Genomic DNA, 144,179 nt, shown 5'->3' on the forward strand with positions numbered 1-144,179 from the left:
GAAACAATCCAGTGTGATGGGATCTTTCTTCTACATATTTCACTGTTTAGAAGATACTGTCATGATAAAGTGCAGTAACGACAGAATAGAAAGCACATGATGTTCAGTCTGAGGTCCTTGATGTGGAAAGCTTCGGGTGTAAAAAGGGCAAAATGTTCTTCACTTAGTAGCAGCGTATTGACAGCAGAGGGCATCATGCTACAGTGGTAGAGGACCTCTCTCTGTTCAGTTCATCTCAGTTCATTTCAACAGTCAAAGAGTCTGAATCCACAGGAACAAGAACAGAGAAAATGCACTTCACAACTCAGAACAAAATCACATCTCTCACACATTCACATTTTTCCTCCTTGATGCTGAGGTGACGCTGAGGCTGAGAGGTACGGGTACAAATCCAGAGAGGAGGGAAAACAAAGTATTTTTAACATTACAGCTGTTACTGTGCGGTTGCACCAGGTCTACTGCTGATTGTTTCCTGTTAATCTCAACTGTCACATTACTTCAGGTTATTTCAGGATTTACTCTGTATTATGTGTTTTTTTTGGTGTCGTTAAGGAGCAGCACCAACTCTGACCTCAACCTTATTCTATTTTTCAACTCTAAAGCCACGGCTTACTTTCAGCACATCCTGTGTCCCTACCACTTAACCCTTACCCCTCCCCCATTTTACATGTTCATCTCTGGAGGTTAGGTGCCTGATCCTTGTAAGGACAGAGCGGTAGGGTGAAGTGTTGGGGGCTATACAGCCTTCTATACTGAGGTACAGTATTTCTGCCGTTGATAACAGAAAAGTTGATAACAGAAAAGTTTCAGTGAAAATGTGTGTGTTTAGGAAGTGCTGAGCAAACGACCGGCTACATGAGACGTGGATTATACTGCACGAGTTGTGTGAGAGTTTGTGAACGGATGTTTTGATATGGTTTCCTGTTGTTAAACGTGGTCTCCAGTGAATCAATACAACAATATGCTCACTGTTTCTGTAAAGGCATGCAAGAAAAATAAAGTTTTCTTCCTGAAATGAAGGTCACATGGCATGACTAAATGATTTACAAATGGTCATTCTGTGGCTGAAGTGCTCCTGTTATGTTCATTTTCTTTACAACAAGCAGCTAGTACTATGCTGGCCAGTCAACAGACTGCAGCGTTCACAGCTCCACCTTTTAGCATCAGATCTGTGTGCTAGGTACCCCAACAGAGGGGGGACCAAACATGGGGACGGTATGGAACGGTTCCATTGGTACCATCTACAAGTACACCCTCAAACATCTCTTTAAACAAGTGAAGACACGTAAACTCAAATTGGTCCTCACAAACATAGAAGTAACAGTCCACATACACACATACACACACACACACACACACACACACACACACACACACACATATAGACAAATGCACAGTCAGCTGTTACAGTGAATGTGTGATGAGGGAGTGGAGGAGCAGAGGCCTCCAGATACACAGGATGCACTCGTCTCTTCCTCCTTATCTCTGCCTGCCATGTGTCTGAGTTTGTGTGTGTGTGTGTGTGTGTGTGTGTGTGTGTATGTGTGTGCAGGCTTATGAAGTGAATGTGCCAGCTGAAGTAAATATCGGTGTGTATTTCTGTGTTAGCAGCCAACTGATTGTGTGTGGGTGTGTGCGGTATGTGCATTTGTAAATATGTGTGTGTGTGCACGTTTGTGTCAGTGTGTATGTTAAGAGTTGTCTAAACTATGACAGAAATATTTGTGTAGCCTATTTTAAACCGTGTACGGGTGTGTTTGTAGGTGTGTGTTTCTGTCTCAGCAGATCCTTCAAATTAATTGAACACAGGCAGCTGAGAAACAATATCTGTTCGTTAACACTTCATAAAGCAGCCGATTCACCACAGATCATGCATATTTACATTATCCATTCAATCATGTGATGTCATGCTGATAATAATCACTCCACGTACACAACTGAATATTGTTTTAAACTTAATTTTCATGTATTGTTTTAGGCCTAAAGTGATGCTTACCTTCTTCAACTGTTAAAAAAAAAAAAAAGAAAAAGCGTAGCTTATACACCAATCTAAATTTTTTTGTTAGCATCTCGTCAACCAAAATGTGCGTCATACGTCTGGCCTGGTGCCTTTTCCTCTAAACACAACACTTGCAATTGCTAAAGTAGTCTTGAATCTTTCCAGCTTGGATAGCTGTGGATTCCAAAACCAAGAAGGGAAAAGTCTCAGGAGGCAAAAAGAGAATTTAATAGTGTGTGGACAAGTTTGTTTGTTTTTATCTGCAATGATCTAGTAATTTTGATACGCTAAATTCGACTTAAATTTGGCTGTGTTACCTTTGTTATGAAGCTAAAATGTGTTTTTTCGGCTCCAGACAGATTCTTTTTTTTCTTTTTCGGCCAAAAATGGCTCTTTAAGGTTGCTGAACCCTGCCCTGTCAAAACTCCAGGGTCCATGCAGGTCAGCTAAACTGGTGACTTTAATTTGCCCATAGGTGTTAATGTAAGCGTGAATGGCTGTGTGTCTCTCTAGACCTTTTTAGACAGGAATTGTGCAAATTTGCAGGAAAGCCCAATCAGTCTTTTTTCAGCATTGGCAGTATAAAAACAAAATCGGGGAGTGCAGCAAAATGTCGCCTACCTACTTTTGTTTATACAGAATGCGTCTTTTTCGGGGCAATGGGGGGCGTGAGCAAGTAACAAATCGTGTAGCTCAGCGTGTGATGTAACCAGTGACGTGGGAGGGAAGGCGCGGCTGGTCAGGCGGCGATTCTCTCATAAATCGGCCCGTCCTTCACCGTCCCCGTCATCTGACGGTTAATGGCCTCTTCGTTTGCGAGGACAAGGAGGGCGCACAATTCCTTGTCTCCCCAGTTGCTCATCTTTACAGTGTCTGTCAGGTTTGCGTTTCCCTCTTGCTACTAGCTGCTCGCTAATTCCTGCTATCAGCTGTTTCCTGTTTATCCACCGCCAGTGGCTCGCACGTGCTGCGTCATCAACAGCCCCTCCCATTGCGGAAGGCCGCCTCGGTCTGTTTAAACTAAAAGGGCTCTGCCAATATGACTACCCTATGAGGCGGAAAATTGGGCACCTCGGATCAACTCACCATTCCGCCTCTGTGTATAAACGCTCGCAGCTGGCCAGCAAAACAGCCCAACATTCGCGGAAAATCTGGCAGTGTGAAAGGGGCTAATGTGTCAGCCCTGTGATAGTCTGGTGACCTGTCCAGGCCTTGTTTTGCCTAATATAAGCTGTAAGGTAAGGTAAGGTAAGGTAAACTTTATTGTCCCCTAAGGGAAATTCATCTTGGGCACAGTGCTACATTTCATTGCTTCACAGGACAAGATAAAAACATCATCACAGGGACAGTGCTGTCACATTGAACAGACATGGACTACATTTAACAGTCACAACACAGGGACATACAGAGACGTCTAAAGTGCAAGAAAAAGTGCTGAGTGCTAAAGTGCCGTGTGTTTAATGCACGTTGCTCGTTGCTCTATTGCACTAGTTTTTAACATTGTTCAACAGCTTAATGGAGGCTGGAACAAAAGATAATTTGAGGTGGTTTGTTTTGCACTTTGGTATACGAAATCTTCTTCCTGATGGGAGGAGTTCGTATTCAGAGGACAGTGGCTGAGTAGAGTCTGAAGAGATTTTTGTTGCTTGTTTCATGACCGACTGATTATACAGATTCTCTATGGACTCATATTGTCTCATACCAGTTATCTTCATTGCTGTTTTGTGCATATTGGCCAACCTGTTTTTCAGTTGTACTGACAGGTTGCCATACCAGGCTGTGATTCCATATCTGATGAGGCTCTCTAAAACAGCTCTGTAAAAAATCAGCATGATCTGCTTGCTAACCCCATAGAGCCTCAGTCGTCTCAAATAATACAGTCTCTGCTGCAGTTTGTTGCGCAAGTTGTCAATGTGTGCTTTCCAGCCAAGAAGGTTATCGATATGGACCCTTAAGTATCTGTATGTGGCCACTTGATTGATAGTCTGGTCTTTAATGACCACTGGCTCGTGTGTAGTCACTTGCCTTGGGTCAAGAACCATCTCGTGTCTTTGACACGTTTAAAACCAGATGGTTTTTATCACACCACTTAATGAAGGTGTTGATCTCATCGTGATATGCAAAAGAGTCCATGTCCTTACGCAGAAGACTCACAATTGCTGTGTCATCTGCAATTTAAAAATTATTAGGATAGGCTCCAGCCCCCCGAGACCCTGAATAGGATAAGCAGTTATAGATAATGAATGATGGACTTCTATTCAGCAAGCTAAACACACTTTCACTGAAGGTTGAGTAGCAGTTGGACTTCAAGGTTTTTAACTTGAGTCAGTTGTGTAATTAAAAACACTCCAACGACATTTGGAGAGTAAAGGCCTCTTAACACAACAAAACTTGCTAATATCTGCAGCCAGGTTCCAAATTCTTGTAGAAACCTTGAAATCTGAAGAGTGGAGGCTGATATAGGAGCATATTAATATCTGTGGTTTGGGAGTATGATGTTCGACAATCACACATGGATGCAATATTCAACCGCCAACATATTTTGTTTGGGTGTCCACATTCTTTTACTGATGTAGCTTATGTGTATTTATACTTAGAGACTGACATTCAAATGAAAAAATTAATTCCTGACAAATTGGACAAGAATTCTCCCTCTGGCGAGAAATCCTGCCAAGACATTCCTGCCTCCACACCACATGCTAATCACATGATCCTTGATCTTGTAACTTGGTACCAAATTTCATGAAAGATTTGAGATATCCTGCTGATTACCAAACAAACCAAACAAGAGGGACCCATTACGACCCATTACAAGACGACTAAATTAAAATTTTCCCACACAGACCTTAAAGCTGACCATGTCGACGTCCCCACATCACAGCCTCTCCCAGCAGGCTAATCAGGAGAATTTCACAAACATTTAAGATTAACTGCGAGTTCAATAACTTCAGACAGCGTACACAGTCTGATGAGGTTTTTTTCCCCACGACAGCCTGAGAAACATTCTGGACGGCTTTTAACGATGCTGCGTAGTTTTATTTCATGTTCACAGGCTGTGCATTTCTGTCTGATGGCTCTGTGGATCTCTGATGTGGCCGTGATAATCACAGAAAAACACTCACATGCCAGAAACAAAACAACAAACGCAGAATGTGACAGTAAAGAGGGCTCCACCATCAAAACACACACACATTGACTTCAAGCAGCATGTAACATGAAGGCAAGGAGAGCATGTTTACTGCTTCAAGCATAATCTTCCAGCTATTCTCAAGAGATGTACAGTAAATTTCTACATATTCTTCGTGGTAACTGACAGTTTACGTTGCATTATATTTGTAAAAAACACTTCTGATCAACCAAATCCAAGTCATTACTGTTTTGTGGGACTGTTAAAGGGTTAGTTCACACAACTCAAGACAAATCTTAGAACCCGGGCAAATAAAAACAATCTATAAGGCCAGAAATAAAATTCGCAAACTGTAATTTAGTCAAGACCACTTCAGTCAAAGAAAACTTTATTTCCATTTGCAGTATTATATTTGGCGGTATGGCTCTGTTCTGGGGCCCCTCCGCCTTTCCTAGGTCTGGGCAGAAAGCCAAAGGCGGAGAGAGCACACCTCCCTGCCCTTCCATGTGCAAACAAGGAAAGTCTAAAGGCCCGAACATACTCGGGTGTACTATAAGCGGAGCGGACTCCATGAGGAATGTCCGCAGTTATTCGGGCTTTCATAGTCAAGCGCACTTCCGCGTTGTAGTTTCCTGTAAAAATGTCCGTGAAAAATCCCTGCGATGTGAAAAATACATGCTGAGCAGTCACTGGTGCGTGGAGCGCAGTCCGTGCGGTCGTAAAATCTGAGCTTTGCGCGCACAGGGCTTGCGGACGTCCACTTTGAGTCCGCACGGACGTCCGCGGAGTACGTTCCGCCCGATATGGCCTTAAGGCGGAGAGAGTACACCTCCCTGCCCTTCCATGCGCCTACATGGAAAGGCAGGGAGAGCAGCAGCAAAGACCCCCTGGGAACAGAACAGAGCAGCATCAATGACAAACAGAAATGACATTGCTAAGTCAGACACAGCAAAAGGAGGAGCTGGGGTGGAGGCAGGTTGCAAAGCAGCTTGCAGAGGAAGCAACAACAGTAGGCAGGCCAGAGCAGTTTAAACAGGGCGTCCTGAATGAAATTCGCCAATTGGTTGCATAGAAAGGAATCATGTGATCTATCAGCTGACTCCCTTCCATCAATCAGCTGCTCCATCAGTTGATTGGACCGTTTGAGATCAGCTGATGTTGCTGGGATGTGAGCTGAGCTTGACATCATGTCCTGTCTGAATTAATGCTATGCTCACTTCACGCTGAGTTGATGCTTTAAAGGGACAGCTCACCTCAAAATTAAAAATACTTCTCTCCAATATAATGAAACTAGATGACACTCGGCTTGAGGTGCTCAAAGCACCGAAAAATACATTAAAAGAAACACAAGAGTAATATCTCTTCACAGAAATCATGACCTGGTTACTCAAAATAGTTTCAAGTAGGAACTATTTTCTTACTACTGAACTACACCCACCAACTGTGTGCATCTACTCACAGACGAGAGGCTTGTGCTCGTGAAAGCACAAGATTTAAACATCAGTAGAAAAGATTCCCATTCTAATATTACGCAGCAGAACCAAGCAACACATTGTCACCCCCGACTTTTCTAATACTAATGTTTGGTCCGAGGCCCATCACGTCAAAATATGACGCATTAGGTGGTAGTGAAGGGGGTGGCGGGAGCTTATTGTGAAGACAGATGTTTTGTTATCACTTTTACACCCCCAAGTTTTAATGATGGCATTGTCTCCTTTTTTGTCCCCTCTTGCTGGTTTCACTTGGGCTATTTTTGTTTTCTTGAAATGTGTATGTATGTGGGAATGGTGTTGCAATTCAATTAAAAAAAAAACAACAACTAATGGGCAACAAAATGTGATGCACTAGGTACCCCTCTAACGTCAGTTTTGGACATTCAGGGACAGCGTGTCAAGTTAGGTTTCTTAAATGCATCATCTCTTTTCAAAATAAACCTTTTTCAAGAATTTTCATAAGAAATACACAGTTTCTGATTGTCACATGGTTTGACTTAAAATATTTTGTTACCGACAAAATGTAACGTCACATAAGTCACTAGTATAGTATGTTACACACACTAGCACCATATGTCACTATAAAAACAATATAACTGACTTTTGGTTTCACAAGAGACATGAACAGCGGACACCTGGGTGAAAGTCTGGAGTTTGTTTGAACCATCCACCTCCACTCCCGCCCACCCAGTGTGGAGATTTTTGCTCTTAATACTATGGTAGTTGCCTGAAGCGCCAACAAATGCTGTCACCCAGGTTGACTCATACTGCCGCTCAAGTGTGCCTCTTTACATTGGTGCAAGATTTTGGACAAAGCATCAGTATTTGAGAAGGTGGGAGTGAGACCAGGTTGAGCAACAGATCTGTATGTTGTCTCTTTGTTTACTGTATTATTGACAAGATTATTCCATCAATGTAAACCTTTCTGATTCACAGCAAACCTCTCCACCCAAACAACAACTTTAATGCCCTTTATTTCCTTCTGTTCATGTGATTCAAAGGTTTACACCGTCTTTTGTGCACTGCTGAGAAACGTCTCCAAACATAAGAGTATTCTTTCAGTGTGCAATGTTTATTTCCACAAACGCACAACCACCAATCAGGACATAAAGCAGCAGTGTTACTGATGTATGTGGTCTGTGCTGGAGCCAAGTTCTTTAGTTTAAAGCCAAACATGATACTCGCCCAGCGGAGCGGGGGGAAGGGGAAGAAAAAGGAGAGAGGGAGGAGGAGGAGGAGAAGGCTTCTGAAACATTTACAATTACTCTGAAGTGCAGGAAAAGAAAGTAACAACATAAAGCAAAGAAGCGACCGGGTGGGAAAGAGCGGAAAGAGAAGATGAAAGAGGAGTTTAAGAGAACTGGAGGACAGTTGTTGGGAAACAGAGTGTATCCCCAAGGGAAAGCAGAAAGAAAGCGAGGGATTTGAGTTGAGGAAGGGGAATAGCTTCGCAGAGAATGAGAGTGCACGCTATGAAGAGTCACATGGAAGAATGAAAATGACAGATCGGAGATGACAGAGAGAAGCAATGAACAGGACGAGGCAAAAAGATTAAGAGTTCGAGTTACAGATAAGAAATTGAGGATGACAAGTGCTAAAACAGAGAGGCAGAACGTGAGAGAGAAAAGAAAGAGCTCGCAAATCAAGACAGAAAACAAGAAAAGCAGCAAGAATAGTAAGAAGGGGGAGGTGAAAAGAAGGAGTAGAGGCCTAGGTACATTAATTGAAGCTGACTAAAAGAAAAAAAAGCAAATTGTCTGAGTGGGAAGTGCTGAGAGAGGAGGAGAGAAACAGAAAAAGGGAGTGGAGAAGAAGCTGAGAGGGGGAGAGAGGAGAGGAGAGGCAGAGCTGGAAAATAAAGAGAGTGACAGAGAAACAGAGAGGAGGAGAGCCGAGAGAGAAGACAGGAGGGGAACTTAATTCACCGCTGTGTTTCCAGGCTCTCTGACGTCGCTGTGAAACCCTCTCGTGCTGCTGCTGCTGCAACACTGAATGCTATCAGGAGCGAGCAGGCAGCTGCCAAACCCACTGACACACACACACACACACGCACACACAAACATATAGCAGTGTTGGATATGACTCGTCCGCTGAGGCAGCTTTTTGGTGTGGAGGACTTGGAGTGACAGTTGGGAATAACCGATTCTTCATCCAGTCAGGTGAGTTTATATGCTTTTAACCCTTGTGATGGATCATATGGAGTTTTATTATGAGTGTTAAGTGTTTCTAAGGCTTTAATTTATGTGTAAGTGAGGTTTTGGTGCCTGGTTCAAGGTTCCTTTGGTAGGAAAGGTCTCTGTTGTGAGGATTTGAACCTGCGTCCTTTTGGTTAATTTGCACATCAGCTCAAATTAAAAGCACAACATTTACAGCCGTCCTCCTGTTTGGTGTTCCAGTTGAAAAGATAAGGGAGGTTTTCTATGAAGTCTGTTAAAGAACTGGGAATATTTTGATGTGAATAATTTTAAAAAGTTATTTTTGTATGTAGATACAGTAACTTTAAAGGCTGTTTGCCAGATTAAAGCATTGAAATGAAACTGAAAAGTCTGTAGAGCAGTGGCCATGACATTCAGGAGCAGACACAGCTGGCTGTTGATGCTGTTTGTTTGAAGTCAGCTCAAAAATGTATTGTGAGCTGAGTTTTTGGACACAGGTGATTTTGCTCTGTGGATGAAAAGTCACAGGAGGCAGGGATGCTGGTTTTCCAAGGTTTACCGGCTGCATGTTGTTGGTCTGAATTCCAGTGTCCCTGACATCAGAGTCTGCTGTATCTCTGTCACCATCACATCTGTTCTGATCCGCTGTCCTTCTTGAGTAACATGAGTTTTTGTTAGTGTTGTGTTGTTAGTTTACTTTCAGACCTTAAGTTTTATCTTTAAAAAAAAGACAGCAGAAATATGCTTATGCTTGCAGAAACGCTGGCTTTTCATTCGTTTAATCTACTCTCCTATCCTCTGCTGCTAAGATACTGCTGAATTAAAGCTCACAACTCACACCAACGGCTGACGCTACTCCAGTCCAGAGTGTTTGCAGGCTAGCGAAACATCCAGGTGCTGACTATTCACTGGAGTTTACAGCCAGTCGGCACTCCAATCTCATACCGCTTGTGCGGCATTAGAAAATAACTGCCAGCACGGCCCCCGTTAGCCGCTCAGTTCGCCTTTCCTCAGATTTTGAATGTCCGATAGCTGACATTTTTAACCAAGGTTTTATTATCAAGATTAATTTTAGCTTGTCAACGTTTCTTCTTCATCACTGACAAATAATTTTTGTCCTAGTTTTCGTTAGCAAAATTAATTCTGATAGAAACATAAAAGTTTCAACGTATCCGCTACATAATAGCATACAAGTGTAAGTTTCATGTAAGAACTATTTTCGTCCTTCAGAACTACACCCGCCACCTGTATCACTACACAGAAGGAAGCGTGCATCTGCTGCTAGCTCACCTAGCACCAGAGGGCTAGCTACACAGCTCAGCCACATCGCACATTGTCATACATGAGTAGTTTCACGTTTCCTTCTATGCGGTGATGTGGTTGGTGGGTGTACTTTGGTAGAAGAAAATAGTTCCTTTATGAAACTGCCCAAAACAAGGTCTGTGGATTATCTTGAGTAACTGGGTCATGATTTCTGTAAAGAGACTTTGCTGTTGAGTTTTCAAATGTATTTTTTTGGCACTTTGAGCACCGCGAGCTGAGTGTCATCCAGCTCCTCTATATTGGACAGAAGACAGACACCTCTACGGCCGATATCTCCGACACTCGGCAACTCACACCAAAACAATCTAGATTTATAAACAGCACTACAGGTAAGAGGAAAAATATGTATTATCCTTTAAGGCAGGATATTGGATAACAAGTTCGCACTCACCGCAACAACCTGATTACCCAAAAACCCACGTTTACAAGCAGCTGGTCGGTCATCAGACTTCTCCCCCACTCCCTGACCATTTTGTCAACCCGAGTTTGGCAGCTTTTCAGCTAAAGCAACGGACTTATAGAAGATTTGGGTTTCGGTTTCAGTTTCAAATTCTGAATGTAATTACGGCAGATAAAAGCGCAACTAACTTTATGTTTATCCCGCTACACCCTTTCTGACGTCTTTTATCCTGCAACATCTGAAATACATGTTTAAAACATTTCCAGAAAGAAATCGTGATTCTCCGACCAAAAAACTAGCTATTTCTTTAATTCAGTCTCTCCTCTCCTCTCCTCTCCTCTCCTCTCCTCTCCCTTACTGCCAGATGAGCGTCAGTTTCTCATGAACCCCCTCAGTGAGTGCAGCTCAACCTGACGGGCTGCCAGAGAAAACATCAACACAACAAGCCGGGTCAGGATCTGCTGCTCGCTAACCCTTCACTCTCCCCCTTCCTCCCTCTTTCTCCCCCCTTCTTCTCCTCTCCACCCCTTCTGTTTCATGCTCTCTCTCCTCTCTTCCAACATCTATTTTTTAGATCGTTTCTTTAGTTAGTCTAGAGTGCTGCTGCAGTGTAAGGTTCCCCGAGTTCATAGATCTGTCAAGTTCAATTTGTATTCTTACAGTGTGTGTGTGTGTGTGTGTGTGTGTCCTGGCAATAGTGGGGGTTTTTGGCTACATGGGTCATCAGATGGTCTCAATGGGAGGTCACTGGTTCAATTGTGGTTGAATTAAATGCTAACACTTGTGACTGAGGAAAGTGTGTGTGTGTGTGTGTGTGTGTGTGTGTGTGTGAGGGGACGGACTATAAGAAAGCAGCGTTGTTCAGTGTGAAGTGTTAATCTCTTCCACATTCACTGGTTTCACTGTAAGTGCCTCAGACGTCTCAACAATGGTTTCATTAGCACCGAGGACGGCGACACGTTACAAACGAAAGCGACCATTACGAGATTAATAGAGTTTGTCTTTGTGGTCTAATGAAGCGTGCCGGGCAGATGTTTGGAATTGTGTCCATGCTTTTATTATCACTGTGATACACACTGACTGCTGGTGTGTGTGGGTGTGTGTGTGTGTGTGAGGAGGAGTGCTTTTAAAAGAAGGATGACACGGTGGGTTAAAGCAACAATATGCAACTTTTTTTACCTTAACACAGCTTCAACATTAATGTGATGGTTTCTTGACTTGTAATAGAAAGAATGGCACCTCTTATATTCCGACTCCCAACGCCTGCTCCTGTACTATGAAACTTTAGTGAGCTGGTCGGGTCACCAGCACTTTACAGCACTCGTTAACTCGGCTGTTCACTGCTTTTTGTTGTTTTCTCAATGCGTCACCTGTATGAGCCTGATTCTGATGTTTTCTTTTGATACTGTGTGTGCTGGCAGTTTGAAATAAAGAATTTAAAACAAGAAGCTAATCACTAAGCACCCCAACCCTGACCTGCCTACCAAGACGGCTAACTAACCCAGCAAGGTGGCTTTAAACGCTGAATTAAAGTCCCATTTCCACCAAACACTTCCAGTATGGTACCTTTGTAACCAAAAGTGACATGGTACCTGGACCCTTTCCACCGCAAACAGTACCCTTAAATGACCCTTTATCCCCTGGAACCTCAACAGGGGGTCCGTTACGTCGACGGGTCCTCAGAGTTACTATTGTTAGCAAAGATGAATCAGTCTATTTGAGGTGACCAGTTAGCAAACATTTACATGCTACTGATACATATTAGCTGTATTATTTTTCCAAGTGTACGGACATTCTTGTGAACCACAATAGACTCTGACGTACAGCCCACATCACAAACCACTGGTGAAAGTGCAGAGGTTGAGGCTAACACACCTACGAGCAAGCACAAATGAGAGGAGACCCGAAAATATTCAGAGAATTATCTGACTTGATTTGATACAATATACTCACCGGTCACTTACAGTAGTTAGGTACGCCTGTTTTCTCCTTAACACAAATAGCTAATCAGCCAATCACGTGGCAACAACTTAATCCATTTAGTCATGTAGACATGATCAAGACGACCTACTGAAGTTCAAACTGAGCATCAGAATGATGAAGAAAGGTGATTTAAGTGACTTTGAACGTGGCATGCTTGTTGGTGCCACAACCATCTCTAGGGTTTACAGAGGATGGTCCCAGACAGAGAAAATATCCAGTGAGCCAAAATGCCTTGTTGATGCCAGAGGTCAGAGGAGAATGGCCAGACTGGTTCAAGATGATAGAAAGGCAACAGGAAGTCAAATAACCACTGGTTCCAACCAAGGTGTGCAGAAGAGCATCTCTGAAGCAACAACACCTTGTCCAACCTTGAAGCAGATGGGCTACAGCAGCAGAAGACCACACCAGGTGCCACTCCTGTCAGCTAACAACAGGAAACTGAGGCTACAATTCACACGGGTTTTCTCACCAAAACTGGACAATAGAAGATTGGAAAAACCACATTCAGATGGAAGCATGGATCCATCCTGCCTTGTATCAACGCTTCAGGCTGCTGCTGGTGGTGTAATGGTGTGGGGGAGATTTTCTTAGTACCAACTGAGCATGGTTTAAACACCACAGCCTACCTGAGTATTGTTGCTGAGCGTGTCCATCCCTTTATGACCACAGTGTACCCATCTTCTGATGGCTACTTCCAGCAGGATAACGCACCATGTCACAAAGCTCACATCATCTCAAACATGACAATGAGTTCACTGTACTCCAATGGCCTCCACAGTCACCAGATCTCAGTCCAATAGAGCACCTTTGGGACATGGTGGAACGGGAGATTCTCATCATGGATCAACTGTGTGATGTCATCATGTCAATATGGACCAAAATCTCTGAGGAATGTTTCCAGCACCTTGTTGACTCTGTGACACCAAGAATTAAGGCGGTTCTGAAGGCAAAAGGGGTCCAACCCGGTACTAGCAAGATGTTCAGAGGTTCCTGAGTGAAATGGATGTAAACGTCCAAGAGTTATGTCAGGATAAATTATATTTCTACATGTTTAAAATCCCACAATTCACTGGTGTATGTTTGGAAAAAGTCCAGCTCTACAGTCTGAATGAGAAATGTCTTTGTGTGAGTTTTTATCAAATATATATCTGAATTTCTGTGTTTTTAGATGTGTTGACTGTGTGTGTGTGAGACGCTGTAGAAACCTGCTGTTTGTATCTGTGTTCAGTGAATGTACCTGCATTTATATTAGTGTGTGTGTCTGTGTGCAGTCGGTGAAACAGCTGTTAGATGAATCATCATCTCCTGAAGAGGTGTGATACACGCACTAATCTGAGATGGCTGCTGTGTGTGTGTGTGTGTGTGTGTGTGTGTGTGATTTACAGCTCCAGTGAGTTATAGCAACAAGCTCATCCTGTCAACAAAGCAGCTCTATTCCCCGATGCCTTCAACTCCATTTATTATCCTTAAACATACATACACACACTCTTTCTCTCACACATACACACCTATGCTGCTTCCAATTAGTCACATGACATCATCCAACAACCACTTTACCCGGACACACACACACAGAGCTTATCTTGCCCCACGCTTCGTGACCTCCAGGTCCGTGAACTCTCCTGAGAAATGATGAACTGAGAGAAAAATCCGCAGCAGGATGAAATCCACTCCTGCTGCTCCACATGAGAACTTTCTTAAACTTTTACAAGACAGCATCACTTTAAGTGTTTTATTTCTGGCAGGAGAAAGCACCATAAAGCCGCTCATTTGCTAACAAATACCATCTAGTGTCAATTGAGGGAAGCGATCCAGCAGAACAGATGTGATGGAAGTACTGTACTGAGACTGATTAACCGCAGTCACGTGTTAAATTCTTTCCAGATACATTTATGGAGGTGATGAAGCAGGTTTGGCTCCTGTTTTATCTCCTGATAAACTGCTGTGGCTGGTTAGAAGTTTGTCACCTGTGAATATAAAGTGTGAATATGTTGCTGGTGTACCCGCTTTCCTTCAATTTGCTTCACCTAGTTTTTCATCCTTTGCCAGGATATAAAACCTCTCAGAGGACATGTTTGAATTTGTTAGCCTCCACTGTGAGCATGTACATGTGGCTTCATATCAAAACACTGCTGGGAATTCATTGGGAAAACACAGTGACTGCTTTCCTGAGACGAGGTTTTGGTAGTAAATTTTAGACCTACTGTGAGTCTGCATCATCACGTACTGTATGCAAGTGTCACACATCAAAAGTATTTACAATATGGTGGGCTGTTAAAGAGACAGTTCACCCCCAAATCAAAATTACATATTTTTCCTCTTACCTGTATCGGTATTCATTAGCCTAGATTGTTTGGGTGTGAGTTGCCGAATGTTAGAGTGGCCGTAGAGATGTCTGACTTCTCTGTAATATAATGGAACTAAATGGCGCTCGGCTTGTGGCGCTCAAAAAATACATTTAGAAAACTCAACGTCAACGTCTCTTTACATAAATCATGACCCAGTTGCTTATGATAATCCGCAGACCTTGTTGTGAGCAGTTTCATGTAGGAACTATTTTCTTTCTACCAAATCACACCAACCAACCGCATCACCAGAAGGAAGTCTGAATCTACTCTTCCCATCTATGCGATGGGAGTGGCTTTAAACTGGCTGTAAACTCCAGTATATAGTCAGCACCAGGATGTTTCACTAGCATGCATTGTTTGGACTTTGCTCTACATGAAGTAATGCACCAAAACTCATACATATCCCACACAGTCATGATTTGGGAAGGCTGTGATCACATGACCAATGCGCTGGCAGGAGTACAGAAGGAAGCGGTCCGTAAAAACAAAGGATTTTCCCAGGAGAGCATTTTAGGGGATGCTGTCACCATGTTTCATTTCCTAAACCTACCCACAGTAACTTCACTTGTTTAAACTAAACCTTTGTAGCTTTAAGTTCGAGGATATACAAACTGTTGTGTTTGCATTTTTGTAGGATATCACACGAACCATTGTATGACAACACATTGAACTACAACTGCCAACTATATCTCTCTTCCACATAACTCTGGGCTCAGCCTCCAATGCCCTCAAATCCTAGAAATGCCTTTAGCTAAAGGAGTGTGAAACTAAAGAGGGAAAAAAGACTCTTCTTCTACAGTGTCACTGTCCTCTCAGAAACTCCAGCTGTTCACCCAAAGAGGTCAATAAACAGTCAGTGTGCAAAGATTCTGGCACTTTAGTTTTACTCTAAGAGCAGTTACAGTTGTTCAAGTCCCAGAACAAATATTCTCAATAGTCAAACAAAGCTCAATTCCTGTTCCTCCTTTCTGAGGAAATCATCAGGGCTGATGTCCAGAGTTTGTGTCATCATTCCCGCAAGTTTCTCTTTCATAATGAATGTCCTTATTTCATGTTGTGATGAAAACAAACCAATGGGAGGTTCAGGAATATAAAATTCTGGTTCATTGTAAGTGGCAACTGAAAGGGAAACTTCAGTATTTTTCAACCTGGATCCCATTTTCTCATGTTTTTAGGGCGAAGTGACGAATGGAGCAACACTGTTTGTTCCTGTTTTCCTGCAACAGATCAACATGCAAGACTTGGTTTGACACAATAACAAAGAAACATGTTTAATTTCAGATACACATAATAATAATCTGAGCCTGTCAGTGGCAAAAGCAAACACTTTTACTGGATGTAAACAGCTGCTGGCTGCAACGCTCTTTTTCAATATTGGACCGATTTCAAAAATTGTTGTCTCCATTCATCACACAAAAACATGACAAAAAAAAAAAGGATCAAGACTGAAATGTTTCCCTTTTAAGTGTGAATGGTAACTAAGGTTTTCAAGGAACAGTTCAAGTTAATTTGTTTATTAGCTGTCTTGTGTTTCCTAAATAATTAGATTTGTGTAGCAGTAGCTGTGATCAACAAACTTTCTGTTGCTGTCATTACACAGTTTAGACCCGGCGCTGGACTGTGGCATGCATGGTTTCCATGGGAACGCAGCCGGTTTCATCTAAAGAGGGTTGAAAAAACGTGGTCGTCAATGAGTGCGGTCAACACATTCTCATCCCATGTTGTCACATATCGTCACTGTATCTGCAGCCAGTTAGCTTAGCTTAGCATAAAGACTAGAAACAGACGGAAACGGCTAGTCTGGCTCTGTCCAAAAATAACAAACTCCACCATCAACACTTCTCATGCCCAGTTCAGACCAAAGATTCGCGACAACATGAGTTGAAACAGGAAAGTACTTGCAATGCGCCATTCTGCAACGTTCTAAAATCCTGCCGGATCACACCAATGCAACAACTCTCTGTACTTCCGTTCTGATTTCCAGCTTTTCAGGCTTATTTTGTTAGAGTGAGATACTGGCTACAGTTGGATTTGAAAGTGGTGTTGAAACAGCAAAAAACAATGACAGTACAGTTACAGTATTTTGTACTCATTTATATGTAACTTCCTATGAAACCATTTTTATGCTTCAGTTTTTTATATGACATTTTTATTATTCAGCTTAAATGGTGGATTTTGTTGCTAGCTGTAGCTTCATATTTAGCTTACACACACATAACTGGAAATGAGCCTCTCATCCAACTGTCAGCTAGAAAGAAAATCAGCTTACTTCCCAAACTATTCCTTTCAGATGTGTTAGCATTTAATCAAAAGATGAAGTGAGGGTTATATTCACATAAAATACATTCTGGTAGATGCTGACAGTGGCAGTAGTTAAAAAAAGAAACATCTGTATTTGCAGGTTGAGATCTCAAAATGTGTTTCACATCAATAAGAACAATAATACATTCAGGAGTGGGAGTAATTTCTTTTTCAAATGGTAGATATCAGATTTTTTTGGAAGGAAGCATTTCCATTGTTCCACGACTGCTGCAGTGAAAATATGGTTTTAGTCTTTTAAGTGGGAGTAAGGATGGACAGTTTTTTTTTTTTTATTTTATTTTTTTTATTAGAATACATAAAGGGACTTTTGTATCAAGCCTCTCAGGAAATACCCACTCCCCCACTGGTTTAATCAGCTCAACTGGTCCGTCAGCTGGTCTTGGTCAGGCGTAGGATCAGCTCTTTCTGTCATGTGACACATTCAGGTTGAGATTTTTTTAGGACATAAAACGAGAAACTGTTTTTAATTGAGGCGGGGAACCAAACTGTAAATTCTCTACTTCATTATAAGAAGTTTACAACTGTGATGTTTTTGTTTTTAGGCAAAATCGTAATTTCATCCCACAGTGTTCCAGTTGCCTAAAACTGTTGTGTTTTCAAATTAAGAGCCTGTGGAAACGGAGTGAAAGTCATTTTAATGTGTCGTTTATTAGATTTAGGGTTTCCTGAGCAGTCAGACACAGTTGGCACATTGTAGTATTTTAAGTGTTCACAGCCACTGAGAGGTGGTTCTGTCTGCTCTCTAACATATTTCCTGTCACTATTCACCGCTCTGTGCTGCCCAGTAAAGCAAGAACGCAGTAAAAGTCTGTAAAATACACTCTCTATTCATAATCCTCAGCCTTATATTCAGGGGGCGGGGGGTCCTGTCCCGTTCAGACAGACCTCTGCTGACCTCAATTAGCATTTGTTGTTATTTATCTGAAGTTTGAACAGTTGAAAATGATTTCTGGGTCAACAGTGATGAAAGAGTTAAATCTGAGGAGTGTCAGTTCCATAAAAAGGTAATGATCTCATTAGTAAGTGTTGAGACACAAAACAGGACGCCGTCATTCCACAATTAAATGTCTTCATATGACACCCCTTCTTAACGACTGTGACAAAATCTTATCTTTGGGGTTTTTAATTTCATTTTTACTCCTACATTAGACTGGGAAAATATATTTTCAAAGATCAAAGTCTTAACTGTTAACCCTTGCAATGGTCAAACCTCCCAGTGATTTTACTTTTTATTTTTTCGCATACATAATGAAGGTCAGACGAAAGATCTGACGGAGTTGATACCTTAGAGTTGACAAATACTTATATATTTATTAATTTCACAGCAGTCCTAGTGAGTAGCCATTTTATTTTAGAAGGTTGCTAATCAAATACTTATTTCTAAACCACAATTCTGATTTAGTTTTGATTTAGGAAGGTGACGGAGTTGTCCTATTATGGTTGAGACACACTCTATGGCAATATTATATGATTAATTTATCCAAAAATTAGCATACTAAGCAGCATTCCCACCTTTTGGGAAACCAGGAAGTGAGACAGGACTCATTGTGATACAGCTAACCCTTATTATATCTGATTAAATGACTTGTAGAAATCTGAAATTTGAACTGCCAACATTTCCATAAAAAATACATTTGGAAACATAACTTATACACAACTTATAGCAGTACATTTTTACACCAATGTTGTCAGTATGTTCTGCGAGTTTTAGATTTTGAAGGCACATTTTTTAATTGTTTGAAGTTGTGAATTCTTGTCTGGGACAAGGGTGTTTTCTGTCACAGGGCAAGTTTAGAAGTTAAAAAAAAGTACATGCAGATCAAATATTTTACAAATCATATTTATTTTATACAAATAAATCGTTTAAAAATAATGTTTCACCCGAAAAACAGAATTAGTAGGTTGATAAGTTATTATGATTCTCAAGCACGGGAAATGGACCTTTCACAAATATTTCATGTTTTGCAGTGGTGGACTGTCACTTATATCTAATTCACACTACGTGACTTTAGCCCTGATCTTCCCCTTGCTAAGAGTTTTCGGAGCTCACCAACAAAGCTCTAGATCAGAGGCAAAGCAGCACTGGCTTGGCACTCACAAAGTCGTGCTTGGGCTCTATGTGTGATGCAAGCCAAAAATGCTCACCAGCTATCTAGCAGACTAAATATCTGGACCTGTATGGCACTTTCTCGGAAAACTACAGCCAATGAGAGCCCAAGACACAAGCTGAGCTGCAGTGCTTTCCACGCAGTGTGTGTGTGTGTTTAAGAAGGACAGAGAGAAAGCGACAGAAAGAGAATAACACAAGGTGGAAGGTGGACTATTGCACGCAATGCTTCTGTAAGTTATTGGCATAATATCTTACTAAAAATGTTGCTTTGTCACTTTTTGACATTTTTCTATCAAGCATCTCCCTGATCCCCGACTTGTGGTTCCACCCACACATCAAATTACACATTTATTTATTTAGATGTAATGTAATAATAACTAGATACTGGAAACCATGACAGCATCTATTCAGTCCAATGGAGTTGCTCACCTGGAGAATATGCCAATAATGTTTCTAGTCCCTGGGTTTACTCCTGCGGCATGACGCTCACTGAGATTCACGGTAGTGTTTCTCCCACTGGCCCTGCCTAAGAGTTCCCACTCAGCTCATGAACAATAATAATAATAAACTTTATTTATATAGCACCTTTCATACAGGGAGGTGTAGCCCAAAGTGCTTTACAACAAAATAAAAACAAATACAATTAAATTTTTTTTAAAAAAGTGTAAATCCTGCACAGTGAAACCAAGAACAATATAATATGTAAAAGATAAAAGTATGAATGTTACATAGTGATGATGCCACAGATTATTTAATACGCTTTTCTCAGCTTGAGGAAAGTTTTATAAATATAAAACCTCAATGGATTAAAAAGTCATAACATAAAGAGTCATAACTGATTGCAGTCTGAGGTGTCCTGTCAACAGTTTTACAGACGTCACTTTTATAATGGCAGCCTAATGTCCGTGCACTGCATTATCCCAAGTGGCCACTGGGAAAAACTGGAAGCAAGACTGAGCCGTGTTCCCGGGGGCCTGCTGTCACCGCTCAGTCATGTAGTGTGAAAACCACAACAACCTCAAGACTCCAAATGTCAAGACAGCAAGTTATGTAGTAGGGAAAATATAGCAAACTAACGACTCTGACAGTCGCTCAGTGTGAACTTAGCTTAAATGCATTTACTCAAGTACTTATTCAGTACAATTCTGAAGCACCTGTACTTACGTATTTTCATTTTTTGCTACTTTATACTCCATTATGTTCCCAAATATTGTACTTTTAATCCAGTACATTCATCTGACAACACTACACAGATTAAGATTATAAAAAAAAAAGAACACACGATAATAAAAGCTCATGAAATGCAGTTAAGTTTTCAAAACTAATCCAGTTGTTGTTTGCTTGTGTACCTTGAAAGCAGAGTCCTGCTGGGGCTCTTTGTCCTGCCTCAGATGTCTCAGTGTTGAAATATTTCCCCTCTAAAACTTCTCACATGCTTTCATTTAAATCACTGTTTGAGACTTGAGGAGGTAAAATCATCCAATATTTCACAAAAAGTCAAAATAATGACGACAAATTTACGTATCAGAATTTTGTTTCTTCTTCTCTCCTCTCCCATTAATCATCTCACGACCCCTCAGATTTAACTGGTGACCCTTTGGAGGGGCCCGACCCCTCGGCTGGGAATCACTAGAATAAACTAACTGTATATGAAGTTCAGTAAAGTTAGCTCCACCTCGAGCAGCTACAGCTGTGACATGCTGCTCTAACATTGATGCATCAGTATTAATAACCTAATAATGTCAGACAGAGTAGTATATGAGTAACAGGGGACATTTTACTGCAGGACGAATACTTTGGATACTTTAAGTGCTGCTGATAATACTCATGTGCCTTTAATTTAAAAGGATTTTGAATGAAGGACTTTAACTTTAAGGTATTTATTTAATTAAAATAGAAGACAGAAGAAAGATGTGAGCACTGTCTATGAGTTTTCTGTCCCACTCCAGAATTAAGCCCCTAAATTTTTCTTATAATGTGGGTCTTATGAAAGCGACTGTCTCTTTGTAAAGACAGAGAAAATATTGGTTTAACAGAACCGTCACATGGACCTGACAGCTCATTCAGTAAATCACACTCCCCAGGGGTCCAATTTAACAAACATGGAGCTCAGCCACATAACTCTGCCTCTTTAACCTCTTAAAAAATTAACTATCCAATAAACTTCAGCGCAGGAGAACACATATTATCTTTTGATTACCACATTTATTATTTTACCAGCCAAAGATGTTTTGAGAATATAAATAAGCCTTAAAAATACAGGTTTTCTAATCAAACTGTCTTGTATAGTTTTAGACACTTTAACTACTTTATGTTGGTCTACATATTGCACATTTTTCTGAAGCTCCTCTTAGTTTTAGAGTCTTAAATAGTTAAACTTTCCAGGGTAGTTTCCAAAAAGCCCAGTGAGACATTTTGAGATTTTTTTTTTGAGTGAGAATAGTTTCTCCTTTGCAAATCAAGAAGCAGCTGTAGTCAGTGATTTCTCTTGTTTTCCCTCGTTTATTCGTGCACTAATTTACAGAAAACTCTTACGACAGCGAATTTATTTTGGTAACACCTGTGTAACTGCATAACCCATGAGGGCTTTCTGTGATTATATGTACGATGCTGAACAAAGCACACTTTGAGTCGCAGTGCAGCACAGCACTTCAGGTGTTATTGCTGTCATAAATCCGTTTTAGATATTTGTGTATAATGTAGAAGAAGTGACGCGAGCTCCAAGTGAAATGCCTTCATTATTCTCTAAGCATGATATAACAAATGAAATAAAAATTTTGTGAACTTTGAAATGCTGCTTTTCAAAGCGAACCTCGTTTTCAAACTGTATGGTTTGACTAAAATGAACAATGACAGCAATATAGTCCACGATGAGCAGCGCTAAAATCAACCTGCGTAGTTGTCCCTCCATTGTGACATTAGAAAGTGTCACATTTATCTTGCAAGTGTACTCTTCTTCAACATTTGCTTTACTTCCTGGATTTTTCCCACATGGAAATTCTGACCAATCAAGAGCAGCTTTCTCACACAAGGCATTTGATCTGGTCCACTTGTAAATGCTGCCGTGAGAACACAAACCAACTCTAGGCAATTATACAACTTTGGAACAACATGAGTCCCTGATTCAGACCAAAGGAGACAACTCTAGGTCTGAGAGCACTTAAAGAAACTTGCCTGAGATACACAGGATAATCCATCACTTAGAGCAGTTAGTTACACTTTACCTTTAAGTTAGTGCTGCACAACATGTCTTTTTTCCATCATCAATTTTTTATGTCAACTTGCACGACAGACACATTGTGAAAGATGTTAAAGGCAGCATTGCACTCAGGTATTTGATTTATGCAGGCCTTACGCTAAACGATAATAAGCAAAGTTTGATTCTTACTTACTGTTAAAGTGAACTCTGAGATGTGGCCACTTGGATTTTTCCAAATAAGAGGGAGGATCGTTTACAAGAAGGAAAAATCACATCACTCAGTTTAATCAAAAAACAGCAAAAACGTGCATTTGCGGTGCGGAAACTTCCTATTCTTACACACACAAGCGCACACACACACGTGGCATGGATGACAGGACCTCACACATAGGCCACAGAGTCAACCCTCAGTCCACACTTTGAGGTCAAACTCTGGAGAGTTCATCCAGGCTCCACACAGATCTACAGGCCCCTAGAGTCTAATCTGACACGACACACTGACGCTGCAACACTCCACCGCCTTTAACAGACAACCAGCCAGGGTCAGAGGTCAAACCCACGTTCTGACCCCTGACAGGTCAGAAGTGTGTGTTCAGGGGTGCCAGTTATTTTGCGTTTCAATTGTGAAAAGTTGTGGATGGGACCAATATAGCCATCCCAACATTTTTTATTTACCCTGTAACGGCTATATGTCCATGTATGTGTATGAGTTTTCATCTTCACCAGTAAACAGTCAGCAGCTAGAGACTGAGAAGAATATCATTTAACTCACTGTACCGCTCAAAGGCTACCACCGGCAGCGACCAGCAACTCTTAAGGTGGAATGTTTTCTTGCATGATACTCAATGTATGAGTTGATGACGTGAATCTATCAACACACCTTAAATGTCAATATGTCTACTCTGACCATTCCATTTGATTTTATTGACTCTCTTGCAAGACATACTCTTCAGTGATGATTGAATCTTCAAACATTTGAAAAATGTAAATGAATTTCAACCGGCTGTTGTGAACTGGATATATTAGATTTCCTCACTTGGAGAAAAGAAACCTTGGATCTTGGTTGAAAAGGTACTATACCTAAAGATTTTTGGTGGAAACGTGGCTTCAGAGTACTTTCTGCAATGCAAGGTACATGTCTGTATGGATTATGTACAGTTGACAAGGGACTATACCTACATATTTTGGTGAAAATGTGGTTTCAGAGTACTGTCTGCGGTGAAAATGCAAAACAGATCTCGGATTTAGGTACAAGTCCATATGGTTCTAAGGGGATTATACCCCAAATCTTTGGAAGAAATGCAGCTTTTGTGTTTGTGTCCCCCTAACAAAGTCCAATATTCACTCTCTTTTAGCTCTGTTTTTGGTCTCTACCATCTCCCAAGGAAAATATCTGCCTCTTTAATTTCTCCATTACGTTCCCTGTCTGCTGTTTTCTGCTGAGCAGGTAGCGCACAGTGGCTTTTTACAGTTTTTTTTTTTCTGTAAGCGATGCAATGAGAGCGGTGAGAGCGAACCAGGACAGTAAAGTTGTGGGCTGGACAGATAAATGACGACTATAACGCTCTGTAAAGCTGATGAGAACTGTAGATTCAGCTGATCATTCTCTGGAGGTTCACCACTATCAGAGACACATTTCACATATGTCACATTGTTTGAACACTGTCACTTGATTTATTATTAATAACATAAAAACTACAGCCGCTTGATCCAAAATTTAAGAATAATATTTGTTTTTAGATGCATTTCGAGTCACTCTAATTTACTCTGAAAGCTTTTTATGGACCCAAATGTTACAGTGGAATTCACCACACTGTCTAACATCAACAATGTGCTTAAAATATCTGCCTTCCCCCTTTGTGGTATGTATATGCATGTGTGTGGGTATGTCTAGATGCATGTTTGTGTTTTATCATTTCTCAGCATGTGGCCTGGACCCCTGTCTGAGCTTCTACCCTGTTTACTGCTGATAGAAGATAAAGTTCTCCTCTGTGGCAGTCTAACACAACACCCCTACACTGAACTGGGGCCTGTTGCAAGAGCGAGTTCTCTCATTTTTACAGCCCAGTATCCAGTGGCATTAACATCCACAGTTTGTTGACTGCAGGCCGCACAGTTTACAACAAATCTCAACAAAACAACCTTTTTTTTGCCAAAACATTCAACGTTGGATGTGGAAGACAATGTCACTGGATGCAATCCAGAGTTGCACAATTGTTCAACATCAACATCCTTGTCTTGCCGAAGGGTTGACATTATAATGCATACCCTTGCAGAGTAAAAACATCTGTCAAATTCTCAGATTTTAAGGGATTCTTGTGTTTATTTAATGCAAATCTATTCTTATAACTTGATAAACCTGGTTTAATTAATTAACCTAGCCACAAAGACGTCACCCACTGGTTTGTAGACTCCAAATCTAAAACCTCAAGTTTGGTATTTTGGACGGTGGGCATCTTAAATTATTGGAGAAAGGAGTGACCAAATTTGGATAAGAGGGTGGAGCTGTGAAGAAGCGAGGGGTGGATCTGACTGAGAGCCCAAAGATACGATCTGGGTGGTGGCCCCACCCTTAGCTGTGCATAACACCTTCCGTACAGTTGCCATGAACAGGGAAATTAGTTATTGAGACCACAACTATTTTTTTGTACCAGGCTGTAAACATGTTTTTTCTGCTGTAAAGATGGATATTTTAACATGGGGGTCTTTGACAACTGACTTGCTTTTGGAGCCAGCCTCAAGTGGCTATTCAAGGAATTGCAGTTTTTGGCACAACACAGGGCTTCACTTTTCAGCCCTGGAGGTTACCTCTCAATCTCAACTTAAGGCCGAGATACACCAAACCAATCAAAGAACTGGTGAAAGAATGCTGACTATTGCGTCGCCTTACGTCACCTGTGTCTTGACCAAAAAGTTGAGCTAAAACACACCACAAAGACGACAGCCAACGGCATACTAGCACATATGTTCTGCACCTGCGGGAGAGGAAATAATTCTCCATAGCAGCAGGTGGTGGTCTGTATTTGTCATTCAAAGGGGGAAACCAGAAGACCAACAGGACAGACTCGTTAGCCAGAAAGCAAATTAACAATACAACCAGATATTGAAAGAGAAAATAATATTTACCGTGCACTAGTGAACAATAACACAAACAATTATTATGTTCATTGTTTGTTTTTTGTTTTGTTTTTTTGGAGCAATGACAATAAATTTTCTATTCTATTAACCGTTTCTGCTAAATACAGTTCAATAGCTAAAAGATGATCTTACTGAATATAACAAGTTTGTTTCATTCTCACTCTCTCTTGACTTTAGTCATTTGTTTGCTTTCCTCACGTCTGTTTTCCTTCTCATGCACTGAGCTGAAATGCCACTGTCTCTGACGCTGATTCAACACGCTGAATGGGCCAGTAAAAGGCAGACAAGGACTAACTATTGCCAACAGTGCAGGACACACCCAAAAAACTAGAGACAGACGCTCACCAACAGCTTGATATTGACCAACAGATGCAGAGGAAGAAGATAAATGAAATTAATCCCTGAGGGGAAATTCAATTTTTTTCCATATACACACACAGGCCCAAAATACACATTTTTGCACAACAGGACCTATATATGCACAAAATGGAGGGATGCCAGAGTGAGGGGGCTGCCCTTGGACAGGCGCCCCGAGCAGTTGTGGGTTCAGTGCTTGGTCAAGGGCAGCTCGGCAGTGCCCAGGAGGCAAACTGGCACCTCTCCAGCTACCAGTCTATGCTCCACACTTGGTCCATACGGGGACTTAAACAGACTCGGTTTCCAAGCCAAGTCCCTATGGACTGAGCTGCTGCCGTCCCAGCACACAGTCGCACAGTCAGCATGGTGGGTCAGGACTCTAAAGCCGGCGCTGGCTGTGCCTTCCAGTGGTTAAAAAGAGGCAGACAGCAGATCATGTTAGCTGGTGCCAATTAGCATTAATTCTTTGAGTTACTTGATAAAAAAAAAAAACAACTTGTCTGTCTGCTCTGTCTGTACTCAGCCAGAGATCACCTGTGAGGGGAGAAGCATCAGTCTGTGACGCTGCTGTTCAACTGCAGGTGTTTTTTTTTGTTCCAGCAACTCCAACAGAGTGATATGTTAATTTCAAGAGAACCACTTCACCGTTACACATCCACTCTCTCCTCATTATGCTGCTGGATCACTGTTGGATTTGTTGGAGTGCCAGAAGAAACAGGTTTTCAGTGCTCTCAGCAGCAGAGTCCTGGTCGTAACCACGGTTTTCCCAAAGCATCTGGTTTTTGCTCTACCTGCTGAGGAGAAAGGAACCTGCTGAAGTGAGAGATTCTTTTTTCCAGCTCTGTGCAGGACAACAAATCACAACTGACCTGTCTCAGGTTAAACGAACAAGTGACGTGTTTTCGGGCAGATTTTCTCTCTAACCGGCTGAGCCATCACTGAGTCGGGATGCCCCCTGCAAGTGTCGTTTGTCTGAGTAAAATGCTCGTGGCCTCGGGAGGCAGAACAAGAATTTCCATTTCACACTTGGATGAAATTCCAGATTGGCTGAGCTAACCCCACAGGGCCCTTTCAATGGCCCACATTATGCCAAGTGAAGTCAATCATGTGAAAGGAAAAACAGTACGTAGCTTCGCATTTATATTTTAGGAATTCAGCCGACTATTCCTATCAGAGTGAGTCATGCAAGGTAAAAAAACAAACATCAATCATATTCCTCTTCCAAGTGGCCTGATAACAAGAAGAACAAGTTGCAAAATGCTACAGTAAAATATGAAAGACGATCTGGATTCAATCTTGTGACATTTTGCAGATGTTTCTATCTTCAGTGCTTTAACACGAGTACAAACGTTTTTAACTCTGGGCAGTAGTGCAAGTTTTGAGCCAGATTTTCCAAACCTTAGCCTGCTGAGCTACAGGGAGACCTTGTCTTTGTGAAGCCCTGCATGCTGCGCCACATATATGCATTCTCCTCATTTTCAGATATCAGGTGTCTGCTCCATAAGGGTGCCGGCTACACTGATGCAAAGCAAAGTATGCTGGCCATGGGACAGAAATGCAGAAATTAAAGCAGCATTATTCAGACACAGGGGTTAAAGGAAGTTGAGAGAGCAGGTCACTTTTATACTTTAGGTCTGAATATAAAGTAAGGAACTCCCGAATCCACAATTTCTTTCAAAAATCACCTCCATGTGCATGTGTGCAAGCTTCGACAGACATCAGTGACATTTTTTACGGGTTTATCCCACCTGTGAAACTGACCTCCAGACTGATAGGGAAAGCTGCTGAAGCTTTAAAGGACAGAAGATGGTTTAGTCCACCCTTGCATTGGGATTTGTCTCTAAACGTACAGCAGCAAAAAAAATGTTAGCAGTTCGTTGGCAGTCTCCTCATTCTCACTCCCGAAATCATGAAGTAGTTGGTGCTACAACCCTGACTGTTATTTGGCAGACAGTCAATAATGTCTACATTTTATACCAAAGTTTGTCATCAATTAGCCGAGATAATGGACCACACAAAGCAGTGGCCGGATTCAGTGTAAATGTCATCACTACTTTAAGAGACTGGCTAAACTGCAGGTTGAATCACTGCAATGTTTACAAAACATTTGTTTATATGAACTTTGTGTAAGTTGCTGTTTTAATGAATGCAGTTCAGCAAACTCCAGCTGACACTGTAATCAAATTACATAACAACCAATTAAGTAAAAGCTCGAGCTTCTCTCAGCTGAACGGAGAGATCAGCTCTGCCTGCTGTGCAGCGATGGAGCTCCACATCGCTGCACTAAACAGACTGAACACAGAGGTATCAACCAGAGAAGTGAAGGTACCACTTGGGTCAGCAGATACTGTATGTGTGTGTGTGTGTGTGTGTGTGTGTGTGTGTTCTGTGCTGGATTGAACCCACTGGCCTCACTCCCCACAGGGCCACTGGGTAACAAATACAACACACACTTACACACAAACAGTTTCACACTGTGATCTTTATTATTTTCTTTACGTGATGTGTGTGTGTGTGTGTGTGTGTGTGTGTGTGTGTGAGAGAGAGAGAAAGAGAGAGAGAGAGAGAGAGAGAGAGAGAGGAGACTTTTGAAACAGAAAAAAACAAGGTTAGAATAAATTCACAGTAAATTGGCAGGTGGATATTTACACTCTCTGATACTTTATTTGAATGCAGTTTAAAAACACATGTTATGATGTTCCTTCTTTTAAGCTCTCATTCCTGTGATGTTTTCAGTTTTTGCTGGTGGCACAAGTTCTATTTCTGTCCACACCAAATACCTACTGTAATTCTTCTGTTTATTCCAAACAAACCAGAGATGTAAACTGCACAACTTCCTGCGGTTTAGGAGACTTTTCCCAGGGACAAGCTCCCTTACATCATACAAGAAAACCGTCGGAAAAAAACAAAGGTACAAACAGTCTTGAACTGGTTTAACGAACAGTAAATCACCACATTCCTATATAACCATATTCTGATGATTTCTATTATAATTCTTAAGATATTTTAAGAGTTAAACCAGCTATAAATAATGTTTTTATAATAATAAAAACAATGTGAACATGAAAAGGCGTTCATAGTGATAAGCCTACAGAGAACTACCACCTAAATCTGCAGCTTCCCTCGGCTTTACAAAGCTTTATAGTCAGTTTCAGCTCATTGTTCATCAGTCTGGCCCACAACTTGACTGTTTTGCTTCACTCTCACCTCTCTTATTGTGTTGTTTTCAGAGAAAGAGATGTAAAAAGCCACAAAGCAGCAACCTCCAGGACTGAAAAATGAAGACAACTGCCAAAAACTGCAATTCCTCTCATGGCCACTTGAGGCTGGTTCCAAAAGCGAGTCAAACCCCACAGACTCCATGTTAAAATGCCCAACTACAGCAGAAATAAACATGTTTACAGCCCAGTACAAAAACCCCTGTTTTGGTCTGTATAGCTAATTCATGACAACTGTATGGGGGTTTTGGACATCTAAAGACGTCCTGCTGAGCGTGCGTCTGTATTAAAAAACCCTCTAAGTCGGATCATCAGTTTGGTAAGGTACATTTGTTTTAATAGTTTTAAGCCACTGTGCTGGCAGAAATAAAATTAGAATTAGCATTATCACAGTTAACCATAGCTGTAAATACACAAACCAAGCTAGCAACTAGCATGAGGGTTAGCTCCACCTCTCTTGTCCTGAAACCAATGGGTGACTTCATGGGGGCTATATCCATTATCTTATACAGTCTGTGAAAGTCAGACACAGTTGGAGACTACTTGGTGAACTTAGTGGAGCATTTAGCAGCTGAAGGGACAGATATTTCCCCAGGAGTTGGTGGAGACCAAAAACAGAGCTAAAAGAGAGGCAAGATGGACTCAGTGATCGTGTTGCTGCCAACACAGTCTCACTCCAAAGTCGTCGAAATTCTGTGGACAAATTGTGGACAAAAATCAGTTATTGCAGGTTGAAGAATAGCTGCCTTTCCTACCACACTTCTAAATGAAACATCTCTCCTTTCATTAGACCTTCACAAACCCAAAACACACTTTTGTATGCAGACTTAAACACATCTCCCCGCTCACGTTACAAAAAGACGCCACGTTTATACAGAACTTAATGTCCTAAACATGCGTTTTACATCCCCGTGTAGTTGAAATAGCTGAGCCTCAGGGGGCATTACAGCAAGAAAACATGTCCAACGATCTCTTACTATGGACCAAACAGAAGCACAAATCATAGACGCCAGATTCAGCTTGTTGTTTCAGGCAGGACAAGTCTCAGTGCAACCGTAAATAGAAGGAGGTGACCACACAAAGTGCAGCCGTGTCTTGTTGTACTGACAAATAAAAGTAAAAGAAGTTCTTATTTAAAGTGATTTATATAAGACTTAAATAAAATCAACATGTTTTTGCAGAAACAAGATTAGTCTCAGTGTAACTGAGAATCTAATTAGATCCTGTAAGTAACTTTCAAGCAGTAACTTTCCTGAACTGCATTAACAGCTGTAGGACCCTCTGGTACCATAAAGATTTGTAAAGTGCATCATTCCTTATCTTCTGCTGAATCCATCAAACTGTGGGAAGGGACATAGGAACATAGGGAAGCGTTCATATTTAACCTACAGGTTTGAAACCCAATCACGAGGGAAGCACCAGCTGTGTCCATTAACAGACTAATGAAACCATTTTCAATCCTTAAAAGTGAAATTTTAAGCAGCACTCTTAGTTAGCCAGCTCTGAGGCATTTTTGTTTGCCAGCAGCCATAAACACAAAGACGATAGTAACAGATCTCTTTCTCTCGAATATAATACACATAAAAACCAAGATTCTGTTACTGTATTGTGTATTTCTTGCCTCAAATGTCTTTAGGAACATGTTTCAATGCACTGTTAAACTGTAATGCTATAATTTGTGAACAGGAAGTGGGTGCCATACTGTTTCTGATGTGGCACAGTGCATTAAGCAAATGTCATGGCCCCTTTTACTCTGTTTTCTCTGGTTATGTAACACCAATATTAAAAGTATTTTCTGCGGTGTCTTTCTGCTGCGGAGACAGACGAGTTTTATAAAAAGACCGTCTTTCCAGCAATGAAATACTTCTTTAAAGGTCGACTCCATCTGCATTCGTTTCCACGTTATTCAAATGGAAACACTCACCCAGCCATTAAAATATAACAAAATGTATATATATGTTTGACCAATTGAAAAGTTTTCTAAAAATCCACCCTAAATCTATGCTTCTGCTGGGATCAGGATAAACAACACATATTCAGTTTGATCCAAATCAAAACCAAAACTGGATGATGCGATCTAATCCGACTTCAGAATCCTTTTCTTTTAGACAACCTACTTTCAAGATTTGACCCAATCTGATGTCCGAAATTACTTCTGAACATCTGGGCCCATGATTTAGCTGATCCTGTGACTTTTCATCAATGCCAACATGTTGCTGACATAAGTGGTTTTGATTGAAAATATTCATTTGGGAGTACCCAGTAGCTCAGTTGGTAAAGTGGGCGTCCCATGAACGACAGCAATGTCCTTGCCACAGCAGCCATGGGTTCCATTACAGCCAACAGCCCTTTGCTGCATGTCATCTCCTTCTCTTACCCTCTCACACTTAACCTGCCTTGTCCGATAAAGGCAAAAGCCCCAAAAATGTTCTTTAAAAAATTCATTTGTTGGAAAAATTGGAAAAAATGATCTTAACACCTGGCTCAAAGCACCGCTGTTGGCTCTTAGTTTTGGAATATCCACACTCTCTGCGCATGCTTGATCACTTAAATGTTTCTTTTCTAGGAAATTAAATAATAATACAAATCTGAATTTAATAACTGCATCATTTTATAATATAACTGTTAATATAGTTTATGTGATTCAGGCCTGTCTTTTTCAGAAGTGTGTGTGCATTTGTGTTGGATTCGGTTCTTTCTGATAACTCACAGCAGCATATCTAAACTTAACAACCGAACCAATCACTTCATTCCCCGTTGACTGATGTGATTCACAGAGAAGCGTTTTGAATCCACAGCCAGCGATTCATGTGAAGTATTAGATCATAAATCTGAATCCAGACTTCAGTTACTCCGACAATTACCACAAAAACAACAGCTTTTCTAAACTCTTTAAAGAACTTTTTTAAAGTAAAGTTAGTGTATCCTCTGCAGGGCGGAAAGCTCATTATGAGATCAATTGTGCAGTTGCACGTTGTGACAAATTCTCAGGAGGTTTTCTCAGTTCCTGGTGGAGTAGGTTTCCAACCAGCTTCTCTCTGAGCCTCCAAACTAACAGCTCATCTAGGTTTTATATGATACTGCTACAGCTTTTATTCCAATTTGCCTCCTGCTGGAAGCATCAGTAGACCGACAAATCAAATAAGATCAGAACTAAGATGAAGAGGTCAAACTACAGACAAACAGCTGATAATCCTAACATGTATTCTGATGCCATCACACACACCTGTACTGTACTAACACAACTGTATTAAACATCTTAAACTTGTTAACTACATAAAATACATTTCTTACAATATACTGAAGCAGAAAATGTAATCCACTGCATACACTCTGCTCAACGAAGACGTGTGTAAATAAAAAACGCTTCTTTTTAACCATATAGTGTGCATGCATCAACTTAATGGACAGAATAAATGTTGACATTGTACATTTTCTGCAAGGCAGGGATCTATTACATGTGTATATCATTATGTGGCAGATATGTCAAAACTTTCATTTCTTTATGTTTCAATGTGTGGTTAACGTGTAGTTAGGTTAAAGCACAAAAACCACTTGGTTATGGTTCATGTTTTGGCTTGAAATACCCAGTTGAAAAAGCAGTGATGTCTCGTTAAAGGGCAACTCCTTTTTGTGCCACTGTCCGAGGTGGAAACACAGCGGCAGGTCGCTAAAAACACGCACGTTTGGTGGCTAAAAAGCCGCTTAAAACATGGAGATGACTCGCTAAAAAACAACTGGTTTTGTTGTTTGTTGGTCTCAAGCAGTGGTCTGCAACTTGGCAACGTAGGTGTCACGCTATCCATCATCTCCCCCACTTTCCGATGACAAAGTGAGCTCAAATACGACGTCACTTTAGAAGCATTGATATGATATGTATGGAAAGTACAAATGTAAAGCATCCGTGGCACATTTTCTTCTGGCGACGTGGCTGCATACATACAGGGAAAGGAAGATGGACGATACAGTAACGATTGGAGAACAGTGTGTGCACGTGTGTGTGTTCGGTATGTTTAGGGCTCAGTTTAAGTGGTGTTGACAGCAGGGCTAATCGAGGGGAAGACCGTGGAGAGTTGGTATGATTACAAACCCAGAACTTCTCTCCTCCTCCTCTTCCTCTCTATTTCCTCCTCCTCATGTCGCTCACATGAGAGAGACATATTAGGGGAGAGGAAGACAGAGTAATGGAGAGACCTGCACAGACAGAGTGATGTCTCTTTATCTGTCTTTTTCTCCACAGAGACAGAGACAGAAACACACAGAGGCCAATGGGAGATGGATGAAGAGGGATGAAAAGCAGGGATTCCCTCTTTGTCTCCTCTCAGCTGTGAAAATAAAAAAGCTGTAGAAAGACTCAGATAGAGAGAGATAGATCATGAATGAACGTTTCTTCAGACTGAGACAGATAGAAAAGCGTGTTGAGAGACACACGGCATCCATATTGGATTTAGATCAGACTCTCTGTTGGGAAAAAGACAGCAGAGGATGTAAACAGACTCACATCTACTTTATAGTCGATTTATAACTTTGCTATCGTGATCGTCCTTACAGTCATTGTATTGATCCATTCTGTGTCAATCCAATTAGCAGAATAAATGTTGGTATTGTAAGCTCCTACAAATGGTGGCTACGGTTAAATTTGTACGTTATTATGCATCAAATACGTTGAAATTTTACGTTTCTACATTTGAATAACGCTGTGGTGAACGTGTGATTAGGTTTAGGCACAAAAATTACTTGATTATGGTTTGAAAATTGGCTTAAATGCCCAGTTTTGGTGGCATAATCCCACCTTGAAAACACATGTTGATATGTGTTCCCCCTACCTAAACCTCACCAAAACCCTCAGCCCTACCCCTAACCAACAATTGGGGCTCTACGCATGAATAAGGGGGAAACACGAACAGTGAGTACCAGCCCACTTCAAGCACTGGCCATGACCACTGGAAAGTCTTGGCCTGATACCACTTACAAATGCGCTTCAATTTCCACCAACTCTCTAAAGATGTACATAATTTTACTGTGACCGTGTGTCTATTAGCACCTATCTTTGTGAACTGTTTTTTGCAGTGTGGTTCATTTGCATTCAAAGTGGCCAATTTTGCAACAAATATCTGCCCAGGACTGTTTCCCTAATCACACTCCTGCCTGCTGCCACTAGATTTCTGACCATTACTGCCCACTCCTGCAGAGTGTGTTATTTATTCCCACCTATTACCCACCCGCAAACATTCTGACCACACATGCCCGCACAATAGATTATAATAGACTGAGTCTTCTCCGTCCTGCAGGGAAAACACATCATTTTACTGTGGTATTAATAAAGATATGTATACCTGTTGGTATTGAGTTGCAAAATAACATTAAAATTAAATTCATAATTACAGTTATTCTGGTGTCTCTGGGACTCAGTGTTATAATTAATATTAACTCTAATATTCCTGAGATATTCCTCCAAACCTCTGACTTTTGTATTTTGATATCCTGCTTTTATCTTCTTTTCCACTTCATTTGTTGACATCTCCATCTTTATTTTAATTTATCCTGGACCCCCACGATTTTTTTGACCGTTCTCTCCTACCTGCAACAAATATAAAACAGTCTGTTCCTGCGAGATCTGTGTACTGCTGGATCCAAAGGAGTCTTCTACACAGAAGCACTCAGAGGTTATCTCCTTGGCATCTGGTTAGGGGTGCATTTCACCCGTCACGAGTGCTTTGACCCAGCATACATTGGTCATACAGTGACATTGTGTCCCTGGCCAAAAACTGGATGCCAAAAACTGCAGCGCAGTTTTGAGGCAGTTGGCCAGATGGTGACGTTGAGATGATATTCCTTTCTCATCGTTTTAAGCCTGTGGTGTTTGTAAGAGCCAAAAGTTTTTATCCAAACTGTCTTTGGTCATCCTTGGCAGAAACAGCCTTCAGGACCTTTGCCAGAAAGTCAGGTGACGAAGTATAAAGAGCGACAAAGTCCATATGAATAGCAAGTTGAGGTAGATGAATGGTTAAAGCACAGGACTTTCATCCAGGAGATCTGCGTTTGAGGGGGTTAACCTCAGTTTATCATTTGGTATTATAAATGTTGTATTTGGTCGTAGCGAAGACACTCAGGAACGACGTCCTGCTGACAGCCAGATGACATGGAAATCGACGCAACTCTCATTTTGAAACCAGTTTTGAACCATAATGGGATGTCTTCACTAGATGTTCAAACAACGGGCATTCAACGTCTCAATGTTTGCTGGGGAAATTTACATGGTTTTCTTTTTGTTGTAATTGTACAAGTTTTTTCAACGACAAAAACCAACCAATTATCTTTACTATTTCAGTGTGTTTCGTGAAGATGAAGTGACGCCACCAGGATCTGAGCCCCGACAACGTCACAGCTTCCATCAGACCAAAAACAACACAAAAGTAAGAACCTTATTTCTGGCTGGTTTCCTGTGAACCTCTAAGAGCAGAGTCAGTGTTGGGGGACAGTGATTTTCTAACACTCCTGATAACACTACTCTTCAGTTCAAAATGAATCTCTGTGTGTCTGGAGGCTTCTGCTCTGATGAAAGTTGTTCCTGATAAACAGCCTGGATTTTAAGTGTAATCCACATCTGGACGATGATCCGAAGTTATCATGGACAAATCGCTCACATAACTCCACACTCTGCTGTTTATTGATGAATATAATCAGATAAGGATTATGTTCATCACCTTGCCAGTGCACACAGATGTGGACAGTCGCTGTGTTTGTGTGTGCCGGCAGATGTTTTTCATCTTTTGTAGAGGATGAATGTGTACGTGAACATCCAAGTGTTTGTGCAGGGTTGTGTGTGTGTGTGTGTGTGTGTGTGTGTGTGTGTGTGTTGGAAACTACAGATGTTTGTATCTTCTGAGGACTTCAGAGAAGCCAGGCATGTGTGTTGTGCGAGTGTGTGTGAGAGAAGAGCCCAGATGTTTGTATCTCCTCAGGAAAATAGAGATGTACACTGTGTGTGAAGAGTTTATGTCAATAGATTTATGAGATTAAGTTACTTTAGAGTCTTTTAATCTTTGCTCTGGCTCGGGCCTAAACACACAGGAACCCTGGATATCACGACGTAACACTACACACAGCAGGGGGACAAGGTGGATGAAGGTGGACGACAGGCGAGGAGAGAGGAGAGAAGGGGGTCTGCAGAGTGAGTTAAAACTGAGAGGTGGATGTAAACAGAGCCAGAAGAGGAAAAAAAGGATGGAGAAAGAGAGGCAGAGATAAAGAAATCTGAGACAATGGGGGGGAAAAAAGGAGAGATGTGAAAAATGGCCTGCTGAAAGGGGAAGCCAGAGAAATGACAACTGCAGAGGAGGACAGCTCGTCTCACACATTCCTTCTCTGCTCTCCTTTAACCTACTTTTTTTTTTTTTTTTTTTACATTATTTCCTGTGGAAGAACTGAGTGCTGTCTGTCCTCCTGTGTCCTCTCTTTAACTTTCACTGTATTTACATGTCGTTTACATGCAGCTACAGTTGTAAATATACATTTTGGATGCCTTTGCCTAATGTTATTAACCCCTTTAATTAATTCAAATAACTAAGAAGTTTTCAGTGTTATTTTATTTGTATAATTGGGTCAGTTGTAATTCATTACGTCTGCATGAACCTCTTCCATTCCCCCTCCCAAACATACACCCATTTTTGTCTTTTTTAGGAGGAACAGGGGAACTTAAGGGGAGCAAGTAGGTTAGGTCAAATGGTTTTTCTAGTCATGAATATGCAATGAACAATTTTTGGTTGGGCACCTGTGTAGGGGCTTAAAACTTTATGATGTAAGATATGGTGGCCATTCCCTCATGCTCAATTATGTCTCATAGGTTGTTGCAGCAATTTTTGGGTTGAAAGTATTTATCACACAGATGTGGTGCTAAATCTAAGCATTTCTCATCACTTGACAGTTAACAAAAATGGTCAAAAATCCCTCCAAACTACCACATTAACATAAAATACATGCTGTGATTTCGTATCAAAAATTTTTGATATTTGTGGATTTCTATACAAACTGCATTTTTCAACGAGTGGATGGCAAACGCTTCTGTTCTGGAAACTGCTGAGAAGCCCTCTTATTGTCAATATACCTATGAAAGCCATCCATCCTCGACATGCTCAAGGTCTCTAGTTTGTGGCTGTAAAATTTCATGAGGCTGTGATTATCCTAGAGGTCACTATAGGTCATTTTACACAGCGTCCATCTCAAACAAATGGTCTCACTGCAATGAAATGACAACTATGGGGGCTAACATCATCACACATGAATAAAATTTGGCTCATTGAAGCCATAGGAGTCTCAGCTTTCCAGTCAAACCCAATTTATGAAACACCAAGAATGTCTGCCCCAGTATGCAGAAATATTCAAATACACCACTTTCCAAGTAGATGAAAATAACAGTTTTATACCACATGCTAGAAACCGCATGGGACAAAGGGATAAAGTGGGCATGTTTCTTAAGAGGAGACTCATGGGTAGTAATTAAACTTATTTTCATTCAGATATCTTGAGATGAGAGGTCAAGATACCTCTGTAAAAATAACCATGCCATGTTTCCTTTGCCAAAATTTAGCCTAACTTTGGCGTGTTATTCAACCCGTTAACGACAAGCTAGCATGACACGGGTGGGACCAATGAATTCCTAACATCATGTTAACACTGGACGCGGCAGTGCAATGATATGTCAATTGTCACACAGTCAACTGTCAACAATCGCACCGCCAATCGCACCAGAATGCCCACTTTATGCTAGCCCCATGCAGTTTCTCGCTTGCGTCTTGCAATGAAAATCGACCAGACGCTGAAACTATTCTTGCAAAGGCCATGGCACATCCTGTGTGAACAACCGATATGGTTAACATGGGTGCCAAAAGGAAATGGGTAATGCCCCCTGGAAACCCCTACCTGGCTTAGAATATTAGCAAACCACACCATCTTATGAACAGTAATGTCAGCCTTGAATTATTTTTCAATATTTTGTGCCCCCCGGGCACCCACTGGGGGCGCCATGGCCCCCTTAATATTTTCTGTTTTACCTCCTTTCTCTCCTCCTCTTTCTTCACCAAACTAAATTGAAACATTTTGACAGACAGACTGTTGAAAGCTGTTAACAGAATTGAGTTCTGTACTAATTGACTCACCTAAAACAATAATCAATTGGATGACCTGAAAACAAAAACCCTCAGCTGTGGGCGATGACACACAAAGTCAAAGTGTATCACACCAGACAGATGTGTTTTCACTATGCCAGCTTGGAGTTTAAATTACTGCTAAATATCACTTTTACTCTGTCAGGTGTGATTATATTTATGCTGCTATATCATTATTTCCCCTTCGTCCTCGACCTTTGACCCGCTGATTGTGCGAGTATGTCAGAAGTTGTGACGTACTGGTTCAAAACTTCACTTAGCCCCCCCCCTCTCCCTCCCACGGACCTTCCAGCATCACACTTGGCATTGAAGCATTCACATAACACTTGAACAGCTCAAGAAGGCAGATAAACACTAAAAGGCAGTGATGAAACATTAAACTGGATAAAGAAGGAAGAAAAAGATGATTGTCCACACCCTTGACTTTAGTGTTTATAGCCAACGCTTTGTCTTACAAAATGTGTTTATATACGAGTCAGCTCTGCCAAAAATGTATCAGGCAGATTTTCTTTCTTCCAGTCCGGAGGCCTGAACCATGAAGCAAGCTTAACTGACAATTTTTGGGTTACCTGACTTCATGGGGCCTGACATTAGTGGTCCCCAGTAACTGGTATTACGAAGCTGGTAATCACCTCTCTCAGTTAACTTTTCCAATCTGGCTTCGAGATGTTAATTACAAGCAACACTTTGAAGGACTGTGAATGAAGAACTAGATTAAAAATTAGATGAAAGTGTGATACCAGCAGAAAAATGTGGTGAAAGCAGCAGCAAAAAGTGATTAAGCAGGGTGAAATATTGAAATAACTGAAATAGAATAAGAGGCTGTAGAAGCACAGAATTACAAGTAAAGCTATAATAAGTGTTTTCTGTTTTTTGGCGAAGCCTGATAGTTTATGGGTCTTGTCAATGACAGTGGATTGGCTCTGTAACCTTAGAAGTGACCCTTGCCCTTCCTGTCAACATAGGCCCTCATTGGCTATTGTAGGCTGTGGGAAGGACATGGAAGCTCTGATTGGCTCAAGAGAGGTGTCAATCAAAAGGTCAGAGTTCAGCCACTATTTCGATATCCAAACAGTGGTCATATTTACATGCAAACAGGAGTTATTGCTTACAATAAGAGGAGAAATGTGAACATGTGAAAATGGTATGGTAGTTTGTGGGTATCTACGGATTTAATAAGGTGTTTGGACAAAATACTTCACTGGATTTAGATCATGTGGACTTTTGGGGAATATAATCAATCTGTGGATTATCATATGGCATAATAGGTGAGTTACACGTTTGTTGTACGTCTGACAGAGGCGTTTATTGAACCAGCTGTGGTGGTTGTATCTTAAAATGATCCGCATCAATCAAAATGCAAGGAGTGTAGCTTTTTAACTATAGGTTTAAGAGGTTGGATTATTGATCTCATAAAAGACAGCAGAGTGTTTTTCAAATTATCATAATAAAGTTACTCCAAGCTGAGCAGTGATGGAAGATGTAAAGCACTGATAATGTCTGGAATCTCTTCAGGAAAGAAGGAAACGTATTAATCTTGATTACATATTTAGTGTTGTGCAATATCCCTCCGTTTTGTAGAAGCTCTCTTTTAAAACCAGACCGGAAATATAAAGTCTAGAACAGAAGAATGATTCTACTGAATGTATACAAGTACTGGCTTAGATTTGTTTATCTTAAAGTGTTCGGAGACCTTGATGGCGACTGAAAAGACTTTGTAAAGAATAAACAAAAGCTGCAGATCAGTGAGAATATATCTGCTGGTTTCATTTATACAATACATGTAGGAAACATTAAAACCATAGCTACTATTTTAGGATGGCCATGTCTCCGTGTGTGTGCATGTTTCAGGCAAGAACAGCATAGTTCTTCACCCTGGGGGGACATGAGTCATCTGTGACCTCTGACCCCTACAAAACTAGCCAATCATGTTTCAGCTGGCAGTGAGCCAGAGGTGACGACTGAGCGCCAGAGATGATCTGAAACTGAACAAAAAAAACTAAAGAATGACAAATATTTGAATTTAAGAGGCGGTAATTTAAAGTTTCTTCTTCTCTCTTTCACACACACTCACACACTCTCTCTCTTGTCTCATGGAGAATCTCTTTGATCCAAGGATTTATGGCACCATAGAGAAAGAGAGATTTGTTCGTTTGCTGCTCTTAATACGATAAAAGATGTTTTATGGATTCTGTTTACTTGGAAATTGGGCAAAGTCTCTGAGGAGCATTCAAAGTAATTTAAAAGCTGTCTTCTAATGATCACAGATGATCTGTGTGCCAGAGAAGGAGAGAAAGGAGGGGAAGAGACAGAGACATAAAAACAGGAATAAGTAGAGAAAGAAAAGGATAGAGACGCAAACCACAAACAAGAGGGACAGATGGGAACATACGATAACAAAAAACATATTTCCACTAAATGGAGAGATGCAAGAGGGATGAGTGGGGGGGCTACAAGAGGGGAACAAGACCTCCAGAAACACACACACAGTAGGACCCAAGAGACTGAAGATGTACATACAGAACGTTCCTCGTCTTGGTTTTGATGTGTTTCGTTGAACGCAAACAGAGAGTAAAGCTATTTTCCATATGGTCAGGTTAACCACAAACACAGAGGCTTCTGCAGTGCTCGCTGTGTGTAATACAATGATGCTTTGTCTTTATATCATCTTGGAATTAAAAGACGACAACAGCTGTGATTATCTGTTAGCATGCTGGATCAATTCAACTATTTCAAATCCTTCTTAATAAGAAACCATTGTAGTAGTTAAACTATCAGGTGTCTTGCATCAATCTGAGATTTCATGATGGCTTTACAGAGAACATGAGCGGAATGTGCTCTTTGTGCGTAATATGTTTTTTATCCCAAAGTGCTGTTCAAAGCTGCAATGTGTAAAATATGACCATAATTTTAGTCTAAAGCATTCAAAATATGAACTAACATTATCAACAGAATGTGAAAAGGTCGCAGTTTTGACTTCATGTCAAAGACATTTATCTATCGGGTACATAGACATCTACCGAGCTGAGCATGCAAACCAGCTAGCCCAGCCCGTCCTATCCTGTAATACCACTTAGACCTCAAGAGGTGATAGTGAGTCACTGTGGTGACCAGTCTGCCCTCAGTCCAACAAGAGAGGACGGAGAAGTACAGCTGCCCCAAGGGTACAGTGTTCCAGGGATGACGTTTTTTGTAGGCCAACAGAGAAGTCAGTGTCGCCCTGGTTCCCTCATCGAAAAGCCTACAGGATTTTTCAATTGAACTTTCGATTATTGAAAAAAAATAGGCTCTGTGGCAAACAAACGTTTATGGTACTAGCGTGTTTTGTTCAGTGAGATAGTGTTAACATTAGGCTATAAATGAACTACACCAAGGTCGTACGAAAATCCAGTAAATGGCATAGTAAACCCTTGTAACTTTTATTTTTTAACGCGTAACTTTCTGTAATACAAAAGATGGCTGAAGCTCTTGGCAAGCCACCTTTATCAGCATCCCAACCAGCTGTTGTACTTGGGTCCTGTTGTATTAACGGACCCAAAACCAGGATGGAGGGCAGTGAAAATGTGACTGTGGTTACCTCTTATTTATATCTGTTTTCTATTTAGTCTCTCTTTGAAACTGAGTGCTAACTAATTTTGAACAATGTTTGTGTGCTGCTTAGATGCAGACTGATGGCACTTTGTGGCAGCCATCATTGCATCACCGCCAGCAAAGGGGCAAAAATTAGCATGTCCACCTGGGTGTCATATTTCCATCACTGCCAATCGAACAGGAGCTACAGCCGACAAATACTCATGACTACAGCGGAGTGATTTGACCCGGGAGTGAAAGCCAGTTGCAACCTTTCCCAGTTAATACAAAAGCCAGATGTTAGCGGGTATTAGTTGTTTTTTTTCCTCCAGTGGGAAAGGGACTTCAGTACCAGTAGTTTTTGTATGAGGTTCATTGATTTCCCAGGATCTACCAGGCTTCTGGGGGTCTGAATCTGCCATCGCTTACAAACCTGATTGTTTGATGGATCCGGCCTCACTGCAACTGAGCGAAGGAACTGATCATTACAGTCAAAAACAGGCAAACGTTGAAGTGGAGGCTAATTACGCCGAGCTGAAGGAGAGTGATTACCAATGAAACCACATTTTAACCCACTGTCACTCCACCACACCCAGAGAGGAGAAATCACTTCCTCATGTTGAAGTTTTACATGGACTGTGTGTGTGTGTGTGTAAACATTTAAGTGTTTGACGTGTGTCTGCTTGTGTGCAAATGTATGTACTTGTGTGTGTGTGACTGCCACCACAGACAATGCACAGGCCCACTGTGGGGGTCTGCTGCATGTTTACAGCCCTTTAGCTAGACCAGACACTCATGCATTCTCTCTCTCTCTCTCACTCACACACACACACACACACACACACACACACACACACACACACACACACACACACAGAGGCCCCAACCTCCCCACCTCCTCACCACATGGGACCCTGTAAATCACTTGCAGGTCAAGGATAATTTTTTAAGACCAGATCTCCCCCCAGCTTTCCTCCAGACACCCCACACAGCAGTCCATACACAAACACAAACACAAACACAAACACAAACACAAACACACACACACACACACACACACACACACACACACAGTTCATCCATCCTCACCCCTAAATTCATCATCACTCAAGGAATGTTCCTCCTTCCTTTCTCATGCCAGATATCATTTATTTTTTGTTCTGTACATCAGTAAAACTTGTAATTACAACATTTTCTTACAGTTTTTATCTCCATCACGTGTTCTCAGTTGCTTTTACACGAGTGGTTCTCGGTGATTTTCAGTCACACCAGCTGCAGCCTGTGGCCTGCACACCTCTAGTCACACCTGGGGTCTGGGGTCTGTCTGAGTGAAAACAGCCTCATCTACAAGAAATCTCTTGAATTAATTCAGCAAAACTAAAAGTAAGTACAAAAAATTGAGAGAATTTGACTTAAAAAATACGATGACAGGAAGCAGAAAGCACGAGAGATGGCGTATGTACTCAGATCAATAGTCCTGGATTCAAGTTTTAAGAAAAATATGATCAGTAAGTATCAGTATAAAAATATACTTAAGGTGCCAAAAGTAAAAGTACTCATTAGGCAGATTGGTCCACTTCAGCATCATTTATGATTTATTATAACTATATTATTGGATTACACAGTCACTACTGATGCATTAATGTGTTCATCAGTAAAATGTTGCAGTGAATAAAGGTCTAGCTCATTTTAATTACTTAATATACTGATGGGTAGCTTCTGACTTTGCCCCGCGGATCAATAAAGACACATCTTAATCTAGAATAATACATCAGAATTTATTTGTTGATGTATAATATATGTTTAACCTGTAATTTATTCTCTTGCTGGCTCTTCGGCTGGTGCTTGAACTACAGATTGTATTTCCGGAAGAGAGAGTGAGTCTCGCACTTGTCTGTTTCACTCCCTCAAACGCAGACCAAAACTGAGATCAAATGGTGAAACTACGCAGTGCTGGTCAGATATGAACCAAGACTCTGTCACTGCGTTGCCTATTTCTTGTCACTGTTAATACAAATCATTAGTTACCAGCCGGCTGCCATACTGTTTTCGGGTGGGAAACCTGCATTATGTCACCCACCAGCAGGTGCGGTTATTGGTCCGGAGTGGCACAATACACTCTGGTAGTTGTGGGTTCTCTACTTGTTGAGCAAAAGTAAATGCCCCAGTCCTTTTTCTCTGTTTTTTCTGGTCGTATAGCACCAATGTCAAACATATTTGCTTCCTTTTACAGCATAGACAGCTCCATTTTATGAAAAGCACATCGTTCCAGCAGTGAAATACTTCTTCTTGTATAGTAATTGAGTAAATGTACATAGTTACCTCTGATTAAAACATGTATTGGTCACCGTAGCTTTTAAGTTAAGCAGGTTTAGTTCCTTTATTTGAATCATGTCGAGACAAATACTGAAGAGCTCCAGAAATGTTTTTTTAATGAACAATCTGAGACTTTCTGTGCAATATTTGCAGCTATGAAGAAGACTCTGTGTCCGTTATGCCATCTTCCTCACATATTCCTCTTTCTCCCTGCAGTCAGATATAACTTCTCACTCTGTTTCTGCTCTATTTCTCTTTTTCCTGTCGTCTGTCTCCCAGTGTAAACAGTGGAGACTCTTAAACACTGTTAACACATTGTTTTCCATACATGTTCAGGACTGATGTGGCACCTTTGCGGTGCAACTATACATACTATTTATCATCTGGTTTATAATATTACTCTTCTGTGTTGTCATTTTATCATTTTTATTATTACCATGACATCCAAACTATTATTCTTTTTACTGTCTTGTTTGTTCCATTTAGAGTCTTACGTTTAAGATTTCACTTAAGTAAAAGTACAAAAGTATTAACAGCAAAATATACTTAAAGTTTTAAAGTAAAAATACTTGGTGGACAGAATGGTCCTTCTCAGAGACATCATCATATACACCCATCAGCCAAAACATTAAAAACCACTGGCTGGTGAAGTGAGTAACATTTTCTACTGGGAATCCTTGGGTCCTGGTATTCATGTGGATGCCACTTGGTGCGCTCCGCCCACCCAAACACAGTCGCAGACCAAACACCCCCATCATGCCAACGTCACTCCCCGATGATAGCGCCTACCCCCAGCAGGACAGTGCATCATCCCACACAAAAACTTTTCAAGAATGGCCCAATGCTCATGACAAAGAGCTCACAGCATCAACCTGGCCTCCAAAGTCCCCAGATCCTAATCCAATGGAGAATCCATGGGGTGTTTTCGTACCCCAGACACAAGTCTAAACAGGACCTCTGGGAGTGTCCTGTGGTGTCTGGCACCGGGGTGTTGGCAGTGAATGCTTTGGGTCCCCTGGGTTGCAAGGCGGGATGCTGGCATGTCCCACTGATGCTCGATCAGATTGGGAACTGGGAAATTTGGAGGGCAGATCAACGCCTTAAGCTCTCTGTCTCGTCCCTTGGGGCATCTCTGAGCAGTTTTTCTGGTGTGGCATGGGTAACTCAGTAGTCAGATTAATGTAGTGAAGTAAAGAGTACAATATTTCCCCCTGAAATGTAGAAGAGCAGATTTATAAAGTAGCATAAAATGAAAAAGCTGCATTTAAAGCAGATTCTTTCTGCAGATTCAAACATTCAGATGTTTGTTAGAGCATGCAGCTACTATGACAACATTGATTTCGGCGCTGACAGTAAAAAATGACAACTGAATGATTTGACTGACTGAAACAGCTGCAGATTGAAGCTTCTTTGTTGAGTTGACATATTGAAAAATGTTGCTGTTACCAGAGAGTGTAACTGAGAGGGCAGGTGGAGATGGATGTATATCTGTGTCAGCAGAAATAGACTTAATGCTTATTTGATAGTGGGATGTGTTTCAGATTCTCCTCATGGTTTGTTCCAGCTGGTTTATGTGGTGTTCAGCCTGGAGTGAACTCTGTTATTCTGCTGCTCTGAGCTGAACATCACTGAGCTGATTCCTCCAACTCTGACATTTCCTAAAGTCTGTACTCAGCATTAGTAAAGCAGGAAGGTTTAAATTAAGAAATGCCAGATTTTAGATTTTAAAACCAGTTCACAGCAACAGATAATGTAACAGCAAACAAGTCTGTGTGTTAGAGGTGGATAGATGTCATTATCTCTCTCTGTTCAACCAACAAAATTATCTGTGCATCAGCATTTCCCACTGCAAGCGAACTGCACCAGGGTTTACTTGCAAGTGAAGAGACCCCCCAATTTTCAAGCAGACCAGGGTTTGCTCGTTTGGTCCGTACCAGACTTCGAAAGAGCGTCCACACCACTCCACACGAACATAACTATCCGTGGAAGCGGACCGGGGTTTGTTTAAAGCAGACCAAATGGCGATGTGTGAATGCGCACTAACTCTACTATGTCCCCTCTCGGCATCCCAAAAAACACATGAACTTTCAAGTAAACAAACACAGCATTTACTAATGTAATGAGTTGGATTTCACACTGTGACTCTGTGGACACAGGTTGCTGATGTAGACTACTTTTTAATTTGCCATAATGTTGTCATATGACAAATGCTGGCCGGCAAACCGGCAAAACCAGAAATCAACCCAACTCTATATGTCATTAGTGTTTTTATAAACCAAAGCCTTGGACAAATTAAAATTTTTACCTGATGACAGAGTTAAATAAAAAGTCAGTAGATCAACAAAGTTAGGGCCCGACCGATATGGATTTTTTTGGGGCCGATGCCGATTCCGATATTATGAAAAAAAAAAATAAAAATCCGATAACCGATATATTGGCCGATTAAATTTTTACATTTTTCAATTTAAAAAAACCCAAAATACCTGCTTTTGATGGCTTAAATATAGTTCAAACACTTGTTACAAAGATATAAATTGAAGGAAGAACATTTTACTATTTTCAAATACTTTTACTATCAGAAATTGTGTGGAACAAGCAGCATATGAACAATTTGAATACAAAATAAATCAAAAATATGATGTCAAAAAGGCAGTAAACCTCTGGCAAATAAAATAATCATGCAAAGTCTATATGAATTAAGACATTCACATGTATGTTCACAGTACCAGAGCTCTTATTATTGCCAATTTAACAGATTAGGTTATAGTGCAAAAAGTAACAGGGAAGGACACCATTTCTAAGTAAAACACCATATCCCCTGCATTTTATTAGTGATGAAAATATAAGTGTTAACATCGGCGCCAATCGGCCGGCCAATAAATCGGTCGGGCCCTAAACAAAGTCATTACACTTCATCCTGAGGTGGGACATGTGAAACAAATTTCACTGTCTGGCTGAGTGAAATCTAAATGGACGGGCATTTAACAGAATGATGACAGGACAAGGTTGAGGTTGACCATTAAAAGTACACTTAGCATTCAGAAGAATATTTCTGGCAGAGTGATTCAAAGAGGAGGAAAGCATCGCTCCACTGGACACAGCTTCCTCACCTAAAACAAGATTTAGAATTAATAGGCAGGAAATGGTAACATAGAAACACTGATTATCCTCTAAAAACAAAAGACACTTGACTTCCCCTACTGGGAGAGACGGTCGGTGTGTGTGTGTGTGTGTGTGTGTGTGTGTGTGTGTGTGTGTGTTGTACAGTATAAGCTAACTTTGGTTTGAAGCCATCAGACCTGGTTTCTCCATCCGTGTGTTATGTCTGGTTGCCTGGTGACTCTGTTGGTTCTGGCATCAGGACCAGAGTGTGTTTAATAATCTGGGTCAGGACTCAAACTGGGTTACCCTGAGCTACTTACACTGGCAGCACGTTTCTGCTCCTGCTGTTGGTTCAAATCCTGATCACTGGGGCAGATGACCTTCATCAAGGTTATTTCAGCTCCACACCAGGTTGGATTTTAACATGACGAAGACCTGCAGAATGCAGATGTTAAAATTAAACAAGCTAAGACAAAATAGAGGAGTAGGCCAGGAAAATAAAAAAAAAACCTCCATATTCATGATGTTTAACCGCACTTGGCTCAATAAGATGCTGAGTGATGACTTCTGGACAATGAATAATCTTTTTCCACATCAGATATATTTGTGAATTACTACAAAAGGCTTTAAAAGCTCATTTAGAAGAAAACAGCTGATGAGCATGCAAACAAAAAGAATAGTGATTTTTTGTTTTTAGCTGTAACCAAACTCAGCTTTCACAGGAACCACATGAAAGACTCTGAGCAGATGGTATCCAGACTGTGTGTGTGTGTGAGCACATTGTTTTTGTTTACTCACACACAGTATTTTTTTATTTTGTGCAGCATGTGTACCTGTGTATGAAAACTATACAGGATGGGGTTTATTTACAGTAAACCTCGCCTGCTCTTCGTCACTGACTGACCTTTTTAAACTTGTGCCACACTTTGATGTTTTTTTTTTCCTCACTGTCATAAATGAAAAGCTCCTGTGGTCACTTCCTTATAGAATAATCCTATTTAGTCTGAATCGTATTTCATGCAAATAAAGTTAAAGACGCAGCTGACCACAACGACAACCAACACTTTATTCAAAACTCCCTTGTTGTAATTATCCATCATGTGGAACAAAACATCTTTGGACATTGTTGTTTTGAACTTAAGCAGCTGTTTGAGTTCACATGCATTATCAGCTCAAGGCATGAGAAACTGAGGCGAGAGAACTTAAAAAGAAGTTGTAGATATTAAAAGGATACAAAGTCAGGCGATGACCAATGATTAATCCTAAGGGGAACATTGACGCCTGTGTTTAATTTCACAGAAATTCATTCAATGGTTGAGAAATTTCATGAGAAGCCAGGAAGGTGAACCTGCTAGTGGCGCTAGTAGAAAAGTCTGTGGATCTTTGGAGTCATCATCTGGTGGACACACTGTACAAAATAATGGACACAGCCACCGTGACATCACCCATTAGTTTGTGGGCTCCTATTTTGAAGCCTCTAGTTTGGCATTTTGGCCGTTGCCATCTTGGATTTTTGAAGCCAGAAGTGACCGTATTTGGATGAGAGGGTGGAGATTACCCAGGCCCCCAGGAAAGCCACTCAGCCTTGCAGCAAATTTATCCCAGTGGTCACTTGTTGTATTGCAGCGAAAAAATCCCCTGCAGCCCAAAAAGCATTTTCCCCGTAGGCCACCATTGTAAAAGAGAAGTCTGTAAAACTGTTGGCAGGAACACCTTGAACTGCGAAAAAAAAGTCTGAATTTTTGATCCATGGTGTTTTATATTTGTACAACTTTCCTCAAGCCGAGAAAAGCTATTTAAAAAATCCGTCACAATGTAACGTCTATTAGCCGAACGGGAACTTGCAGGTGGGACCTGCAGGAGACACACCTGTGCATCTTCAGTGGGCTGCATACTGCCTAAGTAAACCTTGAAGGTAGAAACTTTTTGTATGTGTATATGCTAGGCAACAACTCCATTGAAATAGATAGGCACCATCTTGGCGTCTGGTATCTAGTTATTATCAAAATCTATGACATAAGCTTTATGCTAGCTGTTAGCCTGATTAGCATAGAGCATTTACAGCTATGGTTAACTGTGATAATGTTAACTTTTGCCAGCAAAAACAGGCTTAAAACCAACAAAACAAAATGAAATCACTAAAAAAATATGTGACTACTTAGAGAGTCTTTTAGTACAACCAAACACTGGACAAGAGATTTTAAGATGATCAAAATGTTAGAATTAACTTTCATGAACTGAAAACACACTGAAACAGCGACCGCTAAGGCTACACATACACTCCGGGAATCTGGGGTTATGCTATGGTTACATTACCTTACCAACGCTGTTATTGTGATAGCAATTTGTCAATGGACAGCACCCACCTGTCACTAAAAGCAGCCATACCCTTAATAATGCGTAACTTTAAGTCATAACTGAATGTAAATGAGTAATATTAAAATTACCACCCCCCATACAGTCGTCATGAATGTTGTAATTAGCTATAGAGACCAAAATCAACTTTGTACCGGACTGTAAACAGATTTATTTCTGCTATAAAGTTGGGTATTTTAACTTGAGGGTCTATGGGGATTGATGTGCTTTTGAGCCAGCCTCAAGTGGCCATTCAAGGAACTGCAGTTTTTGGCACTTCCGTGTTGGCTCCATTTTTCATTTTTCCATTTTTCAGGTTTCTGCCTGAAGCCATGACTCTTTGGAATTATTTTTGTACCAATATTTGTTGTAGTTCTTGAGATATTTTACTAGATGCATGAAACTTTTTGGCCTGCTGTTTGCACTAAGAAAAAAATCAAGGGATCACCAAAGTCATTGGGTTTGATCCTCTGACGTTCACTGTCTTTATGAAATTTCACGTCAATTTGTCCCATAGTTGTTGAGCCAAAATGGTCAACACATTGACGAACAAACATTACCTTCCCCAGAGACATGCCACAGTATGACTAAATATCTGAACCTCTGCCATCTGAGCTACACAGCCTCCAGACTCATGACATCCATCTGTAGACCAGCATGTACACGTTTGTGTGTCTGCTTCAAGATGCCTGTTCTGTTTTTAAATGTGTCACAGAGATGTTGGTGCTCTGTTTCCTGTTATGGATTGTCTGAGAGTCTGTTAGGGTGGTCTTTTCCTTTTCAAGTGTCTGTGTGTGTTGTGAGTGGAAGAGGAAAAAGACAAAGCTGAAAACACAGGCTGCGACAAATGATAAAACAAAACACAACAATGCAGGTGATCTTGTATTCGTTCAACTTTTACACTCTAGGCTTCAGCTGTGAATCTTACCTTCCTAAATACCAAAATAAAGAGTAGGCAGTTTCCCGGAGAAGGGACTGGTGGCAGATGCTTTTAATATTGTGATGAGTTTTCTGGAAATCTTAAGACAGCCTTTCAGAATTGGTTTATGTTTGAAACTGCTGTTATGGGGACAAACAAGTTGTGAGTAATTTTATTGATTTTAAGTTTGGTTGAATTTCTCCTTCACGTCAAATTTATGTAAAGTTTGGTGGGTGTGTATAGGCGTGTGTGTTTGCGTGGTTGAGGTTCATTGGGATTGAATAGAGAAAGTAATTTGCAATATTTAAGAGGTGGGTGTGTTTTAATTAAAATCTTGTTCACTGTAATTATTTTCTCTCTCTCTCTCTCTCTCTCTCTCTCTCTCTCTCTCTCGCTCTCTCAGCAGGATGTCGGTGAAGCTGCGATTCGACTCTCCCTCAGACGGAGGTTTGGTCCACAGGAGTCGTTCCTTCACCGGGTTCAGCTCTCTGACTGGACGACGACGGTAAATGACATGATATTATAGCAAATGAGAATGCAGGTAATAATAACCAGTTTAGGCACCTTAAATTGTTTAAGTCTTGAAGAAATGACAAGCAGGAACAAATAGAGTCTCTGTCTTTGCGTCATCATATACAGACGGAGAACTGTATTCAGCCCAATTAATGCAAAAGACAGCCGGTGCCATCATAAAAACCAAATGATTAAGAGAGCAGATATGTATGATGCAGCAGACAATTCAGTTTAGTTGGACTTTAAAGGAATAGCTTGATATTCTGGGAAATGCGCTAATTAACTTTCTTGCAGAGAATTAATGGGTTCATTAGCGAGCTTTACAGGTACTGAGAGTCAGAATATGTGACTTCGACAGCTGGGAAACGGGGAAACAGCTAGCCTGGCTCTGTTATGCTAAGCTACGCTAACCAGTTGCTGTCTATAGCTTCAAATTTACCCCATAGACATGAGCGTGGTGTAAATCATCTCATCTGAGAAGCCTATGACTTGACTGGAAACAGCAGCTAGCAGCTAACTGTGCTGAATCCAAAACATAAGTGCTAACCATGGGCAGCGTTTCTGACAGAGCTAACGATGCTAACCGGGGGGAACTGGAGGACCACATCGTACTTACACAGCGTTAACTGCTGTATGAGTGCAGTGCAAAGTAGCAGCAATAAGCTAGCCAGTGTGATACACAAATCTATGCACACACAGCTGGACCAGTTTACCACAACAAACCACAGAGAAGCACAAAATACAAATATCTGGTGCGGCATCTGCAGTGATGTGGGCACTGCGCTGGACCATCGTGGTAAAGAAGGTGCTGAGCCAGAAGGCAAAGCTTTTGATTTACTGGTAAATCTACATCCCAATCCTCACCTATGAGCTCTGGGTAGTGACCGACAGAATGAGATCGCGGATACAAGCAGCTAAACTGAGTTTCCTCAGTGGGGTGTCTGGACTCAGCCTTAGAGATAGGGTAAGGAGCTTGCACATCCAGAGGGACCTCTGAGTAGAGCCACTGCTCCTTCGTGTCAAAAGGGGTCAGTTGAGGTGGTTCAGGGATCTGATTAGGATCCTCCTGGGCGCCTCCCGTGAGAGGTGTTCCGGGTACGTCCCACTGGTGGGAGGCACCAGGGTAGAACCAGAACATGCTGGAGGGATTATGTATCTCATCTGGCCTGGGAACGCCTTGGGGTGCCCACGAGGAGCTGGACAGCGTTGCCAGGGAGAGGGATGTTTGGGGTGCTTTGCTTGGCCTGCTGCCCCTGCGACCCCACCCCAGACAACCAGATGAAAATGAGTGGATGGGTAGATGGCTGGATAGTGGTTTGCTGCTCTATTAATGCTCTGAGTGTCGCACACAGAACCTTTAAATTAATTTCAAAACAAATCTTTTCGACGCTGTCTAAACCAACAAAACATTTTTTCCTGTTTGAGGTCAAAACCTCGATTTATTTTCATAACCGTCAGGATGAATGACAGGCAGCAGAACATAAACAGCTCAGTGAATTACAGTTAGACTGCAACCGATCACCACTCTGGAAGTTCTTTTTCATACTGTAGGACAATGAAAAGGAGAAAATAAAATCCCTTAAGATTTACAGCACTTGAAGTTAAACTGTCGTCTTGTCTGTGGGGGGAAATCCCATCACCCTCAGGCGAGCCTGCTCCTTGTTGATGGGCAGACTGTGAACGCACCACAGACGACAAGATGTTATTTCTGAATGAAGAAAGAACGAGTGAAAAACACACGGATGTCAACCGCCTGTCCCACGAGACAGAGACAGGGAACAAAATGTCATGTCAACAGCTGGAATGCACTTCCTGTGCGTTTTCCGTCTTACAATTACATGTACACATAAACACACTATATCTGTTAAACACAAACACACACTCTCTTCATTCCTGAGTGTCTCCACTGCGTTCCTGCCCTGACAGCATCACACAACGTGGTCTCCCATCATTCTTCATTATGGAGCCTTGATGGTGACACAACACGGGCCATAAACATGACACAGACGCACCACGCACACACACACGCTGGGACAACAACTATCACACAATATGATACACTTTTATAGCTGAGTCCATAATTACAGAGGACGCCCGCTAAATCTGAGTGAAGCTTTTATTTTGTGAGAAAATGGCCATTAAACACACTGTGCAGATGTGTGTATGGTCACAAACACTGTGTGTGTGTGTCTACCTCTATACAGAGTGCCCTCTCAGAAATGGGTGAATACGGTGTTATTTAATTGCACAGGAGAATCAGTAATTTTTGTATTATAACTGGTGCACCTGTTTTCATTTTACCAGTATTTACGTGACTTTGATCCAAACAGTTTGATTCTCACTGTGTGTTTGTGTATTTAAGTGCTTCCGTTGTTTCCCTAGTGGTCGCTTACAGTATTGCAATGAAATATCTCCTGCGGCCCAACAAGCAATTTCCCCATAGGCCACCATTTTTAAAATAAACATCTGTAAAACTCTGTTTACAGGACACCTCCAGCAATAAACATGGCCAGTTTTACTCCTTGTATCGCATATTTTTAAGTTATGAGTAATTTCACATTTGTGATAGTTTATGTGATCTGCATGTGCCAGCAGTTTATCATCCTTTGTCACCAATGACTGATGTTCACCAAACCTATCATCTGTTCGCGACAACCACATTAAAGGTCCAGTGTGTAGGATTTATGGGGATGTATTGGCAGAAATGGAATATAATATTCACAACTATATGTTTCCATCAGTGTATAATTACCTAAAAAAAATAAGAATCATGTTTTGTTACCTTAGAGAGAGCCTCTTTACCTACATGCCCTCTTCCACAGACTCCGCCATGTTTCTACAGTAGACTATAATGGACAAACTGAGCACTGGCTCTAGATAGGGCCATTCACTACAGTTCTCCTACATGCTTGACACCCGGGAGAAATTTCAGTTGATTGCAATCTGCAACCTCAACACGAGATGCCACTAAATCCTAAACAATAAACCTTTCATTAATTTTACGGCTTTAACTGTCTCACTCAGTGTGGTAAAATCATAGCCCATCACAAAAGCTCACTTTAGTCCTCTGCACATCAGCTCTATCAGAACAGTCACTAGCACAAAAAACAATCATTATTTTGTGAATGTCTTAACTTCACATGTATTTCATTTACCCCTTTTTCAAGGGTGAGCAGTGGCACCATATTCACTATCCTAAACATGGTTCGCTTGGTCACACCACTGAGCCATGACTGAATTAACACCACCATGAATATTCAGGGGGTCCGGTATCCAGTTCTTATAATACATCTATGGTTCTTACATTACCTCAGTTTAAATAAAATAGGTTATATGACAAAAAGTCCTAACTTCCTGGCAGCCACTGCTTTCCCTGTGTTTTAAAGTATGTCATTAAAAGAGGCTGCTCTCTCGACAAATGGCTGAAAAACATCATGTGTTTACATTCAGATAAGAAGTCGAGTAACGTTATTATAGAGCCACACAGTTCATGAAGGTCAGGGTTGACATATGGGTCAAAAAAATGTCAAACAAAGAAGACCACTGTTTGCTTCCTGTTTTCTACAGGCAGTTAATGGTTTCTTTTAACCATGACGGCGGTGGTCCCGTTGTTCCCACAGATGACATATTTTCACATTTAATTGGACGACTGTTCGATAAAATAAAAATCTCTATTAAAGTTGACTGCCATCAGTAATCCAACAGACCATCCTCCTTTAATGTCATCATGTTGGACACCTTTGAAATTTCTTCACTGCTGATGAAGAAAAGCATTTTATCTGAGAACACATGGATGCTTCAGAAAGCCTGGCCAGGTTGACAACCCCTCCTTCCATCAGTGATTACTGATGAGTCATATTTTATCTGGTTTTTATCTTAATGTAAATTCAGAATATGAACAAAATCTCAATTTAAATCAGAGACTACTGGATAATCTAAGCGTATAACCATCTCACTCTGTGTCTTCATGTAAATCTCTGTTTTTAGGCCATCCTCTGCTCGTAACTCTCTCCGCTCCAAGGCCACAACTGGAGGGAAATCTCCCAGAATGCACCTGTCCCCCAGCAGAGGGGGCGGGGCTATCTGGTCTATGCAGCCGGAGCAGGTCGACAGGGTCTTCCAGGCGCTACGCAAAGGACTTAAGTATGTATACTAGTATACTTAAATTTGCATCCTATACTGCTGAAGTGACAGCGTTATCACAAGCAAAAAGTAAATGTAGCAGAAGTTTTTAGTCTTGGCTCATGCAACTACTGAAGTTCAATGACGTGAACATTGTCAACAACCAGTAGCTGCACCGTCTCCAGCACCGAATCAGGGAGGTGCAAGAACGTGAACAAGTCTGAGTTCTCTTGTAGAAAACTGTGGAAAAGGAGGAGAAATTGAGGGAGTTGTGGCACGAGCAAGAGTCTATGTTTAATTTGGGGCCTATCTGATCTACCAACCAGCCCTTATTTTAGTGAGTCATCAGTCTTAATTTTTGAAGCAGTTTGTCTCATATTCCGTCTGTCTCCTCTCACCAAAATAGCGCAGCTAATCAACGAAGACTGGTAGCAAGTTGAGGCAGCAAAATCCAAACTGAATACTGTTGACATGTGACTCCTTTTATCTTGTGTATTTCTAGATTTCTGTGTTTTTGCAGACATGTAAGGAATTGGTAATTGGTCATATTTCTTAAAGGGAGTTTGGTATAACATTTTCCACCAGGAGCAGGATAGGAAACAATCTCAAAAGGAATCTAGTTGCAGTTTTGCAAATAGTGACCCTGTTAGACACCTAGTCTTTGCAAAAACTTGTAGCGTGTGACTAAAACCTCACACAATCATCAGATGTGAGAAAAATTTGCTCTTTTAAAAGACCTTTCAGAGTCTTCTAGTGTGTGGTAGGCATTATATGAAGTGAATGCAGCATCACTCCACTGATGTGTATTTACAGTAAAGCTGCTGCAGCTCTGCTTCAATTGTTGTGAACATGTTGGTGTCTGCAGGGAGTACCTGGAGGGTCACCAGACAGAGATGGACTTCCTGTCTTCACAGCAGAGAGAGACCAAGAGAAACTCCAGACTGGTGAGGAGAGAGAAAAGAAAGAAATTGAGATAGTAGTAGTTTTATGGATTGCTATGATGACATTATGCTGATGTGTTTTCTGTTTCCAGGCCTTTCTGTATGATCTGGAGAAGGTAAGTGCTGCACCAGAGCCCCAAACCTGCTTTCATATAGATTAATATATAAGCATTGAAAAATGATTACAATTACAATTATTAGAAACTTAGCTATCATATTTTTGCTTTCACAGGAGATCAGAGCATTGGAGAGATACATACGAAGATTAGAATTTCAAATCAGCAAGGTAAAAGAAAGTACATTGGATTTGCATTTGTTTAATCATTTTAGTTTATGGTCTGATCTTTGATTGAGGTGACAGTGATTTAAAAGATCCTCAGGGAAATGACAGCTCTCCAAATATTTTACAGAAAGCTATTTTGTGGTTTTCATGTTAAAAAGGCGCAGAGAACTTTTAACAGTTTTCTGTCATGCAGTGAGCATGAGGCAGCAGGACAAAAGATCAAACTGCAAACAATCCAGGCAGATAGGAACATTTCAGTGGTTGTGAAATATAAAACTTAGTGGCATGGGAAGCTTGTCACCCAGGACAGGAGTTAGTTAGAATCCACAGGTGAACAGGAATAAGGCAAGGAAAAGGTGCAGGCAGGTAGGTAGGTCAGGATTCAGGTGACTGGAAAGCAAAGGCACAAAGCTACTTAGACAATCTGGTATAAATACTGTAGGCGGTTATTGGGGAATGAGGAACAGGTGAGCAAGTGGATGTGGAAGTCAGGTGACGGGCTGGTGGGAAAGTCTGAGGGCATCTGGTGGACAGTTAGAGAAGGGCAGTGACTGCAAGGTATCATAGAAATGGAGGGGCCTCGGAAAATAACAACAAACTCAAACAAAGACAGTTGTTTTTATCAAACAGTCACAGTCTGTGTGGAGTTCAGCCACCGAGCAACATTTTGTGGAAAGAAAGGAACTAAATGTGTTTTTGTTGACTGTGTAGCCGAACACTGTTTCTGTGTCTCGTCTCTGCAGGTGGAGGAACTGTATGAGACGTATTGTATCCAGTGGAGGTTGTGTCAGGGAGCGGTCAATATGAAGAGAGCCTTCTCACTGTCGCCGTCCACCAGAGCCTCCAGAGAGAGTCTGCTGGAGCTCGGTCGCAACCACAGACACAGCCTGCAGGTACTGCGACCATCAGACTGTGTGTTTGTGTGTGTGGTTTTACTTCTTCAATCAAAGGTTTTCTTTCGGTCTTCACTGAGGAGCATGGTTGTGGTGAATTTAAATGTCACCACTACAGAAATGTAGCCATCAACATTTCTGTTGTCATGTTCCAAGTTCCTGACACCTCATCTGCTGTCTATCTTAATTTAGACTCTAAATCCAACTTCCTTTTGAAAACCCAGCTTAGTTGCATGTCTAGGAGACAGGGAAATATTTAATAAGGGTGTATTTGAAGTCAGGTTACAAAATCACAACAAGTGGTTATTATCCAAAGTTACATCTCAGTCCATTACTGACTCAATGTTTTCTCCTACTTGTATGACACTACTCTATATCAAAGCTCAACCTCCACCTGTAATATATTATTCGAAAAATACATTAACTGTTGTCTAAATTTCCATGACTATATTTACATTTCAATACAACCTCTAGCACACACCTTTTTCATTTCATCTTCAAGGCCTTTGTCCTGCAGCTCTGTGGCTGCAAAATGTATCTCAGGTGTAATCAGTGTTGTGCCTCGATCTGACCATGTGTGCAGCAGACAGAGGTCACAGAGGGCTAAAACACAACTAAACACAGTCACACATGACATCATCGACTGTATGATGAATGACCAAGAGTCAAAAGTGTTCAACATCCTGTTTCTGCTCCAGCACCTGTAAACACAAGTTCTCATGTTTTAATCCAAAGGCTGACTTTATGTTTAGTGAGGACTTTAAGCTGCTTTTTCCAATTTAAAGAAAGTTTTTATGTTTCATGTACTTATGATAAGTCAACCTCAGTGGTTTTTTCAAGTAGCATCTGTGTAACAGACGGCACGCAGGAGTAATTAACAGCTGAGCATTTTCTGCTGCAGGTCAGAGGTACAAAGTCTACATAAATCTTTTGTTCCTGCTGCAAACAACTTCCAGAGCCTCTAACCAGGGTTCACTTTCATTAAATCTCATTCAAACTGAACATGTTGTTACTGTTAGTGAACTGGCACCTAAGTGTTTTGGAATGCAACCTCAGCCTCGAGTTTGGCATTTTACCTGCCGCCATCTTGGATTTTTTGGAGCCAGAGGTGAAGACATGTGGACAAGAGGGTGGAGTTAATCTTAGGCAAGGCAAGGCAGGCAAGGCAGTTTTATTTATATAGCACCATTCATACACAGTGCAATTCAATGTGCTTTACAAGAGAAATACGTTAAGATAAAACATTAAAGGAACAATAGGTCATTAAAAACAAAAGCTAAAAGCAAGAAAAACAATGCAGAAAATGCAAACATAAAGCAAAAGCAACAGCAGACAAATATAAAAACAATACAGTACAACATCACGGTTATTTCACTGTGTATGTATCACTCCACCTCACAGCTGATTGCAATCAACAATCAAATCAAAACTGACAGTTAGTGTCAGTTAGGTCAGCAGTTGCGTTGTAGGCTAATTAATTCATCCACTGTCAAACAGCCAAAAAATATGGATTTATTTCCTGAAATAAGTTTTGAATTGAACTATGAATGGTCATCAGAGGAAGATGAGGGAGAGGAGAAGCTGAATCCATCTGAGCACACATCCAGGTTTGTCAGTGTTTCATCAGCGCAGCTCAATGACTTGGAGAAAAGCAACATACTGTCAGATCAGAAGGCAGAGTCGGCTGTGCCTGTGAAGCGATGGTCCACCATGCAGTCACCAGAGACTTATTTCACCAGCTGCACAATTAATGGAAACGTGCAGATAAATGAGTATAAAGAGTAAGTGCCTGGCGCACCATGTTTGCGTTACATAGCAACGGTGACAGCGGAGTCCTGAGGGAACTATTTTTGTTGGCGGAAGACAAATAAAATGCTTAAATTATCTATTTTGTCCTGATTTTTCAACATTTCTTAATCAGCCTTGCTTATTTAACTGTTGAACTGTTGTATAAAAGCAATATCACACTCGAGCTCATGATGTTGTACTGTGATATCGTCATGGCTGTGATTCGGTCGTAGGCACGAGGCCGCGATATCACAGTACAACATCACGAGCTCGAGTGTGATATTGCTTAACTCTTTTCAAAAAATGCATTATAGTAATACTGCGTAAATTGGGCTGCAGCCACTTTAAAATTGGATGCAAAACCAAACACATTTGGTAGACAAAAATCTAGACAACTACTTGACTGGATTAAAAAATGTTACTAATGATCACACAGAAAATACTGTATTTGTTGTGTACGAATGCAGCATGGTGGAAGCTGAATAAATCTTTTTATTCACAGAGAATAAATGCTTCTAAAAATTAGATTTTCGTGATACTACAAAATTTCATCACCGCAGAAGGAAAAGATTCTTGTGTATGAAATGATCACAGAGGGAGTCGATAAGAGGGGTGTAATTGAAACGTACTCGGGGCCAAAAGTGGCTGCCACTTATCCATCATCTCCACAAAGCAGAGGGCCAACACTCGCCACTAATGGTCGTGACGCTGCCAAACCAAATCATCTGGTGTGTGAGTGATGGTCCCACAGTGATTTTTCTGTTTGCAGCCGCATGTTAGGGGACATTAACAGACAACTGAAGACTCATTCATACCCTCTGTCTGTCTGTCTGTCTGTCCATCTGTCTGTCACATGGTGGTGCAGTACATTTATTATTCCTTCCTCAGACCCATCTAACAGTTTCATCCTCACAGTCACATCTATTTGTTGCCTGTTTCCTCCCCTCTACTCAAATAGGTTTTATTCTCGTTTCTTGTCTTTCTTTCAGTGTTCATATCTTTTACTTAACTAAAAGTATAAAACAAATTTCAGCCGTGTTGTCACCAACAGTAACAGGAATTTCATTTCAAGTGGTTCCTTCAGCCCATTGTTGTCTGTGTTTCCACCACAGTATTAAGACCCGCGAAGATCAGACAAATTAGCATGCTGGTGAATTAAAAAAAGGGATGGCTGTTGTACACATCGTTTTTGCATGCAACTTTACAAAAACAATGATGCCATGTAAAGTGGACAGGCACTATTATTTGTGGGACACTGCAACAACAGCAAGCATTGAGGTGACTGAAGTCGTTCTGCTGTTGAAGGTGATCTACTGCTTTGTAAACTGGATCGTTGGGTCAATGCAGGAAAAGAGATGAGTAGTGACAGCAAAGCAGACTGTGGAGCTATTGCAGTGACTGACATTGTTTTTTAAACTTATGGTTGATCCTAACCATGCTATCCCATGAATCTTTGCTGCTGAATCTTTAGACGCTGGTCCCTGTGGTTGAAATGTTCCTCAAAAGGTTCCTTGTCCCTGGGGAAAGTTCCTGCAAACAAAAAGGGCTTAAAAATACCAAAAGTAAAAGAACTCAGAACTTATGTAAAATCGACCATTTCAGAATAATGTTTATATTATTATTGGATTATAATGACTGATGCATTAATGCACTCTAAAAAATAATTCACAGGTTCAACTATTTGCATGCATCTTTTTAAGTAGTTCTAACTCTGGCATTATTCAGTCAGTCCTATGAGTCTTTCTTAAATCTGACAAACTCACTCAGTTTAGTACAACCAACAAGATTTGCTTTGACCTCAAGAGGCGTAATTAAACTGAAAAAGCATAATATTTATACAGAAGTTGTAGTGATATTTACTGGTCAAACTGTTTTATTTAAGATATTCTAACTAATTTATTTTAATTCCATCCTACTCAACAATGCCAAAAATATTTTCTGTTCTGATAAACTTCCTAAAATAAGCTGTCAGCTGTTAATGAAACAAACGTAATTTTCTATGCTGAAAAACATTTTTATTTTAAGAGTTACCCATTAATCCTATGAATCATCTTTTTAGAGTGAGTGCTCATCAGAATGTTGCAGCTACTGATTTACATAGTGCTGGGTGGATTTGAAATTTCTTCCCTGGGATCAATAAAGTCTTTATCTATAGTAATACATAAACATTTGTTACTCGACTTCTTTTTATATTATTAATCTGATTCTAATCTCTTGCCTGTGAATTGTGGTGGAATAGAAGTGTAAAGTAGCAAAAAAATGCAAATACAAGTACCTCAAAATTATACTTAAATACAGTACTCAAAAATGTACTTAGTTACATTCCCCCACTGACTCTCACACACAGACATACGTAATCTCAGCTACATGCGCACAGAACTCACTTTGTCACACTTTCATTCAGAGGGAATGAGCTTCATGACCAAACAGGATGATCGCTGGGCCTATCAGAGGGAGGTCAGCACCTCTGCCTGTAACACTGGAGTCTGTGTATTCCTCTACGACCACACACACACTGACACTGCATGTATACATACAGGGGCTCGTCCCTGGAAGCACCACTGGGGATGTGGTTCTTGGAAAAAGCCCCACAAACGTGTCTTTGGAATACGTCACATGAAGTTTTTTTAGGTTCAGGAAGAAACCTGTTGATGTTTAAGTGGGCTGTTGGAGTTAAAAATCAGCTGCAATGGAAAGTAACTAAGTACATTTCCTTAAGTACTGTACTTAAATATTATTTGAGGTATGTGTGCTTTGCTTGAGTATTTCCATTTTCTGCTACTTGACACTTTGAATCCACCACATCAGAGAGGGAAATACTGAACATTTTACTCCAATATACAGTACAGGCCAAAAGTTTGGACACACCTTCTCATTCAATGCGTTTTCTTTATTTTCATGACTATTTGCATTGTAGATTCTCACTGAAGGCATCAAAACTATGAATGAACACATGTGGAGTTATGTACTTAACAAAAAAAGGTGAAATAACTGAAAACATGTTTTATATTCTAGTTTCTTCAAAATAGCCACCCTTTGCTCTGATTACTGCTTTGCACACTCTTGGCATTCTCTCCATGAGCTTCAAGAGGTAGTCACCTGAAATGGTTTTCCAACAGTCTTGAAGGAGTTCCCAGAGGTGTTTAGCACTTGTTGGCCCCTTTGCCTTCACTCTGCGGTCCAGCTCACCCCAAACCATCTCCATTGGGTTCAGGTCCAGTGACTGTGGAGGCCAGGTCATCTGCCGCAGCACTCCATCACTCTCCTTCTTGGTCAAATAGCCCTTACACAGCCTGGAGGTGTGTTTGGGGTCATTGTCCTGTTGAAAAATAAATGATCTTCAAACTAAACGCAAACCGGATGGGATGGCATGTCGCTGCAGGATGCTGTGGTAGCCATGCTGGTTCAGTGTGCCTTCAATTTTGAATAAATCCCCAACAGGGTCACCAGCAAAACACCCCCACACCATCACACCTCCTCCTCCATGCTTCACAGTGGGAACCAGGCATGTGGAATCCATCCGTTCACCTTTTCTGCGTCTCACAAAGACACGGCGGTTGGAACCAAAGATCTCAAATTTGGACTCATCAGACCAAAGCACAGATTTCCACTGGTCTAATGTCCATTCCTTGTGTTTCTTGGCCCAAACAAATCTCTTCTGCTTGTTGCCTCCCCTTAGCAGTGGTTTCCTAGCAGCTATTTGACCATGAAGGCCTGATTTGCGCAGTCTCCTCTTAACAGTTGTTCTAGAGATGGGTCTGCTGCTAGAACTCTGTGTGGCATTCATCTGGTCTCTGATCTGAGCTGCTGTTAACTTGCGATTTCTGAGGCTGGTGACTCGGATGAACTTATCCTCAGAAGCAGAGGTGACTCTTGGTCTTCCTTTCCTGGGTCGGTCCTCATGTGTGCCAGTTTCGTTGTAGCGTTTGATGGTTTTTGCGACTCCACTTGGGGACACATTTAAAGTTTTTGCAATTTTCCGGACTGACTGACCTTCATTTCTTAAAGTAATGATGGCCACTGGTTTTTCTTTAGTTAGCTGATTGGTTCTTGCCATAATATGAATTTTAACAGTTGTCCAATAGGGCTGTCGGCTGTGTATTAACCTGACTTCTGCACAACACAACTGATGGTCCCAACCCCATTGATAAAGCAAGAAATTCCACTAATTAACCCTGATAAGGCACACCTGTGAAGTGGAAACCATTTCAGGTGACTACCTCTTGAAGCTCATGGAGAGAATGCCAAGAGTGTGCAAAGCAGTAATCAGAGCAAAGGGTGGCTATTTTGAAGAAACTAGAATATAAAACATGTTTTCAGTTATTTCACCTTTTTTTGTTAAGTACATAACTCCGCGTGTGTTCATTCATAGTTTTGATGCCTTCAGTGAGAATCTACAATGTAAATAGTCATGAAAATAAAGAAAACGCATTGAATGAGAAGGTGTGTCCAAACTTTTGGCCTGTACTGTATTTGATAACTTTACTTTTCAGATTCATATCATATTAACAATATAAAATATCATCAACAAACAGATTATGATGCGCTGTTATTGGTTAATCACTGACACTCAGCAGCACTATATAAAGTGATAAAAACCTTCCCCTGCTGCAACATTAAAGTGATGAACAGATTAATACATCAACAACTACAATCCATTAAACATACATTATCCATATGACATACATTATTCTGAAATGAGCCATTCTGCATAATGAGCATGTTTACTTCTGTACTCTGAGTATATTTTGATGCTCATACTTTTGTACTTTTACTTAAGTAACATGAACATGAAAAGACACTCTCCTCCTGCTCTTCCCTCTCCTTCTTAAGCCCCTCCCACCAGACGACGACGGGCAAATGCACATGCTTCATATAGTAACCCAATGTTTACCATACTGGTAAAAATTAGACAAGAATTAGCTAGCTTGCCACCTCATGGTCCCCTCGCCTCGCTCTCCACCACTGTGCACTGCGCCAGGAGTCATGGCAGTCTGTGTAATGGCAGCAAAAGAAAGTTTGCTGAACTGGCAGGGAGTTGAGGCTACTGGATTCCAGTTGCTGTGGCTGCCGACTGGTGGTCCTTTTCCAGAGCTGCTGCCCGCTCTCCTCCCAGCAGGGTGGTCTGTAGCAGTGTGGAGTGAGGTGGAGAACACTCTGTGCTTTGGAGTTCTTGCTAATGTTAGCTGCTAAACATTAACTTGAAACCGCAGCTGTGAGCCTTTAGCTCCGGTTAGCATAAGGCTTAACTATTAGCAACATCTTCTGTCCATCTCTGAATCACTCTGCTGATATTAACACGTCTTCGTTTACTGAAGGGACGTGCAAACACATCTGCATTTGTAGAACAGCCAAAAGGAAATGACCCGTGATTGGCCAAAGTCTCCCATCATAGGCTAGATTCTCTAAAGCCTGAAAACAGAGCTAAAACTGTCAGTGTAAAATATGAACACTTCCATGAATGGTAAGATCTCTTGCCAGGTCATAAGAGGCACTGTTTCTTGAACTTTTAAATCAGTGTTTACATGTAAATTCTGACACACATTCTTCTGAATGGACCTGTTTTCGATGTATTTACCACCTGTGTTTGAATGTGGCCTCACCCTGTATTTAGACAGGCTGTTAATAAGCATATTTAGGTGTTACAACCTCTTGAAGAGTCATAAATTGGCCGTTTAGTTCTCAGTTTTGGACTCAAGCATGAGTTTGGTCTGCAGTGTGTGACAAACAGCCGTGACATTGGCCCACACAGGAGACACCAGTTCTGCTCCGCACATGCTGCTTCATCTGCTGCTCTTTGGAGTAAACTCAAGTTCTCTGTCAGGAATCCATTACTAAAATACGATTTATCTGACTCATGAAAGTTAGTCGCAGTGATTTAAGAAGGACAACATTCATCTTAATGTCTTCAATAATGGGAATTTTGCATTATTTTTACCCTGGGAGATCAGCATGTTGGACTTCATTCTGCTTATTTCTCTTTATCGACCACATGTCCTGTCATCTGAGAACGTTTCCCATGTGTGGATCTAAAATAGTAGAGCGATGCTGTTTACTTTCGTTTTTATTTTATTCATCTGTTTAGTCTGTGTTGTTTTAATAATGTTATATAAAGCACTTTGTGTTGCATGTTTGTATGGACGTTGCCACAGTATATTATTAAAGTTAAAGTAAAACTGCTGAAAACAAAATTAACTTCTGATTTCTGTTCAGTATCTGCTGAAAAATTCTCAGGCTCAACAAGCTGAGAGCCCAAAAAACAAAAACAGCACTAAGTCAGCAATCTGTCCAGAAAATTACTGAAGCTCTTCATTGTCTCCCCTACATTTTATCTATTTATTTATTCAAAGGTAAGGATAGTTATATGAAGACCAAAATCTCCATTTCAAGTCAAACCTGTGCACAAACAAAAATCACAACATACACACAATTTGTGCATGCAGAACAGCGGTTACACATTACAAAACAACAACAAGCATTCAAAGTGCTTTGTTTATGCATGAATGCTACAAATCTAATACTACTTTAAACCACTTTTCCCCTTTATGAGATTAAACCTGCAGCCAGTGAGGTTGTTGAGTAAGAAGAGAGACTATCTCTCAGTCCAAAAGCCAAAGAAATTTGTTGGTAAAACTTTCCTAACAGCTCAGGTGTCTATGCTCAGTACATGACCCCGACCTGTGACCTCACTTTGGACAGAAAAAAAGGTGAAAAGTATCAAAGTGCTCAGCTAATAAAAACAAGAACTGTTAACAAAACCCTGCCAAAGATTTATTTACTTTTTCAAATGGTTTCACTCTTGCCTAATTTTCCCCTCTCTGCAGGACATGTCAGTTATGGAGGGAGAGTTAGAGATCCTCCTCGGAGAGCTACATATCAAAATGAAAGGTATACACACACACACACACACACACACACACACACACACACACACACACACACACTCTCAGAGTTATCAGTGACATTTTATCTTCCAAATATTTTTAACATGTGTTTTCACTTGCAGGTCTGATCGGCTTTGCTCGGCTCTGCCCTGGAGACCAATACGAGGTGAGCTTCTCTATTTAAAGTGACAGACAAACATTTACTACAACAACGTTTACTTACTAATGAAAAACGAGGCCAGATCCAGAGCTAGCTCTGCAGTGATGTCATGTCTCGATGATGTCACACGACCAGGTGGTGGTGCGGCTGGGCCGCCAGCGATGGAGGATCAGAGGGAGGATCGAATCAGATGATACGCAGGCCTGGGATGAAGAGGAGATGGTCTTCCTTCCGCACATACACCACAACTTTGAGATCAAGGTCACAATCACACACAGAGAACACGCATATACACAAACACGTGTAAAGGTGTGTACATGTACTTGCTAATGATCATAGAAGACATTGTTTTACTAATATAGTAAAAAAAAACAAAAAACAGAATACCCATAATTCCTTTTGTGCAGCGGTGGAATTTTACCAAGTAAGTTTACTCATGTGCTTTCAGCTTTCTCGAGAACCGCTCATACAAACAACTTCACACTTGACACTGCGCTTCTTCAGGTCCTGAGCAACACACCACAAACAGCTCTAAAATTATTATGATGTTTAGATATGACCAATATTGGAATATGTTGCTCATTGTACCTTTAAACAACTGACAAAAGCCCCCCAAAGCACTTGAAAATACGCAACTCAGTGGTATACTACTTACTTATTGTGTACTTTTGCTTCTCCTTAGGAGGAAACATTGTACTTCTACCACTATTACTACTATTTACCTGACAGAGACATGTTACCGGCATGTCGCAGATTCAGATTTGACTCACGAAATAACAATTAGAATATGAGACATTATTATTCACTAAGCTATACAGCATCATATTAGAACTGACAGCTCTACCATGAACATCATTAATTAAATCAAAGTACTTTGTCATGATAATGCCTCTTTTTCTCTTCACTTTGAATAAAAATTTGAAAGAGGGACTTTTGCTGTGCAGTATTGGTAGTTTTGAGATAAATAGTTAGTAAATAATTTTACTTCAGTGAAAAAAAAGGTGTTGAGTATTTCTATCACAGCCAATACCAGCTTCCCCAGAGAAAGCAAAAAATAAAGCAAGATAGTGTCTACCTGGGGCCCCCAGATAACTAAATCCAACCCTGAAAAACACCCAAGCCACAGCTACTCACAGTCCGAAACACCAGTGAAATACACTTTGCAGCAGAATTCATTTCCTAATAGATGTATTAGTCGCTTGCTTTGACATCATCAACGTAGTTATTAACTAAAGTATGGATTCAAGTAGCAGAGGTATTTTGCTAGTGGTATGTGATTAGTGTATGAGTCAGTATGGCATGGACAAACATACCAAAGTCACATCTCCTTGCAGTCAGAAACACCGACACACTGCTCTATTTTCCACAGAGCCCTGAAGCCCCATCACCACTGCTGTGCTGGTCCTTGTTTATTCAGAGTTTATTAATACTAAATGCGCCGCGTGTCCAAATTGCACCAAATTCAACAGTGTATGTCCTTGGGTCACCCACCCAGTGTAAAGTAGATCTGATGAACAGTTCACGAGATATGCGAAGGACACCCAGACAGACAGAGATTTTTAACTTTTGCCACCTGACGCTGTCAAGAGTGTCCAGAGTATTATGGGTATATCTACATTTAAGGTCACCACAGAGTGCATTTTGGAGTATTTTTCCTGTATGAGAAACAATTTTCCTTTTACATTATCTGTGCATTGTCTTGAGTTGTGTACAAGACATCTGGTTCATGTGAGCAGGTATCTCACCCATGAAATCTCTTCTCTCAGGTGATGGAGGCAAAGGGTTTGGGTTGGCTGCTGGTTGGCATGGTGACGTGTGCGAGCGCAGACTTCTTTGTGGCGAGGCCGCAGCTGATGTTGGTGGACATCACAGAGCTGGGAACCATCAAACTGCAGCTGGAAGTCACCTGGAAGTATGAACACACACACACACACACACACACACACACACACACACACACACACAGATATATGAATGACCTAGATGTACATGAAAGTGTTCTGTACGCATGTCCTGATGTAAAAATGACAGATGAGGTGGTGGCAGAGATCACCATGACGTCAGACATAGAGGTATTTCCTCCACCGAGTACAGGGGTTGATGGGAAGGTGAAGTGGAGAGAAGTGAAATCAGTTATATTCCCAAAAAGGAAAGTAGAATAATTGGATGATCTGACGGGGGAATAGGTGTGGACAACTGTGTAAGGAAATTAAATTTGTAGCGTATAATACGAGACTGTTTTCTCTGAATTCTTGTCTGTGGCCCCTTGTTCTGTCCTGTAGCTCTGCTGCCTGTGTGGATTTCATCAAGTGATGATTTACATGACTGATAAGTGCAGCTGGTCCACAAACCAACAGATTGTTTGCTCTCATACAAGAGAAAGAGAGAATGAAGAGGTGACAGACGATTACTGCTGGGAGAGAAACATTTGCTTCTTGTCCTTTTTCTCTCTTGCTGTCTCTCACTGTTACTTTGCCACATGTTCACAGCAGTAAAACAAGGCCAAGCAACAAATAATTGGGAGTAAACAACAACAAACGATGTGTTGGATTGTTATGAATTCACATCCAGCCGTCCTGCAGAATCTGCTGTTATTTTCTTCTTTCTCTGCCTCTGTCTCCTCTGCACCTCTAACCTGAGCCAGCTGTCCCCGTGCAGCTCAGTGAATACAGAGTACACACACACACACACACACACACACACACACACATAGATCTCTCTCTCTCTGCTGTGCCCTTGCACCATGACAGATCACATTTCAGGGTTTAGAGAAGCCAGGTGGAGGACGTTTCATGGATTCTCCCCAGAGAGAGAAGGAAAATCACACACACACACTCAAACACACGAATCTGCTGAACTCACACACAACAAAACAAAAGACTGCTGTGGCTGTACACAAACACACCACACACAATCCTGCTGAGCCTCTAAATGAGTCACAGAGAAGTGATTTCAATCAGTGTTTCTGCTACATATAAACTCTGAAGACCAACATGTGCTCACAAATAAAGCTGTGGGCAGCAAAAGAAGATGGAAGTTTGTCAGTGAAGTCTCAGGTTTCCCACACTGTCTTACCAATGGATTCTCAAACTTTTCCACAACTTTATTGAAGTAGTTTAAACTGATTCGGGCTTATATAGTGATACTACCACATATTATTAAACAAGACCTCCCAGGCATTTGTGGAGAATCAGACATTCCCACTACCAACTAGCCTCCTATACCAATAGCGCAGAAAGGCATAGGCAGGTTCTGTGCAAAATATCAAGTCTGCACCCCGTCTTGGGAGATAGAAAACCAAAGATCATATTGATGTTAACGCAGTTTGACATGTGTTTGGATTATGTTGACAAGTTTGCATGTGTTTATTCCTTGTCCATAAAACAAAAGTTTGTATACATGTCTAATTGTTGTTCTGTGACCTTGCATGAGCGTTCACGATGCTAGAGCTGCCACTTGAAAGTCTGAGATTCGAATAGTCAGTCAGAGACCCCTCAGTCGACTGAGATTGCTTTAAGTCGAGCAGTTGCTTTTTTGTTGTCGTCTTTGTTTTGTGCAGTGCACCATAAGGCTCCAAGATAACATTATCTTCTCTCTTCTGCTCAGAAGTGTTGAATTTACAGCTCACGGGTACTTAATACAACTAATAATAATAATAGTATTAGTAATAACAGTACGAATAATAGTTTCTGGCTTTTTTTTTTTGATACCTAGTGTCAGCAAAAAATGCTGTCGCACATTTCCAATCAATAGTTAGCACCGTTAGCTTGTTTACGATATTACATCAATGCCACTGTCACAATGAATGTCCTGCTGAGCCCCCTTCAACCTTTGAAACTTTATATATTTTAAAAAATATATTTTTTTTTTCAATGGACACATATCATATAATATTTGATTGAATCACCAGGTATTGTTTGGTGTTGTCTGTAAAATACTGACCTGTTAACAGCCAGCTGTTTGAGCTATAGGCTGAGATTTAGTTGGAGAGAACAGTCTGATGCTGCTATATTGTATGACTGTACTGCAGCAACCTCCCATTCAAAGAGCTATCAATCAGTAGAAACTGTCACCAGGTTAAATTAGTGATTTACCATACTCACAGTGAATATTCAGTATGTTACGTGCCTAAAATCTTAAAGCCAAAGCCTCAATAAAAGCCCTGCACAACAGCTTTTTGGCAATTCCCTGTTTCTCTCCTGATGTGTCGACCCATTTCTTTTTCCAAAAAGGGGTCCAGCCTTGGGAATGACACATCGGTCTGGACTATGTGTATCAGGTGATACTGGTGATGTTGCAACTGTCACACAGCGCAGTACGAGAATCTAAAGTAGTGATATTAGGAATGTATTCTGCATGATGTTAAACATGTTTGGGGATTTTTAAAAACATATTTCAATCAATAATTCAAACAATGTCTATTCAAAACATTCTGTTAATTGCAAACCATTTCCAGGCCTGGAAAAGAGTTTTTCTAATTTCCTAACTCTTCCAGGAATTACAAGACCGTGGGAACAATGAAATCTTAGACTACTGGGAGAAGCTGACTTTAAAAAATAAAAAATTAGTGGAAATGAATAAAAGACTGTGGCTGCACTGCAGAGCCCCGAGGTGTGAATGTCTACAACAGATGAGAGCAGGATGTTGTTGATGAAGAGCATGCACGCTCTGACAACCACCCACATAAGTGTACTGAACGCTCCTAAATGTTCTCACTGATAATTACTCTAAATAAAACAAACACAAAAATAAAGTCGCAGGTGAAACTGCACTGATGTGATCCATAGAAGCACAAAATCTATGGATTTACATGGACTGTGACTAAAACGTTTCATGATGTTTAGGTTTTTCACATAAAGTATGCGCACACCATGCTGTCAAGAGGATTACCATAAAGTGAAAAAAGGTAAAGGAAATGACCGTGAAATATTTCACGTCTGTAAAAGCATCAGAACTTTGGAAAAGTCTGGAAACCCAGTCACACGACAAGCTGCAAATATTGAAGAATGGTAATATTCGCTGGTTTATTGTCAAAGGGACAAAATGTGTTGAACAGCTGCAGTATTCAGCATATATGTGTATATGTGCATTTTACTTATATATGTACTGTGTGTCTGTGTATATTTGCACCTGCAGTCCATTCGACAGTGCTGAGAAGATGAGGCCGCTGTCTGTCAGCAAGCAATCTGTGTCCAGCAGGAAGAGTTCAGTTTACAGCTGGACGGCACCGAGTACTCCGTCCTTCACTGAGAAATACTTTATAGTGAGTATACAGATGGATTTACACACTTACAGTCTCTGCGTCTGTGCCTAACCTTAGCCATATCCACTACTTGCCTAACCAAACCCTTATTTATAAACTAGAGCACTCTGAGAACACAGACCTCCGCCAAGCAGCTCAGATTTCCCATCATTTTATTATTTTATCCACTTCGCTTCAACCGATCACCACCAAAATTTTATTATCTGTTCCTTGTCCCATTATCAACCCTTCCTGAAAATTTCATCAAAATCCGTACAAAACTTTTCGAGTTATTTTGCAGACAAACAGACCAACGCCGGCAAAAACATAACCTCCTTGGCAGAGGTAATGATATATGTGACTGGTGTCTGTAGATCCGTAAATATACAGTGTCCGACGCAAGGAAATGCATTTCTGTATGGATAGACACAAACCTGTAGCCCTGTCTTTCATTTGACACCACAGCTGCATGACTCTACTTTTAGACATGCGACAATTTCTGATGAAAAAATGTGAATGTGTAAAAAGATTAACATCCCCCAAACACAGCCACTGTGGGCAGTAAGACAGTCCACAGGGGCTTTAAAGGGTAAGTTCAGTATTTACCTGAAGCCTATTTTCCCATGGTTTTTGCTTTTTTCTTCACGTTCGACAGTTGCAAAACAGGCTGCAATGTAACCACTCTGGGCATTTGTGCATCATCAAAGAGCATCCGTTAGAAGTGCTTTCTTTTGCCACTGACAGGCTCAGCTTATTATCATGAGAGCCTTACATTACGGAAATGATCCCTACAGAGATAGACCTTTTTATTTAAGCGTAAGATCCTTTTTGTTTATCCAGAATCAGCTGTTAACAAACCCACAACACTATTTAAATAAACACCAGTTTTAGCGTGTATAGAGTCAACATATTTTACATCTAACTGGGTGAATTAAAAGTTTATTTCAACCATACCAGAGTTAATTGTTGGAATATGGTAAAGATGAGCCAAGCCAGATTCGTCAATTTTATTTTGTTTCTATCAACTTGTTTTACTTGTGTGTTTTACGATGAGAAAATTAGTCTGGTGGGTTTGGCGATAGTGATTTCAGATTGTTTCTGATTAAGCAAAAAGGATCTCACTCATAAACAAAAAGGTCTATCTCTGTAGGAATCCTTCTAAATGTTGTCAGACACTTAGAATAACTATTTGACGTACACTGACGGTGCACAAATGTCCCAAGTGGTTACATTGCAGCCTGTTTTGCGGTCGTCAAACGCAAAGCTCGTGCTCAATACGGGAGCAATTTCAAAAAGTTTGTTCCCATTAGTCACTTAGACACAAAAAATTGCCAATAAGGTCCAGGTTTACCCTTTCAAGTGTGATATTTACATTGATATGTGGGTATTCTCCATCTTCTGCAGTCGATGATGCGTGAGCTGCACGATCGAGAAGGCTCCCTCCCGTCTCTGGTGTCTAAAAGTCGAAATAACAGAGGAGGTGTGTCTCTGCTCAGCTATCTGTCCAACCCCTCACACACCGCCATCACACCTAACCACAGCCCTCGAAGCCCCTACAGGTATGTAGCATAGGTTGGAAAGCCTTAAATTATAACTCCTGTGTTGTTGTATGGCAATGGATTTCAATTACAAGAGGACAATATGCAGTTTAATTAGAAAGATGCCAGCCTGGATTGATGCGTATTTTGTATCACCATGATGTTATGGTATGTATGAAAATTAATTCTTCCAGTCTCACAAGGACTCACAGCTACCCCTCCAGTCACAGTCAAGGCACCAGTCTGGGAGGAAGCCAGACTCAGCTGTCCCTCGGGGAGGAAGAATCCCTGGAGGTCTCTACAGAGGAGGCGCAAAGGAGGGAGAGGATGGATGAGAAGGATGGAGAGGAGGAGTGGGGGAGTGTGTTAGATTCTTCCTCATCACCAGCAGAGAGTAAAACAGGATCCCTGCTGGCTCTCCAGAGGTGAGGATGAACCCAAGAGCAAATAATACCTCATTTATTTTAATAGTTTTCAATTTTAAGTGCTGCCAAGAAATAAAGCATTGTTGTCCTGCCAAAACCATGTATCCCCATAATATCTGTGTCCACCTTTTATATGTCAGCATGCTAAATCCTCTACTGTATTTTTCTCAAGTACTATTATCAAACGTATAAAGATGTGTCTGTAATACAGGTCGAGCACTCCTGACATCCTCAGAAAGAACACAGCTGGAGAACCAGACCCTGAGACACACAGTGCAGTGCTGGGACAGGACACCATCAGTGATCAGGTAAAATTCACCTGAAGGATCCACTTAAATCATTCAACGTGAAGCTGAATTCAACAATGCACTGAAATCCTGGTGCAAACTAGAACTACCATCTTGTAGCAATTTTGCAACAAACATGTTTTGTAAGGTCACAGTGACTTTGACCTTTGACCAACAAATTCTAATCCATTCATCGTTGAGTCCAAGTAGAAGTCTGTGCCAAATTTGAGGAAATTTCTTCGAGGCATTCTTGAGATATCACACTCACGAGAATGAAACGAATGAGGTCACAGTGTCCTTGACTTTTGACCACAAAATTCTACATCAGGCCAAGTGGACATTTGTGCCAAATTTGAGAAAATTCTCTCAAGGTGTTTTTGAGATATTGTGTTTACAAGACTAAAACAGATGCAAGATCACAGTGACCTTGAATTTTGACCACCAAATTTAAGTCATCATTGAGTCCAAGTGTAAGTTTGTGCCAAACTTGAGGAAATTCCCTCATACAGCTTATACAGCAACTAAAATGATGAACTTCTCCATATTTATCATAGACTGATATTAACTAAAAAAAGGAAAGATATCTGAAAGCTGTGATTGTTTTTTCCCTGTCACATGACACACGGTGTGTGCTGCTGCGCTCCAAAGGTGGAACTTTGTTTATCCCAGGGTGCAGCCATCACACCCTGAAAAGAGGCACCTTGGTACACTTACGTGCTACGGCAGCATCGCTCTCACTTTTGAGCCCGCCTACATTGACAACAATGGATTTGAGGATGCAAAAACACAGCATGTGTTCAGGCCATAGCAATATAACATATCTTCAGTTCCATAATTTAAACTCAGTATTTCCCATCTTTGTTTCAGGACTCTCCAGAATCTCAGTCATATTCTGCCCCTCCCTCGCCTACATCCCCGACTCAGCCCACAGACGTCACCCCTTCCTCGCCCACAACTGCTGCTCCGACTCCAGGGAGGTCGGTGGTGAGCAGTGCCCTGCGGAGGGCCCAGGCCGTAAAACTGGGAGCCCTGATCGCAGAGCTGGAGAAGATGTTACAGAACCAGAGCTGCTCTGAGAAGGAGCTGAGAACCCTGGACCACCAGATACTGCACCTGGCAACTATACTGAAGGTATCTGTGTGTACTTATACATACACACACACACACACACACACACACACACACACACACCTGTAAACGATCTTTATCTTTATGGATGTATGCGTGTGTTCACCCACAGAACGACCTCTCTCTGCTGAAAAGCTCGTCATCAGAGGAAACTCTGGCTGTGGAGGAAGTCCTCGGCAGCTTTGACTTTCTGTCAAATGACTTCAACGTAGACGATGACACTTCCTGTTTGGGCAGCCTGAGACTAAAGGACAGTGGGTGAGTTCACAGACCCATCGATCAAACACTCAGCAATGACTTGATGTGAAACAACTCATCTCTCCTTTTCGTCCTCGTCCATCAGCATCAGTTCTTTGCAGCAGAGCGCTCTGAGGAGTCCCGGCATACTCTCCAAGAACAGCCAATCGACTTCTGAGGAGGAGTTGGTCATCAGCCCTCTGACTTCTGGAGATTTTGGTGTTGACCAGGCTCTCGAGACTCACCTGGATATATGCTGCATCCTGCTCCAGGTACAGACTGTTTCTAAGAGCTATGTCCATACTAATGAAGTTTTTGGATCAGTGTTTACATCTTTTCTGTCTTGCTGCCCCTCATCTGGCTGCCCCCCGCCTAAAACTTGCTTGTCAAATGTTCACGTTTTCTCAGATGATAAGAACGACCGATTTCAGCCCATCTAGGAGGGACCTGCTGGAGGAAATGGCTCTCCAAGCTGAAGTCTTGGACAGAATCAGCTGTCTGCTGCTGGAAAAAAACGACAGCCTCTCTGCTAGAGACAGTTAGTGGAAGATCTGTTTTATCTTTGTCTTTTAGAGCCTCATTTTATTCTTTTGATTCATATGATTGAGGAAGTCCTCTGTTTTGTTCATGTTCAGCATCTTCTGGTTCTCAAAGATGGGTAAATGAAAGTGCATATAAGACTTTAATTCTCCTCCTCTTCACCTTCAGTCCTGCCGAAGGCCCAGAGAACAAGGGATGTGCTGTTGTTCTGGGAGGAGTGTGTCAACGACAGCAGCTCTCTTTTCTGTTGCCTCTCCGATAGCTTCTCCAGGTCACTACGGAAACGTTACACCCACAAGGTGAAGGCGAAGCAGCCCGGCCAGTCAGAAAAAGGTGACGTAGTACATGCACACTTCATTCCAACTTTCTTTCACACATTGTTGGATTCTTGATGATTATTTATTGTGTCGCCTTTTATTTATTTGCTTGTTTTTGTATGGGGGGGGAGGGTACATACTTGTCGTCAGCATAACTCGTTGGCTACCAGGGTTTAATGTTGCTTTCATTTGCTTTTCCATTGCTGACTGAGCTGAAAACCTTTCTCTCTCTTTCCTCTGCAGTGTTTTCTCAGCTCCTGCAGCAGGTGCAGATGGCCTGTCGGGTGGTGCCCAGCCCTCGGCAGGTCTGCAGCCCAGAGAGAGTCACCCTCTTCCAGCTGTCAGTGTATCTGAAACGCTGGAGCATCCAGGAGGTGGGAGAGCACATCTCACGCCTCTCCAGAGAAGGTATATCTATCATTTTAAAAGTCTGGACTAAAATTTTACATCTCCGTTATCTGGAGAAACTTTCTTTGGTAGAAAATAGTTCCACTAAGACACTGACAGCTCCACTAACACACTGATGCACAGCTATGCAGCAAGCACAATACTATATGTAAAGCACAATCTAACTATAAAGCAAAGAGTCTCTGTCTGTGTGTGAGTGCACTTTAGGTGCTTTGGGGGCCTTTTGTTTGTTATCTCACTGTACAATGTGCTAGAGTAGCAGTAATTCAATATTTTTTTATATCTAAACATCAACATAAATCTATGGCTGTTTGGGGCCCAGGTGAATTGAAGGATCCAAAAGCAGTGTTCAGTTCAGTTCAGTTCAGTTCAGTTCAGAGGAAAAACAGACAAGGATATAACAATTGGAAAACTCAAATTTCTCCAAAACACTGGGTAAAAAGGTGTGTTTTAAAGTGTTTTAAAAATGGCAATGGAAGTGGATTCTTTAATATGTAGCGGGAGGCGATTCCATAAGTAAGGTGCACGGTAGGAAAAGGCCCTGCAACCAATTGATTTTTTATTTACTGAGGGAATGACCAGAAGGTGAGAGTTCAAAGAGCGCAGGGGACGAGGCGGAATATAGGGTGTGAGTAATTCAGATAGGTAGGATGGGGCCAGACCATGTAATGCCTTATAAGTTAAAAGAAGGATCTTAAAATCAGCTCTGGCCTGGACAGGCAACAAGTGCAGAGATGCTAAGACAGGAGTTATATGACTGTATTTACTGGTTCTGGTCAAAATTCTAGCAGCAGCGTTCTGCACAAGTTGAAGACTACGAGTAGCAGATGCAGGGAGGCCAGAGAAAAGAACATTACAATACATACATCCATCAACATTACAACAAAAATTTAGAGACAACTGCTTGTAATTAGGGGGCTTGATCACCACTAGGTCAGTCTTGGCACCATTTAACATGAGAAGGATCTGACTCATCCAGAGTTTAATTTTACATACACATGCCTCTAGATTACGGGCCTGAGAGGGGTCATCAGGCTGTAGTGGCATGTACAGCTGGACGTCATCCGCATAGCATTGATATTTGATGCCACATTCTGAAATGATCCTTCCTAGAGGGAGCAAATAAATACAAAACAAAAGCGGGCCAAGGACAGAACCTTGGGGCACACCAGAGCTCACATTGGAGCATTTGGAGAAAGAATTATTGAAGTTAACACATTGGGTTCTGTCAGATAAATAAGAGCGGAACCATGAAAGTGCCGACCCATGGACTCCTACGCAGTGCTTTAGCCTATGTAAGAGGATAGTGTGATCTACTGTGTCAAATGCCGCACTTAAATCAAGCTTTAAAAGTATGGAAGCAGACCCAGTATCTGCTGTGATCAACAGATCATTAACAACTCTGATCAGGGCAGTTTCGGTGGAGTGACAGTAGAGTTGGGCGACATTGTGTTGTTTGGTTTGTTCACTGCTCGGCCCGAACACACTCGGGCAGAATATACGCGGAACGGATTCCACGGAGGTCCACGCGGACTCAAAGTGGACGTCCGCAAGCCCTGTGTGCACAAAGCTCACATTTTACGACTGCGCGGACTCCGCTCCGCACACCAGTGACTGCTCGGCATGTATTTTTCACATCGCGGGGATTTTTCACGGACATTTTTACAGGAAACTACAACGCGGAAGTGTGCTCGACTATGAAAGCCCGAATGACTGCGGACATTCCTCACGGAGTCCACTCCACTTATAGTACGTCCGAGTATACTTGTGTCGAGTGGGCGGAGGCATTGATTTGGCCATGTTGTCGCTGTCTCTACTGATGAGCTTTCTGTTTTTCACTAACTCAACAACAGGAAACAGCACTTTAAAATAAAAACTTTGCCAGAAATTCACCGTACTTCAAAAATAAAACGTAGGTTTTGGGGTTTTTCTGCAAACTTGACATGTCACTTGCACGACCCACTTTTGGACCACGATCCACCAGTTGGGAACCACTGCAATAAAGGATTGAAGACAGGAGCTGGCCTGTTTTTGATGGAAGTAATGGTGAACTACAACATTAGTTTGAGATTTGGGCTGAAATGAATCGTTGAAACAGTATCGCTAACCCTTTTAAATAAGTAATTAACCCTTTTAATACATTCTTCATTCAAAAACATTAAACATTCTCTTGGATTTGCTGCTTTTCTCTGTTTTACCTCACTGTTTTATGCTCTGTGAAACTGATGGCCTTTTTTTAAAAAGGATTAATCAAATAATTGAAAAACTGTTAGCTGCAGCCCTAATTTCAATGGTAGCGGAAATCAGAAAAACTACAGTGCAATTGGACACAATTACTGTAGTTACACTGTCACTCTATAATGATACATGCTAGAAAAAAATGAGATCAGCCCTGAACAAACATTAGGTCTCCAGAGAAAGAGTGAGACAGAAAGAGTGACCTCAGACAGCTGTATTTGCTCACGTTCAGCATTAAACTCACACAAAAGTAAAGACGGGCAGCAACAGTCACAAAATACAATTACTATAGTTGATGATACAGATTATAGTCCAGCAAGAGCATTTGAGGAGGAGATAAAAATTACCCGTTAATATTTGCTTTGTAACATATCAGACAAAATAGAGGATCTATCAATGTCACGTACACCGCTACAGAACTGTGTCAGTAGTCGTCACTACAGCAACTAAATTTTCAACTGAAACTAACTGCCTCTAACAGAATCATCAGTGACCAACAGAAATTACATGGATAAAGCTTTTCTCATTGTAAAAATTTTGCCGTTTGCCTGCCTCTTCCTTTCCTTTCGCACCATAATGGTGTTTAAATGATATAAACAAGTCACATCTGAGACATGTGATTTGTCTAATTACAAGAGAGTTTCCACAAAAATATCCTATGAATAGTTGATATTCCACCGTCGTAAATAAGAGATTGTGATACAGCATTTTCATTTGTCTTTTTGTCTTGAGTCTGAGACTGAGTTGGAGACTGAGGTTTGTTTACCCTTTAAGCACAGTTGCTCCTTTGTATCAGCATCTACCTGTACTGGGTAGTTAAAAATAACCAGATTGAGAGTCACTAAAACAAATAGTAGATCTACAAATATCAGTAACAATGTGCTATCAAACTCTGCAGAGAAATATTTGTGTCATTTTGTCCTACTGCAGCAGTAGAAAGCTTTTATTTGCACTCTGATTTTATTGTAGACCTGAAAACTAGACTTTTTTTTGTCTGTGGAATTAACATGTGGAATTCTTTACCTGCAGAACTCAAATTAGATCCTCATTTCCATTACTTCAAACTCAAACTGAAACAGTTTTTGAAGAGGAATCAGTTTTGCAGTCATAAATAATTTGGTGCTTCCTATTCTATGGTGCTTATTATGTATTGCAGTTTGTGTCTTTTATTGTTCTATCTGTACTTTCACTTGTGTGTTCTTTACACTGTCACGTGTGTTTTTGTTGCTGAGTCTTTTGGATCTTAAGGCACTGCAAACTAGCTCAGGCTATAAGATGCTGTGGTGTGTGGCTGTTACGTATACTTGTCCCTATACAAATAAACATTAAATAAATAAAAAACAAATATTGTCCTATAACATTAAATATTCATGACCAAATAAGAATACATTTTTTTTTTTTGAAATCCTGAGATATAGTTTATGAAACTGTGCTCATCTGCTACATCAGGACAAAGGCTGGCATGTGTTACTACATGATTATAGTGGCAAAAAGAATTCAAAGTAACCATATTATTGCATTATCTATAGAAAATTTAAAATAATAATAATGCTATCAGTCAAATCCATCTTTAACCTTGCTCAGTGTGTGTTTTGTATGTTTTGGGGGGGTTTTTTGGCAAATGAGTTACACTCAAAACAACACAAACCTTATTCAAGGAGGTGCTCAATTATTTACATGAGATTATCAATTCCATCACCTTCATGCAGAGGGTGGTTGAGAAGATAAGTTTTCAAGGCCTTTAATGACTACAGACCACTGCGGTACACTAAACAGTACACGACAGTATTTATTTAAAGCTACACCCATCTTTTTTGTTCACTCGACAGCTATCATCACATATGACAACTGTCCAAAGTTTGTGTATAAATGTGTGTCTGTCTGTGGTATCTGTTGTGTATTCGAGGAATGGTGGTATGTATTCCAACTTGAGAGCTTTAGGATCTGAGACCATTCCTGAAATTCCAGCTTGCTGAAGTCATCTGGACCATCTGTCAACATTACTGCCAAAACGGTCACACCAAATAAACTAGGCGTGTAGATGTCTGTGTATGTATGTGTGTGTGTGTGTGTGTGTGTGTGTGTGTGTGTGTGTGCGTGTGCTCTCCTTAAAGAATCAGTAACGATCCACCACATGATTCATTATTAATCAATCATGAACAAACAAAAACACTCCCTTCCTTCTTCTCTTCCCTCCATCTCCCCTTGCTTCCTCTCCTCCTTCATGTGGCTACAGTATGTTAATGTCTGCTGTTTATTACATCTGTAAACTACATTTGGTTTACATACCACAACACTTGTAAAACTGCTCAAACAACAACACTGTGTTCCTGTGCTTTAATTTGAGCCCAGACAATTAAAGTCTGAAATTAACTTGGCATTTGTTTTAACTCACTTTGAACACCAGGCGGGTGGAGTTTACAGCCAAAGCAAGACAAAGAGTGCCAGCAAGATTAGATAAGATTTAATTTGCTTTTCTGAGATGTAAAAAATGTAATTATGTTTAAAATCTTATTACATGGAAACCATATCAAAGATGTTAATGGGCTGCACAGCCACAAGTCTGTCTGGTAATGTAAGTGTGAGTAAAATGTGCTGTATGTGAGAATGAAGTCAGTGTAATCAGTTTAACTTGACACATAATTATTATTTATCTTAATGGATTTTGCCTCTGTAAGGCTTTTAAAATGGATATTTCTAAATTTACTTATAATAGCACACAATGGTTAACAGATATCAAGCAAATCCTTCAGCTTTTATGACATCACTGACGAGAAGTCTTAAAGTGCACAAAACAAAATTGAAATCTGAAACTGGGCAAAGTTCATCTGCTGATAAAGGTTGTGTGATCTGATTCATATCTCCGAAACAGCTCTTAAACAAACTTTGTGTTTTTTCTCAACTAAACAAATGGTGTATTGTTCACTGATTATAGTCACTATTGTGTTTCAGAGTACATCCTCTCTGTGCTGAGGAGCCCGAAAAGGAGGCGGGCTTTAAATAAGCTGAGGGGTCGCCGCATTGCGGAGCTAATCCCACTGGGGTGCACGCTGCAGACTCTGGCCGCCCTGCAGATCGACTCCAACCACAAAGTCTGCAAAGCTGCTGCCAACTGTCTCTGCAGAGCTGCGGGCTTCAAGGCCTTTAGGAGCAAGGTACTTCAAACTGTCGCAGCTATAAGACTCAGAGTCCATAGTCATGCTTGATGCTTAGCAAGCCTTTAAACTAAATGGAATTACATTAAACTGCCTTTACACCACCACACGGCAACTGCCTACCTGCAAGAGTGTTCCCCACCGTGTTAGTAACAGCATACTGTAGCAAGACAATTGAAATCACTGAAGTTACCAAATATTTCTACATAAAATGGAAATGTTATCGCAGGCCCAGTTTTTCTTCAGGTTGCCCTTATAAATTGCTAGCGCTGTGTTGAACAACTGCAGGTATTCACACACCAACATCAGGGCTTGACGCTAACTTTTTTCCCAAGGAGCACATGTACTCCTAAGTTGAAAAAGTGAGGAGCGCACAAAGAACTTTAGGGGCACAATGTCAATTGATCAAATAATGTGTTTTCCGTAATAAACGTGATACAAATAGACATTTACAAGCAAAATTATTTAATGAATTTGTATACAAAATGTACAGAAAGGTAAAATCATCAGGTTTTGAAAAAGTATTGCAATTTAATTTTGTCTTTAATGTTATTATCTTATATATATCTTATCTTTGCAATATGATTATCTTATATAATGTTATTACTATCCTAAAACATTCTCCAGGTCCTCTGAAACTCTGCAGGACTTGAGCCTCTTTCACACAGAGCTTTCGCAGCGCCCACCGCGGGGACAGGATTTGGGTAGTACAGGCTTGTTCAGGAGCTACAGCTCTATGGTGACCGCTTCCAGGTGTACTTCAGGCTCTTCTCTGCTATTGGACGCGCGGCGCCGAGGTGTCGTCACAGCGCGCAGATGCCGCAACATGCGCCCTCACTTGCGCCAAGGTAGCACATACACAATGAATGGGTTCGTTGGCGGAGGTCTGCGCTTTGCGCGCGCTGTGTGAAAAGGGCTTTATTTCCACCCTGCCCAGCAGCGGTACCATGGTGAACGGTCCCTAAAGGCCTCTACACATGATCAGTTGTAAAACCGCTTTGCGCTGGCTGTCCCATTGTTTGTCTATGGAGAGGGCAGCAACGCTTGACAAAGCGGCACCGCTACCCTTGGCGTCATGCACCGCTCTGATTTTCCACCCGAGCGCTGCGCTCAGAGTTGAAATTATTTGAACTACGGGGAGAACGGAGCAGGCTTCCCCGGAGATCCGCCGCTTAACCTCCACACTTTGACTTATTTCCACGCTGCCAACAGTGGGACTTAAGCCCTTTTCACACAGAGCGCGCAAAGTGCAGACCTCCACCGACAAACCCATTCATTGTGTATGTGCTACCGTGGTGCAAGAGCGCATTGTGCCGACAGTGGCTTGGATAACCGCCCATAACCGTGTCACACGGGGAAGAGGGAAGGCGGCTGGAGTTCCTCCAACATTTGCGGTTAGATTATCATATTGTTTTATTGACAAAAATATAGGCTGCTTCGGCTGATTTTTTATGCGCACATGTGCCCCTGAATATTTTTTACAGTTCGCACACATCTATTTTTAGTCGCAAATGTGAGTGAAACGCTCGCACTGTCGAGCCCTGAACATTATCAGCTCCTCCATCTTGTCATCTATCTGCTTTCGTAATGCCCTCTTATTTGATCAAAGCCAGGCGGCTACCACCAAAAGTTCAACATAGTGAACTGTGCACGGCAGAGCAAAATCTGTGTGCATTCACATGGGTGGCAGCTGCATTTTAACCCTACTGCCATGTTCAGGAACGCTTCCTCTGCCACCTTCCTTCACTGAAATGACTGGAGGCTGCAAGTTACCACACAGCACTGTGAAAGCAGCTTAAGGTGCCAGAGTGCATAAAAAAGCATCAAATTAGTGCCTGTTTATCAAAAAAGTGCCAGGGGAGGATCCCACGGGTCCCCTGACAGATGTCCAGGCTAAGCCCCAGATGTCCTCAAATCCTAGAAACGTCCCTGCATATATGTGCAGGACAAGTTGAGTATCTGCTTTAGACCCTTGGTCTTTTTATTGCTAAGCAAATAACAGCTTCCATCTCTTGGTTTACCTTGTGGAAATAAATGCAATGATGCAACTACTCCAACAAAACAGGAAATGTCTCTGTGTGTGTTAACCTTCTCCTCCAGGCGGTAGTTTACTACACAGAGAGTTTGAAAAGCACTGATGTACAGATCCAACAAGGCTCCTGTCTGGCTCTTAAATGCCTCAGGGTGAGCAACACACATTACACAACCTCTCAGAAAACACAGAAACACGTACAGAAATACAATTTTCAGCACTGTGTGCTACATTTTCAACTGTCTAGCGTGTGTGTGTGTGTTTGTGCTTGTGTGTGTGCCAGGCAACAGAAAGTGTGGACTACATAGCAGATTTATGGAGATCAGCGGATGAAGATCTGTTCAGCGCTGCCAGAGAAACTGTCCTCTCCTTTGGTAGACACATCAGTTATTCTTCATCCAGTAGATCATTGTTTGTATTTTATTGTAGTATATACTTTTCATTATACTATCTGTCTGTTCATCTGCAGGTAAAATGGGGTATCTTGCCTTCCAGAGGATGGACCAGCTGTACGCTGAGATGCAGGAGGAGGCTTACCAGAACCAAGAGACTGAGATTACCTTTCTATAGGAGACAAGTCTGGACCTGAAATAGGCCGCGACATGAAGAGTGTGTGTGTGTCTCAATGAGCCTGACAGACAGGGTGAGAGACAACATTAAACAGAGTTCGTGTCTGAGTTGGATAAAGTGTATGAGCCAGCGCTGAGGGTGAATGCCAGGATCAGAGATTGTACATTCTGATATTTGTTTGAAGAAATCTGTGGTGCCTTCATGACAAACACCAAAGGGACGAGTGCAGAGGAAGATCTAAAAATGATGACTCTTGCTTCCTTTGGATAATCACTTGATCATTCACTCATGTTTTTGCTCCAAAGCTCCAATTTCCGTGATCCTGTGACCGGAGAAGTGACTTTACTGGGACCATGAATGTATTTTGATCAAATATGCAGAGTTCTGTTCTCTATTGCAGTACCACTATTTAACCAAAGATGCCTCGTGCAGCTGTAAAATTATCTGCTTTTCCTGTGTTGGGACTTACTTTCAATAAGGTCTATATTGTTGTTGTTTTATTGAAAAAATTAAGGAGAATTGTGTTATTGCTTCACATTTTGTCACAAGTGTGTGATTAAGAGGCATAATGAGCAAAAATCCAAACTATCATGTGGACATTAAACCCCAAGGGACCAAATAAATCCCTGGTAACAAATAGCTACAAATGTACCTGTGGCAGGTCACTTTTTTTATAGAGGCAGAACTTACTTTACTTGTTTTCATCAACTGAATAGAAGGGACACAAATGGCTGCTGAAACAGGACTTGTGTGACATCCAGGGACTAGAGGATTACGATACAAACATGTCTGAGAGGCAGCCAAACAGCATTTAAGAGGTTTTACTCTGCTCCCTTAAATCCGTTCTTGAGGGGCGAAATTTACTAAACTTGTGAGTTTCCTACATTGCAGATGATAGCAGAGTGCAGCCAGCTGCTGGATGTTATGGGCTGATGAAAGTGTGTTGTCATTTGAGATTCATATGTGCAATGATTTGCAATGATTTAGCCTGAAGAAGGTGACAACAATGCTGAGGCAATGCACGCAGGCAATATGGCCAGAACATAATCCCAGTCTCATCAGTGCTTGAAAAAGAATAGCAACACTTCATAATAAGGATATGAAACACATGCTTAACTGATACAGGACTCATAATGATTTAATAGATTAAAGATGTGTCATGAGTTCCTTTTATTCACCATTAAGTGGTTTATTTGTTCAGTAATTAATGTTACTTCATAGATTCATTAATACGCCACAAAATTAGCTGGAATCCAGTCAGTAATTCTGAAAATGAAACTACCTCTAATTTTAATTATATATCAATCTGCTTTTATTATTATTATAATCATTTTATTATTTGCTTTGTCAATGAAATGGCTTCAATGTCTTGTTTATTTCGATCAGCAGTCAAAAACCCAAATATTCTTAGTGCACTTTTTTCTCTGTTTTACATCAATGAAATAGAGAAAACAGCAAATCCTCACATCTGAAGGAGCTGGAAGCTGCAAAATCTTAGCATTTCCATTGATCAGCATAGTTGATAGTAGATAGTAGATTACTTGGCTAATCATTTCACCTCTACCAGTTATACAAAAACAAGGACATGTCAGACCCATGGATTGATCAGCCTGTGAAACCAGAACAGAACCTGAAGCAGTTTAAATCAAACTGGTAGTCCAATACAAATTTTTACATGTTTGTGTCAGACTGACAAGCCTCATGAGTTTATTTTTGTTATACATTTTTGTTGCTGAAAGACGAAGAGTATAGTATAAAAGACAAATGTGTAAACCTAATAACCATTTAGCAGATGCCAAATCAGGTGACATGTCTAAACTAACAGAAGGACTTACTGAGCTTAACATCGACACATGAAGTGTTCATCAAATAGAAATAAAATTAATAAAAATGACACTGAACTGTTTGCCATGGCTGTTTGACTAATGGAGCAGAAAATGGCAACTAGTGCTAGTTGTTACAGTGACAACGCAGGTCAGTGGGGCCCTAAAGTGTGTCACGCTCACTAGTTTGAGAGCTCCATTTAAGCCTGATGTTGCCTTTTAAGTGATCAGAGGTATTGACATCTTTGCAAAGTGACTGGATGTGTTTATAATTGGCAGTGCCGGCGGTAATGTGCTACAACGCAAGTCCTGGAGGGTACTCTTAACGGGTTTTGGCAATTCCCTCACAACAGACACATCCCCATGCTTCGTACGAAAACTCCACTGCTCTTTTGTTTGTTACTGCACAATCTCAATTTGGTGACTTTGCAATTTGTTGCAAGTTGCTTGGTTGATACAGAGGTTAAACAACTGTTGCAATGACGATAATACACATAAAAATGTCTGCCACTCTTTCCACCCTGCTACAATGATAGAACAGAATAGATAGACTTTATTGTCTGTCCCAACAGTGACAGAAATTCTCCTTTGACAAGGCTCAACAATACAAGACCCAAATTCAAAACACATTTAAAACAAATTAACTGATAAAAGCGTGTTAAAGTGCAGTGTCCATTTTTTGTATTTTAGAGGCTTTCTTACAGGTGTTTTTCTGGGCCAGTGTGACTATGTGGCGCCTGTCTGATGACAGTAACTGGAAGTAGTGGTGGAGAAGTGATGTGAATGGGAATGTCTGTTCTACTATTACTGCTTTATCAGTGCACTTCTCACAAGAGAAGATCATAATTACTCATGTGTTACCTGGTTAACATGCTATTCTGCTTTAAGAATCTTGGATCAAATGCATTTCTGCGTAGCTGTTATCTGGCTAATAAGGTGGAAAATTAATTAATATATGAAGTAACTGTGAGTTAACACTGATAATCCATGAGGTGTTGACATATCACATAAACTTTTAGTGACTTTATAATTTCTTAAGTAACCAAAGCATGTGTTTCGTACCCTTATTCAGTGTCACCAAATTTCTTTAAATCCTCCTCGTCTTTGACAATTAATTCTTAGTTTCTAACGTTGCTGGAGGCCCCACGGTCAGACTGAATGACCCCATCATTGCTGAAACAGAGGCAGGTGCTGCCCTCTGCTGGCTGTTTAGGTGAACTGTCGTTTGGGGAGGGCCTTGACCTGAGGATGCTTTCATTGCCCACAGACTAGATTTGGCTGTGGTTAAACTGACCTGGGACCTTTCTGACTGTGAAATTTAAGGAATGTTTGTGAGGTCAAAAAGTGTCATGGGAAGAAGACATGAGTCAGCTTTTTTGTGTGCTTGGCAGAGAAGGTTTCGGGGTCATGTGAGGTTTTTCTTTAGTCACCGTAGCTCAATACAGGTCACCTCTGCATCATGTTTAGGAAGTTTTTTGGTTTATGAAATGTGTTAGAAAACCCAGAATGCTCAAATCTAATCATTTAATCTTCATAATATTCGAAGACATAAATCAGGGGATCAAAATCCCCGGCATACCAAAGCTCTCATGTTGGAAAACATGTCTTTCCCAATCCTATACAAGGGAAGACACTTTTTTTTAAGATAATCAGATGCAGATAAGCTCCTAAAACAAAACCTTGAAAATGTTCAGAACATAAACAAGAACCAGAGTTCGGCCTTGCGTTTGAAAACGCTCTGCCTGGTTTGTTTTAGCCCCGTCCTGCAGCACCAGATGGTTCTGGATTTGTAAAGACAAATAACTATAAAGAATAGACAATCAAAAGAAAAACATGTCAAAGTCATGTTTGTGTACTTTTTTTTTTTTTTTTTTTTACCATGTTAGCTTCCTAATCTTTTTGGGATTGATATGTCTTGGTAAAACTTCCCAGAATTTAAGTCAAAGCAAATTCTTTGCTTTTGTTGAGTAATACTGGCAAACGCACCAGCTGAGACTACAGGAGTTCTGTTTACTAGTTTTCTAGCTGCTGCTGCTGCTGCTGCAAAAGCAGGATGTTTCTGTTTTCAAAGTTGCATGGAAGGAAAAAGACAAGAAAAAGAGGTAACAGAGGAAAGTAGAGCTGAGGGAGATTTGGAGGAAAAAAACGAAGTAGAGAGACAACAGGAGGGTACAGGAAGTCAGGATGTAAGATATTTCACTTAAAACCACAAATGTGAACCTTGTGGTGGTGCTAGATGAAAGTCAAGGGATCACAAAAGTCATTAGGATTTATGAGGAGCATGAATGTCTGCACCTAGTTTTAAAGCAATCCCTCTCTTTTGTTTCATGCAAAGCTTTAATATGTTTAGTCTATCATCTGCGATGAATTCTCCTTACCTAGAAACACCTGTTATCTGTTGTTTTGGGATAAAAACACCAAAGTGGTTACTTGCATATGTTGTTGTTGATTTGTTATGTGTTCTTTCAGTCTGACATTCCTCACACCATCTGTGTTTTCAATTAATAACATCATAAAACAAGTAGGATGATCACTAACAATTTTAAAGACTTGCCAGTTGCACAAAACACTTTAAGGTTTTCTCCTTAAGTATGACACTGAAGACTGAGCAGAGGGACTTACTTAAGAGTGTTGGACAGAATGCCCGAGAAGGTTCCCTTAGTTAAGTAAAATGTTAAGGCATTTACTGCATTGAAAGTTTTTACAGTGGCAAAGAACTACAGTTTTTATGATAACCATTTGTTTGCTTGCACTCAGGCTTATGATACCTTTTGTGCAATGGTTTAACTAACTTCAAGGAATTCCTGTAGTATAAGAGAGCCCCAGGTTGGTTGCACAAAACACAATAATACACAAAACACGATATTACACACAATAATAATAGTGATAATACAACAATAGAAAAGAAAACATTTGGGGAAACTGTAAAAAAATGAAAAGGCCTTAGTAAGACAAAAAACAAGAAACAAACAAAAGAAACTTGAATGTTTCTTTAACAATATTTCTACCAGATCATCAGCACAGGCTGGACATCATAGGCAGAGATGTGGCCTACACATGAAAACCAACCAGACCCTAACAACAATATCACAAACAGAGACCTATGAATTTACTCTAAATGCAAAGCCAACTCATGGTGACAAACATAGCTATAACGTATGCTCTATCAAAACTGAACGCATCATATTTATTATGTATGTATTGTCATTCAACAGCCACAGCGGGCATAAAAGCAGTTTTATTATCTTACCATGAGGTGGCTTGTTGGGGAAACGCTGCCAGTTTAGCTTGGAGTTGAAGATGAAGATGAAGATGATTCACTCCAGTGAATCTGGCAGTGAAGTCCAGTTCTTCAATGGTGACCCAGAGACGTGTTTTAGTCCAGTTTGCTTTACAAAAATCTCTCCATGCACACTGCAAGATGTCACTAGAAGTTTGGGACTGAAATATGATGGTAGAACAGATGACATTTTACTTGCGTCTCAGCCGAACTTGTGTTTGGGCGATTTAACGGCTGTCAAAATGGCGGTTCCTTTCACTGCTAGCTTAAGTTACGGTTTTGCCTTCTTCTTCATCCTCCGACCGGGGTTTTAATTAAATATCTTACTATAGATATATGCCTTGATATGTTAATTATAAACGCAGTTTCTACCTTCTTTGTATTTCATGGTAGAATCTGAATATTTCCGAAACCGGACTCCGAAGTCGCCGCGGCTAGCTAGCTAGCATACAACTTGTTTTCAACTGCCAAAGGCAAAGGTTAACCCCGCCCACAAGGATATTCTAGGCTTTTCATTGGTCGAGACGTATGAGTGACCTCTCCAGAGGACGAATCATATTCACAATCATGAAATACGGGGTCACACAAAGTAAAAACAAAACAAATATAGGCTATACTGACTTACACTTAATTTAATAAGTATACTAAGTACACTTCCCTATGCACTTATTTAATGCACAAAAGTGTTATTTTTATGTCACAGTGTACTTTATATACTAATGATTTATTATTAGTGATATTGAGGGCATACTGACATAAGTGTACTTGGCTTCACTATTTTGAGAATCCATTAAGATTTACTTCAATATACCTAACCTAAGTACAAGTTTTCTAATGACGCTGTACATTATTTTTAAATAAGTACTTTGATCCAACTTTGTTTATACTGTAAGTATTTTTAATTATATTTTAGGGGTGCTGGAAAGTCATTACAAACTCAAGTAAATTGTGCTATTAAAGATATAATAAAATACAATTAAGTGTACTTGGCTATGCTATTTTGAGACAGCAGTCAAATGTACTTAAAAATACTTAAATACACCTTTTATTTTTAATGCTACTTGAAGTATATTTCAGTAGGCTACAGTTTTCAGATAATATTAATGCACTTATATTAAATTATATGCACTTATATTAAACTAAAATGTGTTGAAAACAGATTGTTGGATTAAAGTATATTTTATAAGATGCAGCATTATTATAAAAAGTAATAGATAAGTCTTTAAGTCTATTTTTAATAGCACTAGGTATAATTTACTTGACTTTGTAATGACTTTACAGTGCACTTAAAATATAATTAAAAATACTTCCAAAATAAACAAAGTTGGATTAATGTACTTTTTTAAATAACGTACAGTGCGGTACTTAAGTGCATTTACATACATCTTCATGATGTCTTAAAATGGTAAAGCCAAGTACATTTAATTGTATTTAGTTATATTTTTAATAGCACTAATGATATACCATTGGCATAATGTATATTGTTGTACATAAAAAAACAGAAAAAATACTTTTCGTACATAGCTAAAGAGTAGGCTATATTAATTATACTTAAATTAAAATAAAGTCTAGTTCAGTGTATTTTTTTCCTCGGGTTATTTCTGACATGATCAGCTTGTTCTGACACCTGTGGTTTTAACAGTTAAATATTATTGTAACTGGATGTATATTGTTCACAGAAATGTGTATTATTGAGATTTTATAGTGCCCTCCTTTACAGTTAATAATTACAAGAAAGTACTTCAATATTTTGAGAGCATTAAGAGAGTATCATTTCTTCCTTCAGTGGAGATGGAACAGCTCCAGTAAATACTACAATATTTCTGCAACATGAAGTGAAGATACATCTCAAAAATGGAAGTAATCTTTTCTCATTTAGGCCAGGAGACACTAAGCTTTTATCTCTACATATCTGTAAAGCTTTATCAACTTTACAATTGAATATTTTTCAAGAAATATTTTATTTTATGCCATTAGAAGAATAAATGAGTCACAATTTAAAGGCATTTCTGGCATATAGATAGCCACATTGAGAAATAAAGCAGCCCTGGATACATTTAAAATACAGTTAATAAATTACTAAATGATTGTAGCATGGTATTTAAGACTTAATCAATGAACTGCAGAGGAAATAATGATTTCTATTGCAACATAAGCAGCAATATATGTGATAGAAAAAAATATCTAAAGCACATATCTCCAAAGCACAGTTATAATTCATCATGACTTACTGTATTAAGTCTCTGAAATAAAACAAAGCACAAACGCAGGATCACAGATGCACAATGTTTATCTTGGCTCTGAGTTCCTCATAAGAAGCGATGGTAATATCCAGTGCTGTATCTGCAATAAATCATTCTCTTGTTTTATAAACATGGGAGACTTTCTCAGCTAGTCCACAGGAGGGTGGAAATATCAATTAGGAGGAGGTGAATGATGATGTTAAACTCTGTGGGGAAATGGGAGCAGGTTGTGAGCTCTGCTTGCACTTCAGTTGCATCATCATCTGACACCCACATGCAGCTCTGGTCTACAGTTTTACACTTGTTTGATCCGCCATCATTTTTTAATCTGCTTTACACCTGTGCTCAGCTGCTACTGCTGACACCATGCTATCCACATTTAAACTATACTTATAGCTTTATATTAGACAGGGTTTCTGTGGAGTACGCCAAGGTAAGATGTTTGAAGTCATTTTTAATACCACATGCAATGCAATTTAATACCTGTCTCACAGTCATAACACCAGTAGGGATGATATGGCCTGGAATTCTTTACCTTTATCATTTTTTTGGTACATCCCAGCTGTAAAACATCATTTTTCTTTTATAGGTATTTAATGTATAGCTAAAGGCAGGCAAGAGGAAAAAAATCAATTAGTTTTAAGACTGTTTAATACCTACTAAGGCTCTTTCAGAGGTTTCAAGACATGCAGATACCCTGAAATGCACAATTACTTATTTGTGACTCACTATCCAGAAAACATAGCTGTTAAAAAAGTAATGACTTAAAGGGGAATTCCACCTAAATGAAGAATCCCAATGTTATTTCCATGGCCTAGGAAAGTTCAATTAATATTTGTGAACATGAGTGACTGTCAATGCAAGAAAGCAGAGAAGTCAGTCTCAAACATGTGATGTCATAGAGTATAAACTCTGGAGCTGCTCCGTAGACAATGAGTGAGAATCTGATTTTGTGGACCCACATTCAAATAAACACAAGAAGTTTGTGCTCTAGAGAAAGGATCAGCACTCAGTGAATAACCTCCTAAGCCCTATGATAAGCTATTATGGCAAGGCTTAACTATACAGACCAGTGAGCAGTGATAACTAACATGTCTTTGGGGTCATCGGGTGGGAACCTCCTTTCACCGGTGTTTCGTCTAGTTGGTCCTACGACACCTCCAGGAGGCTAGACAGTGATCTCTGGCGTCCCACAGACACTCTCCTAATGCCAGGTCTCATTGCTCCCCGCACCAACCCAACAACCTCCTTTACCTTACTTAGACATGGCTTTCTCAGCCCAAACAGCACTGCCACCTTCAATAAACCCAGGCTCCATACATGCGAGCTCCAGGTAGAAACAGTGCTGATATTACCTTTCCTAGCACATTCACCATACTCCATTTCACACGCTACATAGCATAACTCCAATATAAGCTAAAGTTAAAGGAGATACAGAAGATAAACACACAGGCTTTCTCAGCCCAAACAACACTGCCACCTTCAACAAACCCAGGCTCCGTACATGCGAGCTCCAGGTAGAGACAGTGCCGATATTACCTTTCCTAGCACATTCACCATACCCTATTTCACACGCTACATATCATAACTCCAATGTAAGCTAAAGTTAAAGGAGATAAATAAACTCACAGGATCAGCAAACACACTCACCTTGCAGCATGGTCTCAAACAAAAGGGATTCAAAAAGGCCACTCCCACACTTAAATAACCTTCCTCTTCGTGGATTTTCTTTTGAGAGGACTGATTGGTGGATCTCTCCACCTGATCTCAAGGTGTTATGTACCCTGCTTAGTAGTTCCCAGTGCTGGTCCCCAACTGACATTATCCACTCCTCATCCAAATCCACTGACTAGCTTTGGCTGCTTCATCTGACATTTCCTTCACCGTCTTCCTCAAACTCTGTCCCCACACCCCAAGTTCCCCCAGGAGCGAGACAGCTGATCTTGCTATGAATCCCCTACACCCCACTTCCACTGGACAAATCCTAGTCTTCCATCCTCGCTGCTCAGCTTCTGCTCCTAAGTCTGCATATCTAAGCTTTTTTCTTTCATAGGCTTCTTCCACTGAGTCTTCCCAAGGTACTGTCAGCTCAATGAAATAAACTATCCGTTGACTCACTGATCACAACACTATGTCAGGCCTCTGCTTGGTACAAACTATTTCCTGGGGAACAACAAGCTTTCCCCCTAAATCTACTTGCATTTCCCAATCACAAGCACCTTCTAGGCGGCCACATAATGTTGGTTTTCTTTTATGCCCAAATGAGTTCTATTTAAGTGTGGACCCATATACTCAGAACATTCCCTTGGGTGCTGTCAGCGTCATCCATAACATTTTTCCCAATTTATTGTCTATGTAGCAGCTCCAGACTTTATACCCTGTGACATCACAAATTTGAGTTTTAGAATTTGAAGAGCTGATCATGTTTACTCATATTTTTGGACTGTCATAGACCACAGAAATAAGGACCTGTGTCCACAAACCCCTTTTCTTCAGCAGAAAAGCAGGGATGCATGATGTTGTATTTTTTTGTCAATATCCGATATGTGGATACATAACAACTTATTTGGCCAATAACCGATGTCACTATCGATATATCCACGTTTTTTCCCTACCTAATTTTAGTGATTGTCAAGTTTCTTCTGTAGTGGAATTAATCATATTATGCATGTATACTTTTACTGAGATGGAGACATGAAATACAATACTTTTCAATGTCTGTAATATAATTTGATTGTGCAAAATAAGATAAAGCACATTGGCTGATTCTAATAGTTCACTTTAAAGCCTATGTAAGCCCCTACGATGATGTACCGATATTATCAGCATGTTGGCCGATTCCAAGATTTCATTTTAAAGCCAGTATCGGCTCACGCAAATAATACGCCAACATTATCGTGCATCCCTACAGAAAAGCAGTGGTAGGGTGCTGGGGAGCGCTTAATTAAAAAAGCACTACCGGCATGTGGGTTTTGTTTCTATGAAAATACCTTGACATTAGCATTCTCTCGGTAACTAACATAACACTACATTAACAGAGGGTTGAATACACGGTTAACAACAAGCTTACTCTCACAAGCAACATCCAGCATCTGATGGCTGATCTGCTCCCACAAACAGGCTTTTCTGTCTTTGTTGTGACAACAGTAGTGACATCACCAGCACCTTTCTGAAAAATTAAGAAATATTTTAAACTAGAATGGCTGGGAGCAGCTGCACAGAAGAGGCAGAGCGCTCTGAAAAGTGATGCTGGGTGCTCTGCTTTTTCTCTTGGCAGATGTATATGCTCTTTCCCTAATGAGAACTGAAAAAGGACGCCAGTGTTAAGAAAGAGTGCTGTGTGTACAGAGACGGTAATATGTATGAATTTTGAGATGCTTACTGCACCCTCACTAACTGGAAGCTTGGTCAATCGACCACAGGAGGTGCTTCTTCTGGATTGTTATCATCATCTACTGAAAAATATTAAGAAGCCAAATGATTAAGCACAACAAAAAGTCAGGATGTACTCTAACGACTATCTATTAAACCCCAGAGATTAACTTAAAATTTCAAGACAAAACCTGAACTTTAAATCCCCAAATGTGTTTCCATAACACAGTTCTTTTAGGCTTGATATGAAACTGAGTTCGACACAGTTTAACATGTTGAGAGGAAAAACTTTATTTAAATTAAAAACCAAAGCAATAATGTATCAGTGAGCATGGTCAGCACTGCGACAGGAGGCCACACACGCCCACACACACACACACGCCCACACACACACACACACACACACACACACACACACACACAAATAGGTACACAGTATAAACACCTTAGCCTGTGTCTGACAGCTAAACATAACACTTACAGCAGTGATACACAAGGAAACTTTATGACAGCATTGCCCTTTTGATTACCAATAAACTCCACGCCAGTAAAGATCTGATACGGTTTCCTCAACCAGCACTCTGTATTGCTTATTGATACTGAAAATACTGACCACCTACTGTTAGGTCACCTTATGTATCGCCACGATTTTTACGCTTATCAGCATGTCAAGGTCACAAAACCAAAATACACACCTATCGCACGTAACACAAATTATCTTTCGTACGCCTGACACACACTCCTCACACATCCAGATTATTCTACCCTTTGGAAACTTTCAGCAATATGTTTTATTTATTTAAAACATGTTTGTGAACTTAATGCTTGGAGAAGAAAATAACGGCAACCCATGCACGGGAAAAACATCAAACAAAAAACAGCAAAAAAACCAAAAAGTTCAGATCATGAGTCTGGCTGTAGGGCACATTCACTCAGGGGCAAGAGGAGGAAGAGGAGACGAGGAAGATGATGAGAGGGGCAGCTGCAGAGCACAGTGGGTAATAACAACGGGTCAGTTTCTCAGCATTATTACACCTCTGAGGTGTGTTCGTGTGGCGATGCGGCAAAGAGGAATTATTCACAGCATAGTTATTGATTGTCCAGTGTCTGTGTGCTCTCCTTGTTGAGGATAGCGTTACGTGTGCAGAGCCAAAGTGGCGACAGAGTTTGGTCAGGTTGGACTGTGAAAGGCATGTTGCCCTTTCCTCTAGAGCTTGGGGGCGAACATGTCAAGATACCACCAATTCTTTAACACTACCCGGCTTTAATGTTTGTCAACAACTGCAACGGTAGAAGCAAGCATGGCGGCCAGTGACTCATCCAACACTGTCTGGAGCTTTCAGGAAGTTTGCATGAATTTTGGCAGTCTGAGGTGGAGATTATTTTCATTCTAAAAAGACGACCCGACAGGTTTTTGGAGAAAGAGACATCTTTCTTGAGCAACATTGGAAGTAAACAAGCCAGAGGGCTCGAAGGGAACCAGAATACTGAATCATTGTGGTCATTTTAGGTTGACGTCACATGTGGTGGATTTATCGTTTAATTTTCATTCTAACGCTGGAATGAAAAGCTGTAAAAAGTGAAATTCTTCTTTCCTCAAGTTCACGTCCTTTCCTTAGCGTTTCATGCCCCTCCCTCTTCCCTTCCTTTTACATTAAAGTATACACAGTGTCTCCTCTGACATTGGTACCCCCTCCTCTCCTCTTACCACCTCAAATTCAAGTCTGGCTTTCTTTACAGCATGGCAAAACAGCCCCCCCCTCCCATAATCCTCCGAAACTGGCTCTTCTCCTCCTCAACACCACCTTTGGCTGAGCACGCTTTTTACTTGCGGTATTCCCCTCCAGCAGTCCTTCAACACCGCTCTCCCACCCCCAAAGTTGAGCCTATCCCCTCTTACAGCGTGGCAGTATCATTCTCCGGCAATGCCTCGGCACCCTTCGCACCCCCCCGTTCCCCCTTTCTGATATCTTGTCCCCCTTTCTCGCTCCTAGGTCCCAACAATCGCTGGGTCGTGGGCAGCATCCGGCAGTGCTGCGTCCTGGCAGTGGTAGAGGAAGCAGTTGCCCCAGCAGCTGTAGCAGATGAGGAAGAGGGCAGCCAGGAAGACCAAGGCACAGATGGTGCAGGGCTTCCTCTCCAGCAAGAAGCTGAGCAGGTAGAAGCCCATGAACATGGAGTGGTTGAACCACAGCGCTGGGTTCAGCGGCTTAGGGATGAGCAGCACGGGGAGTAGCCACTGTAAGCAATACATTGTCTCTTTTTATGAAGCACGTTGGCACAGGGTCTCTGTTCGACTGGTACAGTTCAATCCTGGGTTGATTGAGGTCGCTGAAGGACGAGGATGGAGGAGACTTGGAGTGGGGCGGGGGGCAACACACCTTAGCAGATGGGAAGATGTGGGAGAGTCGTCCTATCCGACAGAGCTGGGGTGATGGAGGAACAGGTCACAGAAGCCAGATGTTTCGTCGTCAGGTCATCCCTGGAGAGCAGAGGGCAGAGAAGAGAAAAGTCTGAGGATTTTAAATCCTAAGCATCTAAAAAGTTTGGCCAACTAGGGCTGCAACTGATACTTATTTTAATCAATGAATCTGCCTTTTATTTTGTTGATAACTATTGATTGTTGTATTTGATTGTTCGAGTTCTATTTGCTAATAAAAGGGAAACTTCCAAGAGCCCAGAGGGATGTCGTTATATTCAATTTACTGTCACATGACAAAGAAAAGCAGCAAATCCTCATGACTGAGGAACTGGAACAAGGCAATTGTTTGACAATTTCTGGCTTGAAAATTGACTGGGGGAAAAAATTGATTCTCAAAATAGTGGCTGATATTTTTTATGACAATTGAGTGACTGTTTTAGCTCCGGCTAGGGCTGCTAAATTAATTTATCCTAATCACAGGAGCTGCATTTTTTTGTTAAAGGTAAAATATGTCACAGCATATCAATAAAATAAAGTATCATTGTGCTACAGAGATGCCCTGGCCTACAAATCAAATCACAGACATAAGGAAAAATGCTTGTTTGGCACAGACTGCAGTAATTATCACCTCAACATCATTTTATATTCTTTTTAGTGAAAATTAACGAATGAATCGATATCAACAACATCCATCAAAATAATTGCTATATAACTTTTTTTTTTTACATATCGTGCAGCTGTAGCTCCAGCCTAAACACCCTGTGAGTGTACTAGTACTGCTAAAAGAAAATGATTATTAGATAATATATACACACAATAACCAACGATGACTATTTGTATGGACAAAGCCATTTATAGCAAATCCATATACAGCTAATCCTGTATACGTGCAACAGAGCAAAGCTTGATACAAACTGAGTTTCACTGTAAAGCTGAAACAATTTGTTGATTGTTGACTGTTCTTAGATTTCTATGATATCAATAAGATTAGAGTTTTGAACAGGTTTATTGGACAAACAAAACAATATGGGTTTTGCAAAATTGTGATGCGCCTTTTTCATTTAAAAAAATAATAATAAATTTCTGACATTTATGGACTAACAATAAAGAGAATCACAGAAATAATCCCCCCATAAATAAAAAATGACATTTCATTTACACTTTTTACACATGCTGACCATGCCACTTTGGCAAGAGAAGACTCACAGTGCTTCACAACATTAGTGTGTGAACCCAAAACTCCATCTTTATGAATCACCTGCCTTTCATGCACACTTCTCTAGGAGCCACTCCTTTAACAGCTACACAAGACTGCACATTTGGCACAGGCATCACATTTGTGTTTATAAATAAACTCTGAAATACATATGGGCTTTAGAGGAAACAGGTGAAATTTCAGACCTATTTATAGACTAGCTATCACACTAAAAGGATAGAGTTCACCTGACATGCAATTTAGGCAGGATAATGTTTCATATTACAATGGGGTTTGGCAGCTAAAGGGAATGTCATTATCTCCCACAATAACCAAGACGTGACTAATCAGTGTCCAAGCCCGTGATTAAGAATAAAGTAAACATTTAGCCAAGTATTTCCAAGGCTTACTTCCTTGTAAGGGCCTGAGACTCGTAGCATAGCCGCTCGGCTAACGTTAATTAGCTACGCACTAAGCAGCCCCATGCTATTATACGAATACCAAATGACTAATATAAAGTGTCTAACGACATTAATGGGTTTGACTGATTATAATGAAGCAAAACAATTCACTTTAATGTGAGTCGGAGTCACAAACTGCGGTGACACTGGCGTTAAAGCAGCTGGTCTCAACAGGAAAACTGGCTGCGGCTGGATGAAGGACAAAAGCTGTCAGTTACAGCTGCTAGCATGCACTGACTACCTCCTGTTCACATAACTTTAAACACAATCATGTTGCTATAACTAACTAGCATTAATATTAGCTAGCTATCAAGGTTGATTCGCAAACATTCAGCTAAACAACTTACGTTCACTTGCAGTTGTGACCCGAGTAAGTTCGCTAACGTTAGTTGAGTCTAGCTAACGTTGAGTTAACAATCGTCTAGGTTAGTCAAATAAGGACACACTGTCTGGTTATTTATTTTGTTACCTGACGTCACCTTGACTGCCCAATCTTGAAACTAGTTGACAAGAAACGATCAGATTAGCCCACTCCCAGATGTACGGATAAAGGGACAGAACCAAACCCCGTTCAACAAACAACTAATTTAAATGTTGTCAGGCTTGTAGTTGAAATCAAACGCACTATGAGGCATCATACAAACTAATTTTAGAGCCCGACCAATCGCTCGTTTTTTCGGCACACAGCATGTAAACTAAAGAGCACTTTAATGAACTCATTTTAACATTTAGAACTGTCTCAGCTACACTCGCCTTACACAAATAATGTTAGCCTTCGCAGTGGGCGGTAACGTTAGTTAGCAGCGTGAGCCACTTCTAAAAGTAACGTTAGCACGTTTTAAGGATTCAGTCAATCTGCTCGGTGGTTGAAGTGTCCGATTGTGACATAAATGTCAACAGTTGAGTTGCTTTCTAAGTTACAAGCAAGGCCAGTACAAACCGCCAACGTGGAAGGGTAGTTTGGCATTAGCATTCTCTCCGTAGACGAAACAGCACTACGTAGCTAGGTTAGCTTAAAAATCAAAATATCAAGCGCCTGTATTGTAGCGTGAACAATGCAGCTAGCCACCAAAGTGACACAGACTGACGTATCTGTAAGATCTGCGGTCTGTGTTTTAATGTATTTGTAATAGAAATTGGACAAACCTGACGTGTTTAGGGCTCATTCTCAGCAGAGGGTTACCATCAACACCAGTCCTGTCTGCACTGCTGACTGCTGACTGCGAACATAGCAGCCGTTTAGCGACCATTAGCTTTAGCTTCAAGGACCCCTGGTGCAAAGCTGAGGCCAAGCAGAGAGGTTTAGAGGACTGAGCTCTGCCTGACTACATATCGCTGCACTCACTGGAGCACGTTATATTCACCAGTCAGCAGCAGTGGAGGAAGTATTCAGATATTTAACTTAAATAAAAGTAGGCCTACTATATAGCTCATTAAAAATACTATGTTTGAAGTAAAGTCATGTATTTAAGTAAACGTATGAATCTGAATCAGCTTTATTGGCTAAGTGTGCACACATAGAGGAGATTGGTAGATGGAGCACACTTATATTCACATTGACAGTGATGATATTTACATGTTAAAAATCTGTATTATCTGTAAAAGTATGTACAATACACCGATCAGCCAAAACATTAAAGCCACTGACAGGTGAAGTGAATAACTTTGATTATTTTGTTCCAATGCATTGTTCTGCTGGGAAACATTTGGTTCTGGCATTCATGTGGATACCACCTGACATGTTCCACCCACTCAAACACCGTTGCAGACCAAGTACCCCCCCTCTTGGCAACAGTACTCCCCAATGGCAGTGGCCCCCCAGCAGGATAATGCACCATGCCACACTGCAAACATGACTCATGAATGGCCCAAAGAATGTGACAAAGACCTCAAAGTGTCAACCTGGCCTCCAAATTCTCCAGGTCCCAATCTGAATGAGCATCTGTGGCACGTGCCATTAACCCACCTCACAACCCACTGGACTAAATGGATCTGCCGCCAACGCACTGGTGCCAGACACCGCAGGACACTCCCAGAGATCCTGTGTCCATGCCTCCACAGGTTGGACACTCCCCTTGGATTAGGGGTACATCTGGGGTACCGGCACATCACAGGAATCCTTGAGCAGATTGGGACCTGGGCTGTTGAATACATCTTTGTTGATGCTACATACTTAAGTCATGTCTGCATGACTGTCGCTTTTGGCCAGGAGAAGATGTCTTCAGGTGGTGTCCAACTTTCACTGGGCGTTTCGACTCTAAACCACAACACCCTCCAGTTGGCGGGCCCGGCAGTGATGGCCAGTCACTGCCCATCTTCTCCTGGCCCCCAGCTCAACTCCTCCCTCCTATTCCAGAGCCAACAAGATGCTCTTTCCGCTGCCTCCCCCAGCCTGCGGACAGCAGTCTTCCTCTCCCTTCCTGCTACTCCCAGAGCTGTGAGTGTCTTCCACACAGACTGTGCTAGGAATCCCCTGCACCCGACCTCAACTGGGAATAGCGAGGCCTGCCATCCCTCGTCCCTGCACTGCTCGACAAGGTCCTGGTATTTGGAAGCCTTCCTCTCGTACGCCTCCTCACATCTGTCTTCCCACGGGACTGTCAGTTCGATCAGGATGATCGTTTTTGCCTCCTCTGACCACAAGACCAAGTCGGGCCTCAGCGATGTGGGGGAACTGGGGGAAGACTAGTCTCCTTCCCAGGGAAATTTAGAAGCCAGGTTGACACCTTGAGCATTTTAACGCTCCACAGGTAATTTCTAAACAGTTTTTGTGGAGTGGCATGCTGCTTTTGTCTGCTGGTGCAGAAAACTGTTTCGTGGGACCATTGTATTTTTGCATGAACAGTTATCAGAACAATATAATTTGCCATCGATGGACTAATAGGTTCAGCTCTACTTGTATGGTTTCATATGTTTCATGTACAAAAATCTCAATTTGTAAAGTAAGTAAAGCTGCCAAATGAATGTAGTGAAATAAAAAGTAGAGACTTGATGCTTGTATAAAGGACAGTTTAAGATTATACCAGGCTCAATTCTTGCTAAAAAGAATTGTCATTTTGCAAGTATATTACGGCCCGTATTCCTCTGTCCCACTGACATCCATTGTGACCTCAAAACTGTCAAGCATCAGTGGGTCACACAGTTGTACTGCGTGAGAAAATGATTGTTGATTTTGGTATTTTCATGGTATTTGTTAACAATAACAAAACAAGAATGATACCACCTGCCATATTGTTTGAATCACAATTTTGTCTAAGCATCCACCTCTGGGGCCAAAAACTGAAGCCAACTTGGAAGTGCCAAAAACTGCAGTTCTTTGAATGACCACTTGAGGCTGACTCCAGAAGTTACTCAGTCCCCATAGACCCCCGTGTTCAAATGTCAATCTTTACAGCAGAAATTAACATGTTTACAGCCTGGTACAAAAACAGTTTGGGTCTGTATAGCTAGCTTCGTAACATGCTAACTGCATGGGGGTGGACTTCTATTTAACTCACCCATTTACATTTTATTAAGGTTTAAGTCATGCATATTTAAGGGTGGGGCCGCTTGACTGACAGGCTGTCTGCCAGCTGTCACCAAAGTCTATGCATCAGATCCACCCCTCGCTCCTCACCCTCACCCTCCCATCCAAATATGGTCACCTCTGGCTCCAAAAAAGCAAGACTGCAACAGCCGAAATACCAAACTCAAGGCTTCAAAAAAGGAGTCCACAAGCCAGTGGGTGGCGTCACAGTAGCTACATCTGTTATTTTATAAAGTCTGATTTTGACACAAGAGTCCTCTTTATGGCAAGGCCAAAAAATAGATTTAAAAAAATGCAGGACCCAAAACAACAAATCATTTGTCTATTCTTATATTTTCTAGACTCAATTATTGGGAAAGTTCAGGGTTGTGGGAGCAAGAAATGACAAGAAATTACATTTTCTCCAAACTTTATTTCTCATGTTTAACTTATTACACAGACAAACAAAAGAGTAAGACAGTACATGATAAAAATGCATATAAACAGACATACAAAAAAGTGTAAAATAAATTAACAGAAATAAAATACCTGGGATGGATGAATAAAAATTTAACAAAACGTTTACCTGGTTAAAAATCTTACCAGGAGTCTAACTTTGTTATTTTTATACAGACAAAGGGTCACTTGTTTTTTGCTACAACTGAATGCCTATCGACTTGCACTAGCACCGCTAACAAATGCAAACACACATGAGGCTGCTATCAGATTCTGAGAAGAAAAAACATCCGTGAGAATTTAAATGATCAGAATCTGTAAAGCGTTCAGTCGAAAAGCAACAAAATTCGTCTCCACCAAACTTTCCCATTCAGGGTTTCAGCAAATAAAAGCAACAGAAGCTGTATGTTTTGTTATATTGGTGCTTGCTGCAGTGCTGAAAGCTACATGCTCGTCTATTCTGTCGTCCAGTGGAGGACAAGAGGACTGTTGTCCTGCCGGTATCGTGTGCTCTTAGAAACAGATAATCTACATCGCGGGGAGTCATTCAGGATGGACGCTCGTGAGCTCCTTTATGTACTGAATGCTCCATGAATCCTGCTTAGCTGACAAAGTGCATATCAATCAGCGTAGTTTATAGTGAAGCCATATACAGTATTGTTACATCGAGAAAAGTCAGAGTAAAAGAGCCGAAACACAGGCAACATCTTGATGAAATGCAAATGGGCAATACTACCTGTAACAGGAATGGAGACCGACAACTGCGGGAACAAAATCATCATTAAAAAAATCAATCTGAATAAAAGTACACAACAAACAATGTTGAATAGCTGCAAGTAATTGTCTCCATCTCCATTCCAGTTAACTGAACAGTGACTCGAGTCGTCTTACAGAGAACCAGACAGAAATATTTCAAATGATGTCTGCCCATCTGATGTGTGACATTACTGTGTGTGCTGTTTGGTAACTAGCCAGTGTTTTATTACTGGTGCCCCTGAACTTTTCAAGTCCAGTATGAGTCCCATTGAAGGCCAGACACCCCAGGTAAAAACAGTTTTTAATGCACTGGTCAATTTCGAGATATGGGGCTATTTTGCTTCCTCTTCTTCTTCTAGTCTTCTTTCAGACTAGTGAAAGGAAAACATCCAAAGAACACATCTTCAGTTTTATGTTCTGGAAACGTATGCAAAAAAAGTTTTAATTAGATGCATAATTTGCATATTCACGTAAAATTCAGGAAAAAATTGGAATACAAAAATAATTGTCCCAAATATAAGTAATCAACTGAGGAAGCTTTCCGCAGATATTTAGTCGTGAAAATCTTTACCCTAGTTTATTCCTTTGTTGTCTAAAAATGTATGAACTTCTCCAATACATGTTTAGTTTTTTCTCATACTCTGAGCCAAAAATGTCCACTTCAATAACAGTTTTATTCCTCTCTATATTAAAGAGGGGTTCATTCATATATAATCATAGCCTCATTTATAGAGCATTTTATTGCTAAAAACATGGCATAAATATATAATAAATATATATTTTTATGGCTGTCAGCAGTACTTTTTGATTTACAGAGTAATAAAAAGAGATATCCAAAATTCCCTATGTAAATTAGTTTACCTCTAATATGAGGACAAAAAGAAACAAGAATTTTGAACTTTGCTTCTTTCAGTGTTTAGATTATTGTTCCGGAAATGTACGCAAATCAGCTCATTTTAATTAGATGATACATTTGCATAATTAAATATACAATTTCAGAAAACTTGTAATTTGAAAAACATTTGTCTTACTGTAAGTCATCAGCTGGGGAAGTTTCATGGTGATATTGATCATTTTAAAACTTTACCGTATTCACCTGGGGTGTGTCCCCTCAAATGTTGGTTATGGTCCAACATGATTGTAGTAACTCATATGATTTCAGTGACTATGAATGACCAGAAAGGCTCAGACATGATCGTAGTGTGCAGTAGTGACTTGGACATGACCCTGCTGACTTCGAGTTGACTATGTTCATTCACACATGACCGTAGTCGCTTCCAGATGACCATAGTGACTGGGACATTAATACAACTTTGGACATGACTATAGTGACTTGACTGTGTTGACTTGGACTTGACTATGTTCATTCAGAGATGACGATAGGGACTCAGACATGACCAACGTGCCTGGAGTGTAAACACAACTTTAGACGTAACTATAGTGACTTGAACATGACCGTGCCGACTTGGACTTGACAATGTTCATTCAGACATGACTGTAGTGACTTTGACATGACTGTAGTGACTTGAACATGACCATGCCAACTTGGACTTGACTATGTTCATTTAGACATAAAGTGACTCGGGCATGATCACAGTGACTCAAATGGGACTCGGACATGACGGTTTTGATTCAGACATGGACTGGACAATCAAACATGCTGTCATAATCTGGTGTGTTATGTTACTGTTTTATTTTTAGTGCCTTTTGTAACAACTTAGTTGACTTGGGCGTGACTGGAAAGACTTGGATATGGCAGAGGTGATTCAGAGATGAATATACTGATTTGATCACAGCGACTCGAACATGACCATGGTGATTCGGACATGCCTTTGATGACTCAGACTTCAACATTTAACATTAAAACAACACAGACTTAGGGCTCGACTTGGACTTGGGGTTTGGTGACTCGACTTCAACACTGTAACTAGATATTTTTTGTTCAGGCTTTTGGCCTCTAGATGTTGCCCATGTGTCATCACCTCAAGAGTTAGCCCGGAGCGTACAGCAGCCATTCCAACACTATTGAGAAAAAAAGCATATTAGGCTAACAGGACGTAAATATAGCAATCACATGACTGGTTGTAGAGTGAACAGTAAACATCCTCGGCGATTACAACCATTCCTATGAGCAAAACAGAGATATTTCTGTCACTGTATGTAATACATTTAACATGATGCAGCATTTCAATGATGATAGTCGCTATTTCCAAGAGGAATCGATAAAGTGCCAAAACCTTACTTCCAAAGTTGCTACAGGCTGTACTTCCTGTTCAGTGAGGAGAAGCTAAGAGGAGTCGCTGTTGTCTCAGGAGTCAGACATCAGGGTGAAACCACTGAACATCTCTTAAGTTTTAATGTTTTTAAGGGAAGTTCTTGATTTAACTTAATGAATTTTCTATATTCTTGATTTTACTTCAGCTCTACGCGAAATTCAGAGTTGTCTGCACACAGTTCTCAATATGCAAGTGACTGAGCCAGCAGCTAGCAGCTAACAGTGCTAACTTGGTAAGCAGTGCTAAACAACAGCAACATTCTTAAACTTCATGAATTTTGGATATTCTTGATTTAACTTGATCTCTATGGATAATTCAGAGTTGTCTGTACACAGCACTCAACATGGAGGGGGCTGAGCCAGCAGCTAGCAGCTAATGGTGCTAAACAATGGCAACATTCTTTGACTTCATGAATTTTGGATATTCTTGATTTAACTTTGACTCTGTGTGTCACGTTTCAGAGTTGCCTGCACATGGTTCTCAGCATTAAGGTGGCTGAGCCAGCAGCTAGCAGCTAACGACGCTAAACAATGGCAACATTCTTTGACTTAATGAATTTTGGATACTCTTGATTTAACTTGCGCTCTATGTGAAATTCAGAGTTGTCTGCACGTAGTTCTCAACATGGAGGTGGCTGGGCCAACAGCTAGCAGCCAACAGTGCTAAACAATGGCAACATTCTTTGACTTAATGAATTTTGGATACTCTTGATTTAACTTGCGCTCTATGTGAAATTCAGAGTTGTCTGCACGTAGTTCTCAACATGGAGGTGGCTGGGCCAACAGCTAGCAGCCAACAGTGCTAAACAAAAGCAACATTCTTTAACTTCATGAATTTTGGATATTCTTGATTTAACTTGGGCTCTATGCGAAATTCAGAGTTGTCTGCACACAGTTCTCAACATGAAGGTGGCTCAGCTGGCAGCTAGCAGCTAACAGTGTTAACTCTGTAAGCAGTGCTAAACAACAGCAACATTCTTAAACTTCATGAATTTTGGATATTCTTGAATTTACTTGGGCTCCACATGAAATTCAGAGTTGTCTGCACACAGTTCTCAACATGGAGGGGGCTGTGCCAACAGTGAGCAGCTAACAGTGGTAACTCAGTAAGCAGTGCTAAACAACAGCAACATTGCTAACAGAGCTAACCGTGTTAACCAAGGGAAACTGGAAGGTGGATGCTACCTCTCCGCAATGACACTGGTAACTGTGAGTGCAGTGCAAATCGGCAGCAATGAGCTAACCAGTGGCATGTTCACATATACTAACACGCATGTGCAGTCGGACCGGTTTATCACAACAAACTGCAGAGAAGCTCTGATTACAAAATACACACAAGGTAGCGTGACTTCGTTCTCTGCTTAGGATGCCATCACTCCAAGTTTCCTGTGAGCATTTTGTCACAGAATTTGGCTTAATGTGAAATAAAATATCAACTGTTCCCAATGTTGCTGCTTAAGACTTTAGAGCTCCTTTACATTCAAACGTTAATGGTGGGAAAAGGTGCTTTTTAGAAGGATTTTTGTCGCTAGTTTCATGTTTTGTTTGCCACTTGCAGGCAAAGTGCAAAAAGCTAAAAGCATAAGGCACGCTAAACAGATGATGTTATCTATCATCAAGTAGGGACATGAAGCTTTCCCAATCAGAGGTCCAACTTTGTTTCAAAAGTTGGACATTTTTCGAGATTAAGAGAAGTTTGTCTTTCCATGAATTCAAATTTTAAAGACGCTGACATAAACCCCAGTGTCTGATATCCATGAAGATGTCAGTGACTCCTCCTGCTAACCTCCTCCTAACCTCCTGACTGGAAAATATTTATATTACTCAGGCTTTACTTTACTTTTCTCTCCTTCTGTCTTTGTTCTCCTTTTCCTCCTTTTTTTATCTTCCATTTTCTTTATTGCCTTCTTCTTCTTCTTCTTCTTCTTCCTTTTAAGCTCCACTTATCATCTGTCTATCAATAACCTGTCTCTCAGAGATGTGTGTCCTGCTCTTCTTCCTCCTCCTCGGTCGCTGCTTGATTGACAAACACCTGAAAGGAAAAAAAAGGATGAGAGGTTTCCTGTTGTTTGCCGAGCACAATAAAATTAATTCTCCCAAAGAAAAAAAGAGACCATCCATATGAGTCATCCAATCACCTGCCAGCGACTGCTCTCCTCCCCGCCTCGTTCTCCTCCTCCTGCAAGCCCATTGGTCGTCGGCTTCTTCTTCTGCAACTCACGCTGATTGTCATTGGTCACGTCTAGCATGGGGTTGTCGTGGCAGCCGTTCTCCACAAAGTGAAGTTCTTCAGTGCGAAACTGTGAGGTAAAAAATAAGTGCTGAAGGATAAGGATAGGGATTCTGTTTGTGCACCTTTATATGAGTGTTAACAACGAGAACAAAATTGTACTCAAGCAAAGTACTTGAGTAAATGTACTTCATTACATTCAACTACTGGGTGTTTACCTACCGTAGTTTTGGTTGCAGGAAGTCGTCTTTGCCAGCAGATGTAAATGAATCCAGATGTGATGATGACCATGCAGATGGAGCCGATGATGACCAGCACCACAAACAGCTTGCCGTAGTCGCTGCGTGTTTGACTGGGACGAGACTGGCAGCTACTGGCAGCGCTGTAGTTCTCGATGCCCACCTGATGAAGCAAACACACCAGTCACACAGCAGTTCAAATCTATTTTATTTAGTTTTTTGGTCAAGCTTTTTTGTTTTGTTTTGTTTTATTAGTTTTTAAATCCATTTAATTGTTAATACTTTTATTCTTGTATCAGATTGGATGAAATAATTGAATGAACAGATGATAAATGGACCAATCAACTCCTCATCACTGTTACTTAAGTGGTAATTCTTTGCCTGGGAGCCAAGACAACAACACAGCCAATCTTTACCTTAAGTCTAAAGTTTAGGCTCTTTCTTGAATGCGAAAACCTACTTGGTAATAAACCTGATTCTGATTACTCTGTGAATTCCACATGAATTAACAGGTAGAAATCACAATGTGTCCAACAGGAGCAGAAACTTTGTCATCTCTGCTTTCATTTATCATGATGGAGGCATTCTGTGACAGTGCTACAACACCAGGAGATACACACCTACTGTAAAGAAGTAATTTGTCAGTGTACCTTATACAAACTCTTCCTGATCTCTCCCAGCATGCCCAGCACTTCCTTCGCCTCTATCACTCCTGGAAGACACAACACATGTGGAACAATGTTAACACAGTCCTAAAAGCCAACGGCAGTGTCTGTGTGTGTGTTTATACGTGTGTGAATGTGTGGATGAGTTAAGAAGCTCTCAAAACACCATTTAGAACTGAGCCAGTTAGCCAGTCTGCATTTACTGAAGCTTCTTCTAATTTGGCAGGTTCTCTTGATGTCTGACATTTGTTACTCATGTTTTAGAAGGCTGGAGGATTTCTGATATTGCACTCCACACTGGCTGCTGAAAATAACTGCATGTGACGTCAAAACATCTATTTTTGTCTATTTATGTAAAGAAATAAGGCTTCAACACCAGGCTGCTTTTTATAACAAGAATCAAATGTTTCAGAGTGCAGTCTTCAGTCAAGGTTAAAGTGAGCATTAAGGTTAGAAATTTAGTTGACAGGTGTGAAGCTGGGGGAGGCATAAATCTGAAAACGGAAGAAAGGCAGAATTTGAAAATGCACCCTCCTCCTGCAGCTCTCCCTTCTTTGCCTTAAGCCCCTCACACCAGACAACCACGTCTCCTTGTTTATTAGACCACAAATGAGACAAGAATCGCTATTTTGTCACTCTATGGTCCCTCCATCTTGCTCCTCGCCACTGTGACTGCTTCGCCAGGAGGAGAGCAGGCAGCAGCTCCAGAAAAGGACCTTCTGTCGGCAGTTGTAGCAGCTCGAATTCAACCAGCGCAAACCCCCTGAGCACTGGGTGTCACAGCAGCAACAGAAAGTTTGCGATCCAACAGGGAGCCAGGGCTGTCTGGTTACCTTGAGCTAGGGGTCGCCCTGATTTGATTCAGGTTGCTGCAGCTGCTGCGAGCTCTCCTCCTGGCACGGTGGTCTGTAGCGGCGGGGAGTGAGGTGGAGGACACGCTGTGATTTTGTCACAGCTTAAGTTTCTTTGGTTATGTTTTTATTTACTTCATTCATTCATTTTGTTTTCTGTCTTACTTTGAAACTCACATTTCCCCTCGTTTCAGATCACCTGTGTGTTTTGCCTCCCTTTGGATGACTTCACCTGTGTCTGATCATCTGCCCCGCCCTGATTAGCCTCACCTGTGTCTCGTTATCCTTTCCCTCGCCAGATTATTAAGTGTGTGTCTTGTTCTCTCAAAAGGCGTTCCAGCCTAGCCTGAGTGTCAGACTGAAGCTCCCAGAACCTTCAGTCTGACATCGCCTCCATTGAAGGCGATTTACAAGGGGGAGAGAATTTGATTTTTCCCTAACCAATCAGTAGAGATCAACGACTCACCCAGAATCTGACGTCATTAGTATCCATGCCTCGGGGGTGCCGAAAACAAGCGAGCATTGCCTGTTTAAAATGTCTCCGTTGTCGTGCACGCCCAGCTGCATCGCCGCTAAATCCAGTTTAGCAGCTTTCTTAATTTGGTCCTCCATTAACGCGAGTAGTAGTGAAATACCTCGATAGCATCGTTAATGTGGTCTGTAGGATCTGCAGCGGTCGCCATTGTTGCTATCCTCACCAGTTACCCACCGGCGCACAGCTTGACATCAGCTTGGCGTTCATTGGTCCGTCAATCGTTTGGATGAGATAAATCTGGAACCAGGCTAGTTCTAGCCTTTTGTGTCCCTGTGTCCACTTCTTGTTTTTTTAAATTTTGCCTGTTGATTGACTCTGCCTCTGCCTCATCCCTATTGGATTTGATTGCCTCTGCTGATCGACCTGCGGTGTACTGAACCAACTTTCGACTGAGTTATTTTACCCAAACTGTCTCCAGAGTTGTGCTTTTGAGTCCACTCGCACCTGGTTCACCAGTTATTACAATTATGCCAAATATTGTCCAAAAAAGATGAAAAAGAGTTACACAAAAGAAGGTTACAACACAGAGGCTCACACAGTGTCTGTATTTATTCAGAGAATGTGAATAAACTTATGATGATGGACGTATTTGTTTCGTCCTATATATTATAGATATGTTATAGTGTGTGTGAGTGTGTGTGTGTGTGTACCGTGCTCAGACGCCACGTTCATCAGCAGCTGGTGTTGCTGGTGTGTCGGCTTGCTAAGGTAAAGTACCCATGATCCCTCAGGGCTGTTCATTCTTCGAGCAAACACTCGCTCCATGATCTTCAACAACCACATGCCCTGATTCACACGAAACTCCTCCTGTCACACACACACACACACACACACATTTTTCAAGAAGTGACCACCTGATTTTGCTGCAGATATCAAAAAGTTTTTCCATCTGTTTCTCTCTCACACACAATATTACTCATGAACACAAAAATTAATTCACAGACACGAAAAAATTATGTAAAGTCAAGGAGCACAGTTCTGGCTCCATCCATGTTTCAGGAGCAACCCTAAGGTCACTGCGGTGGCGGGGAGGGTTTGTGTTGCTGCCATGGCGACAGACACCATGGTGAAGGTCCTTCCTCCCTCACCACCACAGACACACACGAACAGATGGCCTCCAGCAGCTGCGTCTGTAAAACTGAACTGAACTCATTCACTGCTTGTCTGACAGAGTGGGAGAGAAGCCCGGCTCCAACATCTTGGTGCCAATACCGAACTTTATTAAGTTTTTCTGTTGATAATCATGCAGTCAGTGGTGGAGGAAGTATTCAGATCCTTTACCTCTGAAAAAGTACTAATACCACACTGTGAAAATACTTATGGGAAATGCAGCACCTTTAATTTGAACCGCGGTACTTACACAGTTCAAGTTTTGCGTCATGTTGAGGATGACATATCCACGTCCAGCCAGCTCGCTCCAGTCGACACACACCACCTGAAAGATTCAGTCAGGGTTAGAACAATAATATCTGATACATGTGAGACTACAGAGAGCTTTAGATTTAGACTTAGAGAGCTTCACCTGCCGTGCCTCCTCCATCTCATCGATATCACCCTCCGGTAAGAAGACCTCTGTGACCCCGCCTCCCCTGACCTCTGTCCTCTGGGTCTGCAGGGGCGTGGTCTTGTCCAGCCAATCCCAGGACGGGTCGGTGAAGCCGATGGTGGGGGAAGGATCTGTCGTGAGTGGGACGATGTGTCTGATTCTTTTCCCCTCTTCCTCCTCCATCTTTCGCCATCTCTCCTCCTCCTCTTCACTCGTGTCTTGCAGTCGACCCCCTTGAGTGAATATACAAATCAATTTTTATGCAGCGCTGCAAGTCAAAAGCAGTGATTGACATGACTGACAGCTGCGTTAGAGACTCCTCCGCTCTGATTGGTTGTTTTCCTTCAGCTGCAGTTGATTCTAGCAAATGTCATTAGCAGCACGACGAGGACGAGGACGAGGACGAGGAGGAAGATGATATATTTCACAGATTATCTGACTCATGTATTGCCGTGTGGATGTCGTGATAGTATCAGCAAATATGACAAAAGGTTCCCACCTTCCAACTCACGTTCTTCCTCTTCCAGCTCCTCCTCCTCCTCCACGCTGGGCTGAAGGGGCTCTCTGCTGGGAGCCATGCCAACCTCTGCCACAGTGGGATTCTGGGTAAATACGCCTTTGTGTGCCAGACCGGTTTCTTCCTCTGCCTCCTGCCTCTCTGTCTCTTCATCCTCTGTCTCATCTGCAGAGGTGAACCACAGGATGCTCTTCATCTTTATTCGCAGCACTTTTCTCATGTGATGTTAACACTTCGGATTTAATTCATGGCCGTGTGATGATCCTGGCAATCTTAGTTAAACAAGTCTAAAAATCAGCGGCCGTGCTGGTGGCAGAGGTGGAAATCATGAATCACTCTGTTAATTTGAGTCATTTCTATTCTGACTTGTAGTCACTTACTGAAAGCTATTATTGCTCATTGTGAGGGGAACATGAATTTAATTTAACGGCAATCCACCAAGTAGTTAATGAGATATTTGATTTAAAACCAAATATATCAACCTCAATGTGGCACCGGAGTAAAAGTTAAGGGATCACCAGAGTCATTAAGATTCATCCTGAGGGGAACGTTAATGTCTGAACCAAATTTCACGGCAATCCATCAACAGTTGTTGAGATATTTCAAACAAAATCAAACAGTCAGTCGATAGTTAATCTTCATTTTAAATACCTTTTGTGTAAGTTCCCAGCAGCCCGAAGTCTGTGCCTGTGTCAGTTTCAGGGGTGGCAGTTCCTGCAGCGTCTCCATCAGCAGCAGCAGTCGGCGTAGCAGCAGCAGTAGATGTAGTGCTAGTTGTAGTGATGGAGGAGTGGAGGACTCCATAGCCACTGGAGTGACCATCTTCCTCCGCCTCTGCCTCCCACAGCTCTCTCTCTAAAGGACCCACCTGTGTGGTAGATATCAAGTTAAAGGAAGAAGTTATATGGAGGCACTCGTCGTGGTGAAAGTCAAAGTAGAGTCCTCTGAGAGTCTGGCTGCCATAAATCAGATGAGAGAAGCACTGAGTTGATTTAAAAAAAGATATTAATGGGCTAAAACTGCTGCATTCAAATAGTCCTTTTTGCTTGGGAAGGTGAGTGAAATGACTTGGAAGTATAGAAGTTGCATCCATTATAAGAGCTGTGGAAATTGTTTTAAATGCTAAGGAAAGGTGCTTCAATGCTGTCTTACTTATCTTCTTTAGCAGTGGGTACACTGGACCAGACTTTATAAAAGGAAAGGGGATGATGCTGTCCTACAATTCCTTGCGGCAGCAATATTTAAATCAATGCACCTTTTGGCCATTCACAAAACAAATGATATGCCTATTGTAATGGTTTTGGGTCTGTGTAGCTCTTTGGAGTTAGAGGACAGGCAGAAACTCACTTCCACACGAGTGTGGGATTTCAGAAATGCTCATCGTTTATTTTTACATCAACTTAAAAACACTCCAACCTCACCAAGCCCGGTTGTATGGCTACTACCTTTTCATACATGAACAGAACAGTCACTACACGTACTTTAACCATCACTGTTGTGTTGAGAGACAAAAGAAAAAGCAGGAGCACATAGGTGTACGTCCGACCAGCGTTGGGTGTGCTTTCAATAGACTGAAATCATAACAGGCACTGCTTGATGACGTTGCTGTTAAGCGACACAGTACACATCATGTTAAAGGCACATTTCATATATTCAACTGTCACACTATCTTGCATAAATCTAACAATTATTTAAATCAATCATACTAATTGGGTTTCATGTGATAAATAATAAATGTAAGTGGACAGGACAACCCCTTCTCATTCCCAGGGCGTGAAATACTAACCCTTTGTCACGCCCCCTCAGTGTCTCACAGCGATGCACAGGGCGCCCTTTAGCTTCTCTATGTGATGCACAGCTGAAACGCATTGGCTGCGTTCATAAATTCAGTCTGACACTCTACACTAAAATGAGAGCGCTGTTTGATTGAAGAAACAGAGCGTTCTATTTCTACATGGATTAAAAGTTATGTGAATCACACATTTACTGTGCTGCTCTCAGAGTGTGGTGCTCTGAATAACAGAACGGTCCAGTTTGTGCCAGAATGTGCCTGGGCACTTACAGTATTTCAGAATGCATCCAAAGTAATTTGGTTAATGTTGTGAGATGGTTGCAGTTATGTTAGGGCACCAAAGTACTTGATTAGACTAGAAAAGCGATCATGTTTTGATATGTTACATAATGTGACATTCGTGTGCAACGTCCACACGTAACTTAGCCTATGTAACAGTACACTAAAACAATACTGACCTTGGTGTCATGCAATGTCCTGAATCAAAGTCCAGTTTTGTTTGACCCATCCACCTCCCCTCCCTCCCACTATATGCAGACTTCCTCTCTCTACATACGAAGTCAGTTTCTCTCAGCGTCCAGTATACCGGCAGATGGGTTTACACTGGAGTGAGTTTTAAGCCCAGTGCGTCTCATAAAGACGCTAAAGGGAATGAAAACAGATTGGACAGGAGGGTGAGGAACCACTCCAGGTGACAATCATTTCATTTTACTTTTTTGACCTGTGTCCTATATTACTTTTTTAGTTTCAATTCCAACCAAGCTGTCCTCGTTTACATTATGTGCATGAAACAACATGGTGAGAACACACGAGGCAAAGTATTTAAGATGCACTTTGAGTGTCCGTCTTCAGAGCATTGTCATTTCATCATTAACTCAATTAACTTAGTGACAGAGCCTTGTGTAATTGCAGTTGGAGTCTCTTGGCACTGTGGTTGACTTTTCTTTAGTCCTTCTGAATTCTCCTTCTCATCTTTCCTTGACCTCACCTGACATTTTCCATCAAGGTCAAGGAAAAGTGTGATATTCGCTGCAGCTTTGAAGTCTTTGCATGCTTTACTTATTTAGTTTCAATTTGCTTTGCTCAGATTTAGGGTCTCCTTTGGCTGTTTTCTTTTGTGGTTTGTGGTAAGAGATGTAAATATAATCTTATCTCTGTGTCCCAGTCCTACACCAGTTAAAACTAAGTTTAATTTTTTGCATTCAGTGCATGAAAGATTCAGAAATTTAGGCCAAATTTCTTTGCTTTTTTGTTGGTTGACTTACAGAAGGCACGGAAATGAAATGCATTATAATGTGTTATTTGCAAAGGTAAAATAAATGTAAGAAGTTAAATAGCATTCACATTATTTTTGTTTTGCTTCTTTTTTGGCTGGTTGCAGATCACCAGATTTTGTGATTACAGTGGTGGAAGTAATAGCAGTGTTCACTTAATATTTGTAGTAGTGATATTGCAGGAGAAGCTGTAGTAATATAAGTGAGTAGTAGTAATATTCCCAGTAGTAGCAGAGGTTGCAGCAGTAGTAGTAACCGTGATGTTGATGGTGGTAATGGGGGTTATATTTTATATTATAACAAGCAGTAGCAGCAATATTACTGGTTGGACTAAAGGACCAATAGTGCACTGGAAGAAGTTGTCATAATGGAAGATACTGGCAGATTTAACAACATGAGCAAATTATTAATTCACATGAAAATATCCGGAGACTGATGTGTATGCTGCCGTTAATTTGTTGATAGAATGTTTAATAAAAACAGCCTTTATCAACACGTTCTTTGCTGTGTCACTTGTCCCACTTCGGCCCACCCAATCGATGTGGGCCAAAGAGACACCACTAATCCTATTAAAGGAGTTAAAGACTAATTAAATTATTCAACACTAGATTAGTAGGTGAGCCCTGGATTACATCTGATTTACTGCGATCTAATTAAAAGTCCAACTTCAGCAGATGACTCCTCATTTTTATGCTGCTGGAAGCTTCAACCCGGCAGTGTGCCACTGTGTAGGAAAATCATCAGATCTGACTTTCTTACCTCCGCAGAGCCGACTGCTGTGTGAACTGGGTGTGTTTTGGCATTTACAGTAATGTATCAGTATTTGTATGAGGCGTCTTTATTCCAGTGGCACCCTCAGAAACCTTTTCTACGGGTGGTCAGATGGGGCCACTGAAAATCTCGGGGATGGAAACACCAAAACCAAAAGTCATAACTGCATTTTAGAAATTTAATTATTTATTATTATGATTCCCATATAATTATTAAATTATGCTGTCAGATATCTTGGGAGTTCAAATAAAACCTTTAAAAATGGCCTTGCCAGTTGTTCCCTCGCAAAAATTCAGCCTAACTTTGGAGTATTATTTGGCCTCCTTCCCAACAACCTGTGCCGACATATTTGTTGAGCGTGCCACAGCCCCTTAAAGACAGTATGTCTGTCTCACAGTCAAACAGTAAGACATCTGTCCTCACCTCCAGGACCGGGGATGCGCGATGCTCCTGCAGCCCAGAATCAAGCACCTCAGCTGGGGATGTGCTCGGCTGGTCGGAGCTGGAGGGGTGGAATGATGGACTGTAGCCTGTGTGACACAAAGAGACATGTCAGATACACGTGTGTGTGTGTGTGTGTGTGTGTGTGTGTGTGTGTGTAAACATCTATATAAACCTCTTGTCAGCTGTTCCTTTTTCTACAGTTGTCATTAGGTTTTGACAGTGTGCTTAAATGCAAAGACTCACAGGAGATATACAGTAGTACAATGTATGTCTTTAGCCCTTTTCACACAGGATTAGTGTAACCTGGGCACCTCAGATAATTTGTAATAATTGCAGAAGTCGTCTGTGATCTTAGTCCTGTGTGTATCTGCCATGTCCGTAATTTGTCAAGTGAAAATTTCACCACAAATTACCAACCATAATTTGCCAAACACAGAGGTTTTGTGATATTAGTCCTTGATGATTTGGGGTTGCAATTAGGTTTTCTGTTTTCTCCGCGCATCTTTCTTTGCTCCTTTCCACTTGAGAATCATTAAGACTGCATTAGCAATTATAAATGAAAGTCTTGACAGCATTATGTGTGCGGAAATAAAGAAATTAATTGTTTATTTCATGACAAAATTAAAGATGGTGCCAGCCTCAGTCTGCTATCTAATGTATGTCCAGCAAAAGCAGAAGAAGAGCACAGTGGAGCAGCACAGTCTGTAGAAATGTTGGATTTGAAGTTCGATTTGGTCAGAGCAAACATTTAATAACTTCAGGCGGACAGTAAACATCTTTGGGATTTCAAAAAGAAGCCTTTGAAGATCAAACCACCTGTTGGATAACATAAACAGGGGTCTATGGCTGCCTGAGGGTGTCAGCAGCATCTATTGATCAGGCTCAGCAGGGAGGATCGTTTCTACTAACCAATCAGAGAATCCAGATCTGGAGTTGTGTGGTTGGCATCCAGAACGTGGACATCTCGATCGTCTGCCCTCTCTTCTTCCTCTCCTCTGCCGTCTCCCCCTCTCCTCTCTCTGTCCTCTCCCGTGTCTCTCTCCCACTCGTCCTCTCCCCCTCTCCTCTCCCGGTCCTCTCCTCCCTCCTCTCCTCTGTCTCTGTCCTCCATGTCCGTACCGTAGAAGCCAGAGGCCTCCAGGGAGGCATCGCCGGCTCCCAGCCCACCGCGGAGCTCCTTCTCTGGGTCTGTGGAGTCCTGAGGAACCACCAGATGAACCATACGCTGCAAATAGAAAAATATTTGGTGAGACGGTTTGATTGATAACCAATGAAAGCAGTGTTAAACCAGGCAGAGGAAAGCCAAATTCTCTGAAAATGAGCAGTCGTCACTATTTTGGTCTTGGCCACTCTATTTCATCATAAACAACCCAGAAATGGGGCTCAAAATGCAAAATACCAGACTTCTCCTTTAAGTACAGTACTTAGATTTCACCACTACCACATGCTGTGTTTTTCTGAGAGTCCCTGTCATACAATGTTAATCCATTGTTTCACGGTTTGCTTTGTCACATCTCTGTTGAATTACACATTTCAGCTGATTCACCAAAACAGATTAAAAAATTTTTGGCTATCAGTTGCTTCCATATAGACTTGTCCAGATGTAGGCATTTATTGTACACTGAAGGTTGAACCCTCTGCAGTTTATTACATGTCACCATGAACTCATCCTCACCTCCATCTCGTCTTCCACATCAAGGTTTTCATCCACAGCTGGATGGGTCCTGGCTACGTGCTGACCAGCAGACGATGGCGGGTTTAACTGAGAGGAGTTGGTGGCGTCCATCTTGGCCTGAGAACGGGATGTTTCATGTATCTCTGGCCAGCCCATGTCGTGAACCAAATTAGGTTGGGCTCGCACTAACTCGTGGGCTGAGTGGCGTTTGGTTCTGACTAATTCCTGGATGAAGTGTGGCTGGGCTGGGCCTTCGTCCTGGAATAGACGGGCCACCGGGGGACTGAGGGGTATGACCCTATGGGTCGAACCCAATCTGAAGGCATCGCAGCTGGCCAGAAGAGCTGCGGGACACAGAGAGAAAAACCACTGTGAAGATGACATGGCTGTGTACCACAATGTCTTATTATATTATGTTACATTATATAATGAATGGCCTTGTTGTCTTGTTTAATGTTCATTCTAAGGCAAGGCAGCTTTATTTGTATAGCACATTTCATACATCAGGGCAATTCAAAGTGCTTTACAGAGCAGTAAAACATAAAACATAATAAGGGATATAGACTTCAATGAGAGAATAAAGAGAAAAACATTTTAGAAGGTAAAATTAATTCTAAATTATTCACATTTTTAAAAATCACCATTAAAAAAGCAAAAGTCTAGACAACAGGTGCAAAGATAAAAAGATTATTTATAATGATTTAAATTGAGTTAATAAAGTTGCAGTGCAGTTAAAGTCAATAAGAGTATTTGAACAAAAATTAAAGTGCAAGAAATGAAAAAATATTTGACTTAGTAAAAGGCAGCAGCAGACAGGTAAGTATTCAACCTTGATTTAAAAGTTAATCAGGAGAGGTCCCAGAGTGGAGCCTTGGGGAACTCCACATGTCATTTTTGCACACTCAGACGTGTAATTACCTATAGACACAAAGTCGTCCCATTCTATGTTTTTTTATGTGAAGCACTCTATGCATGTAGCGTTATTATTAGCAAGTGGGTTTTATTTCTATCTTATTCTAAACTTGTGGCCCCTTCCAGTGAGTTAAAAGAGGAGTGAGGAGCAGCTAATGACAGTCACTCAGTTTTTCAACAACTGTGAATCATCACAACCACAAGAGATCCTTGAGCATACAGTCATAAATGTGCATATAATATATTAGGCTGACTGGTCCAGTAGTTTGCCAGATAAGCTGCGGACAGACAGATATACGCATTCACTCACTCACACACACACACACACACACACACACACACACACTTACACAAACAAATGCATGATCCCCTCCAGGTTTTATGCCTGGTGGAGATACAAATAGGCCTGAGTGAAGTGCCTGATCAAATCACCTTAATGTATTCTCCAAACAGATTTGATGTGTGTTTTTTGTTTTGTTACCCCTGATGCTTTAAAGCATAGAAATAAGAGCACTCTGTTGTCTGCTTTATACATTAAACTGATTTACTGTTGAAACTCAGACACCAGAGTGCTTTTATTTCCACTGCTGCCTTTGGAGTAGTCACTGCATAGAGTGGTAACAAGCTCTTTGAGTTTGTGTTTAAATTTCCTTCATCACTCCATCTGCTTTCCATTAATTCTCTCATCTGGTCTCATTCAGTCCTTCATTTGCTTGGTTGATTTGCTCATTTATGCATTCACTGATTCATCTGTGGCTTCAAACATTTTTATGCTGTCATTCACCTGCTCATCTTTTTAGCTGTTCTGTTGTTAGTTCATCAAATCACCCATTAGTACACATTTCTGCCTTGCCATTTAGTTGTTAATTCATCCATTAGTGACTGCAATCATCATTCACTCACTTGCTCATCCATCTATTTGTCCATCCACCCTTCACTAATCCCCCGTCACCACAGTCTCCCTCATGTATCCTATAGTGCTCTCTGTCTGAGACCACAGATGGCCATCTGACCTCACGAGCTGACTGAGCAGATTATGATATCATAGCCAACATGTCTCCAACACGTCTGCAACATGTTAAGTTCTCTGGTCCGTCACCACAAAGCTCCCACAAAGCTCCCACAAAGCTCCCACAAAACCCCTCAGATCCATCATTTCCTCTCTGCTGGCTAAATGATTCCTTAAAAAAAAGTAACTGTGTGTTGAGTAGCTGAATTAACTGAAGCTTTTTCTTTTTAATTCAAACTTTAAACAAGAAGCTCCAAGAAAGTTTGGGGAGTAATTAATGTGCAAGAGTCTACAGCCATACCTTTCAGCCCTGAACACAAAGTACAGTTGAGTCTGACGGGAATGTCTTTAGTTCTGCAGGTATTGGGTCATCAATCTAAGTATTTGACACATTAACATTCTGACCCGCTGGTGGAGCTAGATGAAAAAGTCTGAGGATCAACAAAGTTACTTCAATTCATCCTGACAGGAGCATGAATGTGAGAACTAAACTTCATAATAATCCATCCATTAGTTGTAAAAGGTGAGCCAAGATGGCGCCATTGATGGCTGTCTTGAGCTCCTCTTTAACTTTGCTCTTTTTATTGTTTTAGTTAATTTAATGTCTTACTTATTTCTTACTTATTGCAACATGCACACTGCCCAAGCAAGCCACAGCAACAACAGCAACAACTCTGCACGTTCGATCATTGGTGGACAGCAAAGCATGGGGAATATCCATTGCTGGGATCATGTGTTGCTGCACCTGAAAACTGAAGGAGACAAGGCAAACAAGAGCCGTGGTGTCCTAGTGAGTGCAGTGAATAAGGACTGGCGGGTCGGTGGGGTGCTGTCCCGATCCAGCTTTGGATCGCCTAGACAAATTTACACCATTCAAAGATGGCTGTCCATGTTTGGGAGAAGTGACCATGCGGCCATCTTGTTGAAGTCAGGATGTTAGGACAGTTAAATCATTCCACAACCAGAAACTGTGGATTACCCAAGCCATCCACAAATATGGAAAATTATAAAGCAGCAGCCAACAATGTAAGAAGACGTACTCCCAGTGGGCAGACAGGAGGTGTGGTGGATGGGTCCAACAAACACAGACTTTTACCCGAGAGAGCGGTGTTGAGATTCTAACGTCAAACCCTGTCCCAGAATGTCAGCAACCAATGCACGCAGGGTACCTTGCACGTTGCATGTGGACGTCAAAAGTCCATGACCAAAACCTTGGTTGATTTTGATTGATTAATTAATTGATTGTGAGACTGAGGAAACATGAAAACCGTCCTCCTCTTCTGAGTATCGTTCTGGCAAATGTCCAGTCACTGGATACTTAGCTGGATGAACTCAGGAACAGGATGCCTTTTCAACAGGGCATTGAGAACTGCAACGTTATGGTTTTCAGGGAGACTTGGCTCGACCCTTCGATCCTGGACTTTCTGGCCATTGTCCCAGAGTGGCTCTCCATTCGCTGCCAGGATAGGCAATAACATCAAGGAAGAGCAAAAGGAGGGGAAGGTGTCTGCTTCATGATCAAAAGCAAGTGGTGCTCAGATGTGGAGACAATTTCTACGGGCTGTTTTCCAAGTCATGAGCACCATATGATCAGTAGCTGTCCCGATTACCTCCTGAGGGAGTTTACATCAGACTAGTAATATCCTGAGCAGGTGTGTGCAGATCTTTAAAAAGGATTAACCCACACAAGGCAACTGGACCTGATGGCATCTCTGGCTGAGCACTCAAGGTGTGTGCAGATCAAATGGCAGATGTCGTCACAGACATTTTCAACCTGTCACAGCTCCAGTGTGTAGTCCCCATATTTCAAGAAGACTACAGCCCCTGTTTCCAAAAAGACCCAAGCCCTCTGCCTGAGACACTACCGCCCAGTACCCCCCACTTCCTCCATCATGAAGTACTTTGAGCAGTTAGTCCAAGTCTTCATCACCTCTTCCCTCCCTGACTCACTGCAATTTGCTAACAAACCAAACAGATTAACAGACAATGCCTTTGTCCCTCACACTGCCCTCTCCGACCTGGGCCAGAGGAACACATATGCGAGACTATAGTTCAGCACTCAACATGATTGTGCCTTCTAAGCTTGTTAACAAGCTCAGTGACCCGGTACTCAACACCACCCACTGTGACTGGATACCAAGCTTCCAGTCATCATGGCAAAATGTGGTCCTGGATACACCTTTTGTAGCTGGAACAACCACAGAAGCCGTTTGAGCACTTAGCCAGGTGTTTACATGTCTGACTTTCTGTCTGTGGACACATTTCATCAACGCAGTAGTGTCACGATCGGGCAAGATGCAGTCACAAAACTGAACAGATCTGTAGTTGGGATCAAAACGAAGGCTAAGTTTGAAGATGAGTGGGGTCCGTGCACAGGCGCTGGAAGCAAAGGGGCAGGAATTCAGGAAGGGTCTATTAGGCGCCCCTACTTTACACCTCTGACTCACATGACTTACCCCTAATCCAAGGTGAGGTCTCCTTGGATCGGACTTGGCTCTGACCTGTCGAGGCATGGACGATCAACGATCATTTATCTTTCCAACCCTTGTCCATTTGCTGCATGTCATTCCCCCTCTTTCTCTTCCCTCTTCACACTATTGCTGTCCTATCAAATAAAGGCAATAAAGCCCCAAAAATACCAACACAAATATCAACCTGCCAATCTGTGGTAGATGCTGAGATATTTATCAGGCTATGTTAACTCCATGACCTGTAGGTGGCACTAGAGGAAAAGTCAGACAGATCCGTCCTCTGGGAACCCTGATTGTAAAAAAACAACAACAACACTTTGACCTGCAGGTGGCGCTAGAGGAACAGTTGTAATCACTGAAATTAGTGGAATCCTTCCTCTGGAGGGCATGAACATCATAAACAAAAAGTCATGTCAGAACCGATTCTACTCTCTGCTGCAAACCAGGGCATACACTCACATATAAACCCAATGACACAGCAATATTGGATTCTCTCATTTGAAGCAACCAGATTTTTTCATTTGGAGAGCAAACAAACAAACAGAAGATCCGAACAAATACTGCAGAAAACTAAAATACTGCCTCTTACACATGATAATTATAGACTGTCTGCAGTGACACTGAGAGCAGTGTATTTCTACAGTTGTAGCTTGGCATGTATAAAATAAAATATTATGCTGCTGTAGAATGAATTGCCATTAAACAGGCCATAGCAGAGGAAACCCTTAAAACAGGAGAAATTAAAGCTAACATTGCATTTTAGCATGATAACGTTCAGCGTAAGCTTTTTTGGGAAGGATCTAAGAACATGAAAATTGTCTCCATTTTTCATCTATCTAACAATTTATTTTCTGTGTGTAATGAACCTTACAGCCTCACGGGGATCACTGGACAGGTTATAAACTTGATTTTTGTAATTACTTTGTGCCCCTGGTATGTCTGTGCCCTCAGACTCAGTGGGAAGTCCTTATTGCAACTATAGAGCTGATGAAAAGCATGCTAAATCAAGGCAGGCCTGATTACTTCATGTACAAGAGCCCTCCAGAGAAATATGAAGTCACAATTCTTATGGCCTTGTGTTATGAAGTTGCAGCAATATTTTTGGAGAGCAGGGTGTAATCTATGGAGGCCTCTGTGGGCCTAAAACTTTGGGCCAAGACTAAAATATTTTAACAAATGAAGCTCTAGCAAAAGTTCAGTCAGGAAGACTTTAGCATGCTCAGGCCTGTAATCTATTTCTCATACCCTCTACCATTCACTCACAGTTTCATGTTGTCATTGTCTGAGACTGTCAATTGAGAAATCAGCTATTCTATCAGCCTATCACAACTAACCAATAGCACAGCGACACACCTTCATCAGCCCTTGGCTTGGCTACGCATCAGCGTGGACTTAAAATGACACTGGATTCAGGGGAGTACGTGGGTGATAGGTGACACCATGAAAATCAAATCCCCCTTCCCCACAGAAATCAATTAGATTCGGGACAAAAGCCTTTTTTACACGGAGACTGCGCCATAAGTTCGCTACGCAGTCCCTTCTTTACACCGCCTTTGCAGTTTTACACAGAACCAGACAATGGCGGCATCATGCCACTCCTGTGTATGATTTTGAACAGCATGCCAACATCACGGAATTGAAAGAGGCATGACAGTCGTGACAACACAAAAGCGTCAGCCTCTAGTGTGATCTACAACAGCAGCACTTTATAAGCTTCTGGAGCTCCCAGACATTTTTGGCTGTCCTCTTCTTCTTTGAGTTAGCCGCCAGCTGCTACAAGCTACTTTTTAAATCTCCCACAGTGGGTCATCAGCTTAACATTGTATTTAGTGCTGATTAGAAAATGTTAGCAAGCTCACATTTAAAATAAACTATCATTGTGATCATCATAAAAATGATCCCTGCTTAGCATCAACACTCGAGTTGATCGGGTTCCAGTAAACCGTGTTGGAAAACCAACATGTGTTTAGTAATACCAACTCAAGCCAGGTTAGCCACTGTTAGCAACACCAGTTGATAAAAATGCATTAGGCTGTATTTTGCACATACAAACCATAGACTGTATAATAAAGACAGACACATCAAATACATTTTTCCCAAAGATGTTTTTTTTTTCACACTACTGTGCGTTCAAGTGTCTTGATAAGTCTGGTTTTAATTAGTTATTTAATGCTAGAAAACAGGGACTTTACAACATGATTGACAACTGTGTGAGCCAATCAGTGGGTCGAATTCAGTGGTGCTGCTTGCGATTGGTCGGACAGGTGTACGGTCGGGAAATTTGATACCGCAGTGATCACTTCTGCTCAGACTCTGGCTCCAAATTACATCACCAGAGCAAGATGGCAGCACCCGTATCCAGGATATTTTGGCTTCACTTCTGTACAGTGGTGGTAAGTGAAGACGCATCGTCCATCCTTATTTACAGTCTATGATACAAAAACTGTAGCAACATGTCCACAGATGGTGGCTGGACAGAATTGTGTGTGACTGTTTTAATGAGACACAAGTGCTGATAAACAGTGAATTACAACAGCTTTCAATACTGTTGATGCGCGGGTTGTTGAGGTTCCTCCCACTTTCTGAGTAGCAGGTTCGACATCAGGGGACGTTCCTGTTAAATTTTCCGTCTAGGAACTCGAAAATTCTGACTTTCTGGTACAAATTGAACATACTATAATTTTTTTCAACGAATGTATGCTATATCAGGTTTTGGCTGCACAAACAATTCTAATTGTTTTCAATCTTTTCATCAGATTTGTTGGCATTAAGACAAATAAAGCCATCCTTTAAGGTACCACAAAAACATAAAGTCACAAAAAAGCTGGTTATATCTAAACACTGATATCTCCTGATAAATTTAGTTCGCCTTTTACAAAGAGCTTAGTATAAAAAACAGTGGGCTATAAAATATCCTGTGTGCCCCACTGTTTGCTGTGGATGACAGAGCTGGTCCAAGGAGAAGAGACAGAAGAGACAAGGGGAAGTTAAGGATGAAGGGATAAAGCAAGGAAGTGAGGAAGTGATTTGGTTGTTTTAATTCCTCTCTCCTTCGCAAAACTCCAAAGTAAGCAAGCACTGTGCTGATATGACTGCACGTTAATAAAGTCTGTTTGCATTTCCAACAATCTGAGTGCCAAAGACACGCCTTACACATGACGAAAAATAGAGTCAAGTTAAATCCAGAGACAGAACTTGTGTCTGTGTGTTAGTGAGGGAAATAACACCACAAACAAATGGCTTCTGCTACTGATCTTTCATTGATGTTTGAATATTTGGCTGAAGAGTGGGGATGAAGACAATGTGGGATTTACAGAGTCCATTAGAGCCCAAAGAGAGGGTTTAAGATTGTGCTATGTTTATGCTGATGTAGCTTTCACCTTCCTGATGCGGCATTATTGTACCATATACCCAAGAGATGTATTTTGGAAGATCATACAGCGCAACTAATGGGGTGGTTGTGAAATAACACCACATAAATCAATATTTCTGTATTTACAATGGGTAAAATGACTATAAAACACACAGAGATTTATGGCTTGACTCTGCTTCTTTGAAGCATCGTAACATCTTTCAGCTCATTAGCTTGGCTTTTTCACTGCCTGCATCTTTACTGTTTTGATTCACACTCACTGCTCACATCGACAGTGGTTTTTTTGGCCATAATAGGCCACTGTAAAACCCACTCTACACTACCTGCTCAGCAGCAAACAGAAGACAGATGCAGTAAAAGTAAACATAACGGATCATTCACACGCTGGAGAGCCATATATTTCCTTCAGGGGTTGGTGGAGACCAAAACGGAGCTACGTCAACTGAAAGTGCTTTAACAAAACAGATCACTTCATGCAGCATCTCTGTATCAGTCATAGAAAGAGGAGTTCTGTATTTTGGACAGATTAGTCAATCAGTGTCACAGGTGGGACTACTGCATTTTTCAGGTGTTGTCAAGTGGCGCACTGGAGCCAATAAGGAGTAATAACAATAATGGTAAGAGCTATAGACAAGACAGACCCTGTTCCCATTGATATGTCTTCTCAATATCACCTGACATCGTAGCTTGGTTAACTTTGCTCTGCTCCATTCTTAAAACCTTGGAAAAACGGGTATGTAGGCATGGCTATGCATCAGTGTGGACTAAGAATGACAATAGCTTTAGGCAAATAGATGGGTCTTAGCAACTGGTTTGGGAAAATCAAATTCCCCTTTCCCATTAGAAATCAGTTAGAGTGGAGACAATTGCCCTTTTTATACAGAGATCGTGATATGGAGCGACTAAAAAAAGTCCCTTCTTTATGCCTCCTTTGCATTTTTACACAGAACCAAATGACAGCGGCATTATTCTACTTCAGTGTGTGATCATACACGGCATCCTGCTATTGCAGAATCAAAAGAGGCAGGACGGGCGTGACATGTAACACAACAGCGTCAGCCTCAAGTGCGACACAAAACATACACATCAGCACCGCTTTCTAAACCATAACAATGGCAAAACGTGGCAATAACAATACCTTCTCTGTTATATGGCGGCTGATCTCGTCCTCTGCTTGGAGGGTAAGGAGCTCTGGAGCTCTGGACCTTGCTGTTTTTCCAATTTGCGGACATTTATTGACATTGTTCTTCTTTGAGTTAGCCGCTAACTGCGAGCAGCTACTTTTAAATCTCCCATGGGTTGTCACGCAGATAACATGTCCTCAAAACGTCAAAAAACTGTCCTGTTTGTACAGACATCATTTCAGCACTGTAAATACCTCCAGCGGCAGTTTAAAGGCGAGACAACTCTGTCCCCCAACTCCATGATCATTCCATATACAGCACAGCAAGGCGGCATAATGGTGCAATTCTCCCGCCTTGAAAAGGCAGTGTAAAAGGGGCTAATGTCAGACTGAAAATGGAAATAGACTGTAATGAGTTGACAACTCTGATAACAGCGGAGGCGAACTCCATGTAGTTCACTTGTATTTCGAACCCTGGCTAGTTATCAACACATCACAAAAATTTCAATATGAATTTATAAGATTTGTCTGTATTGCAGCTGTCCGATATAGAGCTTATGCCTCTGATGTTGTCCAAAAAACACACATAAAAGTGCGTCTCTCTCATACTGCACACCCACGTTTTACCTATACACAGTCACCTTGAATTTTTTGTCTACAAAGGCAACTTTGCAGCATAATTACTTCCGAAAATTCTTCCGGCGTCCGTCCGGCAGGAGGGACCGAACGGCTGAGTTATCAGCTTCCTACAGATAAAGTGCATGCTGAGGTGCCTCGGAGGAGGATAAGAGCAGGTGCTGGAGGGGAGATACCTTCAGAGTTCATCAAAACTGAACCTGAGATTACAGATGAGGAAAGAAAATCCCTTCCTTGATTGTGGTCGGGAACCCAAAGTACACTGCTAAGGGAAGGGAAAACTGCTCGCTAATACCCAGTGAGGTTCATGTTAACGTGTGATGCTTTACACCAACGACTCCTTCGGGACAAGATAGGAAAAACATTATTGAGTGAGCTTCTCTTCTCTCACTTACTTCTGTTTAGAAGACAGATTGAGTTTCATTCAGTGTCGATAAATCATTTTATTTGTATGAATAAATGTCCAGGATTTAATTTGTCTAAACAAGTACAACTAAATTCTTTCTTTTTAAAGTGGATTAGGGTGTGAGGTTCTCTATTCTGGCCACACTAGCACCGTGGCTTTTACTGAAGTAAAAGTAGTTACACCACAGTGTAAAAAATACTCTGTGACAAGTAAAAGTTAAGCATGAAAAAGCTTACTTAATTAAAAGTATATACGAATCAGAATAATGAACAATCAACAATATGAAGCACCAAATGAAACAGTACTGGAGTAATGGAGTAAAATGCACAGTATTCATTCCGAGATGTAGTACAAGTATAGTACAAGTAAATAGAAGAAAATGGAAATATTAACGTACCTCAAACACACAAGTTCATGAAAAAGAGACCTTTCAAACTGATGTAAATTCCCAACAGCCTCAACAGTAGCCCTCCTTTAGATATAAAAAAAACGGTGGAAAGTAAATTTCACCTTAAAAACATTTTTCCTGTATCTCTCTCTTTTCTATAAAACATTTAATTATTTCTGATGACTCATCACGGATGCAGCATGCACAGAAATGTAACTGGGGTGTATTCGGAAATACTCACTCCAAGTGCTGGCGTGCACTCTGGCACAAACTGGACTGTTTGTAAATTCAGAGCACAGTTGGAATGTACTGTTGGATTATTCAGAGCACCACACTCTCAGAGCAGCAGAGTACCCTGGGCAGTGTCGGGGGAGATGGAGCAGCAGAACGCCAAGCAGAGTGAATGTGTGATTAACATAACCGTTCATTAACTTGTGTGGAAACAAATGCTCTGTTGCTGGCATCAGCAACCTTTACTAGCTAAAGAGCCGTTTTTGGTCCACAAAAAATGAATTAAATCTGTCTGGAGCCATAAAATATATCTGAGCTCCCTAATAAAGATAACACAGCCTTATTAAGTCTAAATTAGCTTATCAACATTACTAACAGATCTAATTATAAATATGTTTTACCATTTGGTGGCTACTCTGCTGTAAGTATTTATGAATATTTGGCACCTTGCAACAAAAGTAAACAAATCTGCTGATGCACTATTAAATTCAATATTTTCCTCCAAGACTTTTCCTTTTTGGATTTGGAATCCACAGCTAGCTTTGCTAAGGAGACTCAAGACAAGCCACCACTATTAATGATCGGAAAAATTTAGAAAAAAGACGCCAAGTCGTACAAAGCTATGAGTCACATTTTATATATAGTTACACATTTTAAAGGGATAGTGCACCCAAAAATGAAAATTCAGACATTATCTACTCACCCATATGCCGATGGAGGCCCTGGTGAAGTTTTAGAGTGCTCACATCCCTTGCACACCTAATGGCAGACGGCGCCCCAGACTAACATCCAAGAACACAAAATTGAATCCACAAAGTATCTCCATACTACTCATCCATAGTGATCCAAGTGTGCTGCAGCCCCGAAATAAAAAGTTGTTTCGAAAAACGTCATATGAACTCTGTTTTTAGCCTCACTGTAGCCTGTAGCTCTGACTGCTTCTCTGTGCTCCGCGTTCACGTATGCGCGAGACCAGCGAAAGCATGAGCTTTGCTCACCCGTGTTTACATCACGTGACTCGTGCACCGCAGGGAGGGACAACGTAATCACAGAGCTAAAAGATACTTTGCACTACGGTCTTTTAGCAAAGGACAGCCCAACATGTCTGAAGACTGAAGAGGAACAGCATTTCTTTGTGGAGCCGTATTTGTTTGAGCCCGAGTATACGGACGGAACTCAGGCTACTGGACGAAGCAGCCGCCGCCGCAGCTCATGAGCCTAACCCTCAGCCAGCCGCAGAATACCGCAGTCAAGCACTGGAAACCTGGTGGTGTAGTTGTTTCAAATGCAAAGCAATGCCAACGGATGAGGAAAGTCTTTGCTGCTCAGACTGGGAATTGGCGATGCCTGCACTTGAGAATCTGGACATCAGTACTGACGAGACTGCTGCTCTTCAGAGACCGTGCATCACCAATCACCCTGAGCGCGCACACGTGAGCGCGGAGCACAGAGAAGCAGTCAGAGCTACAGGCTACAGTGAGGCTAAAAACAGAGTTCATATGATGTTTTTCGAAACAACTTTTTATGTCGCGGCTGCAGCACACTTGGATCACTATGGATGAGCAGTATGGAGATACTTTGTGGATTCAATTTTGTGTTCTTGGACGTTAGTCTGGGGCGCCGTCTGCCATTAGGTGTGCTAGCCGCTCCACCCGCCGATCTCTGCAAGGGATGTGAGGACTCTAAAACTTCACCAGGGCCTCCATCGGCATATGGGTGAGTAGATAATGGCTGAATTTTCATTTTTGGGTGCACTATCCCTTTAAGGCGTACTACAATGCTAAATGAAAATTAGAATGTTCAAAAATAACTGTAATTCAATTCCACGTACCCTCATTTTTGGTCAAAGCCACAGGGAGTCGTTGGAGAGGGGCTGAAGACCAGCATAGGGCTCCAGAGCCACAGGTTGCCTACCCCTGGTGTGGAGTGTCAAATTGGATTTATGAACACTCCCTGGGTAAAATGTGATGTGGCACTGACCACAACAGAACAAACTTCATTAGCTTGTGGATAAAAGTAGGTAATGCTTTCATTTGACCATAAAAAGCTTTTTTCTGTATCAAAATCCCTCTTTTTAGTAAAACATTAAATTATTTTTGATGACTCATCCTGCACCCCACGTATACAGAAACATATTCAGTGAAATGTGATTTTAGGTGACCAGACCAGCATTAGATTTTGTTAGCTTGTTGGTAATTAGCTAACAGAGCAATAAGGTTTTTGTTTATATATCACTTGGTTGAAAACAATTACTAACTTAACTGTAAATCATCCTCCAGTCTGATTTCAACTGTTACAAAACAGAAGCTAACTGACACTTCACTAGGATTTTAATGCTAATACACAAATGCTAACAGCAATGTTAACATTAAACAGGATAACTGTTAGCATGCTACCAAGCTAACTCATATACATTACATACTGTTAGCAAGCAAGCTAAAATCCTGGTATAAGCATGCTACCATGCTAACTGTCACTAGCTAGCCATCATCGGGTTAATATCCAATGCTTGTGGTTTAAGCACCTTAACTGCCACAGAAGAAACCAAAGTCATGTTTGTGAGATTTTAGCGATCTGAGAGGAATTACAGTTATATGTGGTGGGTTAGTAGTTAGTGACTTTCAACAAACATGAAGTTAAATTCAAATAAAAGGAAGATGTTTAGTGGCCAGTTCTCCCCAATATTAGATTCATGGCCATAGGCCTTTTCACAGTACACATTTTGATTTGTCATGGTAGGAAAAGCACAGGTGTTACTAATAACACTAACGATGGCTCTGCTCTGTTTAACTGCTCCAGTGAGAGTGACAGTGAGTAAGCAGAATACACGGATCCTGAAATCAAAGCAGCTGAATGGAGTTAAGCCAACATTATGTTTAGTATTTACACTTGTGCTGTTGCTGTAAATGTCAAAATGTCTTAAGTGAAAAAGGCCTATGTGTGGAGAACTCTTTGTAGCAGACAGACCATTATGTAGAGAGATAAAATTTACATAAGATAGAGCAACATTTACACGAATAAACGTCAAGTGAAAAATATTAAATTTACGGAGTTCTGCTGCGATTTCATCTGAACAATGAGGCCATTTGCTAAGAATACAAAAGTTGCGTCTTCTTTTGTCACCCAACAATTTTTAGTTCCTGAACGGTTTTGAATGCAACCTTCAGAACATTAATATAGCAGCAAAACAGTATTTGTCATGTAAAGATACAGTGAAGTAATGGCATCCTGAACAGAGAATTAAGTTATGCTATCTCTGTGTGTGTCTGAGCTTCTCTGTGGTTTGTTGTTGTAAGCAATTGTATCCCACTGGCAAGCTCATCGCCGTCGCTTTCGCTGCACTCATACGGTGGTTAGTGTTGATATCAGGACAGCGATGGTAAGGAAGTGTAGCACACACCATTCCTTTACCCCCGGTTAACACCATTAGCTCTGTCAGCATTGTTTAGCTTTGTTTATGAAGTTAGTACTGTTAGCTGCTAGCCGCAGGCTCAGCCACCTCCATGTTGAGAACCGTGTACAGACAACTGAGCTGAATTTAGCATAGAGCACCTGTTAGTATTGTTTATCGTGTTTATGAGAAAAGCTTTCACAAGTGTGCTGATGTTTATGAAAATGTTGACACCCATGGAAGTTCCGTTTCACATTTTTCATAACAATCAATAGCTTTTGCTGTATTTGTTCCTTTTTGGGAACTGTAGCGTCTGTATTTTCACGACTTAAACCTGTTGTTTTATTTGTAGGGCTGGACCAGACCCCAGGAAGTGCGGCAGGCGTTGAAACCAGTTTTCGTAGTTGCCAAACACTGGAACTCCTGAGTCCATCACATGATGCCATTTGGCCAAAAAAGACTTTTTCCCATTGACTTACAGTGGGAGAGAGATGTCTGTAAATCAGTACATCATGTTTTAGTGCCATAACCCCCGCAAAATGACTCATTCCACATTCATTCATTCACTAATTTTCCATAACGGATTTTCCTGTTGGGGATCGCAGGAGGGCTGGAGTCTATCCCAGCTCATCTTTTTGGCTTCATGTGCCACTGGGCAACTGAACAGGGTCCCAGCTGGTCCAGCCACAGGGTCCAGATTTCTCTTTAGTCATTAGTTCAAGATCCATACAGTTTAATATGTTTAATATGTTTAATATGTTTGCGGTCTCTGTTAAGTAGCTGTCCATTAGTCACTCACTCTACAGCAGGAAACAGCACTCCAAAATAAAAGCTCTGTCCTGGAAATCCACTGTACTTCAAAATAAAATGTGTTTTTGACAAACTGGACACATTTGTGAGTCACTTGTGGTCCATTCAGAATGGACCCATGACCCACTTTTGGGCTGTGACCCACCAGTTGGGAACCACTGTCTTAATACATCCATGTGCTGAATGATATGGAGAAAATTATATCACAATATTTTTGGCAGACTACATCAATGTTGATATTGCAGTGACATGATAGAGCCGACTACTTGTGCTTTCATATTTAGAAATTAAGAATTTGGATAAACAATCTTTATTAGTAATGTGGCTAAAGGCAAATAATAGAGCAGCTAGAACAGTCATGCAGCCTTTAAATCCAGGAAAAGACGACACTTACAACCTGAGACGATATCTAGTCTCATATTAAAATATTGATATGATACAGATATATTACCCAGCCCTATATGTGATGGTTGAAGGTTGTTTTCTTTGTTTCCTTTAGTGTTTCTTTGTGTCCATGTTTGACGTTGCATTGAATCCGTCTTTTTGTATGTCTATTGGTGAACAGTGTTTTATTTTTGTCTCACCATGTCAAAAATATTTCCCCATGATCTCTGTTTGAGAGCAGCATTTGTTTTCTGCTGTGTAATGAGCACAACAAGCCTCATTTGTGGGTCTGTGGACATAAAGCTAATTAAAAATAGCCTCAAGTTGGTCGTAAATTTCCATTAACTCTGCAGAATATCTTCAGTTTCAGTTCACAGAGCCAGTACAATCTGACGGTGCAGCTACATGCTCCTTCCTGCTGTCATTTGCAGCTTTAATTTTATGTTCAGTATGTTAGGATGAAGGGTGTTGCCCCTAAAGCCCCCTCAGATCGGCTTATAGGAGGCCGGGACCCTCCCCCAAATCCCCCTTCACCCCGACTGAGACAGACAGGGTGGAGAGGTTCAGCTCACGTTCCTCTTCCTCACCCAGTCAAGATTTATCCTAACAAGTGATGTGTTTTTCCTCTTCACAGAGCGATAACGTTGAGTTTGCAAATAATAACCAGCATGGAAGCTGTTTACATCAGCGTAGCTTCACAGACCCACAAGACACGAACCTCAATATTTCTTCTTCAGAGAAAGCTGCACCGTCAGAGACCCACAAAAACAACCGACTGGAGCTTTCGACGTGGGCAGTGTGGTGCTGCTGCAAACCATGATAATGATGGTGAAGCAATTAATCCATTAGTCAGTCCACAGAAAATTAATCTGCATCTATTCTGATGATGGTGGCTTTTTTAGCACAGACTGCTTCTCTTTCTCGCATATGATGGTAAATTAAATTTGTTTTTTTGGGGATGATGGTTGAATAAAACAAGCTGTGAGGAATTAAAATAAGGATTTAAAAAAATATTTTCTGACATTTTAAAGGCAAAATAAAAGATATATTAAGTGAGAATTATTATGATTGTTTGCTGCAGCCCTGTTTCTGATTTATTTACTGATCATTTAAGCAACTATTACAGAAATAATTGTGGTTTATGGCTCTTCATAAAATGTGATATTTTTCTCCCTTTTAATACATTTTAATTAAATATGTGTGTTAAAGACATCTTTTCATTTGTCTTTTTTAATTATCTTATAGTCCAAATCAAAGCCAGTTTTAGTTTGTAGGTAATAAAACAGTGTTGTTTTGATACTTCACATGATCAATAAATTTAAATATATATATTATTATTGTCCATGACGATGCAAAACTGCTGATGATCATCCTGTTTAAAACTAACTTATGTTGGTGATGATAGACTGTTATTCAGTGTGTGTGTGTATGTGTGTGTGTCAGACACTGCAGTGTGTGTCTGCTGATTTAAGTGCACTGCGCGCCTCCCACTCACTGCCAGCCTGTGCATCCACTTTGCAGAATTTAACCTGAACAGTTCATTAAAAACAGACTGCGTTCCTGCTGCTGCTGCTGCTGCTGCTGCTTGACTCCCTGATTCATCCTAATACTATCATTAATGCTGCAACACATCCACGTCCTCATACGGAGTGAAAACACGCCTGTGTCGCTCAGCAGCGTGTTGACACTGATGTTATCTTCCTGTGTGGTGTTTTTCAAAGTCTCCAAAGATTCCTCTGGTGTGTGTTTCTGCAGGCTCGCGTGTTGTTTGTTGTAAAATGTGTGAAATGGTTGCTGGAGGATGAAATAAACAAAAAAAGATGGTGAATATGAATTGACTCACCAGTCAGTGTGATGTGGAGCAGGCCCGGCATGTCTGCTGCTGCTGCTGCTGCTGCTGCAGTGCTTCCCCTCCTCCTCCTCCGCTCTGAATGGACAGATCACACAGATTTGAGCTGCAGATGTGAAGTGGAGGCCGTCAGGAAAACGCCGTGCTCATGGCCGTGCTGCCCTCTCTGCTGTGTGCGGGCTCACTCACTCACTGACTGTCTGCGGTGTCCGCACAGACAGACAGGTAGACAGGCAGGCAGACAGACAGGCTGTGCGTGCGGGCAGAGCTGCGGGCAGACCTGGATCTGATCTGCTGCACCACCGACGCTGGAAATAACTGCCCGTCAGCTGCCTGTAGTTCCACACAGTGACCGCTGGGTGTCGCTGCCGCTGCCTGACTCTGCTCTGGCTCACTGATGCGTTCAGGTGCTCCTCGGAAATTCTTCATTGTATGTATTCTTCTGTGCTTTTAACACAGAAATTACAAAATCAAATCACATAACAAGGAAGGGAAGAACTGAAATGATTGAAAAATAAGATTGTCAACAGCAAAATGGATATATTAAAGATAAATATACAAGATATCATTAAAATACAGGATACTATGACATATATCATTCAGCCTGTCAGTTTTTTTAGGTTTGAGAAATGTTTGCCTAATAGCATTTCAAATTTTAAGTATTTGTACTTTAAAATAAAAGACAAAAACATAAGCAGTTTCATCGCAAAGTGGAAAGCATTGATCATAAACTATAATGAGAATCAAATAACAAGTAAGCACAAACTTCAGTAATAAGTGTAATTATATAAAACCAAAATTAAATTAAATTAAATTAAAATAAAATGAAATTAAATAAACAAAAGAAATTAAATTACATTAAATAAGATATATAAGAAGGGTACAAGGGCAATTTCTTTTAGTATTTTGTTTTATGAAAATATAATGTAGCTAAGATCATGAGAAAATTCATTTTATATTGTTCATATTTGGAGAAATTTGGATTATTGTCTATTATTAACAAATCAGGTTCTTTGAGTGAAATGTTCTTGTCCAGATGTCCTTAAGAGATCCAACTGAAAATCAGTCCAGAGGATTGTCAAGTACACGTTGAAGGTGTGTTCTGAAGTGTTCTGATGTTTCTACCATATGGTCAGAGAAGGTGCCTTCGACAGTCCTATCAGGATTCTATCTATAAATTCTGGGACTTTAAATTTGTACTCCACAAAATCTCAGAGGGAGATGCACTTTCACTTCACTACATTTATTTGATAACTTTAGTTACTTTGCAGGTTCAGATTAATGAAACAAAGTATAATTGACAAATTAATTATTTAACATTAAGGATTCAGATAAAACTATATTGATCCTCAGAGAGTAAATTCGCCCAGCAGTGTATAAATTAATTAAAATGAGCTCCACCTTTACCAGCTGTAACATTAAAGTGATAAACATATAAATGCATCAAGAATTATTGTCAAACAATGTATATTATTCTGAAGTAAAGTTTTCCACAATGAGGGCTTTTACTTTTTGTACTTTCAGTATATTTTAATACGACTATATACTTTTGTAGACTTGAGTAAAATTTTAAATGCAGGATTTTTACTTGTAATCGAGTATTTCTACACCAATTGCTACTTTGCTGAGGCAAAAGATACCCCCTTAACCTTTGCATGGATTTTCAGAGATTTTCTTATATTCAAACATTCTTCCAAAATACATTAAAGTCATTGATTAAAGTATTCAGGTGCAGTAAATCCACAATGTAAAGAAATATCCTGTTGGATTCCTGTTATCAGTTACTGCATTTGAATTAGTGATGATTTAAATGTCAGAGCTGCTGTGGGGATCGTTTTTAATATTTTAGAAAATACTGTGGGGTTTAATCTATTAAAAAAAAACAAACTAAAATGCATGTACAAAATTAAAAAAAATTAAATGGCAGCATGGAAATGCCAAAATACATATCATGAATGAGATGGAAAAAAGGGACAAAAGACATGTTTAACAAATACAAGTTTATTATCAAAACACACCTACAATCCAACTTTTGTTTTAAACACTTTTTTTTTTTTTTTAACAAATTCCATCCAAATCTGCACTTTTATCAAGTTGTGGAGGTTTAAATTCCCGCGACGTTCACTTCACATGAACGCAAACCTCAGAACACACCGAGCAGAAAGAGCTTGAAATGCAAAAATCTAGAGACAGTGAATCTGTAAAATGTCCATCTTAACATCAGCTCGTAACAGAGAGGGATCTAACAAATTTATGTGAGACAATAAATCCTGTTTCTTCGACAGCACGGACATAAACATGTACATTTATTTACAATCAGCCCCACCTGAGGGCGGATAGAGACAGGAAGAGGCGGAGAACACAGGAGGAACAGCAGAGTGGAACGACCTGAACACCTGAAGAGCTAGATTCTGTTATTTGATTTTTATGCAGTTAAATAACTTTCATTAAGGTTTGCTCTTATTCTGGAACCAAACTCTTCATGTCGTGTGGTGACGCAGCGCAAGAACATACATCACTGTAAAACCTTCACTGCCAGTCACCAGATACTCAAACAATGCCGCTGCGCGATCAGTGGAACTTTCACCACTTTGTGAAGCACACACATCCACCTCTTTTACTGCTACTTTAAGATTCAAATTAAGTCAACTCAACCTTCGACTGGCTGCTTCCTCCACCAAAACTATCCCATACAAAAGAGTCCTTCAGTTGGGATCTAAAGATGGAATCCAGACATGATGGAAACCCAAGTACTTTTTTCCCCATGACCCATTTTGGGCCGTGAAATCGAGTTCATGAAGCACTATAATAAGGAGAGGAGGAGGAAGAGGAGGAATGGGTGCTGAAGGCTCTCAGAACTGCTGCAGGATCAGTTTCTTCTTCCCGTCATGGCTGAACTTGTTGGAGCGGAAGAGGTCGCTGTCGTAGAAGGACGTCAGGTTGTGGATGTTGATCTGTCTCGCCTGGAGGAGGAAGAAAAAGAACGGAGGGAAGCAGAAAAGAATGAATACAGTGAGACTAAGAATTTTCCTTGTTGACCAATAGTCATCATTACGATATTAATTGAATTATGAAATGATATATTTTGGTGGTTTGAGTTGAAGGTGTGAGAAAGAATAGTGTCAGTAACATTGTTAACACTGTGCTACATTACAGAGAAATACAAACCGTACTAATGAACCTTCATTAATATAGGCCTATATTTTATCTCCAAGTGCACGTCACACACTGAGCGAGCCGCCTGTTAATGACGCTGTGGGCTAATGGGCATGTAGCTACTTCCATGTTTCAGATGATGCGTCATGTTTGTAGTCGACCAGTGAAGATGAGTTTACATATCACCTTGGGTTCGTCCTTCACCTTCTCAAAATGATCCCACACTTTGGATTTCCTGCCCGACATGTTATTAACTAGCCTGTGAAATAACCGCAGGTACCAGCCCTGGAAATTAGGGGCCGTACACATGCTGCGTCTTCAACCGCCTGGAAAACATGAGGTCAGGTGCTGGGTGCTGCTACTGTGCCTTTTCAGTGCCAGCTTTTAAGAGCGTGGCGGCAGGTTGCGTCTGAGGTTGCTAAGCGAGCTTATAAGTGTGTAGGCCTATTGTCTGTGGGACAGATGTAAAGCTCTGGGTAGCCCTGCACTAACATGATCAACTTTTCTGTGTTTATCAGACGGAATATTTTCAGAAGGTTACGTCTGGTTATCTACTTGTACTATTTCACATGTGCATTATCTCTCTTCCATCGTTACCTTGTCCTGCAGGTCTTTCTCTGCGATCTCAATGGTGTCGTTCTGAACGCCGTATCTGTTCCTCTGGTAGGCGACCTGCTCGGCCACCAGCTGTTTGAGGATGAATAGCAGCAGCTCGTTGTTGTCCCTGCGGAAGGCCAGGTAACGGGCGAACGTCTGGACAGAAACACAGATGACATCAACTTAATACAACATGACATCAGGAAGCATCGGGGACAGTTAGATGCCACTCTGACGGTGTTCACACAGACGCACCTTCCTCATGCTCCTCATGACGCTGAACTTCTGTGTGTCGATGAAGCTCTCCAGCATCACCCTGATGGCCATGTTGACGTCGTCCTCAAGCACGTAGTCCCTGAGGTGCATCTTGGCGTGGGCCTCGGCCATGCGGATCATGGACTCGATGTGACGAACTGTGATGGGGATGCTGCCTGTCGCCTGTTAGTGAGACCAAATGGACATGACTGATTTTCATTGTTAAGTCCACGCTGCTTCAAAGCAGCAGCTAACGACTTTTAATATGATTTGAAGGTCAAAGGTCAGGACTTGAGTCGTTTTAATAAGTGTTATAATATACAATCATATTGTTGTTTAAGCTGCATTTTGTGTAGTAGAATTGTAAAAGATACTTTTAAAAATATAAGTGTCACTCACCATCGACTCTTTGCGGAGGTCGCTGTAGATGCGAGCCACCTTGTCCTGGTCCATCTGGTTCAGTTTGGGATGAACCTGCAGACACAAAATTGTGATCATGACGAATATGAAATCACCTCAACAAGACTGTCAAGAGACGGGCGAATAAAGACTTTGTTCGTACCCGCTCCTTGGCGTAGATGATGTACTTCCTCAGGAGCTCCTGGGGAATCGGCGGCACGTCAGACGTGTTGGGCAGGACCACTTCCTCTAAGGCCACGCCCCCCTCCTTGTTGCTAGGGTGATGTTTGATGTGGGAGCCAACCACGAAGCGCGCCAACATCTCATCCTGGTTTGGAAAAAGAGGAGAATACAGTGAGAGTCTGATATCGTACTTAATTTAAAAAAAAAAAAAAAAACACTTTTCAACTATCAATCAAACTCATTTGTCTGCATGGTGTTGTTTTGTGGCTTTGTGCCTGATGATTACTTTTTTAAATCTAAATGAAAAGATTTTTTTAAAAAAAGGCAAAACAATGTGAGATAAATAAAAATTATGAAAATGTGATAAAAACAGATTTAAAAAGATAACAAAAAATAAAAAAAGAGCGGGAAAAAATACTTTAAAGAACTAGATAAATAGATTAAAAAGACAAAACACAAAAAAAGATTATATGATAATAAAATAGATTAAAAGCTAGCATAAAATAAAAATAGTAAAGATAAACCTAGAAACAAAAAAAGATTAAAAAGACAAAAAAATACAAAAATAAAATTGGTAAGAGCTAAAAATAAAATAAAAACATTATAAAAATAAAGATGAAATAAAAAAAAGAATAACATTTTACATATAAATACAATAAAATAATTAAATAAAGTATTGTAAATAATTTCTATTAAGTATTTTTAATTAAAAGCCTGGCTGGTATTAAATCTATGTTTAAGCTTATATTTTAGGTTTATTCATTTAATTCTACTTTTTTACTTGTTTTGTACACCAAAGTGTTGTTCCACACTAAATGGATCTGGCAGTAAATAAGACTGATGAACACACTTTACAACAAAGACAGGATCAACTGAAACAGAAGCGTTACAGTTAAATAAAAAGGTAAGGAAGTGTGTGTGTTTGTTTACCTGCACAGGGTCGACAGTGTCTCGGACGACACACAGGATGTCAAAACGTGACACGATCGGCTCTGTCAGGTCCACGTTCTCAGAGAAGGTCAGCGAGGGGTCGTATCTGCCACCTGCAAGAAAACAAGCACAGAGAGCGACGACGTGATGAAAACACACAGATACACGTCTTACACATGTCCTCATCTCTTTAGGACCAATAAAAACAGACTATCACACAGTGGAGCCGTGAACTGTCATGATTCACGTAACAAGGATCCTCCTGGGAGAGAACACGAAATATGTGTCCACAACACAACATACTGGATCTCATAACTGAATCTAACGTCAAATAAAAAAAGATGTTTGCAATCTGATGGACTTTCATTTTTAAATTTAAACATTCAGAAACACTGATATGGCCTGTAAAGTTTCATAAATATCAGCTTTTCTCTCTCATTATTTTCACATGAAGTGAGACGAGTGGTGCAACCGTAGCTGTTTCAGGTTTCACGCTGCGTTACATACCGATGGGGTTGGAGGCAGCGATGACGGTGCATCTGGCCTGCAGTGAGGTGACGATGCCGGCTTTGGAGATGGAGATGCTCTGCTGCTCCATGGCCTCGTGGATACTCGTCCTGTCTGCATCGTTCATCTGGAGCACAGAGTGCGGTTAGTTATGTTCATCATTATTACTGAACAGAACAGGATTAGTGTCAGAATTAAAGGTCGGACAGTCAAGTCTCACCTTGTCGAACTCATCGATCAGACAGACGCCACGGTCAGCCAGCACCAGCGCTCCGGCCTCCAGCGTCCACTCGCGGCTGACTGGGTGTCTCTGGACGTAAGCAGTCAGACCAACGGCCGAGGCTCCCTGACCTGTGCTGAACACAGCACGACTCGCCACCTTCTCCACGTACCTGCAGAGCAAAATCCATCAGGGCGTCAGACTCAGAGGCTTTTTATTCAAATATGAAGCATTTTTATTTTGCATTATGTCTGGTTACACTTCTGAGGCATGTCTTAAATGGAGATGTGTTTTTAATCAGATCACCTACATCTTAAAAACTGAATCTCAGTATTTAAAAGTTTTTGCTCAGTTCCTTGTTTTGCTTTTCATATGTTTATTGGATTGGGTGTAGCTGATGCTTTCTTTCGTTTACCTTTATTAACCTTTTAACTACTCTGAATATCTTTTTCTTTTTTTATTTCCATGTTAAAAAGGAATAATTTGTCATTTTGGGAAATGCGTTTATTGGCTTTCCTAGCGTTAGATGAGAATATTGTCCAGAGAACAAAGAGAGATCACACAGAACCGCTAAAGCTCACTTTATAACATGTGATATCTCATTTCATCTGTGCACAAAACTTCATGTTGTGGTGTTACCAGGGGTTTTGTGCAGGACTATTTCTTGGCCAGGAGGAGAAACTTAGTGAAGTCCTGTCTTAGCTTCAGATATAAAATTGTCAAAGTATTTCCTTGACACATAAAAATAAATAAATATACTTAAAGGAGACATTTTGAATTGCTGAATCCCTAAAATGTTAATTCACTTAAGTATGTATATTTTCTCAGTCATTTTATACAAAATCCGTTATTTTTTGTGCATGTTTTGTGATCCGTACTTGAGGAACTGGGACTTGGCGGTTCCCGGGTCTCCACAGAGCAGCACGTTGATGTCTCCTCGCACTTTGTGTTTCCCACCTGGAAGACAGACAGAGAGTTTACAGGTAACAGAAAGAGTTGGGAGGGGGCGCACAGATAATGGTGTCATCATTTAGGCTGGTAGTTACCTGGATTTTTGGGCTCTCCTCCAAACAGCGACAGGGCCAGGCCTCGCTTAATGTCCTCGTGACCGTAGATGGATGGCGCCATGCTGGCAAAGATCTGCAGACATGACAGAAATCGGGTTTATAAGATATCTGTGCAGAAAGCAACACAAACCAGCCGTCATCAAACTTTAAAACCCGCGTCTGTGTTGAAGCAGCTGACAGATTAAATGAGCCTCTGTCTGTCGCTTGTTCATTTAAAAATGTCATTATGGATTTTTTTAAAATAGCATTTTGGTATTTTTCTTGACTTTTACACAAACAAAAAGTTACAATTAAGCTTTACCTTAATTAACAATTCACATAAATGCTCAGAAATACCCGTGGCAAATTCAGAAAACTTTCAGACGTGTGTGTGTGCGACTTCCTCACCCTCTCTCCGATGCGTTCGTCCTTGGACAGGGCGACGATGGCCTTGACGTCTTCGTCAGTCAGCTCAGCCATAGCGACTCCCTCATCTCTGCGGGTGATGTGGTTGGCTAAGATCACCGTGGCAAACACGGGGAAGCCGTTCGCCATGTTCAGAGAGCCGTCATAGTTGTTGTGGTAGATGCCTGTCAGCTCCTGAGAGGCGAGAAAAATCGTCATGGTCATTAAAACTGATGTTTTAGATGAACAAATTCTCATTCTTTTAACTTTTTAATTTTAAGTACAGCTTAAGAGAACAGATTTGTGATCTCCTTGTAATTTCATTTGTTTATTTAATTATTTATTTATGTGTTTAACTCACAATCTCGTCTCCAGGCTTGCAGTTGTCCACCAGGTCGGCCAGCAGGATGGCATCTTTGGAGCGTGGTAGACGGCCGGCGGCTACTTTACCAGGGCTCTCCTGGATGGTGATTCTCTGGTAGTTCTGGTACACTGTCTGCAGGACGGAGATGATTGGTTAACTCACTGAGACAGGAGACACGCCATTGGCTGAACCAGCAAATCAATAAATGCTTTGTGTTAATTTTAAACTGAACTTTTCTTATCAAACATCTAATTAGGACAATGAGCACGTGAAGGTTTCGTCCTCAAGACAGTCCACACGGACATTCCTGGACATAAACCTTCAACATCTCCAGCATACACAGGCGTCTCTCACCTCCTCCATGTTGATCTCGAAGGGCCCCTGGGACTGACACTCGGGACAGGAGCCCGGCTTCACCTCCTGGTTCTGGGACTGGAAGAAGGGCCCCAGCACGAAGTTACACTTGTTACAGTTGTACTTGACCATGCCGAGCTGAGGGAGGAC

The 144,179-nt window shown here is 41.1% G+C and overlaps 4 protein-coding genes across 10 annotated transcripts in view; 1 reads left to right on the forward strand and 3 right to left on the reverse strand.

Moving 5' to 3' along the window:
- The first annotated feature begins 8,441 nt into the window (after positions 1–8,441).
- ripor3 (RIPOR family member 3) lies at positions 8,442–88,279 on the forward strand. Of its 5 annotated transcripts, none has more exons than XM_049598525.1 (27): positions 8,442–8,778; positions 10,863–10,948; positions 35,505–35,589; positions 51,009–51,107; positions 55,103–55,258; positions 56,103–56,181; positions 56,271–56,294; positions 56,411–56,464; positions 57,205–57,354; positions 65,967–66,030; positions 66,149–66,192; positions 66,322–66,447; positions 67,953–68,098; positions 71,323–71,449; positions 72,833–72,987; positions 73,161–73,391; positions 73,603–73,699; positions 74,546–74,809; positions 74,919–75,064; positions 75,150–75,315; positions 75,452–75,581; positions 75,752–75,916; positions 76,144–76,308; positions 81,499–81,701; positions 83,802–83,885; positions 84,017–84,107; positions 84,203–88,279. In XM_049598525.1, the coding sequence occupies exons 4-27, from the start codon at positions 51,010–51,012 to the stop codon at positions 84,301–84,303; spliced, it is 3,066 nt and encodes a 1,021-aa protein (XP_049454482.1). In that variant the 5' UTR covers positions 8,442–8,778; positions 10,863–10,948; positions 35,505–35,589; position 51,009; the 3' UTR covers positions 84,304–88,279. The 5 variants fall into 5 exon arrangements, with proteins under 5 accessions (XP_049454482.1, XP_049454547.1, XP_049454401.1 ...); XM_049598362.1 differs by having other exon boundaries at positions 8,443–8,778; positions 51,006–51,107; XM_049598590.1 differs by lacking the exon at positions 10,863–10,948 and having other exon boundaries at positions 51,006–51,107; positions 73,170–73,391.
- Positions 88,280–95,287: 7,008 nt separating this feature from the next.
- On the reverse strand, positions 95,288–100,369 carry LOC125903329 (bladder cancer associated protein). Of its 2 annotated transcripts, none has more exons than XM_049600229.1 (2): positions 100,246–100,369; positions 95,288–97,503 (listed from the first exon to the last, which is right to left on the reverse strand). In XM_049600229.1, the coding sequence occupies exon 2, from the start codon at positions 97,273–97,275 to the stop codon at positions 97,012–97,014; it is 264 nt and encodes an 87-aa protein (XP_049456186.1). In that variant the 5' UTR covers positions 97,276–97,503; positions 100,246–100,369; the 3' UTR covers positions 95,288–97,011. The 2 variants fall into 2 exon arrangements, with proteins under 2 accessions (XP_049456186.1, XP_049456266.1); XM_049600309.1 differs by lacking the exon at positions 100,246–100,369 and adding an exon at positions 99,447–99,622.
- A 2,733-nt stretch (positions 100,370–103,102) lies between these two features.
- Positions 103,103–135,993, reverse strand: podxl2 (podocalyxin-like 2). 2 transcript variants are annotated; one of them, XM_049598933.1, is made up of 13 exons: positions 135,608–135,993; positions 118,631–118,974; positions 117,865–118,180; positions 116,935–117,041; positions 113,326–113,542; positions 112,669–112,839; positions 112,134–112,390; positions 111,972–112,046; positions 111,262–111,418; positions 109,211–109,272; positions 108,544–108,723; positions 108,230–108,391; positions 103,103–108,123 (listed from the first exon to the last, which is right to left on the reverse strand). In XM_049598933.1, the coding sequence occupies exons 1-13, from the start codon at positions 135,636–135,638 to the stop codon at positions 108,064–108,066; spliced, it is 2,139 nt and encodes a 712-aa protein (XP_049454890.1). In that variant the 5' UTR covers positions 135,639–135,993; the 3' UTR covers positions 103,103–108,063. The 2 variants fall into 2 exon arrangements, with proteins under 2 accessions (XP_049454890.1, XP_049454798.1); XM_049598841.1 differs by having other exon boundaries at positions 103,104–108,123; positions 112,657–112,839; positions 135,608–135,992.
- Positions 135,994–137,600: 1,607 nt separating this feature from the next.
- The window catches only part of mcm2 (minichromosome maintenance complex component 2), an 11,041-nt gene continuing 4,462 nt past the window's right edge, over positions 137,601–144,179 (reverse strand). Inside the window, exons 8-20 of the mRNA XM_049598715.1 lie at positions 144,030–144,179; positions 143,673–143,807; positions 143,315–143,506; positions 142,907–143,000; positions 142,739–142,817; positions 141,861–142,032; positions 141,641–141,767; positions 141,134–141,246; positions 140,184–140,348; positions 140,021–140,095; positions 139,622–139,804; positions 139,367–139,522; positions 137,601–138,576 (exon numbers count right to left, since the gene is read on the reverse strand). The exon at positions 144,030–144,179 is cut by the window's right edge and continues 58 nt beyond it. Of these exons, the coding sequence (XP_049454672.1) occupies positions 138,466–138,576; positions 139,367–139,522; positions 139,622–139,804; positions 140,021–140,095; positions 140,184–140,348; positions 141,134–141,246; positions 141,641–141,767; positions 141,861–142,032; positions 142,739–142,817; positions 142,907–143,000; positions 143,315–143,506; positions 143,673–143,807; positions 144,030–144,179 (1,752 nt within the window). The 3' untranslated portion in view covers positions 137,601–138,465. The remainder of the gene's footprint in view (positions 138,577–139,366; positions 139,523–139,621; positions 139,805–140,020; positions 140,096–140,183; positions 140,349–141,133; positions 141,247–141,640; positions 141,768–141,860; positions 142,033–142,738; positions 142,818–142,906; positions 143,001–143,314; positions 143,507–143,672; positions 143,808–144,029) is intronic.

The sequence above is a fragment of the Epinephelus fuscoguttatus genome, linkage group LG1 (assembly GCF_011397635.1).
Source record: "Epinephelus fuscoguttatus linkage group LG1, E.fuscoguttatus.final_Chr_v1".
Lineage (NCBI taxonomy): Eukaryota > Metazoa > Chordata > Actinopteri > Perciformes > Serranidae > Epinephelus > Epinephelus fuscoguttatus.

Bases quoted from the DNA above. Each gene is read 5' to 3' on its own strand.
- ripor3 (XM_049598525.1), top strand. From the start codon at position 51,010: ATGTCGGTGAAGCTGCGATTCGACTCTCCCTCAGACGGAGGTTTGGTC. The intron at 66,031-66,148 runs GTATACACACAC...TTTCACTTGCAG, and splicing joins GCTACATATCAAAATGAAAG to GTCTGATCGGCTTTGCTCGG. The intron at 75,917-76,143 runs GTGACGTAGTAC...TTTCCTCTGCAG, and splicing joins GCCCGGCCAGTCAGAAAAAG to TGTTTTCTCAGCTCCTGCAG.
- LOC125903329 (XM_049600229.1), bottom strand. From the start codon at position 97,275: ATGTATTGCTTACAGTGGCTACTCCCCGTGCTGCTCATCCCTAAGCCG.
- podxl2 (XM_049598841.1), bottom strand. From the start codon at position 135,638: ATGCCGGGCCTGCTCCACATCACACTGACTG. The intron at 117,042-117,864 runs GTTAGTAGAAAC...TGTGTCACACAG, and splicing joins AGATCTGGATTCTCTGATTG to GCTACAGTCCATCATTCCAC. The intron at 112,840-113,325 runs GTATTTAAAATG...TCACCTCTGCAG, and splicing joins GCTGGGAACTTACACAAAAG to ATGAGACAGAGGATGAAGAG.